General features: G+C 42.4%; 3 protein-coding genes and 1 pseudogene across 5 annotated transcripts; all 4 read left to right on the forward strand.

The window, feature by feature from the left end:
• The first annotated feature begins 14,208 nt into the window (after positions 1-14,208).
• LOC133122312 (homeobox protein SIX3-like) lies at positions 14,209-16,821 on the forward strand (annotated as a pseudogene).
• Positions 16,822-27,284: 10,463 nt separating this feature from the next.
• On the forward strand, positions 27,285-80,974 carry LOC133116762 (protein kinase C epsilon type-like). Its single transcript, XM_061226680.1, has 16 exons — positions 27,285-27,539; positions 28,043-28,435; positions 45,911-45,974; positions 57,118-57,283; positions 59,218-59,252; positions 60,762-60,850; positions 61,029-61,158; positions 61,336-61,478; positions 61,882-61,969; positions 62,086-62,327; positions 62,999-63,172; positions 69,403-69,557; positions 75,434-75,572; positions 76,160-76,348; positions 78,225-78,371; positions 78,823-80,974. Exons 2-16 carry the CDS (start codon positions 28,088-28,090, stop codon positions 78,967-78,969), a joined length of 2,256 nt encoding a protein of 751 aa, XP_061082664.1. The 5' UTR covers positions 27,285-27,539; positions 28,043-28,087; the 3' UTR covers positions 78,970-80,974.
• Positions 80,975-83,539: 2,565 nt separating this feature from the next.
• On the forward strand, positions 83,540-107,206 carry LOC133111349 (endothelial PAS domain-containing protein 1-like). Of its 2 annotated transcripts, none has more exons than XM_061221611.1 (16): positions 83,540-83,877; positions 87,157-87,347; positions 90,593-90,738; positions 90,866-90,950; positions 91,596-91,708; positions 92,067-92,326; positions 93,950-94,056; positions 97,154-97,301; positions 98,541-98,743; positions 99,484-99,671; positions 100,885-100,983; positions 101,655-102,040; positions 102,774-102,894; positions 103,732-103,843; positions 104,258-104,428; positions 105,208-107,206. In XM_061221611.1, exons 1-16 carry the CDS (start codon positions 83,852-83,854, stop codon positions 105,357-105,359), a joined length of 2,508 nt encoding a protein of 835 aa, XP_061077595.1. In that variant the 5' UTR covers positions 83,540-83,851; the 3' UTR covers positions 105,360-107,206. The 2 variants fall into 2 exon arrangements, with proteins under 2 accessions (XP_061077595.1, XP_061077605.1); XM_061221621.1 differs by having other exon boundaries at positions 105,211-107,206.
• A 12,457-nt stretch (positions 107,207-119,663) lies between these two features.
• LOC133116788 (rho-related GTP-binding protein RhoQ-like) lies at positions 119,664-133,285 on the forward strand. 2 transcript variants are annotated; one of them, XM_061226731.1, is made up of 5 exons: positions 119,664-120,207; positions 120,572-120,630; positions 128,644-128,808; positions 130,962-131,057; positions 132,383-133,285. In XM_061226731.1, the coding sequence occupies exons 1-5, from the start codon at positions 120,066-120,068 to the stop codon at positions 132,536-132,538; spliced, it is 618 nt and encodes a 205-aa protein (XP_061082715.1). In that variant the 5' UTR covers positions 119,664-120,065; the 3' UTR covers positions 132,539-133,285. The 2 variants fall into 2 exon arrangements, with proteins under 2 accessions (XP_061082715.1, XP_061082724.1); XM_061226740.1 differs by having other exon boundaries at positions 132,387-133,285.
• The last annotated feature ends 10,894 nt before the right edge of the window (positions 133,286-144,179 follow it).

Raw genomic sequence — 144,179 nt, forward strand, 5'->3', positions numbered from 1 at the left:
TACAGAGAAATGCTTGCCTGCTGAAGTCTCTCTTCTCTCTCACCACACATTTCCCCAACAGAATGATGGCATCACATAACCTTTCCCTGGGAGTTATGACGAGTATTTCTTTGGCCAGAATGCTTACAATGCTTACAACTGTTATGGAGAGATCATTTGCTGTCGGATTGTCAAATCTTTTCATCAATTTACTATCAGATTGTTTCATAAATTCATTAAAATTTAATTTTTATTTGAGAACAATATCACATCACATCATTTGCTGTTATCTTTATTAGTGTTATTTATTTATTTATTTATTTATTTATTTATTTATTTATTTATTTATTTATTTATTGATTTATTTATTTATGGCATGAATAATAATTACCTTACATATTCTTTATTTTTCCTTCTCATTTATATTTTTCAAGATAAGTTAAACATAAATTTAAAGACCATTAAATGTTGCTTGTTATTAATTGTTAATCTAAAGCAAAAAAAAAGCATTTGTTAAGCTTAAATTTTGGAGAGAGTAGTTTGAAGCACAAGTATCTCTACTTGCAAAGCATTGCTGCCTGACGCACCTCCGCCGGTGCCATTGGGCCAGCTGCAGGGTCGTCAGCTGGGAGCCACCCTTCACAGATGTTTCGCCCCTTTAATCCCAGAACAACTCCAGGTGGTGGGGCAGCGATAGGGACGTCTCCCTACCGCCCCCTGCAGCTGGCCTTACGATCCTCCGCGTTCCCACTTTGGGTCTTTCCTTCTGAGCCAAATCCAAAAACTCCCTTGCTCTGCCTCCTCGGCCAGCTCCTTGAGAGCTTTCCTCTGCTTGAGCCCGGTGATTCTGAGAGTCTTCAGGAATTGCTGTAATGACTTTCCAGTGAAGCCTCTGCAGCCAACTTCTACCGGGTAGGTGGACGCCTTCCACCCGGCTTCTGTGCATTCTGCAGCCAGCTCACTGTACTTTTCCTTCTTCCTCTCGTAGGCTGCTTCCATGCCTTCCTCCCATGGCACAGTGAGTTCAGCCATGATCACTGTTCTTGCAGAGGTTGACCACAGGATGATGTCTGGTCTTAGGGAAGTTGCACTGATCTCCTGAGGGAACTGGAGCTGCCTGTCCAAGTCGACCCTCATGTTCCAGTCTCCTCCATGTGTCAGGACAGACCATTGCTTCTGGCTGGTGTTCTGCGCCCCTGTTCCCTGCCTGATGAAGTGGATCCGTGGTTGGGAGCTTGATGGACTGATCTTGTTTGCCTCACTTCTGCATACTTCCAGGATCTCAGCCAGTTTTCGCAAAACCCGGTCGTGGCGCCATCGGTACCAGTTCAGAGCTACTTTGCAGCCTGTTAGTATGTGCCGCAGGGTGGGGTTCTGTGCATCACAGAGATGGCAGCTTGTTTCGGTGCCATACCACAAATGGAGGTTTCTGGGACTTGGGAGGGTGTCATACGTGGACCTAATGAGGAAGCTCAGCCTTGCCTGCGGGATCTTCCACATGTCGGCCCATGTTATGGCCCTGTTGGTAACAGCTTCCCAGGTTGTCCACCTTCCCTGCTGCTGTTGGCTAACAGCTGAGATCTTGTAGGTCTCCTCCTCCAACCTGTTCACCTCCGAAACCACCAGCTCTTTCCTCTCCTTTCTAGAGGCCCGAGACCACAGCTTGGGGGCTGGTCCCCATCTGAGCCCAGTCTTGCCTGGCTGCAACCACCCAACTATCTCCCGATGCTTCAATTGGCTGACGGCTTGTGCAACTGCTTGGTCAGCCTTCCACTTTCGCCCTGTTCGAACCGGGACCTCCGCGTCTTGCATGACTGGGTCGGCTGAGTCTTTCAGCTCAAGGATGAGCTTAACCTTCTCTTGCTTGTATCCCAGGCTGAGCGATCTCAATGGCAGATGGAGTGTGTTTCTCCCGAAGAGGCCTGCAGTGGAGAGACACCGGGGGAGACCTAGCCACTTGCGGATGTAGTTATTTGCCTTAGAGTCCATCTTCGTAACTGCTGTTGAGGAGATTTCGCTCAGCTTTAGTGGCCACATCAGCCGTTGGTACAAGGTGAACTGATAGCACCAGACTTTAAACTTCCCAGGAAGGTGGCTTCGGTCTATCTTTCCCAGGCCTTCTGAGAGCTGCGCCATGACAGACGAAGCCATGTGTTTCTCTGACAGGTCGGCTGTGTATTCCCTTCCAAGGCTTCTCACTGGCTGCTCTGCAAGAAGGGGGATCTTTTCCCCTTTGACCGAGAAGGAGGTGTTATCACTTCTTCTTCCTTTCCGGATTGATAAGCTCTGAGATTTGTTGGCTTGAATTCCATCCTCGCCCAAGTGAGGAGTTCTTCAAGCCTTTTCAGGAGCCTGTTGGTGCAAGCAGCTGCCTGCAGGAGAGTTGTGATGTCATCCATGTAACCTCTAATTGCCGGCAGGCGCTGTCCTGACTGACTTCTGACTCCTCTGACCATCTGTCTCCCTCCGATCAGGATGATTTCGAAGGCTGCTGTAAATACGATGGGTGAGATCGAACAACCCATCGCTATGCCTTTTTGGAGTTGCTGCCAGCCTGACGTGGCTTCCTGCGATGTGTAGCAGATGTAGAAGTTGCCGAAGTAGCTGGATACCAGATTTTGGATGCAAGTTGGGATGTGGAAGAAGTTCAGAGCAAAGGAGATGAGCTGATGTGGGACAGAGCTATATGCATTTGCCAGGTCCAGCCAGACTATGTGCAGATCTGATTTGGCACGTTTAGCTGTCTGGATTTGCTCCCAGATCATGGAGGAATGCTCAACGCAGCCAGCAAATCCTGGTACTCCTGCCTTCTGACAGCTTGTGTTGATGTAGTTGTTGGACAGGAGGTAGCTGGTCATGCGTCTTGCCACCACAGAGAAAAAGATCTTCCCTTCTACGTTGAGTAGGGCGATGCCTCTAAACTGGGAGATGTTCCGGGAGTCTTTCTCCTTTGGGATGAAAGTGGTTAAGGCTCTGCACCATGCTGATGGGATGGACTGTGTCTTCCAAACGGTGCACATCAGTCTCCACAATGGCTTTAGGACCATGGGGCAGTTTTTATATACCTTGTAAGGCACACCATTTGGTCCGGGTGCTGATGCAGATCTTGCCTTTCTAATCACTTCTGGATCTCCGTCCACTTGGGAGGTGTTGTATCAAACTGGGATGCAGGCTCTGGCGGACGAATGTACATCCTTTTAAACGGGTATAGTCAGCTGCTGTTTAATATCCACTGTTTTGGATGCATAGTCATGCTTATGCACACAGCCCAGCAGCATGCTGGAGGTAACTTCTGCGGGGGGCCCGATACCCCCTCCCCCTCCAAGGGTGAGACTACGACCAAATGAGCATCTCCAATCACAATCCAGCGCCATGTTGTGACGATTTTGTGCCCTAACAATGTTTTGCATTTCCTCAGTTGAATAAGCGGAAGATAACTTCCTTATGAGATGCTAGCAGTGCTGAAATTCTGACCCAGTTCTGACCATCTCTGTCTTGCTACCGCAGAGACATGATTGAATTACAATGTGTGTTTTGTCAGGTTGTGTGTTGTGCTGATTTAGATTAGTTTTCCTATACTATAGTGAGCACGGTAGGTTGGCAGTTCCACTCAAAATGAACCTCAATAGCTCACCCGTCTCAATGCCATTTTGCAGGTAGCAACGGGCTCGGCAACTGCTGATTTTGGTATTTCTATGTTGCACCATTTCTGTTATGGAAAGCCTTAAAAAAAAATTGTTCAAAATAACTCAATTTGAGGACTCCACTGTGCATCGAGCTAAACAACACCCCTTAGCAGTGATAACATTTGTATATACCACTGCCTGTCGTGAATTCTTGCTTAATTACACGAGAGAACATGCAAGCTCGCAGGCAAGATGGAACTTAACATGGAAATACCGTGTTGATGGCATACAGTTGGTTTCTCCTTAAGATTTGACTGAAGAAATGCATTTCAGACAGAGGAATTAAAATAAAATGACAATTATTTCCACTATTATTGGCACCCCTGGTTTTTCATGGGATTTAAGTCTGAGGACTGAGATGGCCGTTACAGAATATGGTTGATGGTCTCTGCCATTCTTAAACTGCGATCCTTGGGTTACTTAAGCCTCCCTCACCATCTCCCTTACAGTCTGTGGGGATAATATGTTCATAAGAAAATGAGTTATGCGCATCATTTTATAGTTTATAATACATTACATTACAGTTTATATTGTACAGTTTATAGTACGTTCATGTAGATATTGTAGTACTCAGGGTATTTTAGCTGCCAACTGTGGTATGCTAGTTGATAAGTTGATGTACTCTTCAAGGGTTGAAGTTGTATCTATGTGATCATGCTAGGACTTGGAACTGTACTTTCCTCTAGGGCAGGGGTGTCCAATCTTATCCAGAAAGGGCCGGTGTGTGTGCTGGTTGTTGTTTTAGCACAGGACTAAGACAGCTGATTCTACTCATCAAGGTCTTGATTAAAGACCATGATTAGTTCATTAGTATAATCAGGTGTGTTACTGCTGGGTTAAAACAAAAACCTGCACCCACGCCGGCCCTTTTAGGATAAGATTGGACACCTCTGCTCTCGGGTCGCACTTGTCCCTGGGTTTGATTTGCACTTCATTGTACGTTGCTCTGGATAACAGCGTCTGTTAAATGCCTGTCATGTAGTGTAATGTAATGCAGCTCAACCTCTTTAATTGCATGTACATTTAAAAAAGAATGAATTTTGATTCATTTCGTTTTCAGTGTTTCGTCTATTCATTTTTATTGACTCCTCCTCATCATCTTGCTCCTTCTCCTTTCCCTCATTTCCTCTTCATGGGTTTGTGCCACGTTTGCTGAGTGAGGTGAGTGAACGACTTTATGGGTTTGAACAGACGGATTTCACGTTTCGGGGTGTTAATGGAGTCCAACCCCCTGCCAGGAGCAGAGATTGAAGTCCTGTGGGACATGGTATTTGTTTACTGGGTGTTAATAATGACTGATTAATAATGGCAGAAGGCAGCTTTTAAGAGTAAAAGCATTTTTGAATGCGTAGTGAGCTTTGCTTTAGCTGAGAGGGTTGAAACAGTGGATGTTTTAAGTGTTGGGCGGGTATGGAAACCTCAATACAGTAGCCCCCCCCCCCGACATTACTTATGCCCCCCGTTTTTTTTAAAGGTCTGCGCATATCAACGCTCTCTTCCTCCTTTTAGTATCTAAACCTTGGCAAAGAGCAGTGATGTAGGTTTTTGAAAAGTACCTAACCCTGCCCCCAGAACCCTGTCTTCTGTAGCCAGCTCTCCCTGTTAACATTTAGCAACACCATGCAAAAACATACGTCATGTCACATGGGAAATCGTTTTACAAACAGCTTGGACTATAAAATAAAGTATGGAACACACATTTAAAGCTCAAGGATAATATAAATAAGCTCAAATCATGAAAAACGTGTGTGGGCCTTTCAGCAAATATTTATGTTTACAGAGACATTTTGATCCACCTACTCAGTGTCTCTGCACAGGTTGACCATGAGTGTCCATGAAAGTCCACAAGTGTCCATGCGGTGGAACCAGTAGCAACAACCCACCCAGCCCATACAGAACTGAATCACTGAAAGATGTCACTCTGGCTTCATCAAACAATAACCTGCACCATGCTGTTCTCCATGGGCCGGCCGAGAGAGCTATTTCCATTTATCACAAATTGCCTCTTTTTCATGCTTTACAGAGCAGGAAATGGATGACTTGGGAAAATGGTAAATCACCCTGAGAGACTGGGATAGAAAGAATATTATGAGAGGAACAGAGAGAAGAGAGAGGTTGAGATCACCCTGCTGCCTGAGGATGTTTGTAACATTTTAATCTTCCAGTGCCTCCGTTTTCTCTGTTCTATCATGCTCTTCCTGGTGTTTACTTCAGCATTCATTTATATGTATTCACTTATTCTGTCCATCCTGCCAGCTCTGTTTGACCCTTGATGTGAAGGGCTTCCAAAAGCATCTGGAAAGTCTGGAAATCTGTGGGCTGTGGTCTGACAAGGTGAGGGTTTTTCAGAGGAGAGAAGCTCATGTTAGACTCACAGACTCCATACAGCAGTACAACTGCAGGTATAACAAAGTTAGACCTGCTGTTGATTTCAAACCACCAACTTCCAAGAACCCCAGCAAGAACCCCAGAGTGATTGTTTCTTGAATTGAATTAATTAACCATCTACTGGTTCTGATTTTCCTAAATGGAGATGTACCCACCAGCCCGAACATTAGTCTGAAGCATCTGTTCCAGCCCCAAAATAGATTCATATATGATGATGCTGAAGCTGCTACATAAACAATTGCCACCGTTTGTTTTTATTCTGTTCATGCTGTTCTGCCTTCCTCTCCTGTGTCAAAATAAAAACAAACGACATGATTAAAATATTACTTCATGTTTCCCTCTTTCCCACCTGGTCCAGCATCAACCTCACATTGTTGAGTGGAGGTACGGTTCTGGCAGCCCCAACTTAATGATTCTCTCTGTGGGTTAATCAAGAAGACATATTTCTGATCCATATGATGTGCGATTGCTTTTGCAAAAACTGAAAAGTTTTAGTATAATCAAAAATGAACCACACTGCAAGAGAAAATGGCTGTGATGTGACAAAAGTCTCGTCTAAAATGATCAAATTGTATTTATTTTTGCAGAAACTGAAACTGCAAGTGCAAGTGCAAAAAATAATAGAAAGGATGGATAAGAGAGCAATCTTTTCAGCTTATATGCTTTCTTCAGATAGAGAGAGGTATCACACATTGAGAGTAGTGAATTGTAGAGCCAGCTAAGATAACTGGTAGCAAAGGAGTAACAGACATCAATTAGTGGTTCACAAGTGAGTATCAAAGTTTGCTAACGTTTATTTTAACGTTACCCAAAGTTTTAGTATAAAAAATAGTTCCAATATTTATTTTTCTAAAGCAGTTTGTAGGCTGGCATACATGTGGCTGATTGACATACATGTTAAAGGAGTCTGCCTTTCTCCTTGGAGGAATGATGTGGGCAGCGGGTGGTACTCCCCCCAGACCACAGCGTTATCCTCTTATCTGCACTGGCCCAGAGCACAATGGAATGACCGGGGGTGGTCGAAAACTGATAATGCAGCCAAGCACTACAGCCCCCTCTTAATCCAGCCGTAAAAATGCTCATTAGGGCAGACATGAATTTGAATTCTGTCACGTGCGTTAACCCCTCCGTGACCCCTTGCCACCCCTTCCCGTCTTCACTCCTGCCCTGGACAGAGTCACTCATTCCTAACTTCTTCCCTCTTTCTCAAGTGAAATCGCAGAGGGGGGAAAAAACTGAAAATATGTACCTCAACGGGTTCTGATTGTTTACTTCGATCATCCGGAACTGTGTGGCACGCTAATGCCAGCGCTGGGCCTGTGAGTGTGCGTGTGTACATTTTTGCTTTTTTGTGTTTCGTTTGTGTGTGCGTGCATGTAGTGTCCATGTGTGTGTGCACTGTGCCCATGTGTGTGTGTGTGTGTGTGTGTGTGCATGCAGTGCACATGAGTGTGCGTATGTATGTTTGTGTGTGTGTGTGTGCGTGCAGTGTCCATTAGTGTGTGTATGTGTGTGTGTGCAGAGCCCATGAGTGTGTGTGTGTGTGTGTGTGTGCGTGCAGTGTCCATTAGTGTGTGTATGTGTGTGTGCAGAGCCCATGAGTGTGTGTGTGTGTGTGTGTGTGTGTGTGGAGGCTCTGGCAGCTCTAATGGGCCTTTGAGATCCTAGGGCAGTCCAGCCCCTGCACATGTCCCTCTGAGCCTAATCGCACATAATGAGGTGGGAGGGCCAATGGGTTGGCCCCGGCTTTGTGTGAAAGGGCAAGTGGTCAACTTAATAGAGACCTTAATCTGGGCAAATCTCTCTCGCTCTCTCTCCCTCCCCTCTCTCTCTGTCTTTTTTTCTCTCTGTCTTTTCTCACTCTGTCTCTTACATACACACTGTCTTACTCATGCGCATGCGTATACTCACACAAACACACACACACACACACACACATAGCCTAGTGGATAAGGTACATGAATGAGACCCGGAAGGTTGGTGCCACAGTAAGATCTGTGCAGCTGTTGCGCCCTAGAGCAAGGCCCTTAACGCCACATTGCTCCAGGGGGATTGGAGTCTAATCACCTGTAAGGTTCTTTGGATAAAAGTGGCACCTAAATAACTGTCGCATAACTGTCGCATGATGTAATGCACACACAGTATTTTCTCAAGCTAACATGTTCAGTAGCCTATGTGGATGATGATATTTCAGCATTGTGAACTTAATACACTGCACAACACTACAAGACCTCCACTGAAGCATAGGTACAGGAGTGTAGCGCAGGGCATGAATAGGGGGCCAGCCTGAAGTATAATGGTTAAGGCGCACATGACTGGGGGGTGTAGCCACGATAAGATCCACACAGCTGTTGGGCCCTTGAGCAAGGCCCTTAATCCCCTTCGCTCCAGGGGGAATTGTCTCCTGCTTGGTCTAATCAACTGTAAGTTGCTTTGGATAAAAGCTTCAGCTAAATAACGTGTAATGTAATGTAAAAAGCCGGACAGAACCGTTGCTGCGCCTTCGTTCTCTTTTCTCCTCCCCTCACTCACTTCTTGTCACCTTCCCCAGCCTCTCTCTGTTCCTCTGCCGCGCGTCAAGTCACCTTGTTTACACTCCGCTCTGCTGTCCTCGAACATCCAAGTGCCGCTTCCTCTCTACCTCCACGGCTCGTAGATTCAGGTGAAAGGAGGCCCCGCTCAGCACGGCTTACAGCGCTTTGTTACTGGCCGGGCGAACATCTGTCTCTTTCACTGCGGCCTTATTCACACGCATAAGTCGGCCGTGAACGATAGACCGTAATTATAGCATAATCGCATTATCTCCAGTCGTGTCTGCGAATGAGCACCCCTCCTTGCATGTCGAATGTACACACACACACGCACAATCGCACGGTTGTGCCCATACCTGCAGCTGAAGTGTTATGTATGGGATTTTAAAGTGAAACGTAAAGACTTTGAATAGCGGCCGACGCTATCCGCTTGCAGGGCGAGTGACACCGGAACTCTGGTGAATGGTGCATTGTGACAGGGATTGTGCCCGGCGGAGAATGGCCTGAATGATGTGTTTAAACAAGGCCTTTGTGCTCATTGCCACTCTCAGGCCTTGAAATTGGGTCTCCCTTTTCTCTTCCTGTCTTCTGTTTCCCGTGAAGAGGTTCATTACTTCGCCCTTGCTCTGGGTCTGCCCCAAGACGTTCCCTCAGCTTTAGTTCTGTCCTCCCGATGGAAAAGGAGAGTGAAAAGGAAAAACAAAAGCACCAAGTGTCTAGAATAGACAAACGCTTGTAAAATGAAAATGTCTACGCCTGGAGCCCCAACATTTTCAGGGAGTGCTCACGGCCTCCCAATTAGGAGCAAGGTTGATTTTGAGTGTGTTTGTTGCATAGTTTTCTTTCTCCCTCTGCTTGCATGTGTGTGTGCTTTTTAGCAGGACCCCTCAAACATTGTATAATTTTGAATGCTTTTTAAAACTGCCCATTCCCTTCTCACATTCATTGAGGAACGCAAGACAGATAATGGACTTTTCGCTGTTTCCTGTGTGTTTTTTTTTCCATCATTTTCTTTCTTATATTTTTTCCATTTTTTGAATGCAAAGGACATATAAACAAACCAAAATGTAGGTCCCAATTAGAAAAATTGTGCCAATTTTGTAGGCATTGTGGTAATCTTAAAATGAGATGACACACATAATGACGTGAATTCTGGGACAGAGACATACATGGATGGGTCTGAAGGTATAGATTGGGTAGGTCAGGAGCAGTAATTGGTTTGCTAAATTAGCTAAAAGTGTGGCTTATTGAATGCACATTGGGATTAGTGTAACCAGAAGCCTTCCAGCCCCTGTTCCGGCCTTGATAATAACAGTCTTTATCGGCAGCAGAGATAACACCATGTCCTCTGTCTTTGGAGGAATTAGTGGATCTTCACGGGCTAAACGGGCTATGGCGATTAACCTTTGCACTCTACAATAGTTCCAGGTGTCTTTATGTATGGGCGATGGCTAAATTAACCCTCTGCCCTCATGGGATCACAATATTACTCTCTGAATTCAGTTATTTTTTGGAAATATTAGCAAAACAAAAATGTATCAATTAGCAACACAACAAAAAATATTGCATACTGTACTGTACTGTACATAATGTACTGTATATGTGTACTAACATATTTACAGTGTCAACTTCCTCTACCCATTTGCAGTCATTTGAATTTTCTAGAACCTCTTAAAATTAGAACTACAACTACTTTCTTTTACTGCTGTACTTCATAGTGCTGGCAAACACAGTAGAAGGTGACAAATGCATTAAGGCTCTGCACAAAAGGGAAAAGACATGGGAAAACAAGGGAGAAAACTATTAGATAAGCCACATAAAAGTGTCTGTCTTCACACAGGCCTTGTCCCCAACATTAAATTGTTTTCTGCCCCACAGCTCAGTCAAAAAAAACATGTTACTTCACCAAGAGTTGAAAATTACTTAACCCAGATGTTGCAATCCGTAAGAAAGAATACTTGCTCACTTCCCATTGCACAATTATGTCTGGCTGTATGCCATTCATTTCCGAATTCTGTATCTGTTTAAAGAAGTAAGCATGAAAATGCTGTTGTTGTGAATTTGGAGATGGCAGAGGGAATGGGCCCAGACCGTCTGTCACTCAAAGAAAAAGGTTTGAATTGAAATGAATGGAACCAGACTGTGACAATATAAGTGGCAAAGCATAACATCACTATAAATGAAAAGACGTGGTAACACAACATTCTAATCAAAAACTGTACATGCACTTCCGATTGTCCAATTATTTTGACAATTAAAGATGATTAATTACTCTGGAAAGTGAAAATGTGTATAGAACTGGCTCTTATACAATTTACCTATCGTACAGATTAGGATCTGCAGATTGTGGGGTTGAATTTTGGATCTTAGCTCTTTTATTGGGGAGAATTCTGAATTTGAATGCTGGGCAAAGCAGTCCTAGGGTGCGGTGCGATGGAACAGGAAATCTGGGAAAAAGGTTTTCTTGAGAGTGCACACGAATTCTCCCATGGTTAACCAGGGAAGGAGCCAGAGTCAAACCAAACTACAACAACCATGTCGAGCAGGTAACTGGTCTGAACTGGTCAAACCATCTAAACCGTGTGTATTTTGCTAGTTTCTGGATGTGATGCTTTGATTTATGGTAGAACCTATGCACTTGTAAGTCGCTTTGGATTAAAAGCGTCTGCCAAATGACTAAAATGTAAATGTAAATGTAAATGTTGAGCTGGGAGCTGGTCTGAACTGGTCAACCATCTAAACCATGTTGAGCTGGGAGCTGGTCTGAACTGGTCAACCAACTAAACCGTGTTGAGCTGGGAACTGGTCTGAACTGGTCAACCATCTAAACCATGTTGAGCAGGGCACTGGTCTGAACTGGTCAACCAGCTACCAGCTGTTTCAAAATCTTGAGCTGTTTTAATCAGCAAGGGAGTAATCTAAAATTATAGCATCCCAAACATCCCAGAATCCTTTACTGGTGGATAAAAAATATACAGAGTGGTACAGAATATCACAATGTTCAAGGAACTGAGGAGACTGTGCCTTTATTAGCATGTGGACTTGAGTTTACATGAGAATGTAAATATGGCCATGCATTCAATACCTCATTCATTTAGATATGCGTCCAATCATATGTCCATTCATGGAGGTAAGAGAGCAGTCACCTTAGCCTGTATTCGGCAGAATGTGGGAGAGGGATTATGAATCAGGTCTTAATGCTAATGCTAATTGGCTGCAGGGGCTGTTAGTGAGCATCCGTACGGACAAGGATTGGCAGTTCTTGGCTCACTTGATAACTGAATGTTCCAACTTAAGTCACACTCCTTTATGAATAAGGGGCGGCCTGTAGCGTAGTGGTTAAGGTACATGACTGGGACCCACAAGGTCAGTGGCTCAATCCCCGGTGCAGCCACAGTAATATCCTGCTTAGTCTAATCAACTGTGTGTCAGTCTGGATAAGAGCGTCTGCCAAATTCCGTTAATGTAATGTAATGTAATGTAATGTAATGTAATGAATATTCTTCACTTTCCAATCAGAATGCATGTGCACCCTGTCTTATCGTTTACTGTCGGTAAATTGGATTTCTGAGTATGCTGTATATGGGTCTGTTCACACTTCATTTGCAATATGCTGCCTGCATATCTGATTCATGAGTTTGGACTGAGAACACATTTCTTGCAGTTGTTGCATTCTGTTGCATGTCATCTAACTGCAAATCACTTACATAGCTGTTTTGTTGTTTCCATAATGTTGTTACCTTTGTAAATTAATTGAATATATGTGATTAGGTCATAAACCTTCCATATGCCACAGTGATTTTCATTGAGTTCCATTGACATATTGTGTAAGTGCAGTTCAATAAATAATTAAGCCTTTATAATGGTGTTGTACTACCTCAAAAACACACTTGATTTTCAGACTCATATTACACAAATAAATACTATCAACCTTTTGGAGTGTAGGTTCTAAAAAATAATAGTGGTACTTGGTGGATGAGTGTTATACAACATATGATTAGAAATAATGTTTAGCTCTGGAATTGACTGGTTGTTCTGTGACCACTATTAATAATTGTACAGGGTTTCCTACCCTTTCCAACAAGGTATAATGTGTCATATTCAGGTGACAGTTTAGGAATATCGCTGCATTTGCATAGCAGAATGAATATACAGTTGTGTGCCACAGTGAAATCCTGAGTCCCCCTGACCACCGAATGAAGGGGCCGTTGCGGTGTGTCCACAGCAACATGGAATAGATAGGGTACATAACAAATTTGGGGACAAAAACTGGGAAAAGAATTAATATAAAGATGCACGTAATTACAGGATTTTGACTTAACATAGACAAACCTGTAATTGTACTGGCTAATGGGGCTAACGGGGCTCTGGTTAACCAAATTTTGAAATAAAGTTCAATTTTAAATGTGATGCAGGTTGGTTAGAAGGCATTTAGGTGAGTATTCCTTTTTGGAGGACTTTCTGGACACTTTGGGCATGCTTTATAAAACATAATCTCATATATGTGAATAAAACACACGTGAAGGTTAATTTAATTTACATGGTGTGTCAAAAAATCTGAAAAATAGAAAAGAAGCTTTTCTGATCATTTGTGTCCGGACAAATGTATGTACTGGCTTTTATCATTTTCAAAGCACTTTTTTTTACTTCTATGTAAACTGGAAGAACATGTATTTTGTTAAAGGAAGATCTGTATTGATGTAGGCTAATGCATAGTTATTTTCTTTCTGCAAAGCAAATGTGATTAAAAGCCACTGAGCAGAATGCACACACTGATCTTAGCATTTCAAACAGATGCTCACTCCTGGGTTAAGAGAAAAGCATAAGTGATTGTTTGAAAAAAAAAAAATGTGTTCACATTGAGAAGGGATGGATGACGATGTAATTTCATATGGAAAATGTGATTTCGATGTTATTATTTTCATTGTTCAATGTAGGCTTACTGCAGTTGGCTTGGAACAAATAAGTCACGCATGCGCAGTAGACAATATGTAGGTAAAAAAGACCTGCGTCTCTTTTGTCATTAGCAAGACTTTAACTCCAAATGCTCTAATATTCGGGGATTTACCCCTTCAGTGTTATTATTCCATGCAAGCTCCAGATTTTACAGTGTGTTGCTCTTGTCTATCTGGCGTGCGCAAAATCAGTTTTATAATCAGCTGATCTTTTCGTCATAGATTCATTAAATGGTCCAGAATATATCCCCTCCCAAAATGCCTGATAAAGGATTAAAATATCTTGTATAGTTTACGTTCACGGCATGGTCTCTTATTTATCCGTTGTGACAAATTGTCACGCATTATGTTTGACTTGTTGAGGCAGTGTCAAAAAACAAGATAGGACTTTGTGATTACCACCCGAGCGCGCAGCGCAAGTGCTGAAGGCTTCTACGTACTGGATAATGATTGGCACACTTGACAGTGATTGGCAAGGTTGCCGTGACAACCATATAGCCTGCGACACCACCAAAACGGTGCAAAATGCGAAACACAATTATTATAAGGCTGTACTCGATCTGGAATTCATGAAGATCGTTAGCTTATAAGGTGAGTTAAGGTGATAACTATTTAGCGGTCTCATCTTTTCTACCCGATTGCTCTCCATCTCATTCTCTCAACAATTCCATGGTTTTCAGATCCCACTTAAAGCTATATTCGTCGCAACTCTTTCTCTGAAACTTTGCTGATCGCCAGGTGGTCTTGGCCAGCAGCTCTCCCGCCCCCAGAGCTGTACAAGACTTGTCAATGCTTCAGCTACCCACGCTTAATTTCTCACCGGAACAAGTAGCGGGTGTCTGCGAGACACTGGAAGAAATCGGCGATGTAGAGAGACTGGGACGGTTCCTGTGGTCTCTGCCTGTGGTGCCGGGAGCTTGCGACGCCATCGACAAGCACGAATCTGTCCTGCGGGCTCGTGCCATGGTTGCTTTTCACACAGGGAGTTTCATAGACCTGTATCACATTCTGGAGCACCACAAGTTCACCAAAGACTCGCACGGAAAACTACAGGTTATGTGGCTCGAAGCGCACTATCAGGAGGCCGAGAAGCTGCGGGGTCGCCCATTAGGACCGGTCGATAAGTACAGGGTGCGGAAGAAGTTTCCGTTGCCCAATACTATCTGGGATGGCGAGCAGAAAAGCCACTGTTTCAAAGAGCGGACACGCGGTCTTTTAAGGGATTGGTACCTCCAGGATCCTTACCCAAATCCAAGTAAGAAAAAAGAACTAGCTCATGCAACTGGACTCACACCTACGCAAGTGGGGAACTGGTTTAAAAACCGGAGGCAAAGGGACAGAGCCGCGGCGTCAAAACACAGGTTAGCTGTATTTTGTTTTTGTGGTGCTGGACGGTAGTCGTCAATAGGCTACAGTGCGCACGGAAGAAAAATATTAGCAAAACAGAAAGTGATTGAAGTCAGCTAACAAACAAAGAACGCGTTGTCACCTGCCACAGAATATTTATGGCTATGTGTTTAAAAATCACAAAAGCGTGAAAGCCTCTGCACATGCACACGTTTTTACATGTATTTGTGAACAATTACCAGGAGAGATACTAAACACAAAAACATAAAATAAATAAAAATCATTCAGAAAGGAAACTGCAGCCGAAAAAATCACATGACCTACAAGATTTACTTCATTCCAGTTCATAACTAAGTCATTGCCACAATTCTGCCTAGCTTGGTATATTCTACGTAAACATTTATGAATACATTTTAGAGTAAAAACCTTAAACTATTCTTAAAAAGAAACATTAATTTAACTTATTCTACAGTATGTTATTGACTGTAAAGAATAGCATGTTTTCAATTTTTATTTTGGGATGCTTATAGATTATTATTCTAATGTATTGTTCTAATACATTAATTGAAAATGTGTTTTTGTTGGCTTCAAAACAACTTCTTTGTAGAAATGTTAGTGGACTTTTATTACTTCTTAATAATTGTATATGTCCATTGTCTGTTTATTTTCATTTTCATCCAGCGTATTTTACACATTATTTAATGTAGCTTCCATACAACATTCTGGTTTCTCCTCTTACCAAATACGTATATATATTTTGTCCCAAGCAAGCCGTGTTGGTGTAGTCTGATTGTTTTCACACACATGTCATGAGTTGCAGAATGAATCTCAACAAAAATGTTTTGAGTTTAAAAAAGACAATACTGTGGATAAACGGTGCACTCCCTATCTAAATAAAAATATTTAAACGACAATAAAAATCCTTAAAATGTATAACATTATATGGTTTATGGCACTTTGGATTATTTTTACTTTTATGGGCAACCTCACTGAATAAATACAAAAACATGTTCTACTTATGTTTATTAAAAATGTAGGGCAAATTCTCTAGTTCTTTGTGAGAATTAGCACAAAGCATCTGAGTAATGCCTCAGTGTACTTCTGAATAAAGCAGAGTAAGAGGAACAAGTTATGCGGACGGAATGTACTCTGTCATGATGTCTGTTTTATCCCAACGTCTTGTTCTTTGCAGGCTGCAACACCATGGAACTGGACAAAACGGGATGCGCTCTCTGTTGAACTCACGCAGTTCACCATCGGCGGCCAGTCCGACCGCTAGCATCTCGAGTATAATGGACCGAATGGAAACGGGAACCCCCATACTCTCCGTAACATCCAGTGACTCGGAATTTGACGTATAGTAGCCTAAAAAAGATGAAAACTAATTTGGGAAAGAAAACGTTAAATCTAGGCACTAAATGGGCCGACTTGAGTTATTAAAATGATTAAAAATTTCAGGGGACCCTGCCTCCTCTCTTTTCGAATGCATTTACAGTGGGCCTATTCAGAAGAAAACAAGTTAATCGCTTTATATATGGAGAGTACAAATTTGCAAGAACCCCATGTCAGTCTATTTCACTTTCAGAAGGTTCTCGGCCGGATGCAATTACGGTTTTTTGTTTTTAAATTTATTGTATTGCTACTGTTATCAGTGTTACTGGTGTTCCCTATTTTGCCGCGCTTCTGTCGTGCGTTCGTTTGGGGAATATGGGACTGTTACAGTTATGTTGATTTCTTTGAAATAATGCAATGAATTAGGTCTATACCAGTCTTCGAGAATACCAGTTGTCTGTAATATTTGTGTATATGGTTGCGCACCATATTGTATTCGGCTATCCTCCACCTGATATTCTGTCCTCCTGTGTCATTTAGTTGCCTCTGTCCAAGTGTGTGAAAGGTTTAAGATCTTTTGTTTAATAATTAATTGTGGATTTGTGGTACACTGTAATCGGTCACATTTATGCAAAATAAAAGTAATATAATCAAAATGGTTACGAGGTGCTCGTAACTTTTTTTACTTTGCGACTGTGGATAAAGTCTATGTTAAAACACACCGGTTTAATGAGGACCCCTTCTTTTAGCTAGGCCTATTTTCTTTTCGTGGTGAGCTAGGTGCGCCTTATACATTGTTTTGATTGTACGTTTCCAAAAACGTATAGATCGTGTCACATGAAGTGCTTTAAGTCGTTTTAAGAAGGCTTTCGGAAGGATGCACCCATTTTATACTGCATGTATTTTTATCCCAGTGAAAGATGTCGGCAGATGTGAAATAATCAAACACACTTCACGACAATGGGGTTAATCCGTGGCTTTCCGATGAATACGGAATTAAGCAAGCAAGGAAGCCATTTAAGGGACTAATCATCGCTCCCTGACCGCGTTGTCCCATGATGGTGAAGGTTCCCTTCGCGGCGCAATTATTTTTCCAACCATAATCCCAATACAAATAGGGTTCCTTTAGATAAGACAGATCTCAATCAAAAGAATAGGAAAGAAACATTTAAAAGCGTTTACCGCAAAATGGACCATATGGACAGTTTGCATTATTGTTTTATATATTTTGTTTTGAATAGTTTAGTTTTGATTTGGTCTGATCTGGGTTGATTAGGTGTTAAATGTCTCACTCGGAAGATTATCATTAATAGCTATTTTACAAAAGCATTCAAAAGCATTTACTTGAATTACAATTAAAGTAAAATGTACTTAAATTAAACATTGATATAACTGCCCTTAAAATGTAATAATGATTATGTAATATGTAATTTTACACTATTTTTGCTACAAATGATTATGTGCCTTTCTCTTCATTTTTGATGAACTTCAACTGCAACTTCCCGCAGGAAAAATGAAGGGCATGTTTCATTAACTCATATTAAGACTAGTCCTATATTCAATTTTAAAATTTCAATTTAATCCAGGACTAAACTTAATCTGTGTCTGTGAAACCGGCCTAACCTATGCACTTGTAAATCACTTTGGATTAAAAGCGTCTGCCAAATGACTAAAATGTAAAATGTAAAATGTACATGTAGAACATTTAATATTCTTTCTGATTTACTGATGTTACATAATGTTTTTGTATGTTTGAGTGAGGAAACCACATAAACATAGAATATAAAATATTGGTAGCTATGCACAGAAAGACATACAGTATGGTATAATTATTTAATTGTACTTTATTTTAGTTTAAAAACTAAAGGACATTGATTGAACCTCACAAAATCCAAGTCAAGGTATTTAAGTTTTCATTTAATTAGTACGCAAATTCACAAATACACATTCTAATTTTTTGGAATATATGTGAAAGTATAGTCATGCTATGTTATCACACATGTAAACTGACACCTCTGCATTGATGGCAGTCAATACTTTAGTGCTAATAAACCAAATAGATTATTTGTTCTCTGGTGTTTTACTTTTTCAGAGCAGCTGATTAAGAGTTATTTTCCTTTTCTGATTAAATCGGTTAACTGAACACTAGTCTATTTGTGTTCATTAATGCAGCTCTCACAGAACACTGGTTTCACATAAGGACAAGATCTTAACACTATTATGCAGCATGAAGTCTGCCGAAATCTGGTTTACGGGCTGTCTACTGTCAACTTCCAACCTGCGCTATACAATAAACCGAAACAAACTTTCAATGTTTACTTACTTTTCAATAACTACTTCTGGCAAGTGGTCATCTTGTTATCAAACAAATGAGTCAGAGTGTGGTGTAGAAGGGTCATGACAGCAGAGATCTCCTTCTTTTGTCAACATCTTGAGGACAGGTTAAGATGTTTTGTCCTTTTAAAGCCCCTCTACATATCTGGCCAGCAGGTCAAGAGGCCCTATAAAAATCTTCAAAATGAACTCCAATTGTCTCCCTGTGTATGACCCACCAGGACTACAACTGGTCCCACCATTAACCTTGTTAACATTGTGAGGTTAAATGGTACTGAAAATTGGCATTTCATCTAGGACAGCATAAACCATAATGCCATTATATCTGTCACCACATTTTGTGTCCTGCCTAAGCAATGGACTTATTGCTTTATAAAATCCAGACAACTGATGGAATTAATATTATCCTGTCAGCACAATAAATTATTTCAACTTTTTAAAATCAATGTTGCAGTAAGGTTGCATGAGGTTACACTGAATAGCAACATTATAGCAACATTAATGCATTATGTCTTTTGCTTTACAACTAATATGTTGCAAATAGATCCAGGTCACTCAAATACCTTTTCCATAATGAAATCTTTTAAAAGATAAAATCACAACAACTCAATGATTTGTCATGTCATGGAAACATTTTTATCAGGAGGATTCTGCTTTGTAAATGAGTTGTGCATGATGAGAAATATCTTTAAAATTGCACTCAAAAATCAAAACAAGCACAGAGTCTGGCTTAAACCTGCTCTCAAGCAATTACTTGGGCTTTTGAGCAAGTGTAGCCTTTGAGCCTCCAAAATGAATGAATTAATACAATAATATATCAGTAATTGTTCTCTTGCATGAAAAAAGTTGTTTATTAATTTCCCTTTGTGTAATGTAATTATTATTTATATTGCAATTATGTGAAATGTTTTTACTAACAGACTTTGTGAATACTACTGAAATGTGAATGGTAAATGGCAGGCATTTATATAGCGCCTTTATCCGAAGCGCTGTACAATTGATGCTTCTCCATTCACCCATTCATACACACACTCACACACCGACGGCGATTGGCTGCCATGCAAGGCCCCAACCAGCTCATCAGCAGCATTTGGGGGTTAGGTGTCATGCTCAGGGACACTTCGACACAGCCCGGGCGGGGGATCGAACCGGCAACCCTCCGACAGCCAGACGACTGCTCTTACTGCCTGAGCCATGTCGCCCCGACATTGTGAATAACTTCACAATGTGGTAACATCCAATAAACTGGTGATTTAAACCAGGTTGGTCTTTCTATTTGAATGACCAGTAGAATACATTTTCTTGGAATTCAAAGAAGACAATATTTTAAAGGTGTTATCCTTTTTGAGGTGCATCTTTTAAACCAGCTCAAGATTACAAATTCAATGACCAATACTGGACATTAAAATATGGCATAGTAAAACTCAATGCAAATTATAACAGGTTGAGAAGGAAAAAAATGCATCCAGTTTAGAAGTTAGCATTTACAATGTGTCTGATCTGCCCTCTCCATCGTAATCAACTCAGCACTCATCATTCATGTGCTTTGGCTACCACCTACTGTACGTATATATTATAACAGCCATTACAATCCCTTTTGTAATATTTCACAGGTGTCTTGTAAACTAGTCTCCATTAATGCCAAATTTCCCTATAATTGGCATTGTAACTTTGATGAGTTGAGGATACAACAATGAATCTGAAACTACAGAAACTACTATAACTACAGTATTTTAAATGAATTATTTTGATTGCACAGGGCCTTCAAAACAGCAGATTTGCTTATTTCGTGTGACTGGCCAAATTAGTTTCCAGTTTGTTCACAAATATTGTTTGCACAACAGCACAAAAGTACATTTATAAAGAACTTTATCAATAAAGCTTTCTATGGTGTGCATCTGAACAAATTACTTCACTTGTTCAAAACTACCGTCCGGTATCTCTCCTTCCTTTTCTATCCAAATCCATTGAACGAGCCGCCTCCAACCAACTCTCTTCCTTCCTCTCTCAGAATAACCTGCTGGACCCCCACCAGTCCGGCTTCAGACCTGGCCACTTGACGGAGACTGCACTCCTCTCTGTCAACGAGTCCCTCCAGGCTGCACGAGCAACCTCTCTCTCCTCTGTCCTGATCCTTCTTGACCTCTCTGCGGCGTTCGACACGGTCAACCACTCCATCCTCTTAGCCTCCCTGGCATCTACAGGGATCTGTGGCACAGCCTTAGAGTGGATCCAATCTTATCTCTCTGGCCGGTCCTCCCAGGTGTCCTGGGCTGGAGGAGTGTCAACCCCTCGCCCCCTTGTTACAGGAGTCCCCCAGGGCTCAGTCCTCAGACCCCTCCTCTTCTCCATCTACACGAGTTCCCTTGGCCCCGTTATCTCTGCTCATGGCATCTCCTATCATTGTTATGCCGATGACACCCAACTCTTTCTCTCCTTCCCCCCATCAGACACACAGGTCTCTATCCATATCTCCACCTGCCTGAGAGACATCCAGAGCTGGATGGGCAACCACCATCTAAAGCTCAACCCAGATAAGACGGAGGTGATCTTCATCCCTGCTTTAACCTCTCCCTTCTCTGATTTCTCCATCTCACTAGGGGATACCACAGTGGCCTCATCCCCTAGTGCAAGAAACCTTGGAGTGGTGATGGACAACAGGCTATTCTTCTCCAAGGACATCGCTACGGTGACCCGGGAGTGCAGGTTCTTCCTGTACAACATCCGGAGAATCCAACCCTTTCTCACCACCTACTCCACTCAGCTCCTTGTTCAAGCAATGGTCCTGTCCCGCCTGGACTATTGCAATTCTCTGCTGGCTGGCCTTCCAGCATCTGCCATCAGACCCCTACAGCTCATCCAGAATGCTGCAGCCCGTCTGGTATTCAATGTTCCCAGACATTCACATGTCACCCCCCTGCTCAGCAACCTCCACTGGCTGCCTGTTATGGCTCGCATCAAATTTAAAACTTTGGTGCTTGCATACCAGGCAGTTAAAGGATCAGCCCCTGTGTATATTCAATCCCTTATCAAGAACTATACACCAACAAGACCCCTCCGTTCTGCCACTTCGTGCCGTCTGGCGCCTCCCCCTCGCCACACCTGCACTTCATGCTCACGACTGCTGTCTGTCCTGGTCCCACGGTGGTGGGATGGCCTCCCGGTGAATGTCAGAACGGCAGAGTCTCTGACCTCCTTCAAGCGCAGACTGAAGACCCATCTCTTCAGGCTACACCTTTCCCTCCCCAACTCACAATCACTGTGATTAGCCTTAGACCGTAATGGCACTTATGTATAGATATCGTTACTTGTATAGGTATTGTTGTTTTTATTGGCTGTTGTTGTATTCTAGCTGCCAACTGTGGTATGCTAGTTTGAAAGTTGATTGTACTCTTCAAGGGTTCTGAATTTCTGTATGTTTACACTAGGACTCGGAACTGTACTGTCCTCTCAGGTCTGCTTTTGCACTTGTTCTTGTGATTCATTTGCACTTTGTTGTACATCGCTCTTGATAAGAGCGTCTGCTAAATGCCACGTAATGTAATGTAATGTAACTTGTCACACTCCCCTGCCAAGCGTTTTCGGTTTTCTCTGTTCGCCTTTCGTGCCTCATGTCCTAGTTTGTTCCCTGTAGTTTTCATTTATTCATTCAGTCATTCGTCATTTCATTTAATTATCTGTGAATTTAAACCCGCCTCTCTCCCCAATGACTTTGCCAGATTGTAATGTGTTTCGACCGTTCTTTCCAGCATTTGTCTGCCTGTCTGTTTCATGTTCTGAATTTCTTTGTGTACTATGACCACCGTTCTTTAGATTATCCTTCTCTTACTTTGACTGGATTTTTGGATTTCAACTCTCGGATTACGTTCTGTACCTTTGCCTGTTCGGACTGCCTTATTGTGTTTGGACTTTTGCTTGTGACCTCGACTAAATATTGGACCATCCTTGCTGTATCTGTTTGCCCTGTGCTTGGACTGTTGCCTGTGACCCCTACCATGAGTTTGATTATCTCTACTGTACCTGTTTGCCTGCATTGGACCACTGCTTGCCTGACTTGCCCTTCGCTGCCTACTTCCTGGTTGGGTTTCGTTCTTCGGTCCTGACACCTGATAGAACAATCTGGCCAGAAATGGAACCAGCCACCCCGCAGACCACCCAGAAAGTTACCAGAATTCAAGGACAGAGGCTAGGTCAACAGGAGTCGGAGAATCGCTCCATCCATTCAGGCTCTGCACACCCGGAGGACAGGCTCTCTCTCTGGAGCCCAAGCTGCTGGACCTCCCATTGTTGTCATTCCTTAGGCACCCCAAGTCCACCTTGAGTCCACCCACGCCTACCCCCTCCGGAGTGTTATGCTGGTGAGCCGGGTTCCTGTTTGTCCTTCTTCTCATAGTGCTCCTTGGTGATCGGGCTGCAGCCCTCTACGTTCCCTACTGAATGTTTCAAAGTCACCTATGTCATCACGTTGTTGGCTGGGAAGGCACGTGAGTGGGGAACAGTCTTCTGAGACTCTGGGGCTTCTGAGTGTGACAACAGGAACCTCCACCTACGACAAGAAAACAGCTCTGTGTCAGACTATTCTATTGAATTTCAGACTCCGAGCTAGAGAAGAGTCTGTGTAGCATGGTGGAGAAATCTCCCAAGTCCTCGCTTCCCGGGGTTGCCAGTCTCCAGCAGGATATGATCTCCAAAATCATATTTGTTTACATCCTGAACTTCCCCTCATCACTCGAAGAGCACATCCGGCATGCTTGTCAAGTCCTGCAATGCCTGTTAGAAAACCAGTTATTTGGGATTTGTGGTCTCCCGAGGATATGTGGAGATGGACCCTGTCAAGACCAAGGCAGTCTTGGACTGGCCTATGCCTACTAGCTGTAGGGAGTTACAAGGCTTCCTGGGCTTTCTACAGACACTTTATTCCTAACTAGAGCTTTGTCGCAGCCCCGCTCACTGCCCTTACCTCAACCAAGGTCAAGTTTGCCTGGTCCCCTGAAGCTCAGCCTTTTACCTCTGCTCTAGTTCTGTCTGACTCTGAGATACAGTTCCCCCTAGAGTGGATGCCGACACTCGAGTCGGACCGGTAGTACCGCAAAGAGCCCCTGACAACGAGATGCATCCATGCATATTTTTCTCCTACCACCTCACTCCCACTGGGAGGAATTGCAGCATCGGCAACTAGGAGCTACTGGTTATCAAGCTAGCTTTTGAAGAGTGGCATCACTGGCTCGAGGGATCCCCTATGACGTTCATTCTCTGGACAAACCCCTGTAATCTGGAATGCCTTTGCACTGCCAAGAGACTTAACCTCCGCCAAGCTAGCTGGTCCCTGTTTTGTAATGGTTTGATCTTACACTCAGTTACTGTCCCGGATCGAAAAATATCAAGCCTGACGCACTCTCCAGGTTACACTCACCTGCCCAGTCCGATGAAGGTCCAGCCACCATCCTGCCTCCCGGGACCCTGATCATCGCCACCAAGCTGGAATTCATCAGCACTTTCAAGGAAGCCTTAAGAAACAATTCCACTCCCAATGACACCCCATCCAATCGCCTCTTTGTCCCTGATCCAGTTCAAACCAGGTCCTTGCTTGGGCACATGCTTCACCTTTCGCTTGCCAACCAGGGGTCAGTTGCACGCGGGCCTGGTATTCTGCTCGCTGATTGGGGTCAAAGAGCAGTTGTCCTCCGGGTTTCACCCTAGATGAATGGTCAGACTGAACGCATGAACTAAGAGCTGAAGAAGAGTCTGTGTTGTATGGTAGAGAAGTCTCCCACGTCCTGGGCTAACTCGCTTCCCAGGGTTGAGTATGCCCATAATTCCCTGCCTGTTTCCTCCACAGGTTTGTCTCTGTTCGCCAGCTACCTAGGACACCAACCGCCACTGTTCCCAGAGGAAGAAAAAGAGGTGGAAGTTCCTCCCGTGCAGCTCCTGGTTCATCACGCACGGCCGGCATGGAGAAGGGCTTGTGCCACAGTCTTGCATTATATCACTGAAATGAAGAAGTTCACTGATCATCGCTGATGCCCTGCTCCCCGGTACATCATGGGACAAAAGGTCTGGCTGTCTTCTCGGACATTGCTCTGTGCAAGCTTGCTGCGCAGTTCATTGGTCCATTCCCCATCACCAGAGTTATGAGCCCCTCTGCCATCAGACTTAACCTCCTCTATGCCACATCTTTCATGTCTCCATGTTAAGCCCTATGTACTGTCCCAATCCCAGGCTACTGGCATCAGTTATAGGCATCTTAAAAGGCATGATACCACTGCCACAGACACCCTCACTGGGAATATCTGCAGGGCACTAGGGTTACTGCGGTAATCTCCTTTCTTCCTATAATCCCTCAGGAATGCTTCGCTCACAGGGAGCAGGCTTCCTTATTATTCATAGATTAGCTAAATGTACCACTGTATTAGAGCCAGGGGCAGTACAGTGTGTGTGTATGCATGTGTGTGTGTGGGGGGGGATCATGCATGACATTTCTGTGTTACATTCAGTTTATCAAGGTCCAATGGTGACTGTCTCAGGCCTGCCCTCATGAGTGTGTTGGCCCTTCACCTTTGTTCCTCAAGCTATGTTGCAAAACATTCCGCCAGGTTTTTTCTTATTGCACACAGGCACCTCTGTCTCTCCTTCTCAGACCACCATGAGTTGTCTAATGATTATATTTCTCTTCTCTTTTCCCTGCTTTGGGCACTCACACAGAGGGGTAGCCATACAGCAGACTGAGCGCCCTCTAGACACAGTCAGTTCAGCTCCAGCTCCACGACTGTCCCTCTGCCTGATAGTTTTGCCCGTTGTCCTTCCACTCACCCTTGCCTGGTGTTGATTACATATTGTCATTGATATTTATGTGCTGTCATTTACCTGTTTATTGTAGTGTATTATATAATCAGCTTTTTTCAGTTAACCGGTGCCGGCCAGTGGGCTCCCTTTGCTGAGTCAGGTTCTACTCAAGGTTTCCTATTACCAGCCATAAGCTCAGGCTCAAATCTCCAAATCTCTGTAAAGCTGCTGTACGGCATTGCCCTTTGTAAAAAGCGCTGTGCAAATGGAATTTGATTGAATTGGACTTAATTCCTCATTATTATTTTTAAATGCAAATAAAATGTAATTGAATTGGTTTTTCTTTTTTTGTAGACCTTCACGGACCTCATTTTATACACACATTTCTTTATGGACTCTTTCAGCACCCCTACACCCCCCATTTTTTCCTTTTTATTTTCCTTTTCATTCCATGCTCACTAAGATCATATTTCTTCCCCATTCTGATGTTTAGTCTGATATCTACAGGCACTTGAGGTGAGCCAGCAACAATCCCTTTTTTTATGGATAACAAAACCAGACTTATACATCTGCCTTCTTCTTTAGCAAGCCTGGTCTTCAGGCCAAACTGCAAGGTTGCACTGGATCTTGGCATTCATTTTTTGCAAGTTGCCAGTTTATTTTATTGTCCAAAAAGTATAATGTGAGCAACATATTATACCGCAAACAAAAAAATTGTTGAATGATGACCGCACCAGACAATCTTGTTTCGGGAAATTACGACGACTGTAGACTGGAGCCGTGCCGTACACGGTTGGTGTGAAAGCCAACCACATAGTGGCGCTGCGGTAAAAGGAAAAATCTTTCAGTCTTTTTCATAGTCCACATGAAAACTCCTACATCAGCCCTGCTCAGGTGAAAGTGGTGGAACTGATCAAAAATTGTTCGGATTCCCCCCTCTCCTCTTTGTCGCGCTAGACAGACCAACTCGTTAGTCAATTCCTATCAATTTGTCAAGGCTTTGTTCTCCACTGTTCTCACCAAATAATAACTTTATCAAATGTTTTCTAATCACTGGAAAATTTGCACAACTGAATTGTAAGCAGTAGTTCTTGCAACTTGCTTGCTTTAAATTGACATATTTTGTGTTGTTCGCATGTGCTTAAACATTAAATGATTGCGTAATTGGCGTTTAATAAGTATCCTTCTGGACCACGATCCTTCTTTTTTGCATTTTTAGTGTGCTGAACAATATGAGAAATGATAACCTAGGATATGTCGTGTACCACAGGGCAAAGTGCACAAGCCGAAACATTGTTTCACTAAATATCCTGCTTTATGGTTGATAAGCAGCCATGTTGGCCATCCTGGATCACATTTTGCGTTCTAATACGGAATTTAATTGGCGTTGCATTCTCATGTACACAATGCGACAGCAGTACATTTTTATTGTGCCGGTACTGAGAATAATACAGGCCCTCCCATTTAGAATATACTATTATTCCACAAAAATTCCGTCACATTAAGAAAAGCGCTCCAGAGATGCCGCACAGAAACTTACTGGAAACATCCCCTGATGATAACCGCCAGTAGAAGCACAATAGGCGACGCATGTCTATTTTAATCATATTTCGAATTACAGTATTTATTTATTTATTTATTTTTAAGAAATTATCACATATGGAAAAATACATACATTGGATTTAGAGATGGAGTTGGTGCCATTAGCCTAACTGTAACCTGGTCTGGTCGTTTCCAATAATAGGCTCTGGGTACCTCAAAGCATGGCACAACACGACTGCTATGGATTCACACCCCCAATCAACCCCTTTTTAAGTATGCACCTTGGTCCTTACGAGCGTTTTGTGCGCGCCGTCTCATGCTCCCCTCCTACACAGCATAGATGAGACGGCGCGGCTTAAAACCGACGTGTTTTGCGCATGTCCTGCAGTAACATTTACAGACAGGGAGGGAGAGTGAGCGAGAGAGACAGAAACGTAGACTAAGCCATCTAGACAGTAAATATAGAATACAAAAAGCAGGTAAGCAGCCAATGTTGTGTTAGAGAGGTTAACACACGAGGACTACAACATATATGTGTTGTTGTGCTCATTTTAAGATCATTATTCAGGAGGAGAGACGTCCCGAGTGCACGGCACGCGGGGCTGGAATCCCTCTCCCTCCCACCGCCCAGAAGAAGACAAGAGGTTCAGAAGGCTGCGCCGGTGAGGAGATCCCCCTTTGGTTTATTTTAAAGGGACTGTGGGGGATGAAAGTAGGTACTGGGGTTGTATCGCTATTTCAAATGGAAATGTTATTCTACGACCGGTATCTCCGACCGGTAAATCTTAATTTAACAATTTAATTGCTTCCCAGGGAAGACGAGAATTGGTAATACATAGTAAGCGCTTATATAACTACCAAACCTGTGTTTCCTTCGCGAAAATAGTCGGGAAATATATACAAAAAGTTAATTCGGACTGGACTGTTAGACGCCGATGTGCTTGCCATTTGCTTGTGTGTAAATTAGCTGTAGTGAGAAAGGGTCTGTTATCTCTCACTTAAACGCAACGAAGTCATCGCACGCAATTACTTAGTGTCGCAAGAGCTGAAGGGGGAAACCCCCTGCATTCTTGTTTGTAGGCTATTAAGCGGAGGCAAAATGTGTAGCTACATGATGAACAAAACACGATGAAGTGACTGGAATTAAGCTTTGTTTTGTTTACAGCTGTTCTACATCGAGCAAAGTTAAGACGAAGATTGCATCACCACCATGGTGGTTTTTAATGGGTTGCTGAAAATAAAGATTTGTGAAGCTGCGGACCTGAAACCCACGGCATGGTCTTTAAGACACGCGGTTGGACCGAAGACGCAGACCTTCTTGCTGGACACGTACATTGCCCTTAACGTGGACGATTCTCGCGTGGGCCAGACCTCCACTAAGCAGAAGACTAACAACCCATTATGGAACGACGAGTTTGTTACGGAGGTGCAAGATGGGAGGAAAATTGAACTGTCAGTATTTCACGACGCGCCAATAGGCTACGATGATTTTGTGGCCAATTGCACCATACAGTTTGAGGAGCTGCTGCAGAACAACAGCAGGCACTTCGAGGACTGGGTATGTCTGTCTATGTCTGTCTTTTCCTCTTAGATCGCGATGGTACGTGATGATGTGTCTATCTGGCGAACCCATGCAATTCCTTTCTCCATACACGGCAGCTGTCACGAGCTTTGGTGGGGGGGCGGGGGTTATTTCCCTCTAATCAGTGTAAGAACTCACTTGCAGCACGGTAGAATTCCAAGAAATGTCCATGACTAAATCGAATCATTACCTGCTGATACTTAAACGCTTGCGTTTGGAACACCTTTTTGCACCGTAATGGTAAACCCTGAAAAGTGTAATATAGGATTGCGTAGTTGCCGGGGGTGGGGCTATTTCGGCGCGCAATATGTCATGAATAATCTGGCCTCGAATGTCCTTCCTCACATAGCTATGTTTATTATTTTCGTCAGCGACCTTGTCTCAGATCCCATGTACTAACCGCGTTTTATGCCACGTTTCACACAGCCAGTTGGTCAATAATGATGTTTAGGCGGAAAGAGTGTCACATTGACTTCCACCGCCGCTGTTCTTGGTCTGACGATGCCCTGCCTGGTCGTGGCTGTTGTGTTGTTCTCGCAGGGTGAGCAGATCCAGTGAACAAATGAAACCAAAGCTCTGCAACCTCCCCTGTCACATATCCAAAACCTGGAGGGTGCCTTGGGGCCGGGACCAGGAGCAGACATACTGTAGCTTTTAAAAGGCAGTGTCAGTTATGCACAGCTGTCTTGAGTTAAAAACACATTTCTGCAAGTATCAAGAATGACTGAAGCTCTTTTCTTTCCCAGTCTATCAGGATTTAGAGCAGGGCTTCCTAGTTGTAAGACTGAGGGTATATTTTATTATAACAGACAACCAGTGGCACAGACATGGCACTGCGTTTTATACTAGTCAAAAAAGGTGGAGCAGGATGGTTGTGCTGTATATTCACATTGAAAATGTGAAATTTGCATTTACACTTGTGTCAGAGTTGGACCTCTGGTGCTTCTCAATGTAAAACAAAGCCGATCATGGTCCAGACCATGACTATAATGACTATATCACCCCCACCCCCCCAGGAAACAGACATGAGAAAGGTCAGATTGTATAGATTATGCATCAGTGCACCACTGACAGATCAGGTTGTTAATGGGGTAGGCAGAAGACACATGGGATGGATGGGGGTTGGGGGAAGGCAATCTATTTTTGTTTCTTGGTATTCCATTGCCCACAACACTCGGCAGGACGATTGACTGATGCATTTCATCGGCTCCTTTTTTTAGTCACGGGGAGAATTGGGACACAGCAAGGAGGTCCTGGGTTCAAATCAATCCCAGCAAGGGCCGTTCTATGTGGAGTTTGCATGTTCTCCCCGTGTCTGTGCCGGTTTCCTCCGGGTACTCCGGTTTCCTCCCACAACACAAAGACATGCAGGGTAGGATACTTGTGGGCGGGGGGGGAATATCTGTTTACCCCAAATGGAGAGGTATGGGGATGGTTTGTGGTCAGCAGGAACTGTTGGACAGAGCCTTAAATTACTTTAAGGTCAGGGGGAGCGATTGTTGCTAGATATTTCTTTTTCATGCTGAAATGTCCTCCGTGGGCAGCACGGATGGTGCAGTGGGTAGCACTGCCGCCTCACAGCAAGGAGGTCCTGGGTTTGAATCCCGGTCAGCCGGGGCCTCTCTGAGTGGAGTTTGCATGTTCTCCCCGTATTTGTGTGGGTTTCCTCCGGGTATGCTGGTTTCCTCCCACAGTCCAAAGACATGGAGGTTGGGTTGATTGGAGAGTCTAAATTGCCCGTAAGGTATGAGTGTATGAGTGTGAGTGAATGGTGTGTATGCCCTGCGATGGCCTGGCGACCTGTCCAGGGTGTATTCCTGCCTTTCGCCCAATGTATGCTGGGATAGGCTCCAGCCCCCCTGCGACCCTGTTCAGGATAAGCGGGTTAGGATAATGAATGAATTAATGAATATCCTCCGTGCTTCTTTGCACACATCCATCCACACCTATCTCAGAACTCAGTCTACTTCTTTTCGAAACCTTCCATTGACTCTCACGCACCTGCCCCTGAACTGTACTGTATGAATTCTTAAAAATGAATTGAATGAATGAATTGCACTCTCTGCCACCCCTGCGGGGAAGAGACTATTGTGTACGGCCGTTAATCGCGATGCCCTGCGAAGACAGCTGGTTTCCGATGGCGCGGATGCTGCACTCGCAGTCTCAGTGGAACTGCGCCGGTGTAACGCGGCACAAGCCGTCACGACGCGAGGTGCCGTGTCATCGTGACATCATCACCTTTGGAGTCACGACATCCCTTTTCTGCAGCTCTGTTCCTCCGACTGTCATATACCTGGTCAGTGTGGATTGTGTCCTAAGCCTTATTTGCCACTGGCAACGGAAATCTTTCTGCTATAGGGAACAACACGTTTCTGAGAGCTTATCAGAAATGTTCTGTATCAGTACAGCTACGATGTTTATGAATCGAAGGCACCTGCAGGGATGTAATGGGCACAGTCGTGGCTCTAACGTGCAGCGATGCCACGTTAGACTTGTTTCAGAGCGCCGGCTCCAAGAGGCAGCTTTTTCCTCTGCTGCCAGAGGCAGTGGAGGCTTCAATAATTCACAGCCTCCTGTTAGCTTCATTGTTGAGATCCTCTGCACTCGGGGAGAATGGCTTTGCCTCTCATTTGAAGGACTTCATTATCATTTGAAAGGGGCTGCAAGATTGAGCCCTTATCTGCAGATACATCTCCTTCCCTGATTAGCCAGTTATTAGTAGGACCCAGCTGTCTGGCTGTGGGAAGGAACAGAAACAACCAGTCCAGACTCCCTTCTCTGTCTCCTTTTCTCATTTTAACCTTATGCTGCATCCCGCCTTAATCTCATACATTTCCGCTTACTTCAACTAATTGTCCATACCTTACTTTGTGTGTCTTTCTGTTCCCTTGTGTGTGTTTTATTTTTGTAACACCTGTTGTCTGCATGGGGTCTTACTGTTCTCACAAAAGCTGATTGGGCTTTTTCCATACAATGCTCTCCATCAGTGGCTGCATTCTGAGACTTAAGTAAATCCAAAATATTGTACTTAACTACTATACATTTTACTATGAGCCTGATCTGTTGAAATGGCCCTCTGAGACATCAATATGAAGTAAATAAGATGGCCTGCCCTCACCTTCAGGGTTGATTTCTATGAAGAAGTCACGCCTGCTAATAAAATAATTATCTTGTGTAAATTTACTGAATTAGTTTGTCATTGCCAATTGGTAGTTGTGCCTTGTGCATAAGTATAACCATGAATGATAAACAGGAAAGCACTTCTGCAGAAGACTCCCACAAGACATTATAATGAACATTCCCAGAAGATGTGTTTTGGCAAATTTGAAAGGCATGTTTCTTTGATTATATTCAGGCTTTCTCTCAGAATCATTCCCTCATGTAGTTTCTCAGAAAAGGTCCATTCTTATATCTGCTGAAATTTCCATTTAGTTTCATATTTTTCACATATTGTCTTTTATTCTGAATAATTTGGGGGATTTTTGGTTTCTGTTACTGTTTGCATTGTGCTTTATGGATTCAGTGAAATATTGGTTGAGGAGACAGTCCTCCCCTGGAGCAATGCAGGGCCTTGCTCAAGGGCCCAACGGCTGTGCGGATGTTGTGGCTACACTGGGGATGGAACCACCAACCTTGCGGGTCCCAGTCATTTACCTTAACCACTATGCTACAGGCCGCCCCATTGATTGCTTACTTTTCAAGCTCTTGTGCTGATGGACGTTATCTGTGATCTGTAGAAGGGGATTGGTTAATTGGTTGGCTGGAGTGTGTAAGAGGCAGTTGGTGATTTGTTGGATGGATGCTGTCAGAACAAGTGGAGCATTGGTTTTTTGGAATTGGATATGTCCCAACAATATGTGCAGAATTGCGAGGATGGATAATTAAGAAGTTTCTGTCTTAATAATCTTCACATATGGCACCAATTATGTCGTCTTGCAGTGTGACTGCAAAAGGTAATCAGCCTCATAAAATTACTATCATCTAAAACTGACCAAAAATGGTTTGTAGTTCTTCAAAAGACTAATTTGACTCGGCTCTTACACTCACCAAGCACTTTATTAGGTATTTATCAGACTTATTTTTTAGACTTCTACTGCTGTAGCGTATCCACTTAGAGTTATGACGCATTGTGCGTTCAGAGATGCTCTTCTGCATACCACTGTTGTAATGTGTGGTTATTTGCATTACTGTCACCTTCCTGTCAGCTTTGACCAGTTTAGCCATTCTCCTCTGACGTCTCTCATTAACAAGACGTTTCTGTCTGCAGAACTGCTGCTCACTGGGCTTTTTGCACCATTCTCTGCAAACTCAAGAGACTAGTGTGTGTGACAATCCCAGGGGATAAGCAGTTTCTGAGATACTCAAAACACCCTGTCTGCCATCAACAATCATTCAACGGTCAAAGTCACTTAGATCAAATTTTTTCCCCATTCTGATGGTTGATGTGAACATTAATTGAAGCTCCTGACCCATATCTACATGACTGTATGCATTGCACTGCTGCCACACAATTGGCTGATTAGATAATCACATGAATAAGTGGGTGTAATAAAGTAAAACCTGTTCCTAATAAAGTGCTCAGTGAGTGTATGGTCATGTGACATCAAAACAGACACCGGGTTTAATAAAATAAATGTATTAAAAGACATACAAACACAGAACATAAAAGGGAAGTAGAGAAGGAGAGGTATGAGTTTGTGTGTGTGCTTGTGCACGTGTATACATAAGCACACTTGAACAAAGGAAAGGTGAAGGTAGCTAGGGTAGGCCTGTGTGGTGGAATTTTCTAATGCGACAGGTATCACCGAACAAAGAGAGAAGTGTAGCTTCAACAGCGGTATGAGAAAATTAGTGGGTTATTAGTTAATCCCCTTGTGGTTGGGTCTCCGACATCTGAAATTATTGATGTGTTCATATTTATAGAATAGAAAAAACTGTGATGTAATAAAACCGCAAAACGACAATGCCAGATTGTTAAAAAGATTCTCTGCTAGTAAGAACAGCAGGTTAGATGCTTATCAGCCTCTTATTTGCAAAGCAGGACAATAAAACACCAGCCTCCCTCTTGCAAGGGTTGTAACTCTCATGGTTTACAACCCTGACCTCGCCACAGACTCAAACAATAAAAGGCATATCCTAACAATCCTTGATACCATTTCTCTACATCAAAAAATAATGTTCCAATACAAGAACAAAAATATACAATTCGGAAGGTGCATGAATAAACATCGTTTTTTTTCTTAGCTCACTCTCATTGCATGTCCGGCAGACATATTTTCGGTTTGGTAGAAATATACGTTTGTTTTGATAATTATTCATTACAGACATATTTATGGAACCAAATATCCCACGTGGTAATGAAGCTATGACTGTTTTCTAACTAACGTTGGAGTTTGCTTTGTATTCAGCCATTTTCGAGAGAGCTATATTTTTGTCAGGACTGCTTCTTGGTATTGCGTAAATGCATTGCTAGGTCATTTTGGTACCAAAATAATATAAAACATGGTAAGCTTTTTGTACGAGGCTTCCTACCCTTTCCAACAATGTATAATGGACAAAGAAATAGAAACACACATATTCACAGTTAAGACTAGGCTAACCATTAGGTACACCTGGAGTATTTGTCAGCCTTACTGTCCTTTAATGCATGTTGCTTTCTCCAAGGGGTGGCTGTGGGTTGTACTTTGAGAAACAATGTGGAGCCATGAATTGTGGTTCAGGGGAGATGTGCACAAGCTTGGGTCTTCCTGTGTGTGGCGCGATGTCGTTGTCTGGTCCGGTCAGTGTTCGGAAGTAGTCTGTTTTGCTGGCTCCAAAGGTTCATCTTACTGTTGTTCTGAAAGGTTGCACTTTGATTAAAATAGGCCTAGACTTTAGTTACCATGAGGTAAGCTGTGTCTATGGAGAACTAGCAACTGTGCCTCTGTCTGAGCACCAGGAGCTGGATGGTGAGACATAGTTGGCACAAAGCCAAGAGTGAATGAAGATACCAGCAAACGAGTGAAGAATGCTTTAAAATGTTGTTTGGTTGTCTGGATGATGTCAGTGAAATGAGAAGAGCCAGATCTATTAGCATGTTCACATAACAAAACTACAAGCAACAAACACACCAAAACAGGGTTTGCTGGTAGAAATTGATATGCGGATAAAGCATCAAGGAATGAACCAAATCATTTAATTAATTATAGCCTTTAAAAGATTAAAAGAACGAAGAGACTCACCCAGTTTAGCTGTTGTTTGACATAATTTATTTTGGATATACTGATAGAGATGGCTTCATAATGTTTGGGAGGTGTGGCTGCCCCAGTAACCAAACTGTGGCCTTGTACATCCCTGGCCTTGGAACTCCCCCAAAAGAAGTGGGCCCTCTGATGAACTGTGGCACAGTTGAAACATGAACATATATGGCTTTCTGTATTTGGTTTCAATTAAAATTTACTGCAGAAAGTAGTCTCTCTCATCTATGTGTACGGCCAGGGAACTGGAGCGTGTGATGGTAATGGTGCTCTTAACTTTACATCAAAGTCTCAAATATATATCAGCACTCATTGCTGCAACCTCTACTATCCATTCAGGAGAGTGCAGACAAGCTTGTGGTCTACCAACGAGGCATGTGAGTCTTCCTCTGCTTCTAATCACAAGGTCACTGGTCTGCACTGTAACTGGTGGACTAAGGAAATGCAAGCACAGAAGTTCTGTTCTGTTAGATACAGATTACAGACAAGAATTAAACCTGAACAGAGATGTGTTGCCCGCAGTGTAAACGGGGTAAGAATGAAAAGCATGCTCAGAAGCGATGTCGGCATTGTATTGGGGTAGAAATAAATAGAACACGCTTTCGTTCCGTCAGAGGCAGGTTGAGTGTGCAGCGGAGCGTGCGTTTTGGGCTGTGTCGTGCGTCACTTGGCCCTGTGTCAGGTTCTGACAGTCGGGTGAAAAGGGCGCTGCCCTGACGCTAGTGAACTGGGTCGGCGTCTGGCTTGAGTGGCACTGTTGGCTGGAGCTCAAAGCAGGCGAAGCTGTATCACTGTCAGAGTGCCCACCCCAGCCTCTGATACCCAGTCCCCTGAGCGAGGGAAGCAACCAGGCAGACATCTGAGCGTGCCTACACTTACGTGAATCGAATTTCGAGAGTGAAAGGAAGCAGGTCTGAATAGGCTATGTCTTAATATCGCAACGCCCGTCTCGGAAACATGTTCCATAATGTGACATTACAGACATAGCAGTTGTTCTGATCGAGAGTGACTGACAAAATATTAGCGCATACTTGTCACTCCAGTAAATCTAACTGAATTGAGGTGAGAGTGACACATATACCTAGAGACTGAACATGAGGTGGAAACCAATTCCACATTTTTTTTTTTTTTCTAATTCAGATCCCCCAGGATGTACTAAACAGCTGTAAAGTTGAACGTGCTGGCTTGCAGGAATGGGTTTTGGGGCTGGCTCCCAAGATTTAAATCTTGAACAATTATACATACATTAATAATACGATGTTAGTCACTTGCCTAAATCAAATTAATTGGCCTGAGATATAGCTATAGTGTGGCTGCCTTTATAAGTGCTATGGTGTAGCCACGATATGTCTGCACAGCTGTTGGGCCCCTGAGCAAGGCCCTTAGCCCCGCATTGTTCCAGGGGGATTGTCCCCTGCTTAGTCTAATCAACTGTAAATCGCTTTGGATAAAAGTGTCAGCTAAATAACAAATTATTATGTTTGTTATTAAAAGAGAATAAGATGTGGATTATACAGTATTCTTGTGTCCTATCATGTGATAAGCCCCTTCACTCTTAATAAATTAATTGATGTTTTCTCTGGCATGCAATATATGTGTCCCATGGTAAATAAGTATTGTGTCATAAGTTAATGAGGGTTATGGCTTCTTGTGAAAAAATAAGCTTGTGATCTCATATGAGCTTGAGGGAACAGATGATGTCATAATATATTTAAATAAGTAAGTATGCCCTAATCTGTCCTGCCAGGATGATTTATAATGGTGGAACACATTCAGCAATTAAGTACTCTATAGGAGGGGATAAGGTAGCAAAATTATTTTCCCTTATATGTAATGTGTTATGGCTGATATACACTCAGTGAGCACTGTATTAGGTAGACCTGTACAACAGCTTGTTAATGCAAATATTTAATCAGCCAATCATGTGGTCAAGAGGTTCAGCTGTTCAGACCAAATGTCAGAATAGGGAAGAAATGTGAAGTGAGAGAGAGAGAGAGAGAGAGAGAGAGAGAGAGAGAGAGAGAGAGAGAGAGAGTGTGATAGACCTTTTTAATGAACATCTGGGGGCTCTCTTTGCTGTGCTAGTTTGCTCACTGAAACTGAAACTTTCTCTCAACTTGTACGCCCACGCAGTCATGTGGCTCACACCTCCGTTTACCACCCCCAACCCCCACCGCGCGGAGCTCTTCTCCTTCAGTACCTACAGCCCTCTCCCTCGGTTCACAGAATCCTAAGCGTTCATTTATTTCTCAATCGTTTACTTCACAATTACAATTTTATTATTCATTTTCAGAATGTTTTCACGTGGATTCGTTTTAAGTGTGTAATATCATCGGCCCACTTAAGAGAGGGCAGAGAGTGGCAGATCGAACAGCCCGAATACCACCGCAGGAGATGCAAATGTGCAAAGAACGCAGAGGTGGACAAGAAAGAGTGGGAACATGATACTGTTCTATAAGGACATTTTTGCAGCAACATTTGCGATAAATTATTAATAGGACTGTAATAAGAAATATCAATAATGGAATTGCTATTTAGGCCGATGTCAGAATTTATTTACACAAATAATGTCACTATTGAAAGAAAATGGGGTTTTAACAAATCTTGCCTGTTGCCTCACCAGGCCTAAAACATGATATACCATACCATATAGGTTTTGGAGATACAGTGTCATAGGTTATTACAAAATGTAACATTAATAAAATGTCATCCATTAGAGAAATATGTTTTGGAGATACAGTGCGCTATGTTATTACAAAATATAACATTCATAAAATATCCATGATGGTATTTTTCCTAATCTTTTTTCCAAGATTTTGCCAAAGGATTTAAAATAGGCTTCTTGCCTCAGCAATGTGCTGTGAAGTTAGGCACAAGCAATTATACAAAAACCGTGGTTAATTCTAATTTTGAAATGTAAATGTGTTTAAACAGATCACAACTGAGTTAATTTAAACCCGTTCATTACTCGGCTTCTGTGCTCGCTTAGTGCCCTTAAATGCAGATTTGAACGAACCAAATTAAACCAGTAAATTAGCCCTGAATCATTGCTTGCTCGCCGTGGGTAAGTGAGCGAGCTTTATTGTTCAATCATAGGTGTGTGGCTTTGCGCATAATTATTTGTTTGTGCATGTGAGCATGTTGTGAGTGACAACAGGTTGGGTGAATGTTCAAATAGAGTGAGTGTGAGTTTGCAGGTATATGTCTAATCAGGAGATCTCCATCTCCTGTTGCTTGCCTTGGACCTGGGAGGTTGGTGGTTCAAGCCCCAGTGTAGCGACAATAAGAGCTGCACAGCTACTGGGTCTTTGAGCAAGGCCCTTAACCCACATTGCTCCCTGGGCGCCGCATGATGGCTGCCCACTGCTCCTACTATAAGTAACCAGGATGGGTAAAATGCAGAGGACAAATGATCCCACGGAGGTCAATCTGTACACTGATAATGCGCTCTCATTTTTGCCTGTATGCTCCCTGACAGCCTTTATACTGCATTATCTGTGTGAAGTCCAAGCCCTCCATTCCCTCCAACTTATTATCTGTGTTTTTGTATTTTCATATTCATATTCTTCACATAGAGCTGTTTTACCACTATTGTTCTTCTAAGCAGATACAATAATCAAAGTATAACACTTCCCTAACAAGACATCGCACACTCCTGCATCCTGTGGTGAAAGGATTGAAATAACCGTCTGTATTTGTCAGATTCTCAGTCTTAGCCTTTGTTGAAGACGTAACACCTCCTGTTGTTCCTCTGTCATTGAATACCAGGTTTTTTGTCTCTCTGTCTGTACTTGGGGATGTTCTTTCTCTGCTCTGACGCAAGAAAGATGCAGTTAGCGATTCTGGTTCATTTTGTTTCGTCGTCATGACCGGTTGTAGAGGTCGGGATTTGTTTACATCTGGTTAGCAGTGTTAGCCCGAGACCTGGAGTGGTTACATCTGATTACATCTGGTTAGCAGTGTTAGCCCGAGACCTGGAGTGGTTACATCTGATTACATCTGGTTAGCAGTGTTAGCCAGAGACCTGGAGTGATTTTCTAAGATTGGCACACATTGTGGCTGTATTATGTCAGGCAAGCTACTCTGTAGGAAAGTCAAAACATTGCCAGTGTGTGGGAGCAAATTAACATTTCTGGGTAATTCTATAAATATATAATTATCTGTATGTCTATTTTTATTATCTGGATAAATGACATATATCTACCCAGAAAGTTCGGATACATCCACCCACTGTATCTGTGTGAAAAGAACAAATGGAATATTCTGGAACGAATATTCTGGAGGAAGATTCACTTGCAGTTCTTTCACTTCCTAAGTTTACAACAATCATTAATTAACTATTGCCAAGCACTGGATTCCGTTTGAATACATTTACAATTCTTTTGTAACACTTGGGTTTTCTATTGAGGCCCAGCAACACCTCTCCATTCCAACAAAACAAATCAAATAAAAATTCCACACCAAGGCCTGCATCCAATCAACATTTGTCCTAATCCAGGCTTTGTGATTGCTGCCCCTCACCAAACTGTTTTTATGAAAAACTTGTAAAAACTTTGTTTTAAAACATATGCGCAAAATGTTGATTTAAAGCCTAATGCTTTGTTCATTAACATTTCATTAATGAGAGCCAAGACTCATATCCATCAGATTTGTTATGACGCTGCCTTGCTCTGGGGGCAAAGATTGTGTTCAGAATAACGGGTATGAAAAAACAACAGATGTGAATTCTCACCACTGACTTATGTGTGGTAATGGTGGCATTAGGACTGTTTGAAATTACAGTGTTCTTAGTTATATTGTCAGTTAGACAGGTTTTATTTTATTGTATTTTTTCTTAACACTGTTCATTCCTTAGTTATATTTTTATGTGATTGCTTTCTTTTACATTACATTACATTATTGGCATTTGGCAGACGCTCTTATCCAGAGTGACGTACAACAAAGTGCAAAGTGCATACACATAACCAGGGACAAGTGCGCTGAAAGACCCTACAGGGAAGTACAATTTCAAGTGCTAAGAATACAACAAATTTAGGGACTAGGGCCTATTTTATTGAATTGATTCATGGATTAGATTTATATCTAAGAACTCTTATTAAACAGCATAATGCAATAGAATGATAGACACTACCATATGAACAATAAAAAGTTTACCTAGCCAAACAAAACTAGCAAAAATGTTTATTCTGTTGTATGTATATGTTTTGGCAAAGATGTATGTTTACTATGATAATAATGTGTAGTTGTCAGGATGAGCCCTTATTAGGGACTAGATCAGTGCCACTATTATACATTCACATATTCACTTGCTATATCTCTCACCAGCTCTCTCTCTCTCTCTCTCTCTCTCTCTCTCACACACACACATTCTTGCACAGACAGTAAATCGTAGACAGGAAGTAGGTACAGCATTCAGTGCCAGGAGTGAGCCAGCCAGGCCAGCAGGGGGCAGTGGTGTGATAACCATGCACAGAATGCCTAACAGCAGGCTGTATCCTTATGAAGACACACCTCCTTGGGCTTCCTGTTAGTGCTGCTGCCATCTGTGCATTCAAATTCAGTATCGCTGTCTGAATCATTCTACAAGACAGTACCTATGATTTCTCACTTTTGGTCACATGGTCCTGACATTCTGATTGTTTATCCTTAACAACTCATCACTGTGGAGAACTAGGGGACTGGTCAAGGCAGCAATTTCCTGCAGAAATCAGTGTGAAGACTTTATTGGACTTCCTCCTAACTTTACAGTACAGAGCAGTGATCAGGACAACAGTGTAGAGCAGTGGTCAGAGCAGTGATAGAGAGCAGTGTTCAGAGCAGTAGTGTGGATCTGTTAGGACTGTTTTTAAGTGCCATGGTCAAGGCTTTGTAAAGTGTGAATGACTGACTGAAGGTTCAGAACTTAGGGCTAGGTGTAGATTTAGGTGTGGATGGTTTGGACATGTCCCACCAATTTTCAGGAAAGCTGAAATATCCCCACCAATATTTACGTCTATTCATCTGACATTTGGGATGTGGCATTTGTGGTTTCACGATTAACTGGGCTTAAAATACAAAACTGTAAGAATTTTAGGAGCTACATTATCTAACTACAGTATTCAGCATTTCGCTTCACATTGCTATGTCAAAATTCTTCTCACTCTTAGCGAGTGAGTCACATTGTTTCTGTGCGCAGTGTGCCTGGCTGCCTACTACCTCGTTTTTGTGCGAATGTGAAGCTTTATTTTTCAACATGCGTAAAGTAGTGCACTTAATGATTAAATGGAATCTACCATTATGTGTTATTTACAAAATATATATATTTAGCAAAAAAACAGGTTCCACAATTATTGGCACCCCTGGTTTAATGCTTTGTGCAAACACCCCTGGTAAAGATGACATCTTTTCCTATAATTTGTGATAAGGCTAATTTGAGAACATATTTGGAGGGAATTTTGACCGTTCCTCCATGCAGAACTTTTCGGGGACTGAGATGACCATTGCAGAACATGGTCGTTGTTTTTACTTTACCATTTCTGTGTGGATTTTGATGTATACTTGGATAATATACACATGACCAATACTCAGCTTCCTAGCTGAGGCAACCAGATTTCCTGCCAAGATAGTGCCCCTGGACCACTGGCATCAAATCATGTCCAAAACCTCAATGGCCAACCGTCATATGACAGTAGGTATAAGGTGCTTCTCTTTGTAGGCATTCCATTATGCCACCACACATGGAAACTAAATGATATTATGGGTCTTATGAAGTGTAAAGTACTGCATTTAACTAAACTATGCAACTTTATTTATTCAGAAAAAAAGCCTACCTGTCACCCTCCCCTACCTCTCTGTCCCAAATTCCCTCTCCTTGCAGCTATCCTGTAACAGCAACAGGCTGAGAAGACTATAATAAGTACAATAAGCACAATAATACCATCTTGTATACTAATATATCCATTGAAGTCCACTGATTGACGTTGTGAAATATCCAACCCGCATCAACAAGTCAAACACATTCTATAATTCCACATTATTCAAAAGCAGGCAGGCTCCTTATTTATAAGCATACTGAATAATAGTAAAATATTTTGAGAATGTATTTAGATGCTCACTGATATAAAATGGGGTCACGTCACTGAAAAAGCCCTCTATTGTGTTGTCAAAAATGGTTTCACTATCTTCAGAAATTCACTCAGACATGAGACTCATTGGAACTCCTCCAAAGGAAGTCCTCTATTTAGATAGCCATTGCAAAATAAATTTTTTGTTGTGAAGTGTCAACATTTTTTAGCACAAAATCTTCTGTCGAAAAAATGCTGTGTTGTTTTATGCAAGCCTAAAAGATTATATACAGTTGGAAACGTAATGTCAATAGCTAAAAGGCTTTTTAGTAATCAGTTCAATAACATGCCCGTAGTCAGTTCTTTCATAAGCTGAAGTTATACTGAATTTCCTTTCACACGGATGGGGGTAACGCATTTTCCTCTGCAACTACATTAGAAATACTAGTCACAGACAGTTGTACTTGGGCTCATCGTGTTCAAGAGAGCCTATACAAAACTTAGATAATATAATTTCTGTGTACAAGTACTTTTGTAGATGCATACAACGGTGAAACACACAATGATAATTCCTCTAGGGAAATTTTAGGTAAACAATGGACATTCTATCAACGCTTCTGTGTTAGCATATTTTTAGAATGAGAAACTATTATACCTTTGAGCCCATGGACACGTGTTGTGAAAAGGACACTGACATTACCATATTTCTTGTAGTATGTGGATTTCCAAGATGCAGAGTAGGTGAGGCCCCCCCAAATTGTTTATCGAACAATGTTACAAAAAAGAAACCGTCGCTAAAGCAATGGCATCTTAAAATAGGTTATACGAATAGAACAGATAGACTTAACGCTTTCAAATGGTATTGAGATGGGTGCGTGGGGGTTGGACGCAAAATGCACGACTCAGACAAAGATGTGAATTAAGTCCCATCAGGGCTTTAAGGGATAGTCCAATGAGTGTAGTCAAAAACAAGCAAAGTTCATACAAGTCAAGTACAGTACCGAGGGAGAAGGCAGTCTCGAAATCGGTACACCATGCAAAAAGTCCAGTAACCAGGAAAGCTGTCAGCGGGGCAGTATTGCAGACGGACGGTTGGCAGGCTTGGAGTCGAAGGCGGTGCAGGAATCAAGACCAAAGTCCGCTCCTCGGGGGAAAGGCACAAAGACAGCAGGCAAGAGTTTGTAGTACAGGCAGGCAATGGTCAACAAAACAGAAGTCAATAACAATGGTCAATAAACAGGCTTGGCTCAAAACAGGTGTACAGTAGCTTGGAAACCCACTCAAGCATGCACTGATAAACAGGAGGCAACAATTTCACAAAGGCATGACATGAACACTGAGCTTATATGGAGGTGTAGACAGGTGCAGACAATTAGCTTGAGAGCAGCATGCGAAAATCAGGAAATCATGGAAATCAGGTGTGGAGGATTGACAAGTTAACAAGATAATTAGTAATCGTTAGTAATAAACCTATCCTGCCCTAGAGTTTGTAAATTAGTAAATGACATGCACAAGAAACGTAAGGTAAACATGAACACATGGTTAGAATGTTAGTATTACCCAATCCTGATCTAACGTTAGTAGCTTAGTAAGTAGACACAGGAAAATGAAACAGTTAGGGAAGCGTGAGCGACAGCAAGGGAGAGAGAGAAAGCATGAATGCAAGGTTTACAGAAAGACATGAAAAAGTGTACGCTAATCAATGAACGGAACAACCTAAGATGAAACAAACACAAATCATGACGTAACTGTGACATGAATAAACTATGTAATGTCACAAGACAAGACAAAAAAAAAAAATCTTTACAAGAATTAAACAAGATACGTAACATGACATGAAAATAAAATGTAACCAGAAATACAACATAAAAACGTGGCGAGATTAGACTAACATAATACGTGACATGACAATAAAATAACTAAATATAAAACATGACATGACAAGCATAAAACATGACAGGTATTTCCTGTTACTATAGTGATTGAAAATTGTGTCCTGATAAAGGGAATTAATGCAAAAAAAGAAAGGCCAGGACTTAAGGGGTTAACTTAACTTTACATTAAAGTAAAATTGTTGCCAATTCACTTTGTTTGATTTTATTTACAATAATTGTTAGCGGTGCCCATAAAATGAGACTAAATTTTTTTTTAAAAGAAACATGAGAGTAAATGCATTGAAATAAAGGTATATAGATTTCCGTTATTTTTGAACATTAAAGGTACTATAGGTAAGGTTTTTGTGTTAAAACATTGTTACAACACCATTGTAAATCCCTTCCTGTCATTGAGAAAGGCACACTGGCATGTTGACTCACCCTCTGTCTGTGTTTATAGTCCTTAAATTCGGGTTTCCAAATATACAGTTGACGCACGGACACTCTGTACAATAATTCCAGCTCATTGGTTGAAAATTGGTTCTAATTGCCACAGCCAATGGCGTTTCAACGTCCGCACGTTCACAGAGAAGGGGGAGGGATGAATCATGTTGTGATTTAATGGTGTTTGTTGCTGCAATTCCTCTTTTGACCGTTTACCGCAAAATGACTTATTGCACCTTTAAATATAGATCTTATCCACGTTATTTATATGCAGCCTTTTTTCTAAATTTTTCTTAATAATAATTAATAAATAATTCTGGAGCCCACTGTAGGATGTGGTGTCATTTTCCTGCAGCATTACAGTGTGATTCCGAACATTTTTAATAAACCAGGACAACACGTGTGACAACTTTTCCTTCATTTCTTTGATAACTCAAGTGTAGGCTGAAGTGTCTTTACAGGTGATACAACTGTATGGGGTTTATGATTGGAGTGTTCTCAAAAGCACATTGTTCTTCACAGATCTATCCTCTGTGCACTAGAAGTGCACTAGATTGATAAATTGAACTCAGTCTAATGAATTCATCTGAGCAATCGCATGGACTCAGACACGGTAGACTGTGGCCAGCTGTATGGAGAAATCAGTAGTTATTTGTTTAGAATTTCATTATTATTTAATGTTTATTTTTTATTTTTATTGTTTTATTAGTAAGCTGAAATTATTTGGCCCACATTACCTAGTTAGCTATGTCAACCTGATGGATTGGATCCCAGTAACATGTCATTCAGTAAATTCCACAGCTTTTACAATATAGCCTGTGGTGCATTGCTTGAATTGTTGGTGCATGTCAGATGTCTAGATCTCATCCTGCAGCTGAAATGATAACATCTGTATTCATAACCTAAGCAGCCACCCCCCACCCAAATTCAGCCCAACCCACCCCACGGATGTGTCCCTACCAACTTTCAAACCAAACCTACACCCTTGCTGGTTCAGATTGAATAGAAATGACTTGAAGGTGAAGATCCACAGTTTGAAAAGCCCTCTGCTTTTGCAGCTAAACCATGTCCAAGGATTAGTCTTATCTCTCAGCCCGAGTGAGTGAGGTGGGTGGTTCCTACACCCTGAAAGCTGTGTGGGCCCTCCCGGATGGATCCCTTGTACACTCAGCCGGATAAATAAATAAATAAATAAATACATGAAACTAAATCCCCTTACATGCACTGTCTTTTCAGCCTATCGTCAGCGAAGAATCTGTGCCGTGTTGGAGTGTAGGAGGGAGAGAAGAGAAAACCGTGTTGGCTGCCTCATGAAAGACAGCATGAACTCATGAAGTCATTTACTCTTGCATAAATCTCAGCATGATGAATATGTTGCCTAACTTGCCTATTACAGATAAATGGTGATTTCTTGTTCAGGTCACTTGTACAATAAGTGCACAGTTCATTTTCCCTCTAGACCAGGGGTGTCAAACTCCAGTGGAGGGCTGCGGTGTCTGCTGGTTTTTGGTGTGTTTCAGCATGAGAGATACATTTCAAAGTCTTTCATTGGCTAAAGAGTCCACACCTTGTTCTCGAGGCCTTAATTGGCTGCTGATACCATACCAGCAGACACTGCGGCCCTCCAGGACTGGAGTTTGACACCCCTGGTCTAGAGGGAAAATTAACTGTGCGCTTATTATACAAGTGACCTGAACAAGAAATCACCATTTATCTGTAATACAGTCCAACACAGTCGAGTACCCCAGCACAGTGCTGGGGACCCTGTGTTGAGGGAAATGCTGTGAAATTCAGAATGTGTGCCGTGGTTTATGTTTTGCTTAATCCCTCCTTTCTGTCTCCCTCCCACTGCAGATAGACCTGGAACCGGAGGGGAAGGTGCTTGTTGCCATTGAATTGTCGGGATCCTCCAGCGAAGGTAAGGACAGGTGTTAGCTGTCCTGCTGTGTCAGTGCTGTTTTCAGGTGCTGAGGAGTGTTCAGGTTTGCCACGATGTTAGTGGCATGTTGTAGTTTTATGCTGTATCATTAGCTGAGCCTCAAGGCATGTTAGGGTATGTTGGCACAGTAACATTCCGCCTGAAATTATTGTCTTATTTACGAAGTCTACAGCTCATTAGGCAACAGGGAATGGGACTTCCTACATGCCGCTTTTTGCGAAAGAGCAAAGAGCGCAGTTAAAACACGGGTTTAGTACATTGAATATCTTCAATGTGTGTGATGTATTCCTTGTATCGGCTGCCAAGTAAAAGCGTATCCAGTGCAGGACAAAATGTGTACATATTCCAGCTGTGGCGGCTTTTGTCATTTGAATTAAATGCGAGATGTATCGTTGCAATGAGCATGACTATTGACTAATGACTATTGCCGGGATAGATAGGTTCCATGACATATTCTATTTATCCCAGGAGCGCGATTATTTGTATGGCTGGTTGTTTTTGTGTGGGTCCTCTCCGTTCTTCTTTATTAGTGGAACAGCCATAGTCTACACAAATGAATGTAAATTAAGTGGGGTAGGAGAGAAGAAGAGAGGAGAGGAGGCCCCCCCACACACCAAGTGGGTCCCACAGTTTAGTTACCCCTGCCCTAACCCCTGCATACCGCATAGATGACTGTTACGAACGGTGAACATCAAGAAAAACACCCACGACACCCTGAATCCCATAGGCATGGCAACCCGCCACTGATGGGTCAAAGCAGGCAGAGGGTTGTATAGTTGGAGGGGGAGTTCAGTGATAACAGCAATGAGTTGGAGACTCTGCTGGTTCGTTCACAGATAGGAGGGGGAGGCTGTCAATCGATCGCTCCTGCTCGGCAGTGAAGCCTGCAAAGGGGGCGACGCCACGGCACAGCTATTTTTGGCCCCACCCCTGGCTCACAGATTGAAAGTACTCAGTTCAGACCCTGGAAGAAGGAGGGAAAAGAAGGCTTATGAAGACGAATGGTTGACTAATAGCGGATTCCTTCCAAACATATTTTTCAGGGGCTTGCTTTCTATTTTTCTAGTTTTTGCGCTTTTTATATCAAAGTGATTTGGATAATTTGCTAAGTTGACTTGAAAAGTAGAAACAGATATGGCCGTTCTTGCCCGCCCCTTATTTAGAAGTATAAAACTCATTTTTAGCTGTACTTGTTTTTTGGTTTTCTATCCTGATTGGCTTGGTGTGCAGTCATCATCACTCATCAGACATCTTTACTGTGATATTAGTGCTGTCTCACCTGAGGGAACTTGGCAGGCTGAGGTTTAGTCACCAAAGTGTGTTTATTTAGGGACCGAAATATGTAAAATGCATGACGCACGTACTGTTCTGATTCACAGATTATAAAATCTGTTTGAGTCAGGCGCTTCACACATTCAGACTGCTTGTGAACTTCCTTTTTTCACCCTTTCTTGCTTTGATTGATGCATTCATTCATGTTCCCCAATTTCACCAATGTTTCTCAGGTGCAAAAATAGGCTTGCTTTATTTTTAAACATGTGCTGCAGTATAGATTCACACAACTACACAATGAGGGGGATGGGCAGACTTTCTGCTCCCCTCACAGACAAATTCCACAGATTCTCTAGACTAACCAGATGGTATGCTGCTCACATAAAATATTCCATCTGTGCAGGGATGCAGGGATGCAGGAGCTGACCATCTGCATCTTGTGTCTTGCTGCTGGTTACCCTTAGATTGAAAGAAATTTGTTTTGAACTCAAGCATACAAATCTACATTTCACAAGAACTCAAATAAATGTTTGACATTCATTATAACACAATAAAACATGTGACAGATAATGGGCGGCCTGTAGCGTAGTGGTTAAGGTACAGGACTGGGACACGCAAGTTTGGTGGTTCGATCCTCGGTGTAGCCACAATAAGATCCACCCAGCTGTTGGGCCCTTGAGCAAGGCCCTTAACCCTCCAGGGGAGGATTGTCTCCTGCTTTGTCTAATCAACCGTACGTCACTCTGGATAAGAGTGTCTGCCAAATGCCATTAATGTAATGTAATAATGTGGAATCTGCACTGGTGGTGTACAAATTCCAGTCACGTTACCGACAGCAAGATTTATCTTTCCAACTTTATCTTCGCTGTTGTCCGTTCCTTCTCAACCTGCGCTGTAATGACCTTGTGCACTGGTATATTCTGGCACTAACAATTACATGGGATCCAGAAAGCTTTTATGTAGCTTAACAAAATCAAGAGGCAACATGTCCTAGTAATCATACAAGTGACGTGCTGCACAATATTCTCTTATCTGGTTGAATCGCACTCGCGTTTAAATTCCGTTTAGAGTAACGCTATCATTTTCCTTCTTCTAGAGATTTGTCATTGTGCTTTTGCTGCACAGTATAGCATGCAGTTGTTGAACCTAAGTTTGATGCGACATATTTACACTGAAGTTTTTACAAATTATGCTCTTCAGAATGTGGCTTGGCGGCACGGATGGTGCAGTGGGTAGCACTGCCGCCTCACAGCAAGGAGGTCCTGGGTTCGAATCCCCGTCAGCCGGGGCCTCTCTGTGCGGAGTTTGCATGTTCTCCCCGTGTCTGCGTGGGTTTCCTCCGGGTACTCCGGTTTCCTCCCACAGTCCAAAGACATGCACGTTAGGCTGATTGGAGAGTCTAAATTGCCCGTAGGTATGAGTGTGTGAGTGAATGGTGTGTGTGCCCTGAGATAGACTGGCGACCTGTCCAGGGTGTATTCCTGCCTTTCGCCCAATGTATGCTGGGATAGGCTCCAGCCCCCCTGCGACCCTGATCAGGATAAGCGGGTTCAGATAATGGATGGATGGATGGAGAATGTGGCTTGCCATAGGCTACGCCGCTACAATTTCGAGACGGTCCTGCCACAATCTTGTTAATTTGGCTACTCTGACATTCTACAACCCCACTGCTGTAGGCTACCCAATCAAAATATACTCTGAGATACACTCTGAGCAATTTATGAAGTATTTATTCGACTTATTTTTTAGACTCATTAAGTCTTTTGTTGCTGCAGCCTATCCTAGATGCTCTTCTGCATACCACCGCTGTAATGGGTGCTTATTTACATTACTGTCACCTTCCTGTCTGCTTCGACCAGTCTGGCCCTTCTCCTCTGACCTCTCATTAACAACACGTTTCTGCCCGCAGAACTGCTGCTCACTGGATGTTTTTTTGTTTTTCGCACCATTCTCTGCAAACTCTAGTAACTGTTGTGCGTGAAAATCCCAGGAGATCAGCCGTTTCTGAGAAACACAAACCACCCTGTCTGGTACCAAAAAACAGCTGAACCTCTTGACTATGTCTGCATGCGTTTATGCATTTAGTTGCTGCCACATGATTGCCTGATTAAATATTTGCATTAACAAGCTGGTGTACAGGTCTACCTAATAAAGTGATCACCGAGGGTACATTTTTATAAATGTTTATTTTAGAGTTCAGCTAATTATAGCTATAGCTATAATGCAGGATTGGAAAAAAGAAGAACTTTTTTGAATCGGTTAAGATGTCAAGTGTCCATTTCGGTTAACTGGTTAATCGATTAACCATGCCCATCCCTACTCTAAACATCTCTAAAAAAAATCCACAGTATCTTACACCCGTCGTTACTGCCGTTGTTAATGTAGACTGTTGAGAAATTATGTTCCCATGTCCACAGGCTAGTGGTCAGAGGTTTAAGGTTAATCGGGCTGACTAAAGGGAGAACGAAGTGCAAAATATTGGCCAGTCTGCTCCATCATAGGCAGTCGCTGTTCGTGGAGCATAAGATGTTTCTATTCTGCATATTGTGTGATAGATCCTACTTGTATATGTTCTGCGACTCAAGTGTATGACATCAGAATGCAACTGAAATATTTTTGGGCCCTTATAATGTATTTTGTGAATGTGGACCGATATAAAGAATTTAACCGTGTCTGCATGTGAGAGCAACAGACCATGTGTTTTCAAGCATGAAGCGTGTGAGAACATGTGCGTCTGTGTTTGTAAGAATGTGTTTGTGTGTGTGTGAGAGAGACTGAGTCTGACACTGTCTCTTTCCGAGGGAGTTTTTAGGCTGTCCCAGATGATGTTTGGCACCGATGATGTTTCTCAAAATTCCATATTGACGTATATAATTCCTCATATATTTTAGCAAAAAAATTGTTCCTTACCTGTACTGTTTATTCAATCCAGGATTTGTTTCAGTTTCATCAAAGGCACATCATTCTAAACCTGTCTGTGTGTGTGTTTGCTTATGTACGGGTGTATGCCTGTGATTGGTATATGATGTGCCTGTGTGGATCTGGGAGAGTGCAGGCTTGCATATATTTTTGCTTGTTTTGGTTTATCTCCATTTTGGTTAGCTCTTTGTGAGGTAGTTAGGACCAATGGTGAAAGAGAGCACTCCTGACTTTGCTTGCTGAAAATAGTAGATGGGGATCATCTGAGGATTAACTACACTGTCTAGACCTCCCCGCCTCCCTATTCTGATTGGAGGGAGCTTGGCGACTCCTCCCCCTCCCTTAACGTCCGCCTGCCTGATCTCCAGTACCCAGTTTGCTTGGCTCATGACCCCTTGCCTGGACTTCATTATGAACCCTGCATATTTCTGTATTGCCCTGTTTTTCCATAAACTGACCTTCCTTCTGTGAACCTGCATTGAAAGTACAATAGGTACGATTTTTCTGTTTCTGTTAAAACATTGTTACAAGACCATTGTCAATCCCTTTTACAGTCCTTAAATTCTGGTTTCAAAATATGCAGCTAGTGGGCCGGCACTCTGTAGCAAAACATATAGCTGTACAATAATTCAAGCTCATTGGTTGAAAATTGGTTCTAATTGCCACAGCCAATGGCGTTTCAACGTCAGCGCGTTCACAGAGAAGGGGGAGGGATAAACAGTGTTGTGGTTTGAAGGTGTTTGCTGCTGCAATTCTTCTCTTGACTGTTAGAAGTCCAAAATGACCTATTGTACCTTTAAAGCCTTCCATTTTTCACTTCATCCTGAGTCTGCTATTGGAACCCTTCGGGAAGCTCATAGCTCCTTGCTCATAGCTCCTTCAAGGAGTATTTTATGCATTGGAATGTCCTTAAGGATGGCAGACTTTGATAGATTTCCAGGTCAGGGAAGGAATGAGGAGACAAGGAAGGATAAAATATGCGATTGGAATGCGCCCATAGACCTGAGAGGCTAGAGATAGGATCATTGGAGATAAGTGTTCCCTGTCAAAGGAGGAATCACTCGGGAGATTCCTAGGGCAATCAAATTCAAATTCTGTACTGCGAGTTTGTTATGTTTACTCTGATATTTCTGGTGAAATCCTACATGGGCCTGAGTGAATCCAGACAAGCTAAAGTGGCCTATCTCTACTGTGCCAGTTGATTATCACGCTTAACCTGGCCAAACTGGAGACTCATTACGTCTCTCCCTGGCATCACAATATCTCAGTAACAGACCCCATTGTCAGTTCCTGCAGTCCTTCTGTCCTGTTTGCTTCCTCACCCTACTAGATTGTATTTTGCAACAAGTAAACGGTTCTGCATTACAGTTTTTGAATATTCATGAAAACCTAGCATCTGTTGCTACTGATACGTCCTTCAAAACCGCTAAATGAATATTCATAACGAGGTGCCGGTTTGGAACATTGGGTTGCAGCGGTAGAGACAGTCCCGTGAATAAGAATAAGTCCTGTGAGCGCCTGTCTAGTGTGTTGAGGCTGTTTCCCCTGAGAGGGCCGTGCCATAGAGGCTCCGTGCCTGTGAACCCTGGCGGTGAGAGCGGAACGAAGCCGTAGGCGAGGTGAGCACTCGACAGCGGGGGCCGCGAACGGCGCGGTTTCGATGGCTCTCCGCCGGTTCTGAAGCGCGGTAGTCGAAGGCTCTCCGTGGCTGAAGTGGTCTCACCTCACAAACACCCACCCCCACCCTTGCTCAGATCCCTCGCTCTCCTCTCTGTCTGATGAAGGACAGGCGTGGGCAGGTACTGTGTCGCTCTGTGTGTGGACTATGAGGGTCCCGCTGTCCCTCTGCTGGGCGTGAATGAGCTGAGGATGTTTCCTGGGGTTCACACGCACTCACCCCTCCATGTTGGGTGCATGTGTAAGTGTGTGTGTTTGACTTAGTGCACATTTGCATGGGTTTGTGTGTTTTTGTGTGTGAATTTGTGGCTTGAAGTGTGTGAATATGTGGACGTGTGATGCTTTGATGTTTGAATGTGTGGATGTGTGTGTGTGTGTGTGTCTGTATGTGTGTGTGTGTATTCGTGTCTGTGGTTTTGTGTACTCTATTGCCTTCTGTACTTGGCTGTTAGCAGTCAGAGAGATGACCTGGCTCTGTTAATCTCTGAGCCCATGCTTAATAATATCAAACAGTGTGTCGTCATAATGCTTTCAACAACATAATTTGAGTCCAAACCAAGCGGCCAAAAACAGACTTCAATTTTGCTTAATAGCACTAGCACGGTTGGCTCAATTATACTGTAGGTCTTTCAGCCACCCCTTTCAATGTAAGTCAATTGTACCAATATGGTCATAATAGGAGGTCAATACTTTTTTCCCACCAGAACATGTAGTCAAATTGGGTATTTTTTCTTCGTCTAATGTCTCCCCATGTGCCAATTTGTTAAGTTATTGTGTCATTTGGACAATATATGAATATTTTGTGGATGAACCATGGACAGTTTGTCCACAAATCACTGCCAAGTCAATGCACGCCACTGTATGTCAGGTGCTTAGTGGACCATCTGGACCTGGCCCAGACTTCACGACCATATAAGAGTCTCCCCTTTTCCCTATCGCATTGCGTCTATACAATTTGTACAACACGGCAGGATGAGAAATGCACTTGTGCGGTTTCAAAATGCTTTTCACAAGCCAATGGAAACACAGTGTGTGAAGTCACTTTTCCCATATTTTTTAGACAGTCGATGGCCCACATTCTGGTATGACACAGGAGAACAAAATCATTCCAAAATATTGATATCTTGTCCCAATCCTGCTCAAATACTTATTTATTTTCCTGTACTGTCCTGTCTTAAACATTTCCGGTCTTAAAACTGTCATGTCTTAAATATTACCTGTCTTGTCCTGTAACTATGACTTTTTTTCATTCCGGTCCTGAAATGAACTTGCACACAATTCCCAAATCTGTGGAATGTTCATATGCTGTCCTTACATAGACTATTATATTTTGGCTTTTTAATGTTTTGGTGTCTTGGTATATGTTGCACATGTGCCTTGAAATTGTCCATGGAGGATGCCATCCTCCACATCACTCTTGCCATATTTAGCCCAGGTCAATAAAATGCAGCGCTAGCTTTTTAAAGCCAGCGCCATCGACTATATTGAAGGGACGCAAATCCATGAAGTACATGGAACAGACGCTGTCCAACATGTCAGATTTAATGTGAGACTGGAGGATCTGGTGACTGGCATTAGATGCCATAAGCTTACCTGATGAACTAGCCTTAGCATAAAAACTAGCATTAGCGCCACTGCAATGTCTAAAAAGGCCGCTAGTGCAGCACAGCAATGTCTAATAAGCCTTGCAAATGGCGTAATCAGTTCGGGGGTTGTCCAAGCGCTCAAACTTTTCAAGGACATTACTTTTCGCTTTGAGCTCCATGAACGTTCAATGTGGATTTTTTGCCATGAGAATTCTTTGCAGTGTGTCTTTTAAGACATCCATAACGCCACCATGGACTGTGAGCTAACAAAGCTGTCATTGTCTGCTACTGCACATAAGCTCCTTAATTCATGTGCATCCCCTTATGGTGGTGTGTTGGACATACGGCTATGCCCTATTACTAGTACGCCTGTAGCGTAGTGGTAAAGGCACATGACTGGGACCTGCAAGGTCAGTGGTTCCATCCCCGGTGTAGCCACAATAAGATCCACACAGCCGTTGGGCCCTTGAGCAAGGCCCTTAACCCTGCATTGCTCCAGGGGAGTATTGTCTCCTGCTTGGTCTAATCAACTGTATGCTGCTCTGGGTAAGAGCATCTGCCAAATGCCATTAATGTAATTATTATTATCCAGTCTTGCCTGTGATGAATTTAATTCTTGCACAGTATATATTCCTGTCCTGCCCACTCCCATTTGGGTACACTCCTGCCTTGTACTGTACTGTCCTGTGGGAGCGTTTTTTTCTTCTTCTTCTTCTGTACCCACAGGAATCCCACAGGTCCTGTGAGACCCGCGGGATTCCTGTTAAGACATCAGCCCTGGGTAATACATCTGACACTGCCACCTGGTGGCCAGAAAAATAATTGCGTCCTCCGACTTGATTGGCTGTTTCACTGAGAGCTCGAGCCGCTCTCTGTACAGCTAGGATCATGTGAGTTCATGGGGCTTGTCAGGGTCACTACGGTTACGCGTAACAGTATGTTACTCAATATTCACTTGCATCACGTAAGTAGAAATGTCCGACTGAACCTTTCAGCTTATAGGGGATGGAGGAGGTTCCCTGGTGTACTGGCTAAATTCCTAACCTAAATTCCCAACCTTCAACCTGCCACCTATTCACACCCTGATTAAATTGGCAAAAACATTGTTCTGCCCCTGTCCACCTCAGCTAGTGTGTGGTGATTGTGGCACAAAATGGCTGCCGGTGGGTACTACACATTGGTGCTGGTCGAGGTTTGAGTTTCCCCTCATCACTGTAAAAGTGCTAAATAAATGTGTAATGATCTATCTATCTTATGGCAGGTTTTCTATATTTATGTATAAACCATCCTCAGTGAAGGCAGAGGCTGATAAACTGTTTGTTGGTTTGTCAGCCATGCTCACAATAGCTGTGCTCACAACATGTAGCATAGTGGTTAAGGTACATGACTTGGACTTGCAAGGTTGGTGATCCCCGATCCACAATAAGATCCACACAGCCCTTTGCCCTACATTGCTCCAGGGGAGGATTGTCTCCTGCTTAGTCTAAATCAACTGTAATTCGCTTTGGATACAAGCGTCAGCCAAAATGACATGTAATGTTAATGGAGTTTAGCAGTTTGTTACATTAATGGCATTTGGCAGACGCTCTTATCCAGAGCGACGTACAGTTGATTGGACTAAGCAGGAGACAATCCTCCCCTGGAGCAATGCAGGGTTAAGGGCCTTGCTCAAGGGCCCAACGGCTGTGCGGATCTTATTGTGGCTACACCGGGGATTGAACCACCAACCTTGCAGGTCCCAGTCATTTACTTTATCCACTACGCCACAGGCCACCCCTATCACTGTATTCATTTGTGTGTGGTCAAATTAATTCAGTCCATTCTACACATAGGAAGCAGCAGAGGGAATTCTTTTTCTGGCATTGCTTTAATTGACCACAGACAGGAAAATAGATATATATTAGATATACAGGAAATATATTTTTACTGCATAGTGAGTTAAATGGGGTGTGATGAGCGGGTGGTACAGAAGGTGGGAACAAGCTAGCTGGCTATCCTGCATTTCTCTTATTACATTGAGAAAGCCATATGGAGAATGTGTGTATTGGGGAAGACTGTTTGGTTTTTCAAGGGAGTTCTTGGATCCTCATAGTTTCTCTAATATGAAACAGATTATTACCCTGTTGTAAAATACAGCTATTCCAGCTTGACCTTCTTGAAAGTCAGTCTGGTTCCTCCTCTACAGTGGAAAGGGATATAATGAACCAGTCTGGTTTCTGCTCTACAGTGGGAAAGGGGTATAATGAACCAGTCTGATCACATAAAATTGCTGGGTCATTGGAGAATATGGTAATAAACAATGTTCCGTTTTGTTGAGCTGTATCAATATAATGAGGTAGTCTACTTCCCTATTTCTCACAAAGTTAGAATCAATCCCATGATTAGTAAAGCTTGCTTTGCTTTAAACCTCCTTGGTGCTGTATCCAAGTGTCCTCCTCCACTTCACATTGAGCGAAAGAGATCCTGCCCTAGTTTACTAATGCAGTGTATCAGTACACTGTGTGGGCATTGTATAGTGTATCCGTGCCTTGTTGTGTTCTTTGCCTAGGCTAATGCAGCTCAAATAACTTCAGTACATTCTGTACCTGCTCTAGAGCAAGATAAAAGAGTGGGGGGGGGGGAGGGCAAAGGAGGTCACTGGGTCATCCTGGCTGATCTCTGATCCGATTAGAGATCGGATGCTGCCATCTTGTGGCTCGTATGCCACCGTGCATTTGATTACCGTGGGATACCGCCTCCAAGTCGGCCATTATACGCCATTCGTCTTGCACACCCCCTTCTCGCGGTCACATTGGAGCAGAATATAGGTGCATTCACCTGGTGTGCATTTTAGGCATTTATCTAGAGTGGTGTACACGACTTCTTTACGTACAACCTGGATATTTACTCAGGCAATTCAGAGTATTTTTGCTCATGGGTGCAACTGCAGTGACCCACCTCTTTCCTGAACCATTATGCAACACTACTGCCCTATGAGCAAGTATACACTCAGTGACTTATTAGGTGTTTATTAGAAATTAGATGTATTGGTCTTCTGCTGCTGTAGCACATCTTATTCAATGTGTGTGTTGTAAAGCACAGTTATTTCAGTTACTTCCGGTATGGCCATTATCCTCCTCTCCTCTCTCATTAGCAAGATTTAATGAGGTTTGCCCACAGAACTGCCATTCACTGGATATTTTTTAGTTTTTTGCATCATTCTCGGTAATCTCTACAGAAAGTGTGAAAATCCAAGATTTCAGCTGGTTCTAAGATAATCAAACCACCCCTTCTGGCACCAACAATCATTCCACGGTCAAAGTCACTTTGTTCACATTTCTTCCCTGTCCTAATCTTTGGTCTGAACCAGAACTGAACCTCTTGACCGTGTCAAGATTGAGGATTGAGAATTTGCATTGCTAGTCACCACTGAGTATATATTTAACATCACTAAAGCACTAATGCAAATGAACTATGCCAAAACCCAACATGCAGGGCTTGAATTCATACAGATTACATCCATCGCAAACCCTTACACAAAAAAAAGGAACACCACAGGTAATACCATAACCTGAATTAGTATTAAAGCTATGAGGGCATTGTAAAGAGGGGAATGAAGATGGAGTCTAATGTTCTATAATCACCTGGTTGCATTGTCCATGTCTAACAGTGTCGTCTTGTCCCTGCAGCGTCACCCTCCAATGAGAATGAAGAGAGGGTATTCCGTGAGCGCAGGCGGCCACGGAAACGGCAGGGGGCGGTCCGGAGGAGGGTCCACCAGGTCAACGGGCACAAGTTCATGGCCACCTACCTGCGCCAACCCACCTACTGCTCCCACTGCCGTGACTTCATCTGGTGAGCATTCACTGGGGGGGTGGGGGGTGACATTGTCTCAGGTGGTAAGAGCAGTTGAAGTGTCCCTGAGCAAGATACCTAAGCCCCAAATGGTCCAGACCAGCTGGTTGGTGCCTTGCCGGTTTTGTAAAAGGGTGGCCACCCTTGGTCTGTCAGTCTTTCTGGGAGCCGCCTTGCCCACGGGCCTCCTGGTTCAGCCAGACCTCTTCGCCAAATTTTATTGTGGGTTCCCAGGCCAACAAATTATCAGTCCAATTACAAATAAACAATCCAATTTATAAAATCAGGAGTCTTGTAGTAAAGTGTTGAATAATAGGCCTTTATTCCATCAGATGGAATCCAAGTACAAAAAAGCAGTGATCATCAGTGGGGCACAGAACAGCAAGCACACACACACACACACACACACACACACAGCGTGAGCAGAACAAGCTAAATCATCTGAGCACTCTGAGCACACACACTTTGCAAAACAGTTTCTGATATCTCATTTTCGTGGCCTTGGTCTCTCCCTCTGTCTGGGTACGGCTACATCTTCTCCAGTCACGCCATAGTTGTTTTCTTGCTTCTGATTGGCTTTTACACACAGCGCGATTGTCTTACACCTTCTCATCCATATCTCAGACACTTTTAATCAACCCCCCCTTGACATTTTACTTCAAGAAAACATTCTTTCCAGTGTTTTAAGGAGAAACTGAAATAATGCAATTCAGTGCAGTGTACTTCAATGCTGGGAATATATAAAAAAGAATACAATTCAGTGCAAATATCATACTTCAGTGTACGTCTTCAGTGTTGTGTTAGTGCAAATTAGAATAGAATAACACAAGATAATCATAGAATATCATACTGATTCATAAGATAATCATAGAATAACTAGGAATAACTAGGTAAAATATTCTATAGTGGCAGCCAGTTGCCGTTGGTGTGTGAATGGGTGAATGAGAAGCATCAATTGTACAGCACTTTGGATCAAGGCGCTATATAAATGCCTACCATTTAGCATTTACTGTCCTCTTCCCCAGTCATCTACTCTACTACTCTATGAGGTGTGGTGACTCCTGGGCTGAAACCCGAGCAAACAGAAAACATCCCCTTTAGCAAATTTTCCCGCTGAGCTGTTTTCCCGAATGGTTTTAAATCATTTTTCTTGTTTAACATTATGATTAGGTTTCCTCTGGGTACTCCGGTTTCCTCCCACAGTCCAAAGACATGCAGGTTAGGCTGATTGGGGAGTCTAAATTGCCCATAGGTATGAGTGTGCGAGTGAATGGTGTGTGTGGCCTGTGATGGACTGGTGACCTGTCCAGGGTGTATTCCTGCCTTTCGCCCAATGTATTGGCATTTGGCAGTCGCTCTTACCCAGAGCGACGTACAGTTGATTAGACTTAGGCTTGCCAAAAAACCATTACCGGCTGCACTGTATCTGTATGCTCTATGCGTGCAAGAGAGAGAGTATATGGCTCCCTTGTTAATGAACTATAAGTGCGTCTGATTACTGCAGTAGATATACACTTGTATTATTTTATGTGATATGAAAAAAATGACTAATTGTCTATCATTTCAGATGACTCATTGCGTATGACTCATTGCCTAAACAATTTTTTACCTCTTACCATGGACCTACACCCTGGACAGGTCAACAGTCCTTCTGAGTCTTCATAGATTTTAATATTTCAAACAAATTAGCAGTTGTGAATGTACAATACACAGTAAATGTGATTGTAGTTAGGCCTATTCAGCATTCAGACAAAGAAAAACAGGGAGACTGCAAATTGTTTTAAATAACAAGGCTATAAATGATTTAGTGGAATAGAAAGCCAGTCTCTCTCTGCAAGACCTGAAAAATCCCAGTGACATTATGAATCTGCATGTCCCCCCCCCCCCCCCCCCGCTCTCTCTCTTTCTCACTCTGTTGCTCTCTCTCTCGGCAGGGGGGTGATAGGAAAACAAGGCTACCAATGCCAGGGTGAGTTACCATGTAAATGTATATACAGTGCAGCCCATAAGTATTTTTTGACACATTTTTGGTTTTTTCTCTGTACTCTTGCAAACAAACAGTTGAAATAAAGCTCTATATGGTTAAAGTGCAGAGTTTTAGGTTCAATTCGAGGGTTTTGACATCCATATTGGGTGAACAGTTTGGGAATTGTAGCCGTTCTTATGCATAGTCCTAGCAAACGGTATCAAATTCTATAGAGCCATCTGCATTTGGAATCTGTTGTTGTTGTCTCTCAACATAAAGACCAAAGAAGTGCCAATGCCAGTAAGGTAGGCCATCGTTAGGCTGGCAAACGGCCTGGTAGACCATGGAAGACCAGGATATTGGATGACAGAAGAATCCTTTGAATGGTGAAGAAAAATCCCTTTCTAACTGTTGAACAGATCAAGAACAGTCTCCTGGATGTAGGTATATGTGTGCCAAAGAAGACCAGCAAGAGAAGACTATGCCAGCATAGCCTCAGTGGTTTCACCACAAGATGCAAACTCCTTGGCAAATCTCAAGAATATAATGGCCTGGTTATAGTTTGCAAAAACACCTGTTCTGGCACAAAAGTGTTATGGACAGATCAGATGAGACCATGATGAACCTGTACCAGAGTAATGGAATGAGCAAAGTGTGGAGGCTAATAGGAATGGAACACCCCCTTTTCTGAGGAACATGGAGGTTGGGGTGCTATAGTTTGGGCATGTATGGCTGCCACAGGTTCTGGCTCACGTGTGCTCATTGATGATGTCGCTGGTGACGGCAGCAGCAGGATGAATGCCGAAGTATACAGAAACATCTTGTCAGCTCAGATCCAAGCAAATGCATCAAAAGTGATTGGGCGACGCTTCATCATGCAGCTGGACAATGATCCAAAACATATAGCCAAAGCAACCAAGGAGTTTTTTCGGGCCAAAAAATGCAATGTTCTTAGCTGGCCAAGTCAATCACCTGAACTCAATCCAATTGAGCATGCATTTCACTTGCTGAAGCAGGAGCTGAAGTGGGCTGCAGTACAGGCCTGGCAGAGCATCACCAGGCCAGGTACCCAGCATTTGGGTCTATGGGTCGTAGACTTCAGATAGTCATTGATTGCAAAGGATTTGCAACAAAATATTGAGCAGGATGACTGTATCTCAGTTTGTGTTTATTTGCCAAATTATGCTTGGTCCCCTAAAATTGGGGAGACTATTTATGAAAAGGGCTGTAATTGTTACATGGTTCACCACATAGTGATTGCTTTATTTCAGCTGTTTGTTTGCTGGAGTGTGTAGTGAAAACAACAAAAAAATGTTTCACTGTCCAAATACTTGCGGACTGCACTGTATCTAATCAATTCCAGTTCAATTTCTGTTATAATTTTCATGAATTTAAGTGCATTTTAATGAATTGATTTCCTGAATTGAAAATGGAATGGAGCCCAAACATCATATGTATGTGCTGCTGTTCATTTGATTGAAATAAACATAAAGAAAATTCTGTCCTCCATAGTATGTACTTGTGTGGTGCACAAACGGTGCCACGAGCTCATCATCACTAAATGCCCAGGACTGAAGAAGCAGGAGGACTTACCAGAGGAGGTACATATAAAGATGTTATATACATTCAGATACATTCTGTATTATCTGTAAGTGATTTTCTCCATGCTTTGTGCCAATTCTCAATATTGTTGGTCATCAAAATGTGTGTGTAAATGTAACGTAATGACTAGCAGTTGTGTGATTTGATCTTAAGCTGTCTCTCTGGTGCCCACTGCAGGTGGGGTCCCAACGGTTCAGCGTCAATATACCTCACAAGTTCAGTATTCACAATTACAAAGTCCCGACCTTTTGTGACCACTGTGGCTCCCTGCTTTGGGGCCTGCTCAGACAAGGACTGCAGTGCAAAGGTGAGCATGGCTGAGTCCCCTGGAGCACTCTGGGAAATGTAGTCCCTCCAGTATCTGGTGACTGTGTCTACCTCTGTGCAGCTTGAGGTCAATGGCGAAAAATCATGCTAGCGCTAGTGGTCCAGTTGAATTGTCTTTTCTTGGAGGCATTGCATAATTCTTCTTCTGTTCCTACAGTGTGTAAGATGAATGTACATCGGCGTTGTGAGAACAATGTGGCGCCCAACTGTGGTGTGGACGCTCGGGGAATCGCCAAAGTTCTGTCGGACCTGGGAGTCACCCCAGACAAGATCTCCAGCAGCGCCCAGAGGAGGAAAAAGGCTAGTGAGAGTTTTGAATTTTGAGAATTAATACTTTTTGGCAGGGGTAAGGGCCCTGGTATGACTGCTGCATGAAGTATAATTTTGTTCCACACAGTCTAGTAGGTGGGATATAGATTACCCGTGATGCCTTCTTATTGAACGGTTGTGATTGTCAGTCGTAGTGCTGTTGCTGTAGCTGATATAGCAGTAAACCTCCATCTACCTGTAAATGCAAGATATTTTATTGTGCATTAACAGCTAACAATGTCATATGTAACAATGCCCCTTGGTAATGATGACAATGATGATGATATTGTTGGAGATGATTATTATGATGATATTGATGATTGTGGTGATGATGATAAAGAATGATAATGGTGAAGGCAATCATGAGGATGACGAAGGCTTCCTCTCTCCTCAGTTGAATCCAGGGATTGATCCCCAGCAAACCATTCCTCAGGAGGAAGAGGAAAGCTCAGTTTCTGCTCCTGCTTCACCCTGTGACGAGGGTGTGTACACGCAAACACACGTCGTTCTCAGAATTACAAAGAGCTGTTTTTTTGACCCAGTTGCGTCCATTTCCCATCCACCTCAGTACTTATGAACCTGTCTTCTGTGTCCCCAGACTCGCTGTCCTCTCGTCTGTCCCTGACGGAGGTAAAAGACCAGGAAAACGACAGGAAGTGTCTCTCATTTGATCAGAAGCTCAAACCGGCCTTGTTGTCACCCACGTCGGGCGATGGGGTCCTGGGACGCGTTGAGGAGAAGGATCGTGAAAATGGAGAGGCCAAAATCTTCCACAACAAGAGGATGAACCTGTCAGACTTCCTCTTCATAAAGGTCCTGGGGAAAGGCAGCTTTGGCAAGGTACGCAAGCCTCCATTTTGTGCTTGTGGCGGTGTGAGGAGCGCTTGTAAAGTATTGTGAATTGTGTGTAACCCGCAGTTAGCATGCAGAGACGCTGCAGCATTTTCAGTACTGATGACTGGTACTGAAGCTTCACTTGAAAGACTTTTTGGATTTTTAAGCACTTGCTATTTTGCATTCGGTGAAGTTTAGAACCGAGAAGTGTTAACTAAAAAACTCTGCATCACCCTTCCCTCCCACACATCGAGCAGCACCCCCCTATAAATCCCTACAAATGGCCCCTACAAATACGTAATTTTTTAGGATTGACACTTTAAATGATTGGGCCAGAGAGCTGTCTCCTCCAAGCCTCGGTATGTTAACATCAGCATTATGTGTCCTTTGGTGTACAGTGAGTGATTCACTGTGAGAGAGCAGAACCACAGAACTGGAGGAACAGGCTTTCTACACTCTCAGAAAAAAGGGTTCTTTGGCTTGTCTCCATACTGGAACCCTTTTCAGTTCTTCATGGAACCCTCTATCATAGGTGTGAAGTGTGAAAGCTCCCAGACAAAGAACCCAACAACGAGCCCTTGAACTGGATAGGGTTATTCTATGGAATCACCGGGTGTCTTATGGAAACCATTTTCTCTGAGGGTTTAGCGATGTCTGTGTCCCTTTCCCTGGCTCAGGTGATGCTGGCAGAACTGAGAGGCACAGACGAGGTGTACGCTGTCAAGGTTCTGAAGAAAGATGTGATCCTGCAGGATGACGACGTGGAGTGCACCCTGACAGAGAAACGGATCCTGGCCCTGGCTAGGAGACACCCCTACCTGACACAGCTCTTCTGCTGCTTCCAGACCAAGGTAGCTACTGCTACAAACCACCCTGCCCCACCCGGCCTTGTCCTGGCCTGTCCCATCCTGCTCTGTTACCTCATTATTCATATGAACTTGCATTATGTGATCATGACACAGCTCTGGCCAGGGTTCTGTTAGCACAACCACCATCGATTCTGACCAACCTTAGCATACAAACATTCAGCATTTTGTTGCATTTATTTTCTATGCCTAGTTGCTACAAATGCCCGCAGCTCTTTTGCCCAGCAGTAATTCTTTAGCAGGTTCATAATGCAACATGTTAACATTCACATTCTTTGCTGATTTGGTGCTCTGACGCACTTTCACTTTACCTCAGGATTTAGAAATGAACGCCTGCCAACCCTTCAAATGTACCTGCCCTTTATGCGGCAGGAAATGTATTAGAACCATTCAATTTCAATAGCTTAATAGAGAGTCATGAGGATTTGACCCAGCAAATCTAAGTTTGCAGATTGAGTTCCCAAGCTTTCACAGCATATCAGTTACACAAATGTCTACCTTGCAGTGACATTCATGGGCTAACCAGCAGGTGGCGATACAGAATCGGCAATAAGCTGAGGATGACTGTAAAGAGCAGAAGTCTCTTCCTATGCTCTCTTATCATTAAGCTCATGGCACTTATCGTGTAGAGCAGGGGTGTCAAGCTCCAGTCCTGGAGGGCCACAGTGTCTGCAGATATTTGTGGTTTCCCTTTCAATCAGCAGCCAAATGAGGCCTTGAGAACAAGCTACGTGGACTATTTAGCCAATGAAAGACTTAAATTCATCACTCGTGCTGAAACACAGCCAGCAGACACTGCGTCCCTCCAAGACTGGAGTTTGGTTTAGAGTATGATGCCCCTTGATGTGCTGGATACATTTTGTTCTCTCATCTGTTTCTGGTTGTCAGTAGATGTCGCTGCTAGGCTTCAAACTCTGAGCCTCTTATCACAGTCCTCTTCTCCTGTTTATCAGTGGTTTCATCGCTGGCATGCTGTTATCGGCCTAACTGCTGCAAAATAATGTAAACAGTGTTGCATAAGCATCTGGTTAGACTGATTCAGACCTGTTCAGACCTCTGATGGACGTGTCAGTAGAGGAGAAAGCTGACAATAATAGGACTGTATTTGCGGTGAGATGCATGTATTTTACTGGACGATATGGGGTCATTTGTCCTTTGCGTTTAACCCGTCTGAGATGCTTCGGAGCAGTGGGCAGCCACAATGCGGTGCTCGGGGACCAACTCCAGTTCTGAGGTCAGTGCCTCGGTCAGGGCAATGGCAACAGTACACCTAATCTGACATACATGTCTTTTGATGTGGGCGGAAACTGGATTACTCAGAGGAAACCCACGAGAACACGGGGAGAACGTGCAAACCAAGCAGGGAGTATCCGGACAGGCCCAAACCCAGAATCTCCTTCATGCACGGCAACAGTGCTAGCCACCATGCCGCCCAATTGTTTGCAATTTCTTATTGGAGCATAGTGTTCTAGCGCAGCAGGATGCGATTGGTTATCCTGCAGAAGAACATGTGCAGTGTAGCAGGATGTATAACAGTAGAGTGCAGTAGTATAACAGGCAGGGGCCCTTTAGCAGAAGCTGGCCCCCTGTCATGAGACAATCCCTGTTTCCTCTGCTGCTGAAAATAGGTTAATTTTACTCTCTTCCTGGACTCAAGCAGCCCGGTGAATGTCTTATTGTCCATGTAAAGGGGTGGCGGGGGGGTTTGGAAAGGACTTTGTGCAGACAGAGTTTCCGGTCTGTCTTCAATTTGGCTGAGAGAGCAGAGTTGATTGGATAAAGGGGTCAGGAAAGGTCAGGAAAGTGGCCGGTCTGACCTCGAGCTTTGGGGTTAGTCATTTGAACGCACAGACTGTTCTAGAGGCAGAATATTCCTGAGTACTAGCAATAATAGAAACCAGTCTGTTTCCAGCTTCCAGCTCTGTAGTTGGAAAGGGGTATGATAAGCCAGCCTGGTTTCAGCTCTGCGGAGGAGGAATATAATGGGCCAGTCTGATTTCAGCTCTGTAGTACTCAAGGGGTATAATGTGTGGCCACACTGACCTGGTTCCACACTGACCTGCAAGCAGTCTTAACCGGGAAACATTTAGAAAGCTGGAACTGCATGATCAATGATGTGGTTTTTCAGTTTCTCTGAACTGATCCCCCCCCCCCCCCCCCCTTCTCTGGATCTGTGCCACATTTGTTTTGGGAATTTCACAGACATGCGCATCCCTCCCACTGGTTTATCTTATGTTGTTGTTTGACTAATCAGCACGCCCCATTGTGTTGCCCCCCTCGCCCCCGGATCACGAGGACCCTTGCAGGAACCAGGAGGGAAGTGGACATCCCCACCCCTTTATCTTCTTACTGGCATCCCTCCAGGGCAAACAAGAAGTGATTGCTGGGCCAAACACGCCTTGACTCTGCTCTGGCTAAAATGGCTGCTCCATATCGGGCTGTAAGCTCCATGAGAAATGTTTTATTTTTGTGGCGCGTTGCATTTTCTCCCTTTCTCCCACCAGTTAGCTGCTCACTGAGCTTTATTTAAGGTCCTGCTCCACCGAAAACACATCTTTGGTCTTCCAGATAATTTCAGAGGTACATACTTCATACCAGGAGGTATGGACTTGAAAAGATAAATTCCAACAAAATATGTAAATTGCTAATTTGCATACTTTATTCGAGATGGTGGAAATTAATTCAAATACAAATACTAATTCGTTTTTGTAGCAATCTATAATCTGAACCAAGTAAAATGTCATTCTAATTCTTTCAGCTTCTAAATAGCCATGGTTTAAGGATCTGGGGAGTATTTCATAAAGCTGGATTACAGAGGTAGCTTGCTAGCTAACTGCACTGAGTAAAACCTGGAACAGCTTTTGGGAGAGTTTTACTCAATACCGCTGGCTTCTTACATATTAGCGCATTGAATGTGTAAAACCACATTAATTTTGGCGGGAGGGTTGGTCCCCGACACCAAACTAGTCCAGATGCTGAAAATAGCTAATGCAAAGATATTTATAGGTTCATTTAAAATGTATTTGCTATTGCCTAAAAAGTGCCAATGATAAAAGGTATCGGAAAGGCAGTTCAGTTATATAAAAATTATCTATTATACCTATAATTAAATCGTTTTTCTAGGTTTTCTCCTCAGACCACTGATGTTATGCATTTTTGTGATGCCCTGTATCCTTTGCTGTTTGATTGGCTCAGTCTAAATTGCCCCTTGCCCTCACCTCCTATTGAGTCCTGAATGTTCTGGTCACCCCACAGCTATGTTGCGACTGGTTCATTTTCAAGCCATGGAACGTGGGAATTTTCCAGCAGTTGCTGTGGCCTGACGACCTCTGGAATGAGGGGAAAGTTCACTTATTTTCTCATTTCCCCGTCTTCTACTGCTCCCTCTCTCTCTCTTTCTCTTTAACTCTCTCTGTCTCTTGTCTGACAAAGAATTATTCGATGTGGCTTGGTTTCAATTTTCCCACATGGGTTTTCCATATAATAACAGCATTTTATGTCTTTGCACGTTTGAGGCTGGTACTTCATTAGTTTCAGATGCATAACTCATCTAGCTGGGATTTGGTCTGAAATGCTCAACCAGCTAAATCATGTTGAGCTGGGAGCTGGTCTGAACTGGTCAACCAGCTACCAGCTGTTTCAAAACCTAGCTTGAGATGTTTATTTCAGCAGGGGGAGTACTCCTATATAGAAAGTGTTAGAGAGAGAGCTAGGCTAGAGGAGAGTTTTCACTTGACGACAGTATTCTTATGAGTATCTAATTTAGCGGTAACCTACGCAACCAGGATCGATTCATCAAGTCCTTTACCAGTCAGTTCCTAGTCCGCATTGCAATATACCTTTTTAAAAAGTGGTGTGCAGAACCAGCTGGACCTAGTGACCCTTGACTTACTAAGCTTTGAGTGCTCTGAGCCGAGCTCTCAGTTTTGACACTATTTAATAAGAGAGCAACCAATCAAATCAGTTTGGATTGGCAACACTTGCAATATAGTACAAGTCAGACAGTACCAGTAGCTTTTTGTTTGAAGTCTGTGTGTGTGTGTGTGTGTGTGTGTGTGTGTGTACAGTATGTGTGGTAGATCCCAGTAGGAATGAGTGCTTTGTGCGATCAGGTCACCCTTCATCCTCTGATGAAGGTCAAACATTCTTCACCATTAGAGATCCACACACAATATAGTTCATTAAAATAATAATTTTCTTTGATAGAACCTGCTGTTCTAAATTGACACAGTGAGGATTTGTTCAGATAAAGAGCAATGCTTTGAATAAAGAGCAGTGCTTGGAATGCATACTGTGGCACGTTGGCTCGGTTTGCGGGAAGGATGCAGGGCAATCTGAGGACCACGCCTACTGGTTAAGTAAGCACACTCCTGAACTACCTTATGAATCAGTCCAGGAGTTTATAAGGTGTGCTTCTTTGCACAGTAGGCAGGTGAGACCAGGGGAACCGCTGTCTGAGAAAGAGGTGTTTGCGGAGGCAGAGCTGGCTGCAAGTGAAGCTGAAAAGCTACCGTTCAGCTTTTGGTTTACTTTGCCTTTATTATTTTAGTTTGTTATTTTTACCTAGATCCTGTGAGGGTGAAGTGAGAAGACTTTTTGTTGAGTTAACAGTTCTGTGTCGTCTCGTTCGTGGGCAGATGAATAAAACACCAGTACAATCTGGAATTTCCAAACCATGTCTAGCTGGTCTGTCCTCTCCGGTGTGTGTGACTCATACAATGTCTCTTACAGGATTGATGGTAACTATGGCTACAGTTTAGAGTCAAGGACAGTGTATTCAGAAGAGGAATACATTTGTAGGAAGTATTAAATAAAAATTTGGTTAAATATCTTTTTTAAAAGTACTGTCAATTGTTATTGATCAGTTCTGTATTTTTAAAATGTCGATTAAAAAAACGTTATCCTAATAATAATAATAATAATAATAATGCCTTTCATTTGTAGTGCACTTTACATTTGGAGACCAAATCTCAAAGTGCTACAGGATAAAAACGGGGATAAAACACCCAAAGGCATGTATAAAATGTAAAAACTAAGAAAAAGCTTTGGTAAAGAGGTAGGTTTTTAGTCCTCTTTTAAAAGCATCAGTGGTCTGTGGTGCTCTCAGGTAGTCAGGGAGGGCCCCCCCTTTTAAGAGGCCCTCCTGACCCCCTTTTAAGATGTTACTATTTTTCATGAATGAAGAAAAAGCTAAAGGTGTTTAATTAAGGTGATGATGTCCAACTGTGAAGTAGTCACTTGTGTGCATGCTGTTTGAGAACATTAAAATGTCTGATTTCAGCCTGTGGCCCAAGTCAGGCCCGACTCTAATCCAGGCTCCCACTGACAAAGGCCTAAGGTGTTGTCCAATGAGACCTCTATTTCAGCAGTTACCAAGAGGGGGGAGGATGAATCAGAGACAGGTTTACTGTTATGTTTACTCTGGCGTTACTGGTGTCAGACTGGCTGGTGTCCCTTCATTTCTGGGCACATTTAAGGAAGCAGTTTTGAGCTTCCTGTTTTTGTATTTTTATTACGTGTTGGCAGAGCTTGCTACTAGCATAAATACTTTGTGTAGTCATTTAGAGCCACAACCATCCCTGGGCCACAGAATTATTATTATTTTTTTTTAAAAGACATTTAAGCCATAAATATAATTGTACAGTATTGTTTTCTTATGTGCCTGCAGCGATCCGTTCCCCAGCCCGCAAACACATAATGTAACATAAACATTTTATATGAAGGGACATGCCTACAAGCCACATTTACCACATAGGAAGGTGTATTGCATGGAACACCCCTTATCAAATTTTTGTTTTCTTTGTTTCTAGTGCCCGGGAACCATTATCTTTTATCCACATATTTTATCTGTAATTCTCCTGTAATTATTCCTGAAATATAAACAGAGGCTAAATTCTGAATGACAAGAAAATCATGCAGGCCCGATGGCTGTCCAGGATCAGAGTTAGGACCATTAAGCCAATTAGTTTGAAGCATAGCTAGGGTTGTCTTTTCAGTGGCATGTCTCGATTCCAGACTGGTTCATCAATGTAAATTGTTACAAAAGGCTTCATATTTTATCGTAGATATATTTACCCTTTAATTTTCATTTTTAAAACAATTCATTTACATCGAAATTGATTGTAGAGTACAATAAAACACAACAAAACACAACAAAACTAATAGTTATACATCTATGCCCCCCCTCCCCCCTTCCTTCCACCCCAACCTCAAAGGACCGGCTCTTCTTTGTGATGGAGTACGTAAACGGAGGCGACCTGATGTTCCAGATACAGCGGTCTCGCAAGTTTGATGAGTCACGGTCGCGCTTCTACGCCGCTGAAGTTACCTCTGCACTTATGTTCCTCCATCGGAACGGAGTCATATACAGGTATGATGCATCGATGGGTGGGTGATGGGGACAGGGGAGATGGGGTGTAATGCAGGTATGACTCACCTGGCATGAGGGAGCCATGTGGTGCAGTCGTAGACAGATACAACACAGAGGGTTAAGGGACAGAGGCCTGGATTTAGCCAACATTTTTCTTGGAATGTGTAGACAAGTTTTATAGAGGGAAGTTTTTGCAGTGCTTAGACCAGTGTGTTTTTCACATCAGTTTTGGTGTTTACGGAACCATCTTGGATTTTATGAGGGAGATAAAAACTGGAATTTATTTGTGAGTCCCAGTTAAGGATGATGTTGATTTAATTTTCTGGTAGGATAGAACTGTTAAGGCGTGTGGCCCTGGCGGGGTTTACCAGGCTACTTGGCCTGGCGACTTCAGGCTGGGTCCAAATCTCTACCTCCAGGGCAACTTTTGTCTGTGGTTTCCTGAAGGATGACAAAGTAAAATGTTGACATAAAATTATATTTCTCTTTTTATATCTGTATTATTCTAGCCCATGCCCTCCAACTCAAATTCATCAGCCTTTACTGACATGGTCAGCTTTGCCAGAAATCCATGGCAGTAAAGCAGTGTAAAGGACTTCTATATACACCATCCAACACAGTGTCTTTTCCTGTTTGTATATGAACTGGGTTCAGATCTGGTCTCAGATCAGCTGAAAAAATCAACGGAAGTGGTTTTGGAAGCATACGTGTCCAAGAAGCTGAGCATTGAAGGATTTGTTTACTTCCGTATGTTTACTGTGCTACTTTTCTTTACGTGATTTATCTTTTCTTGGGTCGTTATACTGTCTCTTCTCTCACTTTCTTCTGTCTATTTTGTTTTTCATTCTTCCTCTCTCCGTTTCCTCTCAATCCATTAGATGATTGCACCCATATACATGGGGCTGCTGCTTTTTTTGGATGATGCCTATATTTGGTTAAATGTGCACAAAACTATTTTATTACTTTATTAATTTATCTTATTTTCTTGCAGACAGGATTGATACCTGAGTGGTTTCACAATTTTTTTTCTTCATAAAGCATGCTTATCACATTTATTGATGTGATCTTTCACATGAGTTAACTTAAGATCATGTTTACTACGGTCAACTGTCCTACCAAAATGTATACACACACATATTTATAGCTGTACACACATTTAACATTTATTTAAAAATGAATGATTTATAAACATACAGTGGCTACAAAAGCGGCTACTTGATACATATGCAAAATAAATGCTTTAATTCAAAAAATTATACAGTTAATGACATAAGCTTCATTTCCAACATGTGTAAAGCAGTTTGCTTTATTAATTATTCAATTCACTGTGCTTAAGCCTTTCAACTTTGCCCTTCCCCCTGTAGAGGGCAATTTCCACCTATTTTGTACTATTCCTATAGGATTTACTGGTTGAAGACTAAAGACAAGGCTTGTACCATTCACAAATTTGAGACAGGACAAATGTATGTCAGAGCACGTACATGCAGTGTACACAAAAGTTATACTAAAATACAAAATAATTGCAAATATTTTTAATTTAGCACTGAATTTATATTTGTGCATAAACCTGATGTCAACTTGTGTATAAAATATGGTAAAGATATCAACAGGCATTCAAATTCGACATGAGTTTTCCCACAACTGCACTGAGATGCCCTCAAGTGTCCCCAAATCTCTCCAAATAATATTTTTTTTATATGAAATCTTAAGAAAATGTACCTTCATGTGTTTTAGTCACTTATATGAGAGTATGTTATTATAAAGCTCTCCAAAGTGTTCAAAAGGCTCTCCAAAAAGGATTATTCAACCTATTCAACCTTGGCAAAGTTTACTGCTACATTAAAATATCTCAAATTGTATAGAGGCCCATATTGGCACAAATGTAAAATTATTAGACCAGTCGCCTACGTTAAAATAGACCCGGTGGTATCAAAATATATCAGGCAAATATTGCACTCCCAACGGAGTGCACAACCCAACCAAGTTCTTAACAGCAGCATGTTTACAGATTTCAAGCCAATCAAGTCTGTCAGGCAGAAGCCATAGGGAAGATGGATGAACATGAAGAATAGGGAAGACAGATGAACATGAAGAATTATTGTTTTAACCGATGCATTTTTAAAAATGACACGCAATCGACCAGCATGCCTGGATGTAAACTACAGGGATTTAACTAGCCTACAGACTGCTGTAACTGTGAGGTTACACTGCACAATGTCAATGTAAATGTAAATCTTTAATTTAATTAAAATCTTCTAATCTGATAAATCCATGGTCAAAGTCCCTTAGATGACATTTCTGAAAAAGAGTTAAACCTCTTTACCACCAGTTGCTGCCACATGATTGGTTGATTAAATATTTGCATTAGCAAGCTGGTGTACAGGTCTATCTAAGAGTGAATGTATTCTAAGGCATTCCGTGGAAATATTGAATGCAGATATCAAATGAAGAGAAAGTCATTGGGCCAAATAACCTAGCATAAGAATTACGAATTGTGTAAAGAATTTAAACAATCATATCACTTGAATAGAGCATGATTGAATTCCAAGTATTTTTGTATTTGTATTTAAACCTGGATCGCTTGTGCAGTTGACTCCTTACCTATAGTAGGGGTCGTGAATAGGGCCACAAAAGCATGGAGACCTGTTGTAGGTTGGTTGGGAGGTTTGCGTGTGTGTGTGTGTGTGTGTGTGTGTGTGTGTGTGTGTGTGTGTGTGTGTGTGTGTGTGTGTGATGTGATGCACAGGACAGTAAACAACAGTTCAGGTTACTCAGGAGTCAAATCTTTGCCTCATTCAGGAGTGCCTGTTGCCATGGTGTCCACTGCAAATAGGCCAGAAGATCTTATCTGTTTCAAGTGTTACCAGAAGAGCTCAGTAAACACTACTGCAAAACAACATGCACGGCACAGAGACAAATTGTCGAAAAAATACCTTACATGGAACACTTGCTTGCTTACCGTTTTGTTGTTTCACATGTGCTTAAGTGACGTCATTACCAGGTCTCTTGTAAATGAGATGTTTTTACTTAATTGGGACACCCTGGCTAAGTAGATATAGAAACAATTATTATTACATAATACATTATAGCCCCATCCTGTCTGTCTGTGCAAACATAAAGCCACATAGAGACAAAAATGGCATGTTTTTGGTCTCTTCTGACTATGTTTACGCTCCAGATCACCATTTTTATGGTGAGTTTAGTTCTGCTGCTTCTGTTCACTCCATAGTTCAACAGCTAAGCTGCATTAGTTATGTGTCACAGGTGTACCTTTCATGGGCCACTGGAAGAGGACTGCAAGTACTTAGTCTGCACGAATCTCCAGTGTATTATGACTGACAGCCAGCCAGTTATGGGCCAGTCTGCAGAACTGTCAACTGTCGTTGAGACTTGTATGCTCAGAATTTGATACCACAAGCATGATGTATTCTGTCTGCAAATTTTTCATTGGGCAAACACACTGGGAAGTTAAATATTAGCCTCACAAATGGATGTATCTCCAGTTTCTTGATTGTGTTGGTGCTTTGTGCAAAATAATACCCCTAATACCTTTTGAAATTGCAACAAAATTTGCATAATCAAGGGAACACTTTTGTTTTACTTAAGAACAAGGGGAATGTGATATTTATTGGCTGACATCACATTGTGAAAAAGTTTTTGTGACATGCAAGCATCATGGTGCCAGTGTGTGGATTAATTTACTCAGCAATGCATGGAGAACACGGCCAAGACTTCCCTGGTTGATTTATTGTGTTTGTACAGTATAGTGACACGCCCACAGTATTTAGTTGCAGACAGGTGTTGGAGCTATTTTTATATAGGTTTCTGGACCTGGTTATATGTTCCTTCTGAGAAGGAAGCCTGGTACAAACCTTCTTACTTCCTTATTTCCTATTGTCCTGTTTCCTTGTTCCACCAGGCATGGTAAAATAGAGGATGATTGTAATATTGTAGGCTATCATATTTTCATGGAAAGTATGACGACTGACCATAACATGAGTGAGACATGCTCTAACTTGCCTAAATCATACCAAAACAAGGCCTGATAAACTCAATTTCTTGTCCAACATAACACCACAAACTTCTATTAAACATGCTTTGATTAGCCTATAAATACCATCACTATTTTAGACCTTATTCGGGAATGTCTAATCTAATTGTAAAATGGCAGTTATCCTAAGATTGTTCACAGAACTGCTGGTCACTGGATGTTTTTTCACACCATTCTCTGTAAACTCTAGAGACTGTTGTGCATGAAAATCCCAGGAAATCAGCCATTTCTCAGATACTGAAACCACCCCATCTGGCACTAGCAATCCAGGGTCAAAGTCACAAAGATCACATTTCTTCCCCATTCTGATGTTTGGTCTGAACAACAGCTGAACCTCTTGGCCATATCTACTGTACATGCTTTTATGCATTGAGTTGTCACCACCCGATTGGCTGATTAGATATTGGCATTAATGAGCTGGTGTACAGGCCTACCTAAGGAGGTGGTCACTGAGTGTATTTATATATGCATACATATTCCATACAAGACGGTGTGCTTTACACAAGCTGTTCATGTAAATACCATAGAATCCAAATAAAACCAATTCAGTTCCCGTAATGCTTGTCTTTCAGGTTTAGTTCTCACCCTTGGAACACTTAAAAGACCAATCTATGATCTAAGGTATCTAGAAGGTTCCTAATCTTAAGATCATGTCACGTAAGTGCACAGCCCTTAAGAGTTTTGCAAACCAATAAAGAACATTTCAATCAATTTTGGAGTCAGTGTCAGTGTGAATTCAGGACAGGTTTCTTCTTTCTTGTTTTTGTAAAAAATCCATGCTGTATTAGGTGCCCAATTGACCAATTGTTTTCTTTGAAAAGAGAAACCTGAGAAAGTCAAAATTTTGCTCAAGGTTTGACACGGTTTACTGTGAATGAGATTACTGTCCTGGTTTTCAGGCGGAATAGACCACGCAGGTCTGTAAACCTGGGGGAATGGAGTTTGAATCGCTCATATCTGACTTCGGCAATGCACAGGGCTCCGATTCCTCAAACAGACCCAGAACAGTAGATGGGCTGAGTTGATGTAGTTGAGTAGATGGGAGGAGTTACTGGTTCAATGGGAGTCAATAAAACAACAACAACAACAAAAAAAACACAAGGAAAACAAGAAGGGCTTTCAGTTTGTGTGGTGTGTTAAAAAATATGTGCTTGATGCACTCATAGGTGTGTGTGTGAGTATGTGTTTGCATGTGTCTGCATAAGCACGTGTTGTGCTCTAGATAAAAGCACAGCATTCTTTTATGAACTGAAATATGATGTTTACATACTCTATCACCAGAGGCAGCCGTTACATCTGAAGCATCTGAGTCATAAAGGACTGCTTTTCTGGTGAAGGGGTCTGGACTAATATACACATTTATAGGGCATTGTCCAGGTTGAATTGTAGCCTTGAAACCAGGATCACACCTGCATCCCATGGGTCCAGTTTTACCCCAAGTTTTACCCCACCCTGTATGGTGCCCCTCACATTAGTAATCAGATGTTGCATGATGCATGGCAGCCATTTTGCAACAGGCGGTCACCACACACATCAGCTGAGGTGAAGATTTAGACAGATTTAGCCAGGTTCAGCGAGCCAAGTTGGGCATTCAGCAAGGATACCAAGGCGATGAGTGTCCCATGGAGCCTTGGGAAACATATGATATGCTCTACCAAACGGTCAAGCAGAACATTAAAGAGTTTAAAGGAAACAACTGGCATTCAGATAATTCTTACTTAATTTGCTTATCAGACTATGAATAAATATTTGTTTTATTTTATTGGCACGGTTCTGATTCAATTCAATCTCAGAATGGAGTTCCTCATTCTTATTTTTCCTTCAGAGACCTGAAACTGGACAACATCCTGCTCGATGCAGACGGTCACTGCAAGCTGGCCGACTTTGGGATGTGCAAGGAGGGTGTCCTAGACGGGGTCACCACTACCACCTTCTGTGGGACTCCAGATTACATTGCTCCTGAGGTACACCTTATCATTATTATCACAGTAGACGTGGCTTGGTGCGACATTGGTTCAGGCGGTAAGAGCAGTTGTCTGGCAGTCGGAGGGTTGCTGGTTCGATCCCGCCCTGGGTGTGTCGAAGTGTGCCTGAGCAAGACACCTAAGCCCTAAAATGATCACCGTTGGTGTGTGAGTGTGTGTATGTGTGTATGAATGGGTCAATGAGAAGCATCAATATATATATATATATATATATACCTTTGGATAAAGGCGCTATATAAATGCCAACCATTTACCATTGGTCAAACAGTCGACCATATCAAATCTCAGTTGACCAGAACAACACATTAAGGCAGATCACCGGGCATTACATTACCTTACATTCTTGGCATTTGGCAGACGCTCTTATCCTGAGCAACGTACAGTTGATTAGACTAAGAAGGAGACAATCCTCCCCTGGAGCAATGCAGGGTTAAGGGCCTTGCTCAAGCGCCCAATGGCTTGTTGTGGCTACACCGGGATTAGAACCACCGACCTTGCGTGTCCCAGTCATTTACCTTAGCCACTACGCTACAGGCCGCCAGCTGCTCTCTTGTCTCCTGTCCCAGATCCTTCAGGAGCTGGAGTATGGCCCCTCGGTGGACTGGTGGGCCCTGGGGGTGCTGATGTATGAGATGATGGCAGGCCAGCCGCCCTTCGAAGCGGATAACGAAGACGACCTGTTCGAATCCATCCTGCACGACGACGTGTTGTACCCCGTGTGGCTCAGCAAGGAGGCCGTCAGCATTCTCAGAGCGGTCAGTTCCTCCGCTTTCTCTCTGCCCCTATTTTACTCTCTGCTGTGTGTGTGTGTGTGTGTGCATGTGTGTTTGTGCATGCGTGCGTGTGTATGCATGTACGTGTGTATGTGTGCGTGTGTATGCTTGTGTGTATATGTGCGTGTATGTGTATGCATGTACGCGTTTGTGTATGTGTGTGCGCTTGTGTGTGTTTGTGCGTGCGTGCATGTGTATGCATGTACGTGTGTATGTGTGTGTTTGCATGTGTTTGGGTGTGCATGTGTATGTGTGTGTGCATGTTTGTGCATGTGTATGCACATGTCAGGGTGCATGCGTTCGGGAATTTGCGGTATTTCACCTCATTTTTTGTATTGCTTTCCCTGTTCCTACTACAAGACAATCTATAAAATCATTTTTTATTGTAGATTGTATATTTTCTTTGTGTTTTGTAACAAAATGGATATTTTACAACAAATATTTTAACAAAATATATATCTTTTTTGCAGCAGGAAATTTTATTTTGAAATAACCATAGATTATCACAGACTCAACCACACATCCACCAAATATCTATTTATGTTATGTAAATAACGATAATAAAAAGTCATCAAGACATAAAAACAATGTCAGGATTATATGGGCATGGTCTGGACCGACTCACCACCCCACCTCCCTCCTCAACTCTTCCCAAAATGCACCACCCACAAGTAATTTGTATTGGAGGAAGACTGGGAGAGGGACTAGGTTGGGACAGACAGGAATTAAAAGGAATGAAAATTCAACACAGAAAGGCCCTGGTTTGGATTGTTGTTGTGACGCGACAATGTTACCCACTGCATCACCCTGCCACAGATAAAAATCTGTTTACAAATCTCATGAAGCTATGGGAGGAGATATGTAATGAGACTAAAACATTTATTGGCCATTAAGTCAGGGAATTCATCACTAATTTCATGAAAGACCCTGAACCAATAGCTCAGAGTCTGGTAATAAATTGAACTCCACCCATTTAATCCCCACAATAGATAGGGCAATAGATGGAAATGTTTAATATATTCCAATGCACTTGCTTTCTCTATGTTTGCAAGTGCATTGGAATATATTAAATAAGATTCACATTTACAGTCACTAAGTTTTTTCCCTGTTCCTTTGTGTATGTTTGCATGTACACTCAGCGACCACTTTATTAGGTAGACCTGTACACATGCTTGTTAATGCAAATATTTAATCAGCCAATCATGTGGCAGCAACTAAATGCATACAAGCATGCAGACATGGTCAAGAGGTTCAGCTGTTTTTCAGACCAAATGTCTAGGCTAGGACGGGTAGGAGCAGGGGCACTCACTCAAGCGGTACTGGCCATCCTACAGTGTACTGCGTCAGCGCTGTACGTCTTTCTCCACATTTTCATCCGTCTGTCCTGCTTTATCACAATTCACTGCTGATGTAATGATCAAAAAGAGCAGATACTATAACAACAATAACATAAACAATGCAAAAAAAATATGATTCTGCACCTCCATGACATACTGTACATGGAAATAGACAGTAGACTGAGGTGGAAAACATTTTTGGTTCCACCAATTCCACTAAGTACTGTAGCTGTATACGCCAATGCCGGTTCACTGAGATTCGATAAAAGTAAAACATCCCCTCCGTACTCAACATGGTTTGACCAGCTCAAGCTATGCTTTGAAACAGGTGGTATTTTCAAGCTGGTCATTGCTGTTTTTTATGCCAGGGTTTTATATTGGTATTCAAAAACAGTCTTCAGAAATGCAGGTAAAATGTGAACTCACATAAACAACTGTGCTTCTTTAGGTAGAAAGAAATACCGAAACAGATATGGCCCTCTGTTTTGTTTTGTCTCACATTTCTTTCCTTCGCTCCTCAGTTCATGACAAAGACTCCCCACAAGCGCCTGGGCTGTGTGCTGGCGCAAGGCGGGGAAGACGCCATAAGGACCCACTCCTTTTTCAGAGAGATTGACTGGGTCCTGCTGGAGCAGAGGAGAATCAAGCCCCCATTTAAACCCCGAATTGTGAGTGTCCGACACGCACACATCTGTACACACGATCTCTCTCACTACGCTCTCTCTCCCTCTCTCACGCACTCACACAAATACTTGCATACACCCCTTAGTAGGCAAAAGTCAGAGGCTAGCCTGGGCATTGTCAGGTGCTGCAGATACTGTTTCTGCTGGAGTTTGGGTGCCCTTGCTTTGATGTTTTTTCCCAAACAGCTCTGTTGGCTACACTGCACACAACTGGGAAGTAACATGAAGTCACACAACATGAACCTTAGTGTTACTGTCTATCCACTCCCCATGAATCAGGACATTGTCTTATTAGATAGCTTTTCAGTTTATCAGTTTGTAGGGCGGATGGTGTTGACAAATGTGAGACTCGTAGAACACATGCCTGGTTAAGTCTCCAGGAATGGCCAATGTGACAGTGTGACCAAATCCGACCAATGGTCTCCTGCCTCCACAGAAAACCAAGCGGGATGTGAACAACTTTGACCAGGATTTCACACGCGAGGAACCAGTACTCACACCTGTAGAGGACGCCATCATCAAGCAGATAAACCAGGATGAGTTCAAGGGCTTCTCTTACTTTGGGGAGGAGCTTCTGTCCTAGACCTTCCTTCCCCAAGACCCCCCCCCCCCCCCCATGCTGAACTCATTGAAACTTCCTAACCCCAGAACCAACAGCCGAACCAACCCTTGTGACCACTTCAGCCAACCACCTGAGGCTGCATCATTTCTGTAGCTGTATTTTGCTCATTTGTTGTTCTGGATTGTTTTATTTATATATATCTACATTAATTTATGTATTTATTCATTTACAGTATGTTTTAGGCCTTTTTACCTTCCATCTTTTATTTGCTGTATCATTTTAAAGTTGGTAATTGTGTGGACTGTCCAGTTGGTCAGTTTGGTTCTGTTGGTTCAATTTAACTACCACCCTTGATTGGTTGAGTGGTATGTCTCTCCCTACATCACTCCACATCTATCCATGGGTCCTCAGTGGGTATAATTATACCATCAGTGGGAGGAGCTAATTTGGCATGTTATAATTTGTCTTGCCATTTATACTTATCCTTCCTCCTTTTGGAATATAGTATTCTCTCCATCTATAAATTATTTATTCTCTTCAGAGAGTACTCTTCCAATGTTTGTATTTTATTAAATATAGTTAAAATACACAAATCTAACAGTAAGAATGTCATAAAACAGGAGGTTTCTCCCATGCAGTACACTACCTTAACCAAATTGACAGTAACAATGATTGTACTATACAACAAACATGTTTAATAGGTTACTATATACAAAGAAATCTAATGCCAGGTTATCTGAATTGAATACTGAAAAGAAAAGGAAATTAATTGAATGGCTGAGGGCCTTTTTTATGTTTTGAGGTGACTTTTGTGGACCAACCTCCCACTGTAGATAATTGCATGGTGTTTTTGAGTTCATGATGTGCTTTGCACTACAGGGTGTGCTAGTGTATGCATGTATATGTGTATGTTGGTGTGTGCATGAGTTTAAATAAGTGTGTGTGTATGTGTGGAAGTGCCCACTGGAAATGGCATTTTATTGATTCGGATTTTAATCTTTTTGCTGGTTATGCTTTTTTGTTTTCTTGGGATTTGTTTTGTGTTAATACCTTTACTGGATTTTGATGATGCTGAGTCTTTCAAACACAGGATTCACCACTATGGGAGGCAAGGCAATGCCTAAAACGGCTGATAAGAGAATGAGGTGTCATGAAGCAAAAATTACATTATGTGATGCGATTTCAGCCAATCATTGTGGTTTGCTGTGGTGAGAAAAAGATTTTGATTGGTTCAGACAAGCCAGTGATTTACAGCTCTTTATAGCTCCACCCATGGGGTTTATGAAACCTCATTTTTACCTAAACCCAGTGCAAGGAGCTCAGTACAGAAAGTGGTGTGTATATAATTGTATTGCAAGTCTGTGAAGTTCATGGGAAAGACAATTTTATGGTCAGCAATTGCATGATCATTATATTAATTTTATTGTGTATTACTGCATGGAGAAGGATAAGGAATGATTGTTGTGCAATATTGTGTATGTGTTGTTTTATTTGTTTTTTTTGTTTTCTTTTTGTTTTATGTTGTCTTTGTGTAATGACACCAGACCACCCTTGTTTTGTGATTGCTTCATTAATATTAATGATTCTCTGCCTATAAGAAGCTCATGTCGCACATTCAATCTGCTGTTGTCGAATCTCACCGTGGTATGGTGTGGTCCTCTATCCAGCTCATTTGACTACTCTGATACAACACACTCCCTAATACAACACACTCCCTGACACAATACACTCGCTTATGCAACATGCTGTCTGATACAGCTCACTACCTCATATTGCAAACTCCCTGATACAACACACATTCTGATGCAACGCACTCCCTGATGCAACATACCCTCTGAAACAGTACGCACCCTGATACAGCACACTTTCTGAGGCAACGCATTGATCCTGTGTTCTCCCAAGTATGCTACCCACAGTGTTTCTGCACACTCACCCGGTACAGGTTACATACTGTATGAGCATAAAGTACACATAGGAATAACCTACATTATACATGATGTCTGCACGATACATGAGTGTTATAAGTAGAAATTACATCACTTAATATAATCTGAATGTGAATATGAATGTGTACCCAACTCGACTAACCAGAATGTGCAGCTTGAGCATGTTATAATATGCAGTTCACTGCCAGGCCAGGCCAAAATTATATTGGTTTTCAATACATTTGTAGCTATCCATACACACATCCATACACATATACTTGTGTGTACTGTACAGTATACGTGTCCAAAGCACCCTCTCCTCATCACACCATTAAAATACCCAACTCCCATTCTACCTCATCCACCAGTGTTATGGTTACCATAAGGAACTGTCCCTGAGCAAGACACCTAACCCCCAATTGCTCCTGACGAGCTGGTTGGTGCCTTGCATGGCAGCCATTTGCCGTTGGTGTGTGAGTATGTGTGTGTGAATGGGTGAATGAGAAGCATCAATTGTACAGCGCTTTGGATAAAAGCGCTATATAAATGCACACCATATACCAGTGATGTACATGCTGAATGTTCAGGTAATTCAGAGAATTCAAGGGGGGGTGGGCTTCATTAATGGAAGGGACAGGGGACTGGAACTGTGACATTATAGGCTACTCAAAGACTACAATGCCAGTCACTCAATGACTACAATGCCCCACGTCTCCTGGATGTGGGGGTTCAGCTGGGGAAGGGGGGGGGGGGGGGCAGCGTGAGGGGTAGGTATCATACAGGCTTCTTAATTAAAATTGACTGCAAGCCAGTCACTCGACGTTGTGAATCGCACTGGAAACCTTGTCGTTACTCTGCGCTACAGTTTGTCTTTACCTAGCATGCCACTGTGGCTGTGTGCTGGCTTTCGATCTGTGCTCTGATCTGTGCGTGTGTCTGTGTTGCTGAGCCTTTGTCCGTGTTGCTGAATGTTGAGACTTTTCGCAAAGATGCTAATGTCCTTCTGACCCCGTCAACATTTTCTCTGCTCCATGCCAAATCGTATCTGTTGTCTTTCTGATTCCATTTTTATTTATTTTTTATTTGTAAATGAAACTAAAGTCATTCAAGCACTTAAATAAGGAAAATTAATGTGAAAATATTTATACAATATATAGAATTAAAATACAGATATGAATTATGTATATTATAGTACTGTATGTGTGTATGTACATCCAGTAAACAATTTTAGTTTCTGTATTGTGATCTATGTACAAAACAACATTTCCTAATGAGGTAAATTTAATCTTACCATGATTAATTGTGCCAAATGTACTGTATTCAGAATGATGTGAATGTGGCGTGTCTGTTTTTGAATTGATTAAAATATGTCCGAATGTGTTGACGTGTTTGGATAGTGTCTCTGGCTAAACCTGGGTCCAGTTGTGTTGCACTTGTAACATATGCTCATATGTGACATATGGTATTAATTGAATGTGCCTTTAATGTTATATATTTCATGTCATCGACCATGATGGCTAAAGACCGTTCTACACCACAAGCAAATTTTATCAAGTGGAGCTGATGCGAAGAGCCGTTTCAATTACATTAATGGCATTTGGCAGACACTCTTATCCAGAGTGACATACAGTTGATTACACTAAGCAGGAGACAATCCTCCCCTGGAGCAATCCATCCCCAGGGATAAGGGCCTTGTTCAAGGGCCCAACGGCTGTGTGGATCTTATTGTGGCTACACCAGGATTAGAACCACCGACCTTGCGTGTCTCAGTCATTTACCTTAACCACTACGCTACAGGCCGCCCCCTTAGGCATACCTGCCACAATTTGAGGTTATTTTTATACATGGTTGGTTACTAGGGCTAGTTTAACTGTACCGAATGTAGTTAAAACCATTGATGTCATAAATGAACTAAAAATATATAAATGTATGTAATCTTATTCCTATGATTGTTCCGTTATCAGAGAATAATTGCATTCTCTGATAATGGCCGTCCGACATTCGTCACATGTCTTCCCCTCTCTCACTCCCATTCTTCCTGTCTCTCTGCACTGTTCTATCCAATAAAGCACTAAAAAATATACTTTATTGCATTTGGCAGTGCAGTAGACACCACTGTTGCCTCTCCTTATGTCCCTGTGGTCTTCCTTCCGGGTACTCTGGTTTCCTCCTGCAATCAGTCATGCAAGTTAGGGTAATTGTGGGGGTGTTAACGGCATTGCTGTAAAAGCATGTGCTCAGTCAATTTCATCAGTAGCATAGATAGATGACTTAGCTAAATATTTGCTATTACAAGTGAGTAATGATCTAGCTGGTCTCCAAATAGAGGGTATAACCTGTAACACGCACAGTTAGTAAACAGTTAGTTTTATGGCCTCAGCCCACACAAATCAATAAAATGAAATAAAAACAGAAGGATATGCGAATTAATGTTTACAGCACACAGTATTCCATAGCTATATAACCTCAACAATTCAACGTGTCGTCTAGATGAAATACTAACTGGATTTGGAACTTTAGGAAGGCAGGGTGTCACACAGGTGACAGTGTGACACGCGTATCAAGGCAGAGACCCACCCTCTCGCAAAATAAACTATCCAATCATGGCAGACAAACTGACCGACTGACAGCGGGCCAGCTGAGCGCTTGGGAAGACTGCAGTGGAAACGGGGAGACCCGCAACGCAGCGAAGGAAACTTTGATATGATTGAACTCGCGTCTTACTGCCGTTTGTGATAGTTTCCTGGGAGAAGCTATACAATCCTCAGCAGTGTCCTGAGACTGTATATACTACTCCAAATGGCTAGGCTACTTGTTATATTTAATTTAATTGCGTGTGAAAGTAACATGTGAAAAAGTTTGATATAAAACCGTCAACCGACATCTGATAGGTTACTTTTAGTTTTAGACCAGTCTTTCGTTTTTGCGAGGAGACGGAAATTATCGAAAGGACGTTTGTCCGTGATCTTTGAAATATCATGCGCAAAGAAAAAGAAAAAAACAGGTAAGATTTGAGTTGTTTTCACTCTTTGCACTTGCTGAGTTAGGAGGCCTGGAAAAAAACAAAAAACTATCAAAATAAACAACCGCAATATATTTTTAAGGTAACGTGTGTTTCAGTTCCTTGTGGAGCCACTGTGGAGTGATCATAAGAAAATGAGTCTTGAGAGTAACGTGTTTTCTGCGCCGCTACAAAATACGCGAACGTATAGGACCCAGACAGCGATGGAAACAAATCATACACACTGTTATTTACACCTCTAGCTGTCTTCTAAGCTAGTAGCTGTACACGGAAAGTAGTTTCAGCTACAGTAGAACACGGAAGGCGTAAATACAGTGCACACTGGAGTGATTTCGACGTGACGGAGTCGTTCCGCCGAATAGTAGCCTTCAGACACCAGACTTCGTTAAGCATAATATATTTCTACAGATGTGAAATTTCTCTGTTGTGTTTTTTGACTGACAGTATTAGAAATTGGATACTGTGTCATACAAGAAGGCTGACGCCTTTTTTTAGGCTTGAAACTTGAATTAACGCTGTAGACTTTACCCCTGGGATTTGATTGGCTGACCGCAGAGGTGTGAGGTTTGGATAAAATTGTGTTGCTCTCTTGTGTTGCTCCACTTGGTGGCTAATGTAAATCGTTGATACCCTTGTTTGGAGAACGCAGGTAGTTTACCTGTCATTCCACCAGTGCGCTGGATTACTTTTTGATGTTTTAATGTATTGCTGCCCGTTCTGACATATTTTCAGTAAATGAACAGATTATTAAAAAGCAGCAAAAGTTAACTAAGGTGCTTGTCTTATTTTATGACATAATTTATTTTTTTATTAGTTGGTGTGATTATGGTCATTATTAATTTTCATCTTTATTTTGAATATAGAGGTAGCTACACAATAAGCAAATGTGTTTTGTTGTATGATAAAATGGTAACATTTCTAATACTATACTATAATACAAAAAATGTAATTATATCATAATAGCCTAGATGTATAAAAATAAGGTATGTATATATATATATATATATATATATATATATATATATATATATATATAGGGTCTGAACAGGCATTTTCTCACAGTGCGTTGGAAAAAGCTGTGTCCTTGAACTACATCGGTCTCAGAGGAAAACACCTCAGTACAGAATTTGACAGGACTGTGAGAAATGTGGAAATGCTGAAGGGAGGGTGGGGTCAATGTGTTGTCTGGGGCGGCCAACTGATACACAGAGTAGCATTGTTTTCTTTTTCTTTTTGTTCCGTTACCCCAGACACATCTGTATATATAACTCCCCCTAATAGAAAGCCCATTTTGGGGTCAGAGGAGACCACTCAAAATTCTAGCCAGACCCAACTTTGGCAATGTCTAATTTTTGAATAAATGGTCGATTTCACTTCACTTTCCTTATGACTGTTCTTAAACAGGATATCTACTAGTGTTTCAAGTCTGAAGTCCATATGCCAAGTGGTGCTGATATAGTAAGTCATCAAATGTTGAAAAAAAGCCAAGTGGCACAAAATAAATGACCATGGGTGCGTTTCTCGATAATGGTGCCTCTTAGCGTTTTACGAAGACTATCACTTAGGCGGTTGCTTAAGGGATAGGTTCTACGTGCGATGCACTCCATGCAGCTACTGTTTGACTGCGTTATAAGTAGTGTTATTTATGAATGAATCACTGCAGGAATACTTGAAAATATTCCATTTATCACGACTGGTGGGAACGTATTAATAAAATTAAAAACTAAATTATCCAACCGTATATATAATTTTCGCCAAATTATATATACGGTTAGTGATATGGTTTGTGGCTACGCCATCTAGCAATACGCCTTCTTTGGCATGTCATGTTTTATTTACATTATTTCAATATCTTCGTCGTAGTGCCTTAAATGGCTTTGCAATCATGGTTGATTTGGCAGAAGCACCATCACATTACTGGTGTAATTCACCATTTTCTCTAATTAGCTGACGGTTTAAAAGCGCACCAACACAAATTATTATTATTTCTTTTTTTACATAAGATATGGCGGAAAAAAAACGAAGAAATAAGCGGTCCCACAGCTTCACAGCAAACGAAATGGAGATATTGTTAGACGTGGTGCTCAATAAAGAAACATTATTTCCCAGTTTTATGGCTACGGTGTCCAACAAGACCAAGAAAGAACTATGGTCCAGCACACCGAGAGAGTGGGAAATCATCCGTTTATGAATATCATATAAAAAACCATTAATGTGGCATTCTAGTAATATTATAAGCCAACTACAACTGTAGAATTATTAGTGTACATATCGCTTAACAGATTGAGATGTAACTAAGAGCAACAGCTGATTTCAGAGGCTGGAGGTCGTAACAGTGCCTTACGAAAGTACGACTTACAGAAGGTATACTTAGCTAAGAACGTTTCTGAAAACACGCTGAAACGTTAAGGTAGAGCTTAAGGTACAACTTACGAACGACGTAGCGTTAAGAAGGCTTCGGGAAACGCACCCCATAACCTTTTGTACAGTTTTATTAAAAATTGAGTTTTCCCTGCTTTAATGCCAAAGATATGATGCTTCAAAATCGCCACACACCCCAATTTCCACTCGCAAGTGAAAGTTTTCAGAAAATATTCAGACCCCTTTAGTTTTTGCACTATATTATGTTGCATATTTAATTTTAAATGGATAGAACTGCCATTTTTGCAATTTTATCAATAAATCAAAAACTGAAATCTCTCATTTATATAGGTTTTCAGTCCTTTAATGTACCTTAGCCACTAGTCTACAGGCTGCCCAATTACCCATCCCCCACAGCATCACCACCCACCTGTCACTATGAAACCAAACCCCTTAATTTTACACCTTGTGAGCTATTAATTGATTCTTAAGGACACATATGAACACTTTAAGGGGTAAATTAAGTACATTATAAGGTGTCCAGCACCTGAAGTAACATTAAGGGTTTTTTTCTTAATTGTAATAATTTCCCAATGAGGGCCAAAATTAAGGGGTCCATATATTTAATTAAGGGGTATTTCCTGCATCCTGTGATGGACTGGCGACCTGTCCAGGGTGTATTCCTGCCTTTCACCCAATGTATGCTGGGATAGGCTCCAGGCCCCCTGTGACCCTGTTCAGGATAAGCGGGTTAAGATAATGGATGGGTGGGTATTTCATGCTTTCAGGGTGGGAATGAAGCACATCTTTATGACTTCACATTTTGTAGTGTGTGAACATGCAGGCACATGCTTATGTGTCTGACTGAATTCAGTTAAAGCTTCTTCCCTGACCTGGCAGGAACCCATCGGAGCACAGGAAGGAGAGGTCCCGGGACGCGGCACGCTGTCGGCGCAGTAAGGAGACGGAGGTGTTTTACGAACTGGCCTGTCAGCTACCCCTCCCCCACAGCATCTCCACCCACCTGGACAAGGCTTCCATCATGAGGCTCACCATTAGCTTCATGCGCATGTGCAGGGTCGTTCGCCCAGGTCAGGAACCAAAGTGTGTGTGTGTGTGTCTATGTGTGTGTGTGTGTGTGTGTGTGTGTACTTCTGAATGAAATTTCATGTGTGTGTATTTTTACCAAGCGGTCAAAAGCTAATTTCCTGGTCATGCTAAGAGATGGTGCTCGCTAGCACCACTGCGGTTGGTACCAGTATAGGTCATTCAGATCTGTTTTCATTGTAAAGTCAATGGCACAATTGCGGTCAAAATACAACCATTTTTCCCCACATAAATTTTTTTTTTTCTTCATCTAATGCATCCCCATGTGCCAATTTTCTTTAAGTTATTGTGTTATTAGGACAGTTCAGAAATACTTTGCGGACAAATCAGTCACTCTCTCACACATGCTTAGTGGAGGAGCCGCATCCCCACTACCCTACTGTGCTGTCTAAGCCTTCACAGTCTCTGGCTTTAAATTGTACAACATGGCGGCGCCAGTAAACTTGACTTCCCGGGCTTCAAAAAGCTTTTACGAGCCCATGGGTCGTCCGTGGGTGGCGTAACAGGCACTTATGTTATGTTATGTTATGCTTTGCATCATGTTTACCTTTATTTCTTGTATGTTGATGGAGGTGAATGCATCAGTGTGAGCATTTCTGTGAGTATGTGTGTGTGCATTTGAATGTAAAAGAGGGAGAGGCTGCATTTTATTCTGGCACAACCTGTTGCTTCTGTGACAGATGTTTGCTTTGCATTTGTTTGTATTGTGCTCATAATTAATCAAGATCATAATAACAGACACTCAAATGTATTGCTTCCTTGACATAATTGCATCAGTGTCAGTGAATATGGGTCCTGGCACCTGAGAGTTGACAGGACAAAACATGGAGGCCAGTGGGGAAAATGGCTCCAAGTCTAATGAATTTTTGACTAAAGATGATAATTAAAATGTCACAAGGAAAAGAGCTGCACAGGGATAATTAGAGATAATTGCTGTAATGGAGGGAGGCAGAGGAGGAGCCTCAAGGACATTTAAAGGCTTGTTTATACCTGAAGAGTACACAATTGTGTAGTGCAAACATAATGTAATGTGTCCCCTGGAGAAGGAAAGAGTGAGCCACAGTTTTCCTGCAAAAATATGCCACCAGAAAAAGACCGATCACAGCAACTAGAGATAGTGATCTTCTTTCTCATTATCTACCTTTTTTTCCAAGTATCTCCTCATCAAATACAGTCACTTCTTCAAATTCACTGTTCAGATTAATCTGGTTCAACATCTTACAGAACCAGATGAAATCAAAATAATAGTTGAAGACACTAGCTCTCAATTGAAGTGGTGAACCACTATCTGTGAACCTGTTATAATTGGAGAGAGGTTATGGTCATGTGTTCCGATTGTGTTGTGTTCTCATTATTTCCAAGGTTTCTTCATTTGTTCTAACATTATTTAAATGAATGGTTTACTTCCCAGTCCCGTTCCTGGAGATCTACCACCCTGTAGGTTTTCATTTCAACCCGAATTTGACACGTACTATTTAGCTGCTCAACAAGATCTCTATCTCAGTGGATCTCGATCTCGATACTGGGCACCCCTGGTTTTAGTTCCTAGCTGTTATTTTTTCTTCATCTGGTGCTTTTCATGTCTAGGATTATTTACCCTCTTAAGCCACATTATCAGACATAGCTTATCATTCCACTAAGAATAATAGTCTGATGTCATGTTGTGCTTATTATACTATATTGCAGGCAATTTCATAAAGAGATAACACAATTATTTAACTGATTTGACTGTGGGGCTAGTTTATGGCAAGGAAATTGCCACCAGGCTGGATTCATCAGCTTATTTATGAAGTTATTTATTTACCTCAGATGATGAAGACATTTTTAAACATAAGACAATTTCTAGTAGCTAGGCTCACCTGACTGCTGGTTGAGACCCAAGCCCTTCCTACTCCCTTCCTTACAGCTGCACTGATAGCTAACAGCTAGTTATGAAATATGATTTCTATCATTAAAATTGCCCTTGAAGTAGCTTTGTCCTTTAGCTGTATTTCACTTGCTAATTTGCTACATTTCTACAGGTATATTCTCTATTAGGACAGCTAAGCTTTTAGCTAAAAGTGAGAGTGATTACAAAAGACATGATAAAAGAACTACAACATCAAGATCAAGATACAAGTGCTACATGAAAGTACTAGAACACCCTGTTCCTAGAGATCTACCATCCTGTAGGTTTTCACTCCGGCCATAACACAGCGCACCTCATTGAACAGCTGGAGAACTCATCAAGCTACTAATTTTGAGAATCAGGTGGGCCAAATGAGGAAATTAGGAGTCAGAAATTTGAGCCTTTGACCATCCAGCAACCAGCAGCCAGTGGAGGGATCTCTGCAGGGCAGTGGAGTGAGAACTTCGGAAGGTTGAAGACAAGTCGGGATGAGTTGTAGAGACTGTATGGTGCAAGTTGGTAGGCTTTTGAGAAGGGAGTTGCAGTAATTTAGATTACCATGGTCGGGGTGAGCTGCAGGGTGGGTACATGACCAGCTGTGGTCGATCCTCCTGATGTTGTTCAGGAAGAACCTGCAGGATTGTAATGTTTCAATGATTTGCTCCTTGGAGTCCAACATCCAGGGCCACTCCAGTTAAATTACACCAGCCACCCCCTCCACGGTGGGTTTGAGTTGCTTCCCTCTGGCTGACATTTCAGAGTGGCTGTAAGAACGCCTAGAAGAACAAAATCAGATTAGCATTATTATACATATATTATGTATTTCTGAGGTGAGGCCAATGGCAAAGGCAAATTTGTTGGACAATAAAGTTCTATTCTATTCCATTCTATACTGTTATTACCAAAGTATTCTATTTTCTGAGTTCTGTACCTTCAGGGAAAACTTGAGTTCAGGACGGGATCCAGGTTATGAGCTTGATTGAGGTTTTGTGTGTGGGTTTATCATAGAAGCTTGGGGTGGGAAGACCAATAACCTTGGAGGCAGTGTGTGTGATTCAGATAAGTTTGTTCTTGGTTATGCGTGTGACTATCAGCATAGTGTAGAAACAGTGGGAGTAATGGAGTAAAATAGAGTTGAGTAGAGTAAGAAGAGGGGATCATTGTTTATTGTAATTATTTTAAAGCAATTATTTCATGTGTTTGCCTTCATAAGGGTACACATTCTGTATTTGGTTTTGTTTGAATGTGCTTGTATATCTCCATGTGGGAATGTATGTATTTCTGTATGTATATTGTACCATATGCATCTATAAAAATGTGTGTTTGTGTACGCCCCCCCAGGTCGAGCTGATAGAGAAAAGGAGGAGGACAGGCAGATGAGCAGTCTCTGCCTAAAATCTCTGGCAGGTTTTGTTGCCATGGTCACGTCTGACGGGGACATGATCTATTTGTCTGAGAACATCAAAAAAATCATCGGCCTGTCACAAGTGAGATCCTGCCCGTTTCACTCTTCCCCATCCCGACTTCCGTTTCTTCACTTTTTTCATACAGGGGGTTGCATTTCCTACCTTGTTGTGATCACCATAGAAACGGCCTGTTTTGACTCCCTCCTAGGTGGAGCTAATGGGTCTCAGCATCTTTGACTTCACCCATCCCTGTGACCACGAGGAGATCCGTGACAACCTCAGTTTCAAATCAGGTACCTCTGCTACAGTCTTTAGTGGAACCAGGGGGTTGTGGGGCTCAGGACCAGGGCTCGGGAGGTAAGAGCGGTCTTCTGGTAGTCGGAAGGTTGCCAGTTCAAAGCCCCGCCCTGGATGTGTCGAAGTATCCCTGAGCGAGACACCTAACCCCTAATTGCTCTGGTCGAGCTGATTGGTACCTTGCATGGCAGCCTATTGCCGGCGTGTGAGACATCAAAAGACATCAAATCTTCTGACAATATTTTATTTTATATTTTATTTTATATTTTTCAAACTAATATAGATAATGAGTAAACAATATTTTCTGTGTTTTTCTTTTATTTGGACCAGAAAATAGTCCTTTAAAAATTTGAATGTCAATAAGTATGTTTTTTCTTTTTTTTTTGTGTAATGTGAAATTGCTCGGACATGTTTTGCAACACAAATCAAAAAATGACCCAGTCCTGTGATAAAAGGTGTGTGGACTTTAACCAATCAATCACTTAAAGCTGTAGCCTTTCAGGGCTTCAGTTTGAGAGAACATTCTGTGGTACCTTGCAAGAAGGGTCAGAACCTACCTCATTAACCAACATCTTGAAGTCAGGCTCAAATTTAGATGAGCCAAAGGGGCATCAGTTGAATGTAGTTTTTTCTTTGAGCAGACCTTCGAAAGAAGAGTAAAGAGACCAACACGGAGCGGGACTTCTTCATGAGGATGAAGTGCACTTTGACGAATCGGGGACGAGCCGTGAACCTGAAATCTGCCAGCTGGAAGGTCAGCACTGCACTCACCCCCAAAGCCTTCACAATTCGCTGAGTGACACCACTGCAAAAAAGAGCAGGGCATTAATTGGATGTCATTGTAGGTGCATTCACTCACTTTATAATTATTGTTATATTTATTCATTGCATTCAATTATTTAGTAGTCACAGCCACAACAACCATTATTATTATTTTAGTATTATTATTATTATTATTATTATTTGTATTACTGGTACTGGGAGCAGTGTATTAATATGGCAATTTATTTTGCTCAAGAAACTTAATGAGGTCACTATAGCACTATGGACTTTTTTATAATGCTCTTAATGAAAATAAAGTGTCATACTTTATTGAGAAAATACTTTTGTAGGTCTTGCACTGCACCGGACACTTGCAAGAGTACAGTGGCCACCCTCCGCACACGCTCTGTGGATTGAGAGAGCTTCCTCTCGCCTGCATGGTTATGCTGTGCGAGCCAATCCCCCACCCCTCCAGCACCGACCTGCCCCTCAACAGCAAGGCCCACTGCTGCAAAGCCCCGCCTGTGGACTGCACTGCCCCGCCGATGGACAGCAAGACGTTTCTGAGCCGGCACAGTCTGGACCTGAAGTTCACTTACTGTGACGAGCGGTGAGCTCCGCGCCCACAGACTGTATGAACATCGCACCCATTCATACGGACACGCCCTTCCACACGCAGGCATAGCACGCACTGCATACACATGCATGTGTACGTACGCATACAGTACAGTGTAAAAGTAATAGGCACCCTAGATCTTTTTCATATTAGTTTTCTTACATGGTTTTATATATTTTTCTTTTTTTTTCTGCATTAGTGTGTCTGTAAAGAGCAAATAAGAGTGACTTCTGTACACATGGACACGCAGACAAACGGGCAGATAGACAGGAGGATGAACAGACAAACAGACAGGTGGACAAGTGGGTGGTTGTTGATTGGAGCCTTGAATGGATAATATGGAAAAAGGAAGAGATAATAATAATAAAAGTAATGATGGGGAATAAAAAGAACATGATGAATATGAATAATACATTCTTAAATACAAAAGAAAAAAATATATATATACAAAAAAAAATAAGGAACAGTAAAAGGAAAATATGCATGATTATGGATGGGCTGGATTGGGATATGGTATTGCATGGAGAGTGTTTCTGGACTATGTGAGTATATGTTTGAATTCAAATGCAAAGAGTGATAGTATTGCTCGTAGGACGACCTGAGAACAAGATATCCAGACTCTGATGATGTTGATAGGTCACAGACACCAGGAAGTCATGCTATGAAATGGATATGCAACCAAATACAAAACATGACTATTTTATTTGATGGGGGGCTATGTATAAAAAGTGCTCTAATTACTACATGGTGCAACCAAAATGTATAAAAATATGGTTTAATAAAATATGAGAATCTACACTTCGACCACATATGAATTGCTTGATTACAAACAGTAGAAATAAAACATTAATCAAAAAATCCAGAAAAGGGCAAGGTGTGTCCAAACTTTTGACTGGTACTGTACATACTATTTCGGCCCAAACACATTATGTTTTGGTAAATGGTAAATGGCAGGCATTTATATAGCGCCTTTATCCAAAGCGCTGTACAATTGATGCTCCATTAACCCATTCATACACACACTCACACTCACACTCACACACCAACGGCGATTGGCTGCCATGCAAGGCCCCAACCGGCTCATCATTTAGGGGTTAGGTGTCTTGCTCAGGGACACTTCGACACAGCCCGGGCGGGGGATCGAACCGGCAACCCTCCGACTGCCAGACGACTGCTCTTACTGCCTGAGCCATGTCGCCCCCCATGGGTTTTGGCATTGGACATTGAACATGTGCATTTCTGTTTGTGATATGTTGGATATTGGCTATGTGTATTTAATTAATTGTCTACAGTGACTGAGTGTGCTACTGTGCGGCCTATAGCATAGTGGTTAAGGTACATGACTGGGACCCGCAAGGTCAGTGGTTCAGTCCCCGGTCTAGCGACAATAAGATTCACACAGCCGTTGGGCCCTTGAGCAAGGCCCTTAACCCTCCATTGCTCCAGGGGAGGATTGTCTCCTGCTTAGTCTAATCAACTGTATGTCACTCTGGATAAGAGCGTCTGCCAAATGCCATTAATGTAATGTGAGTGGAGTGTTGAATATAGGTCATTCTGTAGTCTACTGAAGATTGACAATGTACATTTGTGTGTGCATTTCCCTTTTCATTGTTACAGCATCTCCGAACTGGTGGGGTATGCTCCTGAAGATCTTCTGGGCCGGTCCGTCTATGAGTTCTACCATGCGCTAGATTCTGACTGCCTGACAAGGAGTCATCACAACCGTAAGTGAACCTCAAATTGTGCTGAATAATATTATATGCCATTTTTAGCATTTTATATGCAGTGCACGCTTTTCAGGATGGTCAATTTGTTGTCCCTGATATATCATCTCATCTATACGCCATCTATACATCAGTCAAGTTTCAACAGATTCCGATATATTCCTCTATTCTGATGTATTGGCCCAATATTTTGGATGTTTCGCTCTGTTTTGGTACTATTTGAAGCATGTGACCCATTAGAAATTTTTTTACATTGTGTTTTTGGCATTTTTCAAATTAAAAATGGTAGCTTCGTTTAAATGAACCTAAACATTTTAAATCGAGAACCTGAAAACTATAGGTCTAAAAAATTGATGTCAAAATTTCAGATTTATCCAATGAAGATTTTGGTGGGAGATGACACTCTGCCCCGCTGGGTCACTTGCTTCAATAAAAAATGTTTTTAAATCAGTATGCCCCAGTATACCAGACCACCGTACAGGTCAGAAGACTGAAACGTCTGACATTATGCTGTAGTTTAAATATCACCAGACATAGCATGGGGATATTGCCAATGACAACACAGAGCTCCAGGCTAACATTTCACATAGGTGTCACTTGTACCAGGAACCTTTCAGTTAAATATATACATTACATTACTGGTATTTGGCAGACACTCTTAAATGTGGTTGCACAAAATCTTCCGTGGGTCTGCACAAAAGGGTATTTATCTCCACCCTTTTTCCCCCCTACCGTCACATTTGCAATTTAGTCACAGCACATGCAAATAACAGTTTTGGCCAGAATAATTGAAAGCGCACCATCTGACTACACCATGTGTTATCTTAGGCTCGGGAGAAACAGGTGGACCAGGTGCCGTAGGATAGAATCAGTGGATTTTATCCTGAAAAAAGGGTCTATTGTTCATTTCATGTTTTAGCTATTGGCAGTGATGGTATTGTCTGTCACTATTAACCTGGAGTGAGCAATGCACATTGTCTAGTCCAAATTTTCAGGCAGAAAATGTTGTCTCTGTGTGCTTCTCTACAAAGACGGGAGGGAGAGTAGCCTTGTTCATGCAAACTTTACCTGGGGTGTGTGCACAAATTATTTAACCTAGCAGAGGCATAATTCAAGTCTTCATCAGGCCAGTTGCACTGGAATCTAACTGGAATCTAGGGGGCTGCCTGTAGCCTAGTGGGAAAGGCACATGAATGGGCGCTGGAAGGTTGGTGGTCCAAGCCCCGGTGTGGCCATGATAAGATCTGCACAGCTGTTGGGCCCTTGAACAATTCCCTTAACTGCATTGCTTCAGGGGGATTGTCCCCTGCTTATTGTAATCAACTGTAAGTTGCTTTGGATAAAATTGTCAGATAAATATTGGCACAAGGCAGATTTTTACTCACATATGCAAATAAAATGGTCTCACTCTGGAACCCTGCATCACATTACATGACATTTTAGCTAAACATGTGTACAGCAGGATCTGTAAGCAGGGTTTAATATTGAAAGTAACTGTTTTCAGTTGTTCTTCTTGATTGGCTTATGCATAATTAAATCAAAATAAAGGTTTCCAGAGGTTTCTCTCAATGGTGTTAAATGTTTGTAGTAAGAGCATGTAGCTGGCTAAAATACAAAATTCAGTTCAGTTCGATTCAGAAAATCCATTTTATAATGTCAATGTATAAGCTACACTTAAGAGGTAAATCCATCCTTCATTTGTATATTACCTTTTGCTCACAAGGAGCAAATAACAATATACTTGTGACCTTCTTGTGACATTCAGGCCAGATTAATTGATGAATGAATTTTCACATACTGATACCATACCAATATTCAATACTACTGAATTTGGCCACAGAGATAAACCTGTTAAGATAAACTTGTGGAAATAGAAAGTTCAGCATTTTCTAATAGAAAAAAATTAATAATAATGCTAACCCAAAATTGCTGTAAAATTATTCAATATTCCAGATGTAAATAAATAATATCTTCCTTTTGTGACTAGAAGTAAGATTCTGAGAGCAATTTCTTTTTATGCTACAATTGTAGGGCACTTCTGGAAGTATTTTTTTCTTCTTCAAAAATTCTACTGTACATACATTCAGTTTACAAGGGATGCTTGTTTTTTTACTATGAAAACGGTTTTTGTGGAATCTGCCTTGCATAAAATCTAGATTCCACAATGAATTACTTTCACAGCCTAAGTGGAAGTGACAGACTTGCAGTGCTGTGTTCTCCGGTGTCTCCACGCCCTCAGGCATCTTCCACAACAGACCTGTTTATTCTCTCTCTCTCTCTCTCTCTCTCTCTCTCTCTCTCTCTCTCTCTCTCCTATATACACCTGCGGGTGGTGCATCTCTGTTCTCCTCTCTCTCAGAATCTTATTATCATCACAGTAAAGCGTGTTTATATTTCCTAGGCTAGGACAGAGGGGGTAATCCATTCCCATTGATATTTCGTGACTGTGGTCACACAACAAGATTTTGCCTGCAGGCATGGTCTGGTGCTCAAGAAGCTGTATCTTACAAATTAAATTTCCGATTCATGTATGATTTATGAATACAATTCACACAGTGCTTATTGGATTTGGGCCATGAGCCTTGGCTTCGCTCTAAATATCTTGAATTGTATCGCCTCTGGCGAGTACGTGGAGGAGTAAAAACCGAGTTAGACCGAGACCACCTGTGCTTCTGAACCAGGTATGTCGGCACTAATAGCCACCTGATTGACCCTTAATGCCACTTACCAGAAGAGAGATGGCTTCTCATCTCTCTTCCAAATTACATTTGCAGGTCATTTAAGGCTTTTCCGTTTCCATTTTTTGTGAAGGGTTTGTCATACATCATTTACTTCCATACTGTCACCACTACTGTCACCACTCCCACCTTCCACAGGGCCTACTCTGCCTCCCATCATTGACGGCCAATGAAAATGGCAGTAAGGACTGGAGACTGATGCTCAGGGATGTGTCTGCGGTGATTGGCAGATCTGTGTATCACTCCTGAGAATGATACTATGGAAGGCTATTAAAATTACATCTCTTCAGGGAAGTTGGTAGCCTTCCTTCAGCATGCTTGCCCTTGACTCTCTCCCCCCCTTCCTGCCTCTCTCCCAGTGTGCACCAAAGGCCAGGCGGTGAGCGGGCAATACCGGATGCTGGCGAAGCACGGAGGATATGTGTGGATGGAAACACACGCCACTGTCATCTACAATAGCCAAAATTCCCGGCCCCAGTGCATCGTGTGCATCAACTATGTTCTGAGGTAGGCACAGGGGGCAGGGCAGAGACCAGCTGGGTACATGTTATTGTATGGGCATGGCTTAACACTAGGAAAGCTGGGGTTTTTTTTTTTTACTTTCGAGAACTGCCCAGCCTGACGCCCAGCCAAAAATGTGTCAAGCTATAGGCGTTTACAGCCACACTGAAAAGATTTGTGAGAAAAACACAAAATGGGAAAAGTCGCTAAAGAAATGCAGTGTAACATTTTTTTAAGAGTAATTTCTTCAGTCATAATTAATTCAGCACACTTCTCCTTTCCCATGCTCCTACCATTACATGTACTGTCTCTCTCCTCTTACTCATCAAGTGCATAGAGGAAGAGGAAAAAAACAGTTAAATATTCTGTTTGAATTTTAATTTTTTAATAAAAAAACAAACATAGGGAACTCAGGCCTTTGGTTTGTGCGAGCAGGGACCGCTCACAGATCTGTTGCATTTCACGCAGTTGTTTTTATGTGTCGCCATCAGAATATAATTCGAAGTCTCAGTTTCTCAGTATCTGTTGGTGGTGTTCTCTCCGTGGAGTTATAAACGTATCACTTCTATGACTGCAGTGCCCACAATTATTCATCCCCACCTACAGTCCTCATCATCTTCTTCAAATTATTTCAATGAATTAGTGTGTTGATTATACAGAAATTATATTAAATAGTCCTTGATTGAGCAATTCACATCAACGTGTCTGGCATTTCAATGCTGAATAGCTTGTTGAATGGGAGTGACACATCCACTCCTGGCTGGGAGCCCCTGCTGTCTATTGGCTGGCAAGGGGATGTTTGTGATAAAAAAGGAGCAAACTGCCTGTAGTTCTTGAGTTGATTTTGTTTGAATTTCAAAGGCGCTCCCTCTCAAGTGAATTTCATTTCAGTTTAGTTTGCTTTATTGGCATGACAAACCACATTTCGTATTGCGAATGCATTCAATATTAAACAAAGCGTAGATCCTAACACTGAACAATGCATATACATCAATGGCTAGAAACAAACAAACAAACAAATAGTAACCACACATAAAAATAACTTTCCTTTGATTGGAGATGTAGAAATGATAATGGAAAATAATATATATATTTTTAAAGCAGTGAAGGTGATAATGATGCTGATTAGGACAAATATAATGGTAGAAATCAATGGAATTAAAAAATATTGTCTCTCACGATCACTCACGATCTCACTCTCTTTCTCTTTCACTGTCTCTCTCTCTCTGTCTTTGTCCTTGTTAGTGGTGTTGAGGAGGCGGCAGTGGTGTTCTCTCTGGTTCAGAGGGAGTCTCTGTTTAAGCCGTGCTCAGCTCTGAGCAGCATTTTCCGGCAGGATGAGTTGGGTGACGGTAACAACGCCCTTTTTACCGAGCTGAAAGAAGACCCTGAGAAGCTGGCCCAACTCGCCCCAGTGCTCAGAGACACCATCGTCGCCCTCGATTTAGGTGGGGAACCCCCTCCGCACCCCTTGTCCCTGCATCCTCTCCTTTACCCAGTCGCTGAACTCAAATTTGGCAGCCAGAGCTTGCTACATTGAGCCTACATTGAACTCAAACCAGTTCAGTTCGATGCCAGATACCTCTCTGTATGTGCTGCTCTTTGTTCCAGTTAGGTTTATTGAAAACCTGTGTTCTCAAGTTACAGCAGCTTTGGTAACAGTGATACAGACTCCATTAGCTGTTCAGTTCCTGCTATTTCACTGTAAGACAAGGGTTCCCAAACTGTGGGTCTGGACCCCATGTTGAGTTGCTCGATTTCAGGATGGGGTCGCCTGAAAATCTTTTAAAAGATCAAATTGAATTTCTGTCTCTTTAAAATATGTGAATGTAGGCCACTACATTACAACAAGCCAACTATGATAAAGCAATGAGGCAGGAGAGGTTGTTGTGTATTTCCTGTATATTCGTGGCTAAAGGGTGTTGTTAGGCACAAGTTGTGTGTGGGTGGGGTGTTGTGGTTGTGTAAGTTTGTGAACTGAATTTGGAGTCACATCGGAAAAAAGTTTGGGAACCTCCGTTGTAACAGATTTAGTGTCAGGAAATCCAGGAAGAACCCATTTATTTCGCTTATGACTTAATTTATGAATTAAATATGGAATCTGTTTTTAAACAGAACTTTTGCATGTGCATTTGTGTGTATGTGTGTGTGTGTGCATGTGTGTGTGTGTGGGTTGTTTCCCTCATAGGTGAGCCCCAGTTCGAAGAGTCTCCTTCCAGCCGGTCCTGGATCAGAGAGGTCCCCAAACAGAGGCCTACCAGTGAGATGTTCAACATGGCCCCCATCTTCTCAGTGCTCCAACCCCAGGAGCGGGCTATGCCCAGTGCCACTTCAAGTGATGCACCCTGTCTGAACAACAGAGGCGGCTCCACTATGGTATGGTTCTCATCCTCTCTGGCTCCTTCCTATCCCTCATTTCTATTCCTTTCTTCCTCCTCATCAATGTTTTTTTTGTCCAACTCAGACCTTTCTATTCCACACATCACCCAGATCTCTTATCATCCTACTCCCCTACATATATATTTTATAGTTAATGTTTATTTGAGTCGGGACAATGCCAAGAGACAGAATCATTACTACCAGTTTACACCAGATTCATGTAACTGATGTTCTGAATACAGAGATTAGAGCTATTGCTAGTTTCAAGCTCCCATCCAGAGTTAGGCTTTTTTATAAAAAGAAAGGAAAAAGATAAAAAATATGACAGTGTTAAATGGGAGATGTTCAGAAACATACACACTTACATTAAATAAATGTTAAATACATACAAAAGGATACATGCAAAAATGTATGCGTGTTATACATAAAAAATGCTAGTAAAAGAGTATTTAATAACAAGCTAACTTCATGACAAAAAATGCAAGCCGCTCAGTTTTTGTTTCAGCCCTGCCCCCGTAAGATGTCACGTGAGCTAATGGAGAAAGCTGTGTTATCCAGACGATTGGAGTAATATAGAGGCAACATGAGCCAACCTGAGCCAACCTTGGCACCAACCCAAATGTGTAAAGTCCACCGATGTTTTCAGTGTTGTCTGCAGTAAATAGTTTTTTGTAGTAGACAAGACGCTTGGGGAGGAAGCTCGATGTTGGCTTTATTGATGGGTATGTGCTGTCTGTACAGGTGTTTGACTCATTCTTGCCTTTGTCTTCCTGTAGTCACAGGACCTGTTCTACAAAGCAGGATTACTGAGCTAGCTAGATAACCGCACAAAGTAAAAACCCCAGCTATTTATACTTCAGTCCATGTTCTAGATTTGGGCACGGTCGGATTTTACTCGATTTTACTCGAATATCCAGCTATCTCGGTAATCCTGCTTTGTGGAACAGGCCCCTGGATTTGTCAGTGTCTGCTCGCTGCTTGGTCCTTCATTGTATTAATATTACTGTTCTCTGTGGTTGCATCCCTCTTTGTGTTCCAGTGCTTACCAAGTGAGGCTGACTGCATCTATTACAGTAGTCTCTCTATTTTGATTATGGTTATTTCACTAGCTCACTCACTCACTCACTCATGCCACCTCCACTGCCAGCAACATCCTTAGTCTGGTTATGAAGTTGTAATAAACAGTTTGTGCTCCCTCCCTCCTTTTTAGCCTAGCAGTCCTGGGGACTACTGCAGATCTGGGGACAGCACACCAAAGAATGAGCTGACTGAGAATCTGTTCGCCCTCGATACTGACACTTATACCCAGGTCAGTAATGTACCCAGTTAGGACCTAAAATTATGTTTGTTCCAAATGTATGGAAATATACATGTATATATGGAAACGTTGCTAGATATGATGGGAACATTGCCGGTGCACAGCTGGTTGTGTTCACTTATGCAGTTTTGCACCATGTCCAAGGGTACGGCTGCAATTCCTTATCTTCTGTTCTGGGTCTGGAGTCAAACCCTTTAATCATGATGCAGCCACCCTCAGTATCTGTCTTTTGTAGGTTTTAAAGATCCCATATTGTGGAAAATTCACAAATAAATTCACACAATCCTTGTAAATGTGAATTGAAACGATCTGTTTGGAGTTCCGTGAAGTTCAGCAGAGCCCCTTTGTAGCAGGAACAAATCCAAGCGACCGGGACAGACTCCATTCATGGTGTTGATAGCTAATAGCAAATCACAATACAGTACAGTATCAATGATTCAGTATCAATGAGCCTTAAAGACACAGTTACTAAAACTGCCTGTTCATGTGAGGTACTGATGAACGGACAAGTAACAGTGCATTGAGATTATTTTTGGTACTTAAAACCACATAAACGTTGTCTGTGGATATTGGGACCTAAAATAAAACTGTGAAAAGGTGTACAATATGGGACTTTTAAGTATTGATTGGACAGGCTGTCTGTGCTCTCCCTCTATCCTCAGATGGACCTGACTGGTCTGGACCTGGACACTCTGGCCCCCTACATCCCCATGGACGGAGATGACTTCCAGCTGCAGCCTATCCACCAAGAGGAGGCTCCCCCTGCAGCAGGTCCCGCCCACGCCCAGGGCTTCCTCAACATGGCCGGCCTGTTCCAGCCGCTGGATCCCCCCACTCCTATCCACACCCACCGCTTCCCTGTTATGTCCCCCGGGGGGGGATTGCAGCTGGACTCCCCCTCCCTGGACCCTCATACCAGCCTGTCTTACCTGGTGGCCCCCTGCTGTGGCACAGCTAGCGTCTCCACTGTGGATCGTCATCAGTACATCCCGTGGCCGCCTGACTCCCCACAGCAGGATTTTCCCACTGGGTATCTCCACAAGCAGAGGTACCTGAGGCCTCAGAGTGTGCAAGGTTGCACTGAACACTACACAATGCAATGCTATGAACCTTTACTATTCCACAGTGGCCAATTTGGATGCCTGAGACCCAGAAGAAAAAAAAGTATTTAAATTTTTTTGACATGTCTTGGATGGCAAAAAAATGGAAATATTTTCTATTATATTTTATGCAATTTTAATTGAATGTCTCTCATGTTAAGAGAAATACATTACATTACATTACATTATTGGCATTTGGCAGACACTCTTATCCAGAGCGACATACAGTTGATTAGACTTAGCAGGAGACAATCCTCCCCTGGAGCAATGTTAAGGGCCTTGCTCAAGGGCCCCACGCCTGTGCAGATTTTATTGTGACAACACCGGGATTAGAAACACCGGGATTAGAACCGCAAATCTTGCGGGTCCCAGTCATTTACCTTAACCACTACGCTACAGGCCGCCCTGAAATACTGTGTGGAGCTCAAAGCCGAAATTGAATGTTCTCATTTGAGGATGGAAGGTCCCAGAAGGTTAAAGGCCTCCCACATACAACATCAGCAAAAACATGATTAAGATGTGCAAAACAAAGACCTCTTTCAATATCTGACGATGTGATATCACGGCTAAATCACTGGATTAAAATGCTTGATTGATATAAGACTCATATATTTCAGAGAATTGTAGCTGCATAAAAATGTATGTTGCACAGATGCTAAATTATGGGTTACTACTATACAGGTCCCTAGAGAACTGTGTCCAGGCCTTCATAGACCCGAGTCCAGCCCCAAATGTTCCTGCCCACAGCCTTAAGCGAAAGAGAAACTTTGAAGATCAGAGCGTTTTCCCTCTCAGGTCTCAGGTGAGGTCTCTTTACCCACAATTTGTCTGTGTAGAGTGTTTATCCTTGCATTTAAATGTAAATGTGGAAATGAATATATTATAAAAGTATATATTTTGAAATATATATTTTTTGCAACTCGTAAAAAGCTGTTTGCAAACCACTTACAATGTATAGTCCTGGAGCATTAAACAGTGAATCTTCGGAGAATATTTAAAAGGACAATGGGCCTCACAAAACATTTCTGAAATCATTCTTACGTGTGTGTATAAAAGCCTTTTTCTTCCGAAAAAACCAAAGTCCGATACATCTGCAGACCTGTTTTTCTTTGTTTTTGTATGTATCCCAGGTGTATGGATGATGAATGGCGATTGTTCATCAATTTGATGCGCGTGCCTGTTCATGCTGTTACCATGTTCATGGAAATGTTATTTCACACAGTTTATGATCAAATCTGATCGTACTCAGGTTTCAGGCCCAATAAGCAAAATGAAAACAAAATGTTGGCCTTTGTACTAATGTGTGTGTGTGTGTGTGTTTGATTGTGCTTGTGCTTTTGCTGTGTGTGTGTGTGTGCTTGTGCTTTTGCTGTGTGTGTGTGCTTGTGCTTTTGCTGTGTGTGTGTCTGTATGCTTGTGCTGTGTGTGTGTGTGCGCCTGTGCGTGTGCATGTGTGTGTGTGCTTGTGCTGTGTGTGTGTGTGTATGTGTGTGTGTGTGTGCTTGTGCTGTGCGTTTGCTGTGCATGTGTGTGTGTGTGCGCTTGTGCTGTGTGTGTGTGTGTGCGTGTGTGTGTGTGTGTGTGTTTGTGTGTGCTTGTGCTGTGCGGGGGCGTGTGTGTGTGCACGTTTGTATGACAGGATAAGCCCCACAGTGAGTGCTCACAGATTACATGGAAAAGGATGAAGGGCAGGATGAATGACTGCTGTGCCTTCCCTAAGCAGAAGTCCACTTCCACCAGCACACTTTCAGGTACAGAGGCCTGCATGGGACATGCCAGGCCAACACCAAAGCATTCGCTCTGTGAAAGATGTTGGTCGAACTCCCATTATGGGCTTTTCTTCTACACTTTTGTAAAAGGTGTTAATCAGATCAAATGTGTGAGCAAAATGCACGTGGTATTTGTGTGAAACATATGCGTGAATTAAAATGGTGGTATTGTAGCTCTTGCATTCGTGCAGGGTGTGTTGTATGTGTGTCTGACACATTCACAATTTTGAAGCAACTTGTTACTATTTGTTAAGTCATGAGACATTTACAGTTAACGGAGCTGAACTTTTAAACTGTTCTATGTGTACAGAATAATATGAAAAAAACTGGACTTGGAAAAAGGAAAGAAACGTCACAATTTTTCCATGGCAGTGACAACTGTTTTTTTTCTCTCAGATAATTTTTCAGTCTTTCAGGCCAGTGGAGACTCGCCCTTTGGCCTGATAGAAAGACCCCAGAAACCCGCAAGCTCTGAAGATGGGCCAGAGGAACCCAAACTGCCCCATCTAGGATCACTCTACGCCCCCTACAGAGACTGTAGCATGAACCCATCCCCCAAAATTGGAGGTGAGTCTACCACAGACCTGATACGTTCTCCCCGCAGATGGTCTGGGTTTACAAAAAGCAGAACAGCAATGGTTTGCAAACAGTGGATCGTGCCCACGTAAAGCCAATGAAATAATTTCCTTGCCGATATTGAGCATAAAATTCTCACTGAGTGCTTCTTTCACTTCAGCACTGTATACACAAGTTTAAGTGTTAGAACTAACCCCATGCTTGAGATTCATCTCTCACTGTAATGTGTTTCACTCTGTGGCCACTTCTAATAAAAGCTGCAAACCTGCACTTTAACCACATGCAAATTGTTTCATTGCAAATCTAGAGTTGTGGAGGACAGACCCAAAACAAGAGAAACCCAAATGCTATGGAGGGCACTGTATATGTTTTTATTTATTCATTCAGTTGCTCCTTTGTACACGCATCGATGCCTTCAGTTCATTTATTCGTACCTTCATTAGTTTATGAATTAGTTCAGTCCATTGATTTATCATTGATTTATTGTTGATGGGCGGCCTGTAGCATAGTGGTTACGGTACATGACTGGGACCCGCAAGGTCGGTGGTTCGATCCCTGGTGTAGTCACAATAAGATCCGCACAGCCGTTGGGCCCTTGAGCAAGGCCCTTAACCCTGCATTGCTCCAGCGGAGTATTGTCTCCTGCTTAATCTAATCAACTGTACGTCGCTCTGGATAAGAGCGTCTGCCAAATGCCATTAATGTAGTCATGCATTTAGGCATTCGTTGGTTCTTGCTTTCCTTCTCCCTGACTGCCCGTCTCCTCCCAGTAGTGGCGAGCTGTCTGCTGGGGCCCTCCTTTGAGTCTCATTTCCTGCCGGAGCTGACGCGTTACGACTGTGAGGTCAACGCGCCACTGCAGGGCGACCTGCGACTCCTGCACGGGGGCGAACTGCTGAGAGCCTTGGACCGAACCGCCTAGAGTCCAGCCCTGCGTTCCCCGCTCCCCACAGAGCTGTCCTCACACACCTACAATATATCCTCAGGAGAGCAGCTTCACTTCTGTTACAATCGTGTATTTAATAAATATATATTTTTTCAATTAAAATGTACCAGAAAGAGGGAAATTACCGAATACTACCGCGTTTCCTGTTCTTGAACTTGACCACTGTGAGGCCTTCTGCTCTCTCTCTGTCCCTCTCTTATTCTCTCTTGTTCTCTCTCTCTCTCAATCCCATTCTCTCTCCCCCAATTTTTACAGAATAAGGTTACTCATCGTAGATGAGTATTTGATCTCAGTGTGAAGGGAATATCTTAATGTTTAATGTTTTTAAATCTTTTTTTTTTTTTTCTAATTCTTCTGGCTTCTGTTCCTCTGTACCCATTGCTGACGATGCCATCATGAACTCTTCAAATTGCTGTATAGACATGCTGTGTACCATGTGTCTTGTCAAGGTATTTACTATTTTTATTGGTCCCTCTGAAGCACTTATGATTTTGTTTTAGATATTAGAAGATGGCCCCTTTAGTTGGAGGTCATCCTTGTATTTTATGGCAAATTGAAAAATAAGAAGCTGACCTGCGAGGGTTCAGAGGTCATATACCAGCACTCCTTTTGAAATGCCTGTCCTCAACATCTTCCTTCCATCTCTCTCTGTCTCTCTCACTCACTCCATCTCTCTCTCTCTCCCCAACTCTCTCTCACTCCCTCTCTCTCTCACTCCTCTCTCACTCCCTCTCTCTCTCCCCATCTCTCACTCTCACTCTCTCTCACTCACTCTCACTCTCTCACTCCCTCTCACTCTCACTCTCTCTCTTTCTCTCTCACTCCCTCTCTCACTCTCACTCTCTCTCTCGCGCACGCACTCTAATGCAGCTTCTTGAGTCTGTGTGTGCTGGTCACTGTAAACCTATTTCAAGTTTGTAGTGTATTTACAGAAATTGCCTCCAAGGCTGTGGTAATATCTATGGTAATATTGTATGGCTCATCAATCTCTTGGTACTTTGTCTCATGTGCCCAATAGCAGGTTTACAGTAATATTCAAGAGTTGTGTTGTGTCTCATGGTGGTTATCCATCCATCCATCCATCATCACCCGCTTATCCGGAGTCGGGTCGCGGTGGCAGTAGGCAAAGCCGGGTATTCCAGGCATCCCTCTCCCCAGCAACGCATTCTAGCTCCTCCTGGGGATCCTGAGGCGTTCCCAGGCCAGGAGAGATATATAATCTCTCCAGCGGGCTCTGGGTCTCCCTCGGGGTCTCCGCCCAGTTGGACGAGCCCGGAAAACCTCCAGAGGGAGGCGCCCGGGAGGCATCCTGATCAGATGCCCGAACCACCTCAATTGGCTCCTTTCGACGCGAAGGAGCAGCGGCTCTACTCCAAGCTCCCTCCGGATGTCCGAGCTCCTCACCCTATCTCTAAGGCTGAGCCCGGCCACCCTATGGAGGAAGCTCATTTCGGCCGCTTGTATACGCAATCTCGTTCTTTCGGTCAATACCCAAAGCTAGATCGACCAGTAAATCGAGAGCTTCGCCTCCCGGCTCAGCTCCCTCTTCACCACGACGGTCCGGTGCAACGCCCGCATTACTGCTGACGCTGTACCGTTCTGCCTGTCGATCTCTCGCTCCCTTCTACCCTCACTCGTGAACAAGACCCCGAGATACTTGAACTCCTTCACTTGGGGCAAAGACTCGTTCCCAACCCGGAGGGAGCAATCCACCGTTTTCCGGCAGAGAACCATGGCCTCGGACTTGGAGGTGCTGACTCTCATCCCGGCCGCTTCACACTCGGCTGCAAACCGCTCCAGTGCGTGCTGAAGGTCACGGTCCGATGAAGCCAGCAGAACCACATCATCCGCATGCTATTCTGAGGTCACCAAACCGGACACTCTCCTCACCTCGGCTGCGCCTTGAGATCCTGTCCATGAATACCACAAACAGGACCGGTGACAAGGGGCAACCTTGGCGGAGTCCAACACCCACAGGAAACGTGCTTGACTTTGTGCCGAGAATGCGGACACAGCTCTCACTTTGGTTATACAGGGACCGGATGGCTCGTATCAACGGCCCCAGTACCCCATACTTCCACAGTACACCCCACAGGGTTCCCCGGGGGACACGGTCGAAAGCCTTCTCCAAGTCCACAAAGCACATGTGGACTGGATGGGCAAACTCCCATGACCCCGCCAGCAACCCTGCCAAGGTAAAGAGCTGGTCCACTGTTCCATGACCAGGACGGAAGCCACATTGCTCCTCCTGAATCCAAGGTTCGACCGTCGGTCGGAGCCTCCTTTCCAGCACCCTAGAGTAAGCTTTCCCAGGGAGGCTGAGGAGTGTGATACCCCGATAATTGGAGCACACCCTCTGGTCCTACTTCTTGAAAATGGGGACCACCACCCCAGTCTGCCACTCTACAGGTACTGTCCCCGACCTCCACGCGACACTGAAGAGGCGTGTCAGCCAAGACAGCCCAACAATGTCCAGAGCCTTCAGCATCTCAGGGCGAATCTCATCTACACCCAGGGACTTGCCACTGAGGAGCTTTTTGACTACCTCAGCAACTTCCCCCAGGGATATAGGTGCAGATTCCCCCGAGTCTTCTGGCTCTGCCTCTTCCACAGAGGACGTGTTGTTCGGGTTCAGGAGCTCCTCGAAGTGCTCTTTCCACCGCCCGACAATATCCCCAGTCCGGGTTAGCAGTTCTCCTCCCCTGCTGAAAACAGCCTGAGACAAGCCCTGCTTTCCCTTTCTGAGTCGTCGGATGGTTTGCCAGAACTTCCTCGAGGCCAACCAAGGCCAAGTCCTTCTCCATAGCCTCCCCAAACTCCTCCCATACCCGGGTTTTTGCTTCGGCGACTGCCGAAGCCGCAGCCCTTCTGGCCACCCGGTACCTGTCATGGTGGTTATTTTATATATTATTATTTTTGAGCCAGTTGTTAGGTGTAGCCATTTATTAGTTACCAGGCCAGTACTATTTAAATTTAAAAGTATAATACTTGAGAAAGGATACAAATATTGTAAATATATTGTGTGTTCCATTCTAAATATGTAGCAATTTCAAGGACATTGGAGGATGCTTAGTGTTCTTGGTGATCTTAATCTTGTTTAATTTGTCTTCGATAGTGTTTCAAGAGTGCCAGTCAACTGTAGTTTCTCAGCATAAAATTCTAATTATTTCCCCCCCTCAGATACACACGCGCCCCCCCCCCCCCCCCCCCCACACACACACACACACACTCACACAGACACACATATTTTGAGGATATATTCATGACATCAACTCCTGTAGCTTCATTATATAATTTGTTTTCTTGACTGCAGACCATGATGAGCAAATAGTTTGTACATTAAATGTTTTTACATGAAAGAGGATATGGAGAAGAATGCAGATATTTATGGGAAACCTTGTTCCTGTACGTATGTTAAAGGACAATTGAGCCATTTGGAGATAATGGTTATTGGTCCACTATACTTTATATTGAGCAGATAAATAGAAAGCAAGCAGTCTCATTATTAAGAGAAACTTCATCAACACTGTTTAGTTTCAATGTATTGTACTCAAATTTTAGAAAGTAATTGACAAACATTTTACTAAATGTATTTTTCTTGTCATGTAGAGTTTAATGGCATTTGGATAGAATTTAGTGTTATAATTTGTGATAATAGTAACATATTTTTGTATGCCAAACTCATCCAAATATGTGAATTCATATTAATAAAAGGGGTTTTTACTGAATGTAAACTCTTACCCAGTAAGAAACTGTATCGCTGACACCTTATTAAATCATTACTGAATGAACTCTGGTGTTCAGCATATTTTGCCTCAGAGTACTAACTAACTAACACATAAGCAATATTGTACATCTGTGTACATCGAGAAAACGTGAATTAGGCAAATGGTATGTCCTTGCTCCTTCAAACATCAGACATTCGACAGTTATGGATCTGGCAGATGCATGCAGATGGGGAGAGGATCCACACGTCAGTTATTTCTATGTCACACTTTCATAAAAAATATTTTTGCGAAGGATACGCTCATGTTTCCCTGCTCAAAGGCAAGATTTGAAGTTCCTAACTTATACTTCTATCTCCATGGTTTGGAATGTCCTTAAAGATGGCGGACGTCAATCGATTACCAGGTCAGGAGCTAGGAAATTAAATGAGATGAGAAAAATAAGAGATGTTCCTGTGTCCTCATCTGACCCGCTCGTGGAGGAAACGGGAAGTTGGAAGACGACTTTTCAGTGGGGTGGGTGCGGGGCCAGGAGGAAGAGTAAGACATGGGTTTGTATTGTTGTACTCGGGGCATCCAAGCTGCCAACCGTGGTATGCTAGTTTGTAAGTTGATGTGTTCTTCAAGGGTTCCGATTGTATCTGCGTGGTCACGCTAGGACTCGGAACCGTACTGTCCTCTAGGGTCCTCTTCACACTCGTTCCTGTGTTCAATCTGCACTTCATTGTATGTCGCTCTGGATAAGAGCGTCTGCTAAATGCCTTGTAATGTGATGTAATGTGGATCAGTCCTTCTCGGATCAGGTGAAACCCCCTCGTCTCAGCCCAGCAAAGTACAATAACCTTTAATTAACCAGAAGCAGAGGCCTGCAGCCACTCTACAGCTGATGCATGTTCTCCCCTGTCAAGCTCCATTCATTCCTTGATTTCCTCACAGAATCTTTTCTGAGAAAAAGCACAGAATGAACATCACTTTAATTGAATTCTCAGTTCAGTCTTCCACAACAACCTCTCACCCGTGACCCCAGTGCTCCCTGCATGAGTTGTTTTCTGTAAACACCACTGTCTCTTGTGAAAGCAGTGGAGGATTCCAAGGGGATTTCTCCAAAGTTTTTTCCTAATTCAAATGAAATTCCCACAGTTTACTTGGGGGGTGGCAGTGGGAGATGGTCCAGCTGTTTCCCCGTTCTTATGGTCAACGTTCCTTTCTAGGACCCATTCCAACATATGGACAGGAATCACAACATCCAGGTGTTTTTTTATACATTACATTATTTTTTTTGTGTATCGGTATTTTTAGTTTGGCTAGGTAAGCAGTGTTTGGCTAGTTAAGTTTGGTCACTTTTGCTTTGTTGTTTGTTTGTTTATTTGTTTGTTTATGAAAAAAAAAAAAAGAATAAAAAATTCAAATAGGCCCTGGTCCTTATCTTTGTTGTACAGGTAGCAGTTGAAATTGTACTTCCCTTTAGGGTCTTTCGGCGCACTTATCCCTGGTTATGGGTATGCACTTTGTTGTACGTCGCTCTGGATAAGAGCGTCTGCCAAATGCCATTAATGTAATGTAATTATTGGCATTTGGCAGACGCTCTTATCCAGAGCGATGTACAGTTGATTAGACTAAGCAGGAGACAACCCTCCCCTGGAGCAGTGCAGGGTTAAGGGCCTTGCTCAAGGGTCCAACGGCTGTGCGGGTCTTATTGTGGCTACACCAGGGATCAAACCACCGACCTTGTGTGTCCCAGTCATTTACCTTAACCACTACGCTACAGGCCGCCTGTTTTTTATACCTATGGTGATACTGTATGGAACTCTGGGCCATTGGGAATGACATATGATGTAATTTTACTCAAGCAGCCAGTCAAGGCGTGATATTGGCAGGGTGCTCTTTAGGTCTTTAGTCCAACACTCATCTAATAGACATGTGCATATTTTGGATATTTAACATGAAAACCTTGGTCAATAGCCACTGCATCACCCACCCATTTCAGAATGAGAATGAGATTGGCCATTGAGGTCACTGGACTTTGTGCATTGCTGGATCATCAGATTCTGTGAGGAAGTACCCACAGTGCAACAGTTTATATCCACAATGCTTTGTTTACTTGATTTTTCGAATGAGGGAGATTAAAGTCCAAAGTCATGACTGCATATCCACGAATTGTTCTCAGTGGAAGCCACATGTAAATTACGTGACATCTGCCTTCTCAATCTTTTTCTTTTATTTTCCCACGATTTCAGTGTCCAGTATGAGAGACAGAAAGAAACCAGGAATAGTGCACATGATGTTTTTTAAATCTTCAACGCAATATATAGAATTTCTTTACATTTGCTTACCCCATTGGCAAATATAGAGATGAGTCAAACTGTCGCACCTCATTGTCAATACCTTTGTCTTATTTAGCAAAAAAAAGTATAAATATGATTTTAAGTCTAAATATAAGACTAAAATACTTTTAAGTATTTCTGGCTTTTGTAGTGGACACACTTCTGTGGTCAAAGGAGCAAAAATCACGTGACGCAACTAGTAAAGTGTTCGACAGAGTTGTGCACAAGATAGTGAGCACACAATACTTCACAAAGAGGGATATGTGGTTTGTGAAAAATAAGTTCTGTTATTTTGCGGACAGATCTCAAGTCTGTCTGTGTTTCCTGCACTAAACAATCTCACCATTCTCACCACTGAGATCTGAGGCATCTGAGCAGGGACTGTATCTTTAGCAGTAGGGACTGGGATGGGTACAGGCATGGCTGAAGTGAGAGTAATTGGTTGCTTGATGCATAGCAACATTTAAAAAGGCTGATAACCCCATTATATCTTACTGTTGCAAGGGTCTATGTTTCTTTTTATCTAAGCACATGCCACAACTAGTCAGGAAATTAATATATCTGATATAGGATGTAAATTCCAAACTCAAATCAGTAACCATATACAATATTTGGATTAGGACTCATTATTTTGACATTACTGTGTGTGTTTATTTAACATATGTGGAGTCAATGTATGTATTGGTTCTTCTTTACCCATTGACATGAGACAAATGGTAAACTCTGTTTAGTCCAGATGAATCTGCGTCTGTGAAACTGGCCAGTTGACTCATAATTTGAAATCTTCTTCATTCAGCCCGTTAGTCTTACATTATGAGCAATGGGATCTCCTGTAATGTATATTAGGGCTGAGCTATCACATTAGATACATGCAAGTAAAAAAACATCCGAGGCCAAAATCCTGCTGTTGACCTATGGTTTGTGAGGCTAAATGGCAGACAGGAAGAGAGGGCGGAGCAAGTGTATACACAGGGAAAAGTTGGGAAATGATCATTTGGGGAAATATATTTTTGTCCTGCCAAACCACTTGACCCTAACTATTTTGGTCTGACTTCTCAGTGAATGGTGGAAATCCTGGTTATCGCAGGCTTCCAACTGGGTCACATGACACATGAGCCAATCACAACCACAGGGGGTGTGGTCCACACTTAACCCTAGCTATATACCCAAATAACCATAAACTGATCCAATCAATGAATCAATGGGCCTCATGCAAGACATTTTCAGATTCTCATCATAAATTTTCTTGTACTTTTTTGATACGAAAGGCTAGTACGAATGTGCCACGTCAATTCAACAAAAACTTCTGAAAACTGTCCTAAATGAATATGTCCATTATAATACAGTATATGCAGTACTGTAGGTGGGTTCCGTCGGATAGAGAAAAGATTTGAATATTGGTGAATACGCCAATTTCTCTTAAAGCGATTTAAGAACGGGTCTGTTTGTACAAGCTTTCATGTGGGAACCTCCCTCTTTACATTACATTACATTATTGGCATTTGGCAGACGCTCTTATCCAGAGCGACGTACAACAAAGTGCATACCCATAACCAGGGATAAGTGTGCTGAAAGACCCTAGAGGGAAGTACAATTTCAATTGCTACCTGTACAACAAAGATAAGGACCAGAGCCTATTTTATTTTTATTTTTTTAACAAATAAACAACAAAGCAAAAGTGTCCAAACTAACTATCCAAATACTGCTTACCTAGCCAACTAAAAAATATCGAAACAACGTAAATCACAAAGACAACAATTAAGGTTCATAGGGAGGTAGGGAGGGATGGGGAGAGGTGCTGCTCTTCAGCAGTCTACCCTTCAGTCTGTCAACACTTATATACTCTCACTCTCTCTTTTCCCACTTTCTTTCTGTGTGTGCTGAAGCAACTCTTGATCTGTTCTGCTCACATTAGTAAACACACAGCTCCCCCAAATGTCACGAAGGAAGATTTGAAAAAGAGACAATTTTGAGACGCAGCAGATGTTTTTCCAAAGCAGCACATCAAAAGAGATGAAGGTAAAAGTGCAACCCCCTGTGGCCAGCTGCTAGACTAATACTAATACTAATACTAATACGTTCTCTGCAGTAGAACGCTCACACACACACACACATACACACACAAATACACACTCACACCTTCAATTCCTTCTGTGCATTGTTGTCCATGAATTGCTTTCACAAGCATCACAATTAACTAATTGCAGGATTAGTTGTGTGCTTGTTTCAATCCAGTTCCTATGGGGACCACATGAAGATATTCATTGTAATGTGAAGTTTAAATCCCTGTGGGTCACTTGCTTTAGAAAATCCCTCCCTACAACCAATCACCTTCAACCTTGCTATTGTCTCACTTCATGTGCTGTAGACAAAGACAGGGAAATGCATGCATTCACACGGACACTGTAAAGTGCATACACATGCACTCACACATCTATCAGTCTTTCCTCTTCCCCTGCCCATGCACCTTTGTCTCATTTGACACATACTCTGTTGCATGACATCATAAAAGGTTGTGATCTCCCTGAGGTGGACAACATGGACAATATGGCCGACAATCAGAATGAAGACACTGTCTGCAAAGAAGGGCATGGATTCCTATGTAGGAATGTTTTGTTGTTGTTTTATATATCCATTTGAATTTGATTCTTATTCCCAATAATGACTTGTTTAATCAAAAAAGTAAGCTATTCAACTCAATAAAGTAGTACTATACAATACAAAATAATCCACAGTAAACTGATAGGATTTATTGTAATGTGAATGGCACTTGACTACCTGACATCCATTTTCTCTGATGGATTTTCAACAATAGGCCACACTCAATGTTCAGTACCCCAACGAAATAAAGTTTGGGAAACTCCTTTTGAGCACTTAATGAAAAGGACTCAATACATAATACACACTTAATAGCCTACATATCACCTCAAATTAGGTTTTTGTTTTCCTGTGTTCCTTAATTAGGATTTAAGAGAGCACAAAACAAAACATCTCACAATAATACATGTGGGAGAACTGTTTACACAGTCTCTCCTGATTCAGGTATTTGTTTGAATTAGAATGTAGATAACTGCCAGATAACTGAGTATTCACAAGCACACTTATTTGGTGCAGTCATTCTCTCGGATTGCACACAAACACATACATGGCGCCATCTTGTGGTGGCAAAAGTCTATTTACGTTTGTGGATTGCATAGATGAGCTGAGAACAATTGATCCTGTTTTCATGTAAATACTGTGAGATGTGATATGTAAACTGACACCTAGACATAGCCAGGCTCTTCACTTAGCCTCTACTATGAATCATACAACAATAAAACAATAGGGGAGGCTATTCAAAAACAGTGCTAGGTGCTGTTACCATTGAGACATGTAGAACATATTTTACCACAGGTTCCCATCAATAATATATTTGTTTCAGTTCAGGCAAACCATATTGTTCATTATATTTTTTTCAGATGGAATTGATCGACTAGTGGACTGACCAACACATTGTTCTCTTCATCCTCATGAACCTTCCAGTGCTGACACATATTACAGGCAATTGCTGATGACTTAGCATTAGCTACTTGGAATCCTAACACTGTACATTTATATAATTTCTAACGAAATGTTTCTATTTTTTAATCAGTCTCACTTATCTTGCTGTTCCTGTTGGCCTTGGGAAAGGAAAGAAAATATACTAAAAGGGTCTCTGTTATGGCCAGTAGGGGTCATTGAGCTTCTATAACATTGAAGGTATCACGCAAATTGGTGTTGAGTGCTTAGATTTCTTGCGTCAACACACACACACACACACACACACACACACACACGTACATATACACACAGACACATAAACACACACAGCTCTGATTTGTGGAAGATTAGTGGAAACATCTGAGCATCATCTCTTCTTTATGTGTCCAACAACCACCCTGTGATCTCAGCAGGGAAGCCACAATGCAAGAATACATTCAAAATGAAAAATCATTTGAAATTATGAAAGAACTTATTAACATAAAAACATTATCTTTTAAGCGCCAGGGCCCAGCGTTGACAGTATTGCTTCAGCAGATCTCATGGCTGTTATGGGCCCTCTGCTGGTTGACAGCTGCACCAGGTAATCTACACAGAGCAGAAATGTAACTTCAATGTTGTTTGTTTAAATGTTTAAACTTTTACATAAAAATATTGAGCATGTTTTAATGCAAAAATAAAGATACATTCATGTCATAAACTCACATGAACTTTTTGTCTGAGCCAGAGAAGGAAGCTGCAAAGCTGTCATAAAGTTTTGTATTCTTTTGCCTGTTATTTCTTTATTTTTATTCTTACCTGGCTCCCTTGGTTGAAGGGAGAATACCCTTTTGTTAATTTAGCTGTTTAAAGCTCTCTCTCTCTCTCTCTCTCTCTCTCTCTCTCTCCCTGTGTACTCAGCCAGTAAACACCAGAGTTCTCGTATCTCCATGTGTCCTGCTCTTCCGTCTGCCCAGGGATGTCACATGGTGTGTCACTGACAATACTAACGACAGCTATGATTTTAGTGAGGAGGAATATAGAGTACAGATAGGCGAGAGCTGTCAGGTGAGTTGAGCAGATCGTGCTTTTGCCCTGTCACTGACATCTGCTGGGGTGCTGTCAAACTAGGATCACTCTCCCAGTAGAGTACACCCATTCTTCTCATGTTTTAGACATGTGTCCATAGCATACTGTAGCATCAAAGCCTCATTGCATTTGATGTTCTGCCACACATAACATCAAAATGATCTAGTTCCTAACCAGCCTTCTTATTTTTTCTCTTCACTGGGGCTTTTCCCCCTTTCCTCAGTTTACTGCTGGTTCAAGCCCATGCCATGATATAACCTGGAGGCATACATCACCCCGCTTTTCACACCTGTATTTTAAAGTACACCACTTTGCTTCGACAGTGTCGTCTTACAATCTAGTCTATTATCCTGGGCTGTGCTCTATCCAGCTACTATGATTGTTTGCTTGACTAGATTCCCCATTACCTACCTATTACTATGCAGCCTTAGATTAACTATGAACAGCCAGGGGAGGATGGACTCTCCCTCCATAGCTGAGTTTCTCCTGATATTTTTTCCAGTCGGTGTTTTCTTGCTAATGTTTTTTCTTCCCACTGGGATTATTTTTCCGGCACTTATTGTGTCAGTTTTTTTTTTTTTTTTGGGTGGGTTCAGACAGATCTTCCTCAGTTTCCTCATTTTCCTGTAAAGCTTCTGTTTCTGTTTGTGACTGTTTGTGAAAAAGGCTCTAGATCATGCAAATAAAATATAAGATGTGTAATCATTTCCTGCCCCCCCCCTATTACTTAATAATAGTAGTGCTATACCAGGACTAGATGAGGCATTTCCTCAGATTTCTGAGATGGGGGGTGGGAGAAAACAAGAATACCACATAAAAATTCACAACATATTGCAATCACTGAGCTAACCAAGCATCAAAACAACAAAAGGCTAAAGGTACAAACAAAGAACAAAAGGGGGATTACCAAGCCCAATATCCTTATTTTAAAAGCTATTGCCACACTGAACACTCTTATCTTCAAGCATTTATCAAAGCTAACAATGTACAATTATCGAACCATCTAAAGACAACTGTATAATCAAACTCTATCTTCAGGCCATAATCAAACCCAACTATATTAACTGTTGCCTATTATCAAACCCTGGGACCTCTCCTCTCTGCAATCTCAGTTATATATTCCATCATGGTGAAAGTATCAGTGTGGGAGAACTTTCTCAAGGTCACTTTTCCATGGTTCACCAAAGCATGCTCAATTTATTTGTATCTTCACAGAGAGCCAGGCCCTGCTGTGTGTGGGAAATATGCCAGCCTCCCTCCATACTTTACCCTTTATCAACATGCCAAAAAGGCTTCTTCAAAGACAGGGGTCAGAACTGCAATAAGTTCCAGATCTGAGTATGTCTCTGCCCTAGTGCATCCACAAATGCCGATTTGTCACAAATCTGAGTATGCCAAAAATGGCTGAAGAATTAAGCTGATATTTCTTTGCAAAAAGGCTAATATAATAAATGGTCCTTTATACTTTTCTAAGGTGAAACATTTAGAGTGTGTATGTAATTTAATTTTTACTTTTCACTAATGTAATGTTAAATTAAGGGTATACTGTTCAAACCTCCAATATCAGTTTCATAAATATGACATGTGCCTACCATTAAATCTGTTATATTATGTGATATAATGTGATATGTAATACAATATATGATGTGATATATTAAGTCGGCTATGCTATGTCGCCTCCGATTGAGATTTTGACAGCGATTTGTGATGTTTCTCATATAACGTGGTCATCAAAATATCCCTTCGGCGCCAAACGTCTTCAAGAACTGTCCTGTACACACCAGCTGTAAATAATTACAACAACATATCTGGAATTAAATCTGACGTTCAATACTATATTATAGCCAAATACATAACATCGTATCCATTCGTTTTAGATAAGTGATCAGTTGGGAATAAATACCTGTTCTTACACACCGATATTTTGGATAAGGTTTCCACCCTTGGTCTCCCACGCAATGTGCAAATACAATAGGCTACGTCGCACAGGTAACCAACAAGACTGATACTTTCACTTCACTAGTCGGAATATTGTCCAATAAGCAACGTACTGAATGAAGTAAATGACAATAAACGCCGTGCATCGATACACGCAGGGAAGGCTTGTCGTTTCTTTTCTATTATCTTACGTCCAGAAAGATAACTGCTCATAACGCAATGTATGGGCGTATAATACAGGTATAACAATCGGACAGTCTCGGACCATTTATTTTCTGCTGTGGTGAGCGGGTGTTCCACTACTCCCTTGAAATCTCGGGAATCCACGCTCAGGGGAAAGTATGAGGTAATTGTTTAGTCACGTGATTGCTGCAGCAGCTGTCAAAAGTGATACAACAGCGCATCCCTGCTCAACTCTGCCCACTCCCAGCTGATTGGGCTGCTGTCAGGTAGTTAGGGATCATCTTCAAATTTCATCTATGTTACGACCTCCTCAATACGGGCCTGACATTTTCCAACAACTACAAATCACAAATTGTGAGGAAAGATTTCTGGGCTTTATTTTGAGGCTTAAACCAACTGCCATCACCATAAAATATTGGTTGGTTGTGGTATCTGTTTTGATAGGGGTCAGAAACCCTGGTCCTGGAGAGCCACAGGGTGTGCTGGTTTTGTTTTCACATTATTGCACTTAAACCTATCAAAGTGGCAAATTTTGAAACAAGGAGAGGTTTTTCAACATACTCTTAATGTCAGTTGCGTTTTGAATGAGGAGTGTTCAAACTGGAAGCAAGTACGTTGTTTAAGGCTTTTTTTTTACCATTTAAGCTTTTTTATATTTTTTATTAGCAAATAACTTTTTGTTTTTTTTATGGATGAATCAATAGGTTATAATGTACTACCACACATTTCCAGTGTGCATTGTATTTCTGCATTGAAGCCACTCCAATGTGAAGACTGTCATTTTGAATCAACATGAGTGTGAAGCCAGTTACAGTAATTACTGGTTCAATTTAAATGTTTATAGGAGATTTCATATCTCCTACCTACTACAAAAATATATACTGCAAGCATTACCATAAATGCCTCTTTAAACCCGGTCTGTAGTACAGTAACACAATGCGCTATATGGCTGTTGCACCATGAATTCAGTGGTTCTGACTCACTTGATGTTTAGGCCATTTGTTTCTGGCTTTCATGCCAATGTATGCTCTTAATTATTTCGTAAACCAAATCATGATCTGACAATCTGACAGTTCTTAATGCATCCATGAATAACAGCTGATGTTCTTGCATTGAAATATTTTACTGTGGTCTACTCTACTCTACCAGTGAACCAGTGTGTAGGCTATAGCTGATTAGCCAAGTACTGTAACTGTATTTAGCAGGAAAGACCTGCATAATCCGGCCCTCTGGGTTTTCAAGCTTTCAACCCTTACATTATTTATGGGAGCGCCATACTAGAGAATGTATTGGTTTCAATCACTATCTCCAATTGGTGTCCTGCCCAGAGAATTTTGTGTCCATGGGAATAGAAATCCCTTGCATGCACCCATCTTGTGATTTATCACCATCAGCACACAAACCCCTTGATCTGTAAATATTTACTTAAAATCACTAGAATTTTGACATGGTCCCTTGATTTGGAGTTCTTCACCCCGCCTCTGTCGCAAGCTCAGCTACAGTTACCACTGGAGTCAGTGGAAGAGAGGCTGGGTTGGAAAGTGGGAAAAGTGGAATACTGTACTAGGCAGGGCGAGCAACTGGGAGACAATAGCGAGTGGAGTGCGGACAGACGCTGGTATAAGACAGAAATGTGCTTTCTTAGGCGAATTGTGATGCTGACATACAGTTTACGCGTATTTCTCTGACTATTGTAGCAGCACGGGCGGAGAGTGCATGTTCTCGTTGTGCGTCTGCACCTTGTGTATGATAGCTTGAGCCAAAGGTCAGACAATTCTCCTGGCAACCGGAGAGTTAAAAAATGCCACGTTCAGCCGATTTACTGCGGTGCGCAATCAGACCGCGTTGCCGGGCGATGCCTGCGCGTCGGGAATCGTGGTTCAACTGAGGGAATCTGGGCGAGTAACAATGGTTTTGTGCGAATCATGGCTAATGGAACTGGCACAATCATGCTGAAATGCGTTGTTGTTGGAGACGGCGCCGTGGGCAAAACTTGCCTGTTGATGAGCTACGCCAACGATGCTTTTCCAGAGGAGTATGTGCCAACCGTCTTTGACCATTACGCAGGTAAAGTCAGTCTTAGCAATCAGTGATTTTTGATTGTTGGACACATTCACAAAGTAGAATATTGCATTTTGGGTTTAAACTGTCCTAAATAATTGGAACTTATCCGTAGCTACAGCATGGGTAACATAGAAAGCGCATCGCCGTGACGCCAATAACATCAACATTGAAATAATGCAGAGAACATTTTTCTCCGTTTGGCAATTATTTAAAAATAATATATATTTTAAAATATCTCACAACTTATTTGTGTAGTGCATTTGTATAATGCCTTCATGCTTGCCTGTTGTATAAATTGATCAAGCACGCGCACTCCTTTCGCTTTCCCCCTCTTATCTCCAATTTCATTGTTTCTCTGGGTTTGCAGTGAGTGTGAATGTTGGAGGCAGACAGTACCTGTTGGGACTCTACGACACCGCAGGGCAGGTAAAGTCCTGTTACATTCCTTCTACACACCAAATGGAACGTATTCAATCTTGTATTCGTCTTGTATTTTGATTCGTCTCCGTAATTTTGGAAAATACTGCTCGGCAAACGTAAGCTACTGCGTAGAGGTAAAGGTGTGTTGATGTAACTCCTAGAAGCAGCCAAACCATAGGAAACATTGGTCTCATTAGTGGTGGCACCGTTTTTTTCAAAATGTTTCTTTGTGTGTTGGCATCTGGATATTCCAGTGGTTCTCCAAATGAGTGCAACATTTAGAACAAAGGTATATCAGTCACTGCTTATATATTCTGCAGCCGCTTTTTAAAATATCTTCTTTTGCTTATCACAATAAACAAACATGGAACATAGCAATGAAGAAGGTCATACAGCTTTTTGAAAACATTAAGTATTTTGCTTCTGGGCACAACATCGTTCATATTCACTGTCTATGGTCCATAGCCCATTGCCATGGCAACTGCCCCATGCCATTGGTACATGTGTATAAAGTTCACCAGCTGCAAGGTCTGCAGAGTGAGTGAGTTAGTGAATGAGTGAGTGAGTGAGTTAGTGCATGATTGAGTGAGTGAGTGAGTGAGTGAGTTAATGCATGACTGAGTGAGTGAGTGAGTGGAGTTAGTGCATGACTGAGTGAATGTACTGTCTTGAAAGGCTTTAGAAAGTCCCACCCTTTATTTCTTAATTATTCTTGAATGAGTGCATGAGAAAAAATGGCCTCCACTCACTCACACCTGAGGTGGGACTTGTTAAGTACAGATGCATTTCTGGGTTATGTACAGTTATGGGTTACATGGCCTGACAAATCAGTAAGTTATGGGGGATGTACACTCGGTGTTTAGTATACATATTTCTTAGACTTATTAAGTCTTCTGCTGTTGTAGCCTATCCACTTAGAGGTTTGGTGCGTTGTACAATCAGAGATGCTCTTCTGCATACCACTGTTGTAATGCGTGGTTATTTGCCTTACTGTCACCTTCCTGTCAGCTTCAACCAGTCTGGCCCTTTTCCTCTGACCTCTCTCATTACCAACGTGTTTCTGCCCGAAGAAGTGTTGCTCACTGGATGTTTTTCGGACCATTCTCTGTGAACTCTAGAGACTGTTGTACGTGAGAATCCCTAGAGATCAGCAGTTTCTGAGATACTCAAACCACCCTGTCTGGCACCAACAATCATTCCACAGTCAAAGTCACTTAGATCATTTCTTCCCCATTCTGACATTTGGTCTGAACAACAGCTGAACCTCATTGCTGTCACATGATTGGATGATTAAACATTTGCATAAACAAGCTGGTGTACAGGTCTACCTAATAAAGTGCTCACTGAGTATATACATGGGTTAGTGGACATTCTTCTGTTCAGGATGTTCCCCTACTATTCCTTCCCCTTCCTGTATAATCCCTGAGCTGGGATTGGTCATAAAATAGCATGTCCAGCCAATGAGAACTGTGCACATCTTGGTGTTTTGCCGGTTTTTGATTAATTGGTGAGGGGAAGCAGAAGAAAGATCCTCTTGTCGTAGGGTTGAAGAGTAGTTTCGTCATTGTTTTCCTTTTCTTGTTTCTGAATTTACAGCAAGAACACAGAGGTTTTGTTCTCATGGATGTCAAAGAGTGAGCAGAACAGATATCCTAGTGGCCCTCACTATGTTTCCCTGTTATCCAGTTTCAGCTGAGACTCTCTCTCTCTCTCTCTCTCTCTCTCTCTCTCTCTCTCTCTCTCTCTCTCTCTCCCTCTCTTGTCATTGCGCTTTTAAATATCCTCTCAGCTTTTTGGGGTTATACATTTGTGAGTTTTTAATCTGTTTGGATTTATAGATTCTTATGCACCTTACACATGGAGGGGGCTGCTAGTGCCTCAGGTTACTTAACTTTTAGATTTCTATTTGTGGGGGTGGGAGGTTTCTGATTGCAGGCATTAGGAAACATGACTCAATTCCTTGGTTACATGACAGGAATCCTCTGAAAAGTGTGACCAAACCAGAAGCCGACCGCCAATATAATACAGACTCACATTGCATTGATGCATGTGGGGGTGCACCCTTGTAAATCTTGGTTTGAATGTCTGTGTATTTATTGTAATGTTTTTTTTATCTGTGCATGCTTGCACATTGTTTACATACAGTGGGCTCTGGATTTATTGGCACGCTCAATAAATTTTTTTAGAAAAAAGGCACATAAGAAACAACATGGATAATGATCTATATTTTATGTTCAAACATATGGGAAAAATTATTGGCACCCCTAACAATTATTATCCATAAAATCAAACAAAGTGGAATTGGCAATACAATTTTACTTAATTGAGTTAATCTTAGACTAAAGGAACTGTATTGTGTAATGTAATGGATCACAGCTGAAGAATAGCAGACATTGGTTGTGTCTTGGGGTCACCGAGTGTGAAATAAAAATCATAAAATGGCACCTCCATACCAAAAAGGCACAAAGACAACCCTTACTGAGCACAATAAACAAAACCAAACATCTTTAGTCAGCCAAACCTCATTTGAATTATAACAGGAAGAGAGTGCTCTGGGCAGATGAGACCAAAATTGAACGTTTTGGCCATACACACCATCAACATATTTGGCACCAAAATGGAATGCATACAAGCTGAAACATCTCATAACCTGGTGGTGGGTCATTGATGTTTTGGAGATGGAGACTATTTAAGATCAATGGCACAATTAATTCAACAAAATACCAGGAAATCTTGGCAGAACATCTGGTTGCCTCTGCCAGGAAGCTGAGACTTGGTCATAGGTCGATTGTCCATCAGGACAATGACTCCAAAAATACATCAAAATCCACACAGAAATGTAGAAGCAACAACCGCAATAGCCATCTCAGTCTCCAGACTTAAATGCCATAAAAACCTATGGTCTGAACTGAAGAGGGAGGTATCACAAGGATATCAATAATTCTGTAAAGCATGGAGGAATGGTAAAAAAAATCCCTCCAAATTTCCTCTCTAACCTTATCAGTAATTATAGGAAAAGACTCATGTCTGTCATCTTTTCCAGGGGTGTTTGCATAACGTATTAGACCAGGTTGGCCAATAATTGTGGCACCTGTCTTTTGGGAAAATGTACGATTCCATTGTTTGATTACATTGAATTATTCATAAAGCACACTGCTTTGCAAAATAAAGCTTTTGTCAATAACTATAATTTAGCTATTTTTGTGCATATTTATCAAGGGTGCCAATAATTCTGGATCCCACAATATGTGTATGTTATATGTCTTGTGCTGTAGAAAGTGTGTAACTGAGTGCATGTATTTGTGTGTTCTGTCTAAAATCTGAAGTTGAAGCTATGAATACAATAGTTAGCCAGGAATTCAGGTTCTGGTGGAGGGTTGGTTGTGAATGGCTACTTTTCCGGTTTTCAGGTAATGATCTTCTGTATGTATTTGGATTCTAGGACTCAGTTTGGGTTCTTACTGATCAAATTCTGTACAATATCTTTTCCACGTATCTGTAGGGGGCTTAATCCCAAATTAATATGCAAAGCCCGTAATATCCAATGACTTTACATTCATTTAGCAGGCTCAAGTAGGATTAAACAGAAAATAGGGAATATAACCTTTACTGCATTAATTGCAGAATCGCAGATCCCAGTGTATCAGATTCACAAACATGACTCACACATCAGAAACACGGACAGCACTCAGATTTAACATCTTCCTGTGAGATTCATGCCATATTCTGCAAACCAGAAAACGTGATAGTCCACAATAAAACGATGTCTCTTAAATTTAATGAAATATTGAAATATGTTTATTTCAGAAAATATATTGAAGTCGCTGCACTTGTTTTTACAAATGACTGCGGAGTAGAAAGTTACGAGGCCGTGATTCAAGGTGGAATGAAGGTGTCAGGCCCCTGCTTGTGAGGCGGTGAATGTCTGTTTGAACTCCTGGAGGGATTTGCCTGTCTGCTGTGCCTCTGCGCTCCTACCGATAAACCAACGGCTGAATTATCTGCAACGGCTGATCAAACCTTGTCATGAATTATTCTGTGTAGAAAACACAATCATTCTCTCTCTTGCACACTCACTCACTTCTGCTCAATTCACAGAGAGGAGATGATGGGAGAGATGTGCTCAGTGGTAAAATGACCCATTTTCTGCTCGGCAGTGCACAATGAATGCATTGAAACTCACAGGCAGGAATAGTATATGGAAAGATTGGGAATGGAAGTTCACATGCAGGAGGAGTATAGGGAAAGATTGGGAATAGAAGCTCACATGCAGGAGGAGTATAGGGAAAGATTGGAAATGGAAGCTCACAGGCAGGACACGTATTGGGAAAGATTGGGAATGAAAGCTCACAGGCAGGACATGTATTGGGAAAGATTGGGAATGGAAGCTCACATGCAGGAGGAGTATAGGGAAAGATTGGGAATGGAAGCTCACAGGCAAGACACGTATTGGGAAAGATTGGGAGAGGAAGCTCATTGGCAGAACACATATTGGGAAAGATTGGGAATGGAGGCTCACATGCAGGACACGTATTGGGAAAGATTGGGTATGAAAGCTCACAGGCAGGAGGAGTATAGGGAAAGTTTGGGAATGGAAGCTCACAAGCAAGAAAGTGAAGGCTGTTTATTTTTTTTATTCCATAAACCAACTGTCTTTGTATACTATTTCTTTATTCAAATACTTAGATCTGAAATTCAGTGTTAGTTGCAGTGTTTAGTTCCAGTGTATTTCCATAGTATGTGTGTTTTTATTCTTATCTGATGCATCCAAATTTGTCATTTATCTTCTTGTCTTTGGTCAGCCTTCTTTTGGGTGACTTTTACTTGCAGCTTATTGCAATACGTTCCTCTTATCTGGACACAAATGAGTAAGTCTGAGTAAGTTGGCAAAAAGGTACATTTCCCAAAATGTTGGGGAAATGTAGGTGTCTTTTTTGTTATCTTGGACAAATATAAGGAGGAGGTATGATATGGGTACCTGGTGAGTATATTATTCAACCACAGCCTGTATCACCAGCCAATTCTAGGCTGTATTATAGTCACCTTTGACAATTTACCTGCAATACTGGGTCATTTGTATTAATTAAACAATCAGATCAGTGACTCCTGAGGTTGTCTCCCACTCTGCAATGAGACTAGTTAGGGTTGATGTGTTCTGACTGGTGAATTGCTGTGTCAATCACAATGTCAAAGTTAATTTTCAAATGGTAAACCATTTGGAGCAAACCATTATCGACCGTGGCAGTATTGTGCCAAGGAATTGTCATCTCATTTGTCAAAACAACTGCATGTACACTAACACTTAGTTTTATTGGATTGTCTATAAAAGGTATATAATTCATATCTTGGTATCATTCATGTATCTCACAAATAGTTAATATTACTTTATGTCCCTGATGTGTTGAATCTGTTGCTTGTTAAGATTTCTCCTCATAGTTTCATGTGAGAAACCTAAGCAACCTGTGGCCGTGGGCATGATGATCCCCCGTGCTGAGAACAAAGCCTGTTCTTCTGACGGCTTAGCTGTTCCCACCCAGTGCAGATTCCAGGGAGCGGCTGTTACAGGCGGCACTGTGCACCCTGTTCCTCAGATATAATCAGGGCCCTCATTATTCTGAGGTTATTGTAGAGGAAATGTCTCTGTCTTCCCCTCTCTCTTCAGATTTATCTTTCCTTATTCTTTCTCTCATCGTCTTCCCCTTCCACCCTCTCCTTCCCTTTATTGTTCTGTCCCCCTTGGTCTCTCTCTCATTCTGGGCTCATTCCAATCGCTTATTTTTCCCATCGTTTTTCTTTCCCTTGATACTTTTTCTACGTCTAGCGCCACCCATCAGGAGCAGCTAGAAGAATACATTAAAAATGGGGAAATGAAGAAAATGTGAATTTGGCAAATGGAATGTCCTTCCATCAGTTCAAAGCCACGTCAGTTACAGATGTGGCAGATGGGGAGAGGTGGATCCACTGGTCGTTCATTTATATGTCACGCTTCCCAAAAAAAAAACTTCTCTAAAGGATGCACTTATGTTTCCTTGCTCAAAGGCAAGAAGGAGTTCTTAGCTTCTACTTCTAGCTCCTAGAAGGAACATTTAAAGATGGCGGACCTCGATTGATTTCCAGGTCAATAGCAAGGAAAAGAAAAAAGGAGAAAAAGAACTGATTGGAATAAGCCCACTCTCTGTCTCACCTTCCTTCCCTCTATCAGTGGGGAAGGTGCAGGTACGCCTCAGTGCTGTGCGAACAGAGGGATGCGGTTCCTCTATAGGAGTAACAGATAGCGGTGTAGTGGCAGCAGGCATGGTAAGATAGGAGCAGCTGGCAGGTAGGTTGATACCAACAGGTTGCGGTGACATATGCTTTACCGAGATGATTCACAGGGATGATTCAACACCAGGCAGCCCAGGAATGGGTTTCCATGTGTCTGCAACAAAGCTTGCTGATTATGTAGCCTATAGGTAGCCAATAGCCTAGTGCAGTGGTCCTCACTCCTGGCCCCGGAGAGCCGCAGGGTGTGCTGGTTCTTGTTTTTGCCTTAAGGTCAGCAACCAATTTAGACCCAAGAAACCAGGTGAGGTGTTATAACAAAAGTCAGCACATCCTGGGGCTCTCCAGGACCAGGAGTGAGGAACACTTGTCTAGTGGCTAAGGTGCTTAACTGGGATCTTGAATGTTGGTGGTTCAATTGCTCCAGTGTAGCCACATTAAGATTAATGAGGCTATTCCAGGGGGGATTTCCCCCTGCTTAGTCTAATCAACTTTGGATAAAAGCTTCAGCTACATAACTCATTATTAAATTATTATTATCATGTAAACCTTATGCACACAAGCACAGGTAAAAACCTTACAATACACAGAAATATACAAGGCCCTTAACACCACATTGGCCCCTGCTTATTCTAATCAACCGTAAGTTGCTTTGGATAAAAGTGTCAGCTATATAACTGTAATGCATAAAACATAAAAATATTAATATAACAGGTGTGAGAGTGGTACGCTGTGTCTGGAGGACCCCTGTGTGGAAGATGAATTGAGCCCAGATGGGTACATGAAGGAATGCCCAAATAAAAAATAAAAACTTGAGTTGTCTAAAAATATCTCAATGAATCCATCCTCCTGTGGGCTACTATGATAATTGGGATGAGTAAGTATAAATATTGAAATGCAGACAGACCACAATTAGGGGTCAACAAGACCATTTGGATGAGTGCCAACCAAGAGCCAAATTATAATCAGTAATAGATGAGTGTATGGACTGAAAAAAAGAAACAAGAATAATATTTTTAGCATGCCAGCTTGCGTGTGAAATGCACTAGATTTTGTTCAACAGCAATCCATTTTTCATCAATGGGTTGAATTGTGTGTGTATGTGCGTGCACATGCTTGCATGTGCTTATTGTTCTACTCACAGTCCTGTGGCCCAAATTTTCATATCTGACAGACATTTAAAATGAATGTAGAGGATCAATCCAAAGGTTTGTCTAGGCTTCTGCTGGTCATTGAATACTCATGCAACCAAGCACGAACAAAATCTCACATATGCACAGATGTACACGCAAACACAATGAACAATTGCATATTCTGATCACAATGATTCTAAAGTATCAATGACATTGTACTGGTTATATGACCTCTAAATTTGTTTTACTTCCTACTATCACCTGTATTGTAACTTTGAGCAATGTTCACATAGTTTGGTAAAAAAGGTAGCTTTAATCTCAAAAATACATCAGGAGACAGAGCTGCCAATGTTCTGCTTTTTCTATGTGCAGAATCTGGTTCAGAATAAAGTTATGGGTGTTTACCTATTCTTCCATGCCATGTGTACATATAGTCAACCAATATACAGCTGCAAATGTACAACTGGTGAATAATTCAGATTTCTGGAGAAAACCACAGTGAGCCAATGAAGTGGACCAAGGCCGAAATGGTTGTCAGTGCAAGTCTGCAGAAGTCCAATGAAACTATGCAAATCCCATGTAAATTCCTAATGTAAATCCCTCTCCCCCCTCCCCCAATAAACAGGAAGACTACGACCGCCTGAGGCCTTTATCTTATCCGATGACCGACGTCTTCCTCATCTGTTTCTCGGTGGTCAACCCGGCCAGCTTCCACAATGTGCGTCAAGAGTGGGTCCCCGAACTTCAAGAGTATGCGCCTGGCGTTCCCTTCCTCCTCATCGGAACCCAGGTGAGAGCACGGAACCCAGAACAGGCACGTGCAGTGGAACCTTTGCTCCACCTTCCTGCCAAAGTTGGGTCTCATAGGAGGGGAAGAGGCAAGCTGCAGGAAGTTATTATCTGTAGTTCATGGAATGGTTTGGATGAAGTACGGTCCTGTGAGCACTCATGAGCATAAAACAGACTGCTCAATTATGGCAATATGCAAACCAGCTGAATGCACATCAGAACCATGTTTGAAGACTGACTTCATCTTGTTGATGTAATTTTCAATTTTACACTGTGTAAATTCATGTAAGTTAAAATACAGGAGCTGTCTTCAACCTGAGAAACAGGATCAATGGTTGGGGTGACCAAACAAAAAACCCAGAAGAATTAGTGGTACACAATATATCACTTCACAGCAGATTCCCCTCAGGAACTCTTGAGACCTGTCTTAGAATATTGACATGCCTAACCTTTAATTAGCACCATGGCATTGTGGTTTGAACTGCTGCCTCGCAAGAAGGAGGCTCTGGGTTTGGTTCCTAGCCAGCCAGATCCTCTGCATGGAACTTACATGTTCTCCTCGTATTCATGTTGGTTTACTCTGGGTGCTCCGGCTTCCTCCCATACTCAAAGACATTCCTGTCAGGTTAAGTGTGCTCCCGACATCGCCCTTGCCACTGGCCTCTGGAGTTGGTCCCCAGGCACTGCATTTTGGCTGCCCACTGCTCCTAAGTAACTAGGATGGGTCAAATGCAGAGAATTTTCACGCACAGCAGTTTCTAGTTTACTCAGAATGGTGTGCAAAACAAAAAAACATCCAGTGAGTGGCAGTTCTGCAGACAGAAACACCTTGTTGATGAGAGAGGGCAATGGAGAATGGCCATACTGGTTCAAGTTGACAGAAAGGCTACGGTAACTCAGATAACCACTCTGTACAACTGTGGTGAGCAGAAAAGCATCTCAGAATGCACAACATGTTGAATCTTGAGGCGGATGTGCTACAACCGTGGAAGATCACATCAGGTTCTACTTCTGTCAGCCAAGAACAGAAAGCTGAGGATGCAGTGGGGCTGCAAATGGACAGTTGAAGACTGGAAAAACATAGCCTGGTCGGATGAAGGCATACAGATTGTAGGGTCAGAATTTGGCACCAACAGCATGAATCCATGGACCCAACCTGCCTTGTGCCAACAGTGCAGGCTGGTGGCGGTGGTATAATGGTTTTCTTGGCACACTTTGGGCCCGTTAATACCAATCAATCATCACTTGAATGCCATAGCCTATTTGAGTATTGTTGCTAGCCACTTGCATCCCTTCATGGCCACAATGTACCCATCTTCTAATGGCTACTTCCAGCATGATACTGCACCATGTCACAAAACAAAAGTAATCTCAAACTGGTTTCATGAACATGACAACGAGTTCAATTTTCTTCAGTGGCCCTCCCAGTCACCAGATCTGAATCCAATAGAACACCTTTGGGATGTGGTAGAACTGGAGGAATTGCGTGATGAATCTGTTCATGTCAACATGGAACAGAATCTCAAAGGAATGTTTTCAACATCTTGTGGAATCCATGTCATGAAGAATTGAAGCTGTTTTGTCAGAAAGGGCCAACCCAGAATTAATATAGTGTTCCTAATAAAGTGCCCAGTGAGTGTATATCATATCAAATATCTATTTAGCCAATACAGGTGTGGGCTGGGTTACTGTGGGCTGTGCAACCCTGGGTCCCACATACACATACAGATGTATCACAAGATGTTCATGGCTGCCTGTGTTCTCATAATAATCTCCAAACCATTCCTTTCAAGTGCTGCCTTTGTAGTGTAGTGCAGTTTATACATTTAATTTAGGGAATCACTGGGAATCACAGATAATGGAAAGGAGAAATACTCCCCACACATTTAAAGGAATTTCCATGCTTTCAATGCATGGGTTAGCTAGAGTGTCTTTTTGAGTGAGTGAGAATGCGTGGGGGAGTGAATGTGGGAAAGAAAGTGCTTGTTTGAGTGAGTGAGTAAGTGTGTGTGTGTGTGTGAGAGAGAGAGTGAATAAGTTGGTGGCAGGATGGGGGGGGGGGGGGTGTATGAGTAAGAGTGAGTGATTATCATACTTGCCTGCATCTGCACTGAGCATACATATACATATATACTGAGCCTTTTTCCTTTACAGATCGACCTGCGAGATGACCCCAAGACCATTGCCAAGCTGAATGATGTCAAGGAGAAGCCGGTTGTCACAGAGCAGGGACAGAAGCTGGCCAAGGAGGTGGGGAGTTTCGTCAATTAGGGTAGTTCGGACAATCGACTGATCTCACCATCAACATCAGTTAAAGGCTGTGAAAGAAACACCCATGTCATTTGCAATCACTGCATTGTGAACAATAATCACAATAATAGTACTTATTGTGATTATTATGGTTATTGTTATTATTATACATATATTATACATTTGGCACCCAATGTCCAATTATCTGCCATACCATATCCGCATTCATGCGCAAACCCCACTGCTAGAATCTGGCAAGATGTCCCCAGTTCCCCTCCAAAACACATGGGAACAAGCTTCTGACAAACATCACACCACACCACATCACACCACACCATATCACATCACACCACACCACACCCCATAACACACATCACACCACATCACACCACATAACACCACCACGCCACACCACATCACATAACACCACACCACACCCCATAACACCACACCACACCACATCACACCACACCCCATAACACACATCACACCACACATCACACCACACCACCACACCACATCACATAACAGCACACCACATCACACCAAACACACACACACAGCACACCACACCACCACATCACACCACACCTCACCACCACATCACACCACACCACATCACATCACACCAAACCACAGCACACCACACCACCACATCACACCACAAACACCACACACATCACACCACATCACACCACATAACACCACATCACACCACATCACATAACAGCACACCACATCACACCACACACACACCACACCACACCACATCACACCACATCACAGACTACAGCTGAGCTTGCATAGAACATACAACCCCATTTATCTAGTTTGGTCACTAAATGTCCAAATTACCAGCTAAATAAATCCCTGCCTTGACATAGATTTCACAGTTGTACATTGCCACATTCAGAAATTGCAACACTGCAAGATTTCCATTATTTCCATTAAGCAATATCACTATGCTGTTGCACATCAATCATAAATTACTTACTCCCAAGCATTTAAGCACTGATCCTAAGTGTACAACAACAGTGCTTTTGCACCAAGGATTTAAAACTACAACCTGCTGCTCACAAGTCTGGCTCACCAACCACTATTCCCAGTGTTAGGACTAGGATTAATGCTCTGCTGTCTTTAGTGATGAGGAAAAGAAAGCTTTGTCTGGTTCAAAATGGATGGGGCTCCCATTTGTGAATAGCTGAACCGATTTGAATCAATGGGTTGGTTCTTACAAGTCAGTTGGTAGCATTATATTTGTTATGAGCTTCATGAAGCTTCTCTTCCCCACACGGACTTGACTTCCTGTCTGGCTTCACCCTCAGATAGGCGCCTGTTGCTACGTGGAGTGCTCGGCACTGACGCAGAAGGGGCTGAAGACGGTTTTCGATGAGGCGATCATCGCCATCCTCGCTCCGAAGAAGAGCATCATCAAGAGACGCCTCGGGACACGTTGCATCAGCTGTTGCCTCATCACGTGACCCCATTGCCCCGCCGCTGCCTGACGGGGTGACCCCTGCTAAGCTTGTGACTGTGCGATCACGTGACTCGTAGCTGCACTGCTGTCTGAATGCGCGGCCCTCTGCTAAGCTGCCATCTGGTCATGTGATCTGTTGCTATGCTGCCGTCTGATCATGTGACCCGCTGATGTGCTCCGGCTTGATCACGTGACCTCCCCTATGTCCCGTTCACGTGAGAAAGGGAGGAGCTGTAGGATCAGTCTCTATGCTGTGCACCTGAACCCGAAGATTCTGGTTCTGATTCAGCTGGACCCCGGAGGGTAGGGAAATGGGGGCCAGGTGGGAGAGGTGGGCTTTATTACAAGGGAAAATATCCCAAATTATCTCAGCAGCACAATCTCCCAGATCCAATGTTCTAGACGTTTTAATGTTGCTCAGAATGGACATTCCAACATTTTTTATTGACATTGTAAAATGTGCTTTATACAAAATTTATATTACAAAGAAAACACTTCTCCCAATTTCAAACCTTGGTCAAAAAACTGTTTCTTGGCAGATGTTGATTCCTCCCAGTTTATGTTTCACAGAATGAGTTTTGCTGGTCCCAGGACACTGAAATTCTTAGAGCTCCTTTCCACAAGCTTGTTAGTGAGCTTTTGATGACAGTGGTTTCAGTTGGGATGAATGAGGTAGCATGCCAGGGCCTTTTTTGAGTTTTTTTTTTCTTCAGAGAAGCACACATTGGAAAATTAAAGAAGTTTTACAATATTGTTGGTGGAATGTTTCATAGCACTATTTAGCAGACACACTCATAAGTACAGAGCAAATGGAAACATATGTTCAATAAACAGCCAGTCTGGTTCCAGCCCTACAGAAACTAAGAATAAAGTTGGATGTTCTCCAAAACATCTATTTTTTTCACATATACAGTATATTTCTAAATCACCGAATCACAAATATGTTTTTTCAAGATTATTTCACAGTGCATCAATCCCTTTATGTGCTTGTCATCGATGGGAAATATACACATAGTTTGGTTTTGTTTTTTAAAATGATTTTCCAGCTCTACGGTGACTTGATCCATTACATTACATTACATTACATTACATTATTGGCATTTGGCCAATCCAGAGCGACATACAACATCCCCTGACTAGGGGATCTGCTATTGCTTCAACATGGGTCTAGAAAATCCTAAAGGTCTCCAGTGATATGACACCTCCATGTACAAGACTGTGCATGGAAAGACTACTTGGTATCAGTGTGATTCCTTCAACAAATTTCCTAAGCCCCTTGTTCTGTTGAAAGAACTAAACCTGAAATATCTTTTGCAGCCCTCTTTTTTAAATCCTTAAAATGTAAAAACTACAAACGAAAGACACCTCAAGCATAGTAACTTGGGTCCAACCCTTTGAGCTATCCCATGATCTCCTTGTGGTTTTAAAAATCTGTTCCTGCAACAATACCAGGTGGATACAGTACATGTTTCTACCCTAGGGATTTCTTAATTCTTCCCATTGAATGTACACATACTGTACACACAAATGAGCACTCACACAAACTCTGCGCTCTTTATGTAGACGTGAATCAGCCCGCGGGTGTATTGTATGCTATTATTGTATGATAACCTCTGCAGGAATGTGGCTGTGAAACTGAGTTTGCAGGTAGAAATTCCACATAACCCACCAGTGGTAGACGGCCTGCTCTGTGAGCAAAACCCAGACAAACAACTTATTTCATATTTTGTACCATAGGCAACTATTGATATGAAAATGACACATTCTCATTTCAGATCAGGGCTTGTTACTTGGGCCTCTGCTTAAGTCAAGCTTCTCATTAGGCACTAGCTCAGAGAACAGCAGCATGAATGTGTAGTGTGTGGGCATGTTGGGTTAATGTACTGTAGGTGCAGTTTGTATGTGGGTACATTTCTGTGTAAGTATGTTTAACCAGGTCTAACTACATATGTGTTTCAGTTGATCATGTTTAACTATAGGTGCGTAAGTATGTGTGTGTTAAGTGTAAATGTACCTGTATGTTAAGTGTAAATAAGTAGTGTGTCTGTGTCTGCACTTCTTGCACTTTCTATCCTGAGACAAAAAATAGCACATTTACAAATAATTGGGGGATTAAAAAAAATGGCTTCTTATATTGAATAAAATGTAATTCACTTCCAAATCTTCATCGAAAAAGAAAGGTTTTAATGCAACTTGTGATTGTATTAAATGCAGCTATTAAATTCACCTCTGGTGAATGAGTGCCCCCTAGTGGTTACCTAAGGGTGCCTTATGGATTCAGATTGGATTAGATTTTATGGTTAATTAAATCCAAAATAACTACAAATATGGGGAATCAGGGGCGAAAGCTGGAATTGTTTTTTATTAACCTGAAAATAGACCATTTCCAGTCCATATATTTACTTTAATGTGAGGGTCTACACATATAAAAATAAAAATAAAACATTGACTGACAAGATCATTGCTGATTGGGAAGTCTTACTTTAAATTAACTACAATTCACAACATAATGGTGCAGATAAGAAAAATGATGACCTGCGCGACTGATGGCAGTAGTGGTGTCAAAATTGAAGTGTAAAAATGTTTCATACCAATTACTTGCCCATACTATAGCTACACAAAAACCTTAGGCCATTTATAAGGTTGGGGAAACACATTTTGTCACCTTGGTTGTCTTTCCATATTACTGCCATTCCTGAATAAACTTCAGAAAATGGTAGACTTCATTCAGTCTATTTAATCATTCTAAAATCTAATTTTGCCTATTGGTACACATTTTTTAAATGCACAGTAAATACTATTTATCCTACAGTGCACAAATTATTTTCTTTGTACAGCTTAAAATAATATAATTCAGGTAATTTTCAAGATTTCAGTACATTGTCTATACAAAGGCGGCACGGATGGTGCAGTGGGTAGCACTGCCACCTCTCAGCAAGGAGGTCCTGGGTTCGAATCCCGGTCGGCCGAGGCCTCTCTGTGTGGAGTTTGCATGTTCTCCCTGTGTTCGCGTGGGTTTCCTCCGGGTACTCCGGTTTCCTCCCACAGTCCAAAGACATGCATGTTAGGCTGATTGGAGAGTCTAAATTGCTTGTATGTGTGAGTGAATGGTGTGTGTGCCCTGCGATGGACTGGTGACCTGTCCAGGGTGTATTCCTGCCTTTCGCCCAATGTATGCTGGGATAGGCTCCAGCCCCCCTGCGACCCTGCTCAGGATAAGCGGGTTAGGATAATGAATGAATTAATGAATTAATGAACAGATTGCACATTCGTCATCTCTATGATGACACTGTTGCTTTTAAAATGTACATCGATGCACATAACTACAGCTATAAACACATGGTTATAGGTTGCTTTTCAAATGCATAGTCTGTGAATATGCTTCTATGATGACATTGTACAAATGTGACCATCAACAGTGTACAGTCACCTCCAAAAGTATTGGAACAGCAATTTGTTTTTGCAATACACTGAAGAGTTCAGAATTTCAGCTTTTATTTCCTGGTATTTACACCTAGATATGTTGAACTACTTAGAACATAGCACCTTTGGTATCAGAGCACCCAATTTCTAGGTGAGCAAAAGTATTATAACATTGAGTATTTAAGTAAATGAATGTAAATAACACTTAATATTTGGGAGCATATCCCTTGCTTAAGTAATAAGTGCATCAAGCCTGCGGCCCATTGACATCACCAAACCTTCTTTTGAAGTCTGTTTTTCCAGGGTTTTCCCTTCAATCTCCTCTTCAGGAGGTAAAATGCATGCTCAAAGGGTTAAGGCTTAGTCATTAACTTGGCCTGTCTCAAACCTTCTAATTTTTCTCCCTCATCCTTTGTTGTGTTTGCAGTGTGTTTTTGGTCATTGTCTTGCTGCATGATGAAGTTCCTCGCAATTAGTTGTTTTTGTAGACTTCTGAATTCATCCTGCTGCTACAATCATGAGTTACATCATCAATAAAGATTAGTGAGCCCACTTCAGAAGCAGCCATGCAAGTCCAAGCCAGGACACTTCCTACACTGTGCTTCACAGATGAGCTCTTATCTTTTAGATTTTAGCCCTTTCTCCACACTTTGGCATTTCCATCACTTTGGTAGGGGTTAATCTTTGTCTCATCAATCCATAAATTTTGTTCCAGAACTTCTGGTTCATCTCTGTAGGCTACTTCTTTGCAAATTGTAATCTTGCCTTCCGATTACTGCTGAGTGGTTTCCATCTTGTGGTATAGCCTGTATATTGCTGCTCCCTTCTTTGGACAGTTGAGTGAGGTACCTTCACCCCTGCCCTGTGGAGATTGTTTGTGATGTCACTGACTGATGTTTTGCTCTCCTTCTTCTTATGTTCCAAACAGTTGATTTTGTTAAGCCTAAGGTTTGGCCGATGTCTCTACGCATTTTATTCTTGTTTGTCAGTCTCATAATGGCTTCTTTGACTATTATTGCTTAGATGAACAGCAATAATAGTTTCCAAAGGTAAGTGAAAGACTAGAGGAAAGACTAGGTGCTGAGAGCTCTCATGTGCATACATTAAAGAGGCAATTAAACACACCTGAGCAATTACAGACACCTGTGAAACCATGTCCCAAATATTATGGTACCCTGAAATGTGGGGAATATGTATAAACACTGCTGTAATTTCTACATGGTGAAACTAAAATGTATAAAAATACCCTTTAATAAAATCTGAGAATGTGCATGTTAATTGTGATTCCAAATCTAAAATGATGGAAAATCAAAGGCAAATCAAGACGTAATGGATCTTTGCAAATGAAAATGTAGCATTGGCCTACTGCTAGATTTTAAGATAATATTTTACATTACATTAAATTATTGGCATTTGGCAGACGCTCTTATCCAGAGCGACATACAGTTGATTAGACTGAGCAGGGGAGCCTGGAGCAATGCAGGGTTAAGGGCAAGTGCAGATCTTATTGTGGCTACACTGGGATTCGAACCACCAACCTTGCCGGTCCCAGTCAATTACCTTGACCACTACGCTACAGGCCGCCCTGTATGTACTGTTACACAATTTTATGACACAAAGAAAACTGATAGCCTAGTACACATAATTAGCATGTTTACTGATATTTGTTATTCAGTTATTTAATTACTTGGGACTACAGTCAGCAGGACAATGGTGAAAATCGATGGGTTGAATAGTACCCATTATCAGATACTTATTCTATATCGCTCTTTCCTAATATTACCTGTGACATGAATATAATCTAAAGGTACAAAAACCACCAAATAATCTAACTTAACATTGATTATAATAGTCCTTTATTGTCTCTGTTTTACTTTGTGTCAGGAAACATCGAAAGACATCCTTAAAAAATTTCACACAACCCTCTGTTCAAGTAGGCCCTATTGCAGTTCAGACAAACTATTTCACCTATTGTCACCTGTCCTGTCACATTCTCCTCTGACCTCTCTCATTAACAATACGTGCCTGCCCAAAGTGCTGCTGTAGAGAAATGGTATCAAGGATTGTTAGAATATGCCTTTCATTGTCTGAGTCTGTGACAAGGGTAAGGGATGTAAACCATAAGCGTGGCTTTGGGAATCCTGCAGTTCTATTGCCCTGCATTGAAATAAGAGGCTGATAAGAATCGAAACTGCTGTTTTCACTAGCAGAGCCTTTTTAACAATGTGTCTTCGCTATTTTGTGGTTTTATAATGTCAAAGTTTTTTGTATGATATAAATATGAACGGAACAATAATTTGAGACATTGACGACTCAACCACAGTGGATGGGGTTAAGTACTGCGGTGCCATTGACTTGATATGCTCCCACTGAATTCTCATAAATTGTTGATACAAACAGTGCATTACCAAGATCAGATTCACTGTATAATACGATCATTATTGATGGTATTAAAATAATTAAAAGAATCATTAGAGGTCTACCATGAATAAATGGGAAGATATTGTGAAGTTTGATTTTGCTGTTAAAGAGGTGATGTACACACTTTACAAATACTGTTTACACAAAAAATGGAAAGAAAATTAAGAGAACTGAAGAAAACATTTGATCTCATACACATGATTATTACACAAGAGAATAAAGTCAACATTTTGTTTTTTGCTGGATGAGTGTTTGAAATATCATCCAATTGTGACAATCTTCATGCTCTCATTGTGAAATAAGAATATGATACTGAATATTATATGAAATGTTCAGTCAAGGAAATTTGTTTTACATTGGTGGGGTGACATTGGCTCAGACGTTAAGAGCAGCTGTCTGGCAGTCAGATGGTTGCCAGTTCAATCCCCTGCCTGGGATGTGTTGAAGGTGAGCAAGACCTCTATATGCTCCTGATGAACTGCCTTGCATGGCAGCCAATCGCTGTTGGGGTGTGTGTATGAATGGGTGAATGAAAAGCATAAATTGTACTTGAAAATACAATGCTCATTCAAAGCTGTAGGCTGTTGGTGATCAATACTCAACCCTACCTGTAATGTTTCTGTATTTGTTCTGTATGTTTTCATGTTTATTATTCATTTTTCATAGTTACCTGGTCTATGTTTTCCATTACAGTTCTCTATTGTCCTCCCCTGTTATGTCTGCGTCTGAATGTTTACCAGTCTAGTCACTCCCCTGTCTGCGTGTCCCACTAATCGGGTGGTTACGGTAGTTTTCTGGTTTTCAACATTTTTTCTAAAACTCGCGATTCTTACTTCCTGCTTTTTCTTGGTAGTTAAATGTTGTAAAGCACGATTCTTACTAACTACTACTAATCTAGGTTTTGTACAGTACTAATCCGATGAATACACTTACTGTCTGTCTAACTAACTAACTAACAATCACTTTTATTGGGTAGTTTAGAAATATTCACGTAAGTAACTCACTAACGCAATCTCCTAGTATTTCTGCACTGTTCTGTAACTCCGCCTCCCTATGCTATCCCTGATTACTCGTTTAGTTTCAGCGAAGTGTTGGCACCTGTCTCTAACTATCACTACGTCTTCAAACTATGCAAATGTCTACTCCCTAATCCGGAGCCGTATGTTTTACATGTTTTGTTTCGTGCATCCAGTCCGCGTTTTCGTCTCCCTCCCGTTATTATGTTATTACCCTATTATGTTTCCCCACCTGTTGTCTATTTGTTTAGCCCACCTTTTTCTCTGCCCCACCTAGATTGTCACCTTCCCTCTTGTATTTAAACCTTTTGTACCTTCGCCCTGTGATTTCCTGGATTTTGACCTCTCGCTTGGTTTTTTTTCGACTATTCTTTTGCTTTTCGTTCTTGGCTTTGTACTGGATCTCTTGGCTTTTGACCACTGAACATTAAACTACGATTTTTGGATTATCCTGTGGTCTGCGTCTGGGTTCTCTGCACCGTACATAACACTACCATCCAAACGTAAATAGATACACATACAATAAGTCACATTTGCTGTGGTAGAATAAACAACTTCAGATGTTGTACTGATTGTTGTCAATGTTATTCTCGCTAGTGGCCTTACACCAACCAACTGACCCATGTGAGGCTGTGAGCTGTGTGACTGTAGTTTGGAAATGCAACCAGACAAATCTCTGCAGTTAAAGGTGAATTGCTGTAGATTAACTTGAGATGGGTTACTTTCAGTGTTTACCTTTCCGAAGAAGGGCAACAGGTGATGCTCACACAGGGAGAACATGTCAATGTCCTTCAAGATAACCATGTCTTCATGGTTTTCATCAAATATGGCATTGTTCAGAATGTGTGTGTAGACAGATTCAATAGGATATTACATTTTGCACCATTTTATGATCTACTATACAGTACAGTAATCAAACAGGAAGGGCTTACTTTATATTGTACACTTACTAAGGACTACAGTAAGGTAAGCTCACACAGTAAGGACTGCATAAGAGTTGAAATAAAGTGAGAAAAAAGAGAAATTAAGAATGTAAGAGTAAGAAGTATAGGGACATGAATAAAACTCATGTTGTGAGGGGGTTGATGCATTACTGCCAACATCTGAATGCAATGACCGATGCCCAAAGGCCAAAGCATCAGAGAAAGGGATCACAAGAGCCCATAATCAGGAAGAGCACCTGTAGGCCTACTGTATTCTTTTTTAGTGTTGTTTTTATTCCCGTTTACCGCAATTGTTGATTTTATGAAAGGTATCAGCTGATATAACATTCTGTACATTCTGTACATGGCCAGGACAAAAAATGTTTCTCCTTAATTAAATACCAGTACACATGAGCTTACACATAAACAGTTATGTAAGCTTTGTGAGGTTTTTGGAATACCACTGAGCTAGGGAAAGAAACTCGAATAACTCCGAACAACAGAAACAACAAAAATGTTGCATTGCGACTGTAATAATCATTATATTCAGAGCCCTGGGCATGCACTCGACAGCGCAAGTATACTTTCCTGTATGCCATGATCCAACACGCACTTCAGCACCCATTATATTTCCGCGTGGTATGATAATAAACATGTCCTTCGCATGATGGAGTGAATGTATGCAGCATACTATAGCTTACATAAACTAAAGCTCAGTAGGCTGCAATACGAACAACCTGAAAACGGTCTCGGAGCCAGATATACTTGCATGTATTTCTCACTGTAGCATATTTGATGTAGAATAGTTTAATCTAGTTAACTAAAATTATATTATATACATACAAAATATGTCAAAAGGTAGGCTATATAGTGGGAAAATTCGAATTTCCTAGACTATATATTCATGAAGTATTTTGAAAATAGTCTACACCCAAGAAGTATTATGTCTATGCTCACCATTGTATTTCTTTTGGTATTCGCAAACTTCGTAACTTAATCTAGGCTATAGACTTTCAACGTAGTTGCGGTAAAGAGGACAATGCCCTGCTCACCATAGATGCTCTCTTTGTAGCCTCGGACAGAAACGGGGGCCTCGGACGGAAACTGGGGTCTCGGACGGAGAGATGGGGGTTTCCGACGGCAACGGGGGTCTCGGATGGCAACGGGGGTCTCGGACGGAAACGGGGGTCTCGGACGGAAACGGGGGTCTCGGAAGGGAGCTTGAGTCTCGGACGGAAATGGGGGTCTCGGAAGGGAGCTTGGGTCTCGGACGGAAAAACAGGGGTCTCGGACGGAAGGAAGGGAGCTCGGGGGCTTCTCGGAGGGGAAGGAAGGAGCTCGGGGGGCTTCTCGGAGGGGAAGGAAGGAGCTCGGGGGGCTTCTCGGAGGGAAGGAGGGAGCTCGGGGGGCTTCTCGGAGGGAAGGAGGGAGCTCGGGGGGCTTCTCGGAGGGGAAGGAAGGGAGCTCGGGGGGATCTCGGAGGGAAGGAAGGGAGCTCTTTCTTCTTGACCTGGAGGGGTCTGGAACCCAAGTCAGCGCCTGGGCCGGGGCCAGAGCCTGGGACTGGGCCAGACATGGTGCAGGGGCCAGACCAAGGTCCTGGAGCAGAAGCGACTCAGGGGCCCGAGACGGGACCTCTCTGAGCAGAAGCGGGTCGGGGACCCGAGACGGGACTTCTCCAGGCAGAAGTGACTCGGGGGCCCGAGACGGGGCCTCTCCGGGCAGAAGCGGGTCGGGGGCCCGAGACGGGGCCTCTCCGGGCAGAAGCGGGTCGGGGGCCCGAGACGGGGCCTCTCCGGGCAGAAGCGGGTCGGGGGCCCGAGACGGGGCCTCTACGGGCAGAAGCGGCTCAGGGGCCCGAGAGGCAGACAGGGCTCGGAACCCGGAGACGAGCAGTCCTTGGGCAGACGGGGTTCGGACCCGGGGACGAGCAGTCCTCGGGCAGACAGGGTTCGGACCCGGGGACGAGCAGTCCTCGGGCAGACGGGGTTTGGAACCCAGAGACGGGCACTGGGATTGGAGGGGAAGCTGGAACAGGTGTGGTTCTGGAAGCCGGGTCAGGAGTGGAGTGGGAGAGTGGATTAGTGATAGGAAAGGAAGTTGGATATAGCCGGGTCTGAAGAGTTTGGCCTGGATCGCTGTGAGCTGGCCTGGATCTGCTCCAACCTCCACATGCGGGCCGAGTGAATTGAAGCGTCGTGCGCCATATCCCAGGGGGTGGGATCCGCTGGTTCCATGCCGGGCTAGTTCGTTCTGTTATGCCGGGGGGAACAGAGGAACCAGAAGCAGACGGGGGTGCAGAAAAATGGCGATTTAATATCAAAAGGGGCAGACAGAGCAGAGTCGAAAAACATGCCAGGGTCAAAACCAGGGGGTCCGTCCAAAAAGGCAGAGGTCCAAATTACAAAAAGCAAAGAAGAGTCCAGGGAAGCAGGCAGGGGTCAAAACCAGAAAACCAAATAAACTAGGGCAAGGACAAGGGCAAGGGCAAGGGCAAGGGCAAGGGCAAGGGCAAGGGCAAGGGCAAGGGCAAGGGCAAGGGCAACAAGGAGGCTAGAACTGGGGGGGACGGAATCAAGGGCTCGGGAACAGAAACAGGACAAGGCGAACTAGCCGCGTGCAACTGAAAAGGACAGGTATAAATACACAGGGGAATGAGACAAACTAGGCGGGGCATGGGAGTGAGGGCGGTCTAACAAATAAACATCAGGTGAGACACATGAAAGGGTAATGGGACAATAACGAGGGGGAAACAAAAACGCGGACTGGAATCACAAAGACACACATGTAATACAAACGGCTCCGGACTAGGGAGTAGACAATTTGCAGAGAATCAGGAGATGCAGAGATACAGAGAGACAGGTGCGAATACTTCACTGAAACTAAGCAAGTAATCAGTGACAGAATAGGGAGGTGGAGTTACAGAACAGAATTGAAACTGGAGCTGCATTAGTAAGTTAGTTAAGTGATTTAAATTACAAATACCCAAAACTAGTGAATGTTAGTTTGTTAGTTTGACAAACATATTAGTGTGTTAGTATAATTAGTACTGTACAAATTCTATGTTAGTTGGGATTAGTATATTAGTGCTATTGGTGCGTTCCATTTGTACTGGGAAGTCGGAATTTCCGAGTTCCCAGTCGGACATTTCAACTGGAACGCCCCCTGAGGTGGGATTTCCGACTGGGAAAGTCGGAAGGACCGAGTAACCCCGAGTTAGAAATCCAAGATGGCTGCTCCGTGCGTCAACGGTTAATAAAATCTCTCGTAATGTATTATAGCACTTCTGTTTTGTTTTTGTGTAATGAAATAAGTGGTATACGTAGTACTGTCCAACGTCTATCTGTGGACATGTTACTACGGTGTTTGTATGTATAGAATACCGTGTAATGTGGTGTTTTCAACAATGGCTACAACGATAGCAACAATAGCACTGGAGGCGTCCATCTTGGTTATCCGAGTTGTTTAACTCGGGTGTGACGTCATTCCCAGCTCCGACTTCCGACTTCCGAGGTAAATGGAACGCGCCATAAGTACAAACATGAAATGGAGAGAAAGCAGGAAGTAAGGAATGTAAGATTGGAAGGAAGACTGAACCCCGGAACTACCGTAAACACCCGAATAGTGGGGCACGCAGACAAGGGAGTGACTGGGCTAGAAAACATTCAGACTCAGACATCACAGGGGAAGACGAGTGCAAAGACTAACGAATATAAACAGAACACCAGACATGAATATGAAAAATAATAAATTACAAGAATGATGGTAAACAATGATAAACTAACACACAGAACACAGGAACATAACAGTACCCCCTCCCCTAAGAAATGCCTCTTGGCGTTTCATCAGATACCCATGGGGA

This window comes from Conger conger, chromosome 2 (genome assembly GCF_963514075.1).
Source record: "Conger conger chromosome 2, fConCon1.1, whole genome shotgun sequence".
Taxonomy (NCBI): domain Eukaryota; kingdom Metazoa; phylum Chordata; class Actinopteri; order Anguilliformes; family Congridae; genus Conger; species Conger conger.

Coding starts and splice junctions, on each gene's coding strand:
- LOC133116788 (XM_061226731.1), top strand. CDS start 120,066: ATGGCTAATGGAACTGGCACAATCATGCTGAAATGCGTTGTTGTTGGA. Junction 120,631..128,643: donor TCTACGACACCGCAGGGCAG/GTAAAGTCCTGT, acceptor CCCAATAAACAG/GAAGACTACGACCGCCTGAG. Junction 128,809..130,961: donor TCCTCCTCATCGGAACCCAG/GTGAGAGCACGG, acceptor TTTCCTTTACAG/ATCGACCTGCGAGATGACCC.
- LOC133111349 (XM_061221611.1), top strand. CDS start 83,852: ATGCGCAAAGAAAAAGAAAAAAACAG. Junction 98,744..99,483: donor CATCGTCGCCCTCGATTTAG/GTGGGGAACCCC, acceptor TTTCCCTCATAG/GTGAGCCCCAGTTCGAAGAG. Junction 102,895..103,731: donor TTTTCCCTCTCAGGTCTCAG/GTGAGGTCTCTT, acceptor TTTGTATGACAG/GATAAGCCCCACAGTGAGTG.
- LOC133116762 (XM_061226680.1), top strand. CDS start 28,088: ATGGTGGTTTTTAATGGGTTGCTGAAAATAAAGATTTGTGAAGCTGCG. Junction 59,253..60,761: donor ACAAGGCTACCAATGCCAGG/GTGAGTTACCAT, acceptor TGTCCTCCATAG/TATGTACTTGTGTGGTGCAC. Junction 69,558..75,433: donor CGGAACGGAGTCATATACAG/GTATGATGCATC, acceptor TTTTTCCTTCAG/AGACCTGAAACTGGACAACA.